This window comes from Physella acuta, unplaced genomic scaffold, assembly GCF_028476545.2.
Source record: "Physella acuta isolate Inbredline_101_S28 unplaced genomic scaffold, ASM2847654v3 ptg000867l, whole genome shotgun sequence".
Lineage (NCBI taxonomy): Eukaryota > Metazoa > Mollusca > Gastropoda > Physidae > Physella > Physella acuta.
Window position 1 is genome coordinate 1 of NW_026732384.1, and position 144,179 is coordinate 144,179.

At 35.6% G+C, this 144,179-nt stretch overlaps 8 protein-coding genes and 1 long non-coding RNA gene across 13 annotated transcripts in view; 3 read left to right on the top strand and 6 right to left on the bottom strand.

Moving 5' to 3' along the window:
- The first annotated feature begins 9,041 nt into the window (after nucleotides 1-9,041).
- Nucleotides 9,042-20,359, top strand: LOC131952347 (protein YIPF3-like). 2 transcript variants are annotated; one of them, XM_059314963.1, is made up of 11 exons: nucleotides 9,042-9,109; nucleotides 9,849-9,957; nucleotides 10,451-10,545; nucleotides 10,960-11,066; nucleotides 11,844-11,982; nucleotides 12,625-12,756; nucleotides 14,091-14,213; nucleotides 16,144-16,267; nucleotides 17,241-17,348; nucleotides 18,421-18,614; nucleotides 19,830-20,359. In XM_059314963.1, exons 1-10 carry the CDS (start codon nucleotides 9,080-9,082, stop codon nucleotides 18,609-18,611), a joined length of 1,158 nt encoding a protein of 385 aa, XP_059170946.1. In that variant the 5' UTR covers nucleotides 9,042-9,079; the 3' UTR covers nucleotides 18,612-18,614; nucleotides 19,830-20,359. The 2 variants fall into 2 exon arrangements, with proteins under 2 accessions (XP_059170946.1, XP_059170947.1); XM_059314964.1 differs by lacking the exon at nucleotides 18,421-18,614.
- A 952-nt stretch (nucleotides 20,360-21,311) lies between these two features.
- On the bottom strand, nucleotides 21,312-37,367 carry LOC131952344 (trichohyalin-like). Its single transcript, XM_059314959.1, has 5 exons — nucleotides 37,284-37,367; nucleotides 27,347-27,419; nucleotides 25,699-26,523; nucleotides 24,935-25,079; nucleotides 21,312-24,316 (listed from the first exon to the last, which is right to left on the bottom strand). Exons 2-5 carry the CDS (start codon nucleotides 27,386-27,388, stop codon nucleotides 21,810-21,812), a joined length of 3,519 nt encoding a protein of 1,172 aa, XP_059170942.1. The 5' UTR covers nucleotides 27,389-27,419; nucleotides 37,284-37,367; the 3' UTR covers nucleotides 21,312-21,809.
- A 239-nt stretch (nucleotides 37,368-37,606) lies between these two features.
- LOC131952341 (testis-expressed protein 52) lies at nucleotides 37,607-41,741 on the top strand. Its single transcript, XM_059314956.1, has 3 exons — nucleotides 37,607-37,747; nucleotides 38,833-39,392; nucleotides 40,323-41,741. Exons 2-3 carry the CDS (start codon nucleotides 38,843-38,845, stop codon nucleotides 40,607-40,609), a joined length of 837 nt encoding a protein of 278 aa, XP_059170939.1. The 5' UTR covers nucleotides 37,607-37,747; nucleotides 38,833-38,842; the 3' UTR covers nucleotides 40,610-41,741.
- A 223-nt stretch (nucleotides 41,742-41,964) lies between these two features.
- LOC131952343 (syntaxin-7-like) lies at nucleotides 41,965-51,653 on the bottom strand. Of its 2 annotated transcripts, none has more exons than XM_059314958.1 (10): nucleotides 51,600-51,653; nucleotides 49,399-49,572; nucleotides 48,890-48,959; nucleotides 47,965-48,049; nucleotides 47,277-47,351; nucleotides 46,695-46,766; nucleotides 45,808-45,945; nucleotides 44,775-44,847; nucleotides 44,533-44,615; nucleotides 41,965-43,594 (listed from the first exon to the last, which is right to left on the bottom strand). In XM_059314958.1, the coding sequence occupies exons 2-10, from the start codon at nucleotides 49,526-49,528 to the stop codon at nucleotides 43,499-43,501; spliced, it is 822 nt and encodes a 273-aa protein (XP_059170941.1). In that variant the 5' UTR covers nucleotides 49,529-49,572; nucleotides 51,600-51,653; the 3' UTR covers nucleotides 41,965-43,498. The 2 variants fall into 2 exon arrangements, with proteins under 2 accessions (XP_059170941.1, XP_059170940.1); XM_059314957.1 differs by lacking the exon at nucleotides 51,600-51,653 and adding an exon at nucleotides 51,319-51,461.
- A 683-nt stretch (nucleotides 51,654-52,336) lies between these two features.
- On the bottom strand, nucleotides 52,337-61,136 carry LOC131952340 (glycogen [starch] synthase). The gene is made up of 15 exons (XM_059314955.1): nucleotides 60,962-61,136; nucleotides 60,017-60,198; nucleotides 59,662-59,853; nucleotides 59,130-59,315; nucleotides 58,440-58,584; nucleotides 57,950-58,067; nucleotides 57,544-57,664; nucleotides 56,786-56,952; nucleotides 56,593-56,671; nucleotides 56,339-56,452; nucleotides 55,997-56,123; nucleotides 55,560-55,717; nucleotides 54,930-55,031; nucleotides 54,346-54,417; nucleotides 52,337-53,978 (listed from the first exon to the last, which is right to left on the bottom strand). The coding sequence occupies exons 1-15, from the start codon at nucleotides 61,107-61,109 to the stop codon at nucleotides 53,790-53,792; spliced, it is 2,100 nt and encodes a 699-aa protein (XP_059170938.1). The 5' UTR covers nucleotides 61,110-61,136; the 3' UTR covers nucleotides 52,337-53,789.
- Nucleotides 61,137-63,753: 2,617 nt separating this feature from the next.
- LOC131952345 (TNF receptor-associated factor 6-like) lies at nucleotides 63,754-72,477 on the top strand. 2 transcript variants are annotated; one of them, XM_059314961.1, is made up of 7 exons: nucleotides 63,754-63,767; nucleotides 64,679-64,913; nucleotides 65,115-65,271; nucleotides 65,381-65,542; nucleotides 65,920-65,991; nucleotides 67,560-67,637; nucleotides 68,315-72,477. In XM_059314961.1, exons 2-7 carry the CDS (start codon nucleotides 64,684-64,686, stop codon nucleotides 69,560-69,562), a joined length of 1,947 nt encoding a protein of 648 aa, XP_059170944.1. In that variant the 5' UTR covers nucleotides 63,754-63,767; nucleotides 64,679-64,683; the 3' UTR covers nucleotides 69,563-72,477. The 2 variants fall into 2 exon arrangements, with proteins under 2 accessions (XP_059170944.1, XP_059170943.1); XM_059314960.1 differs by lacking the exon at nucleotides 63,754-63,767 and adding an exon at nucleotides 63,814-63,990.
- A 2,239-nt stretch (nucleotides 72,478-74,716) lies between these two features.
- On the bottom strand, nucleotides 74,717-83,377 carry LOC131952339 (DNA-binding protein RFX6-like). The gene is made up of 7 exons (XM_059314954.1): nucleotides 83,368-83,377; nucleotides 82,552-82,646; nucleotides 81,818-81,935; nucleotides 80,872-80,994; nucleotides 79,214-79,312; nucleotides 75,694-76,401; nucleotides 74,717-74,901 (listed from the first exon to the last, which is right to left on the bottom strand). The coding sequence occupies exons 1-7, from the start codon at nucleotides 83,375-83,377 to the stop codon at nucleotides 74,720-74,722; spliced, it is 1,335 nt and encodes a 444-aa protein (XP_059170937.1). The 3' UTR covers nucleotides 74,717-74,719.
- A 28,783-nt stretch (nucleotides 83,378-112,160) lies between these two features.
- LOC131952338 (uncharacterized) lies at nucleotides 112,161-113,237 on the bottom strand. Its single transcript, XR_009388528.1, has 3 exons — nucleotides 113,120-113,237; nucleotides 112,812-112,873; nucleotides 112,161-112,227 (listed from the first exon to the last, which is right to left on the bottom strand). It is a non-coding gene; the product is annotated as an uncharacterized LOC131952338 (long non-coding RNA).
- Nucleotides 113,238-127,431: 14,194 nt separating this feature from the next.
- Nucleotides 127,432-144,179, bottom strand: part of LOC131952337 (uncharacterized) — a 30,784-nt gene continuing 14,036 nt past the window's right edge. For both annotated transcript variants that reach the window (XM_059314953.1, XM_059314952.1), the window contains 4 exons: nucleotides 130,270-130,472; nucleotides 128,927-129,078; nucleotides 127,888-128,075; nucleotides 127,432-127,554 (listed from right to left, as the gene is read on the bottom strand). In XM_059314953.1, the coding sequence (XP_059170936.1) occupies nucleotides 127,511-127,554; nucleotides 127,888-128,075; nucleotides 128,927-129,078; nucleotides 130,270-130,472 (587 nt within the window). In that variant the 3' untranslated portion in view covers nucleotides 127,432-127,510. The remainder of the gene's footprint in view (nucleotides 127,555-127,887; nucleotides 128,076-128,926; nucleotides 129,079-130,269; nucleotides 130,473-144,179) is intronic.

A 144,179-nucleotide genomic window follows, 5' to 3' on the forward strand; every position in this document is an offset into this window, starting at 1 on the left:
ATACAATTCTTCGGGTAGGGGCGAAGCCCCACCCCCGCGTAAGAACGTCTGAGGGGGGGTGGGGGTGGGGGGGGGGGGTTGAGTGGGGGGGGTGGTTTTAATTTAGACTTTTTCCTCCCCGGAGAGGGGTGGGGGTACTTGAAATTTTCGGGGGCGGGGGTAGAATTTTCGGGGAGGGGCGGACACTGGAAAAAGTATATAATTATATTTCGTTGAATGGGACGGTAGACATGTTTTTTTAGGGGGGGGGGGGGGTTGTGGGTGGGGGGTGGGGGGAGGGGGGTGTGTGTGGGGGGGGGGATGGGGGGGTGAGTGGGGGGGTGGTTTTAATTTAGACTTTTTCCTCCCCGGAGAGGGGTGGGGGGTACTTGAAATTTTCGGGGGCGGGGGTAGAATTTTCGGGGAGGGGGCGGACACTGGAAAAAGTATATAATTATATTTTGTTGAATGGGACGGTAGACATGCTTTTTTTGGGGGGGGGGGGGTGGTGTGTGTGTGTGGGGGGGGGGGGGTGGGGGGTGAGTGGGGGGGGTGGTTTTAATTTAGACTTTTTCCTCCCCGGAGAGGGGTGAGGGTACTTGAAAATTTCGGGGGCGGGTGTAGAATTTTCGGGGAGGGGGCGGACACTGGAAAAAGTATATAATTATATTTCGTTGAATGGGACGGTAGACATGTTTTTTTTTGAAGGGGGGGGTGGGGGGGTGGGGGGGTGGGGGGTGGGTGTGTGTGTGGGGGTGGTGTGTGTAGGGGTGGGGGGTGGGGGGGGGTGGTGTGTGGGGGGGGTGGTGTGTGGGGGGGGTGGGGGGTTGGGGTGGTGTGGGTGGGGGTGTGGGTGGGGGTGGGGGTGGTGGTGTGTGTGGGGGGGTGGTTTTTGTTTAGAGAAAAGAGACAGCACTATCAACCTAGCGCCCGGTGTATCCTTCCTCAACGGGCCATTTTTCTCGTATATATATATTTATGGTGGGACGGCTTGGCCAAGCGGTAGAGAACTAGATAGCTAACGGCACTCGATGTTACTAAAAATAAACTGTTGTTGTTCATAGAAAACTTCATACTTTTATATAAATAAAGCATTTTACTATGACAGCTGCAAGACTGCTATTTTTTAGAATATGACATACTTTGTTTAGATACAGCCTATATGTGTGTGGTGGGATGACTTGGCCAAGCGGTAGAGCTCCAGACTGCTAAATCGAGAGTCTCGCGTTCAAGTCAGTAGAACGTCCCCGAGTCATTCAAGCTCAGATGGGTACCTAACTCATGTCAGGGTAAGTAAAGGCGGATGGGCATAGTGCTGACCACATTATCACTTCATTTGCCGAGGTCAAGAAATATGAACTCTACTTCTGCCCAATGCAAGAAGGAATCTTAACTTTTTATATGTGTGCGCGTGCCTGTGCGTGTCTACGAATACATGCGCTTGTATGTGTGTGCGTGTGTTATTCCTTAGTTGCTTGGTTGTTTACATTTTTAACTAAAAGTAAAATTTAAAATAAGGGCCTAGAATGCCCTAGATGGAAGTATACTAAACAACAGTTTCTTTCAGGTATCTTTTCGTTAAGGGGACGCCTCCGTTCCCTCCCCCCCCTAAGGGGACGCCTCCGTTCCCTCCCCCCCCCCCCCCATCACCCCCCACAACACCCACGAATATATCCGCTGACCCCCCCCCCCCTCACCCACTACCCGGACAAAATTTAAAAAGTGTATGATTAATAAAGAATTATATAAGTGCATTGACCCACATTTTCCCAACGGAGAAACATGTCTGAAAGAAACCCTACTAAAAATCTTACAGCACCAAGATTGGATACTTTTATTTTAAGTTTTTTTTAATTTAAATTTTCACCAGGCGACCTTGTAAAACCCTGTAATTAAAACTTAAGGAAAATGAAAGAAGCACTTTAAAAAGGCAGTCAAGTAGCCGCCATTGTTGTGTTCAGAAATCCCACCCCTCTAGTGCTAAGCCGGCCTGGACAAATTTGTTTACATGATTAAACTTTTTTCTCTGGCGTATTGACCGGCCGAGCAAAATGTTGTTCACCTTTCGTCTATTCTTCTTCCACGGGAGGGAATTAAGAGAGGGAGGGAGGATAATGTGGAGAGGTGGATAACAGAGAGAGAGAGAGAGAGAGTGTGTGTGTGTGTGTGTTAGTTACAGAGGGAGAAAGACAGAGAAAAAAAATACAAATAAATTAAATAACTCCGTGGAAAACTTTTATTTAAATGTTCCAAATGAAATGTTCTTTGATATCTCATATACGTATCAAGTGTTTTTTCTCCGGGTTGGAGTGGGGGAGGGGGGGTGGGGGGGGGGGGGCTTGAGATTGAATTTCCGGGGGTGAGGGTTGGACACTGGTTAAAGTATATATTATCTATTAAATCTATGTTGTTGGTTTTTTTTAATTTTATTTCTTCCGGGATGGACACATCACCCCCCCCCCCCCCGCGAGAGGTGCTTGGACAAATCACTGTGTGTATCAGGGACATACAACAGTTGAAGGAGAGAAAACATATAGGAGGGGGTTTTTCCACACTTTACATAAATGGCGTTAATTACAAAAATTTTGATACACATTTTAAGGTAAATTCGAAACTGAGAAATTATTTTAATGCGTTTATTTTACTCCAAGTTAATTAATTAATGTTTAAAAGATAGGCATATATTTAGAAAATATGGTAATAAAATGAATTATATAATGAAAAATAACAGCGAAGTAAAAATCTTCAAAATCAATACAATAAATACAGAAAACAAAACGTTGTGATCAAACGAACACACAAACATTACACTTCTCAAACTTCCCTTTTTCATATATTCTTGACCCACATGCCAAATTTGAAGTTGTTTTTTTTATTTTATTATTTATTTTTTTTTTAAGAAAATCGGTCTAAGGAGGAAATTGTTAGCAACCACAAACATATAAATTTAACTTTACTCTTGAAATACAAGTTTATTTCTTTGAATAAAACGTATACTGTAGATAATTTATGATTTTTTTTTTCCCTTTTAACAGCATAGATAGCATTGTTTATGTGTGTACATCATTACATTACATGTGCGATGAGGGGAGCGGGGGGGAGGGGGGCGGAGGGGGGCAGGGTTTCAGATGTGATGTCTTACTTTTATATTTTGAAAGAGTAATGTTAGAAACTGACTTTTCAGCTTTTTTTTCGCTTTTTAGATAAATAAAGTGTAATAAATTGTAACAGAAATTGATTACAATACTCTATATTGGCCGAGCTTGGTCAATGTTTTAGAAAAACAAATCGGTGTTTTAAAAAAAAAATTAAACTAGGGGTGGGGTGTTGTAGGCCGATATGTAACGTCATTGTGACGGACGGGAGGGGAGGGGGGGGGGAATCGTCAAAAAAGCTTGACGTCATATACGAATGACCCCTATATCGTACATTGGAATTGAATATACAAAAACTTTTCTTTTCACCCGGCATGTCTCGCCTAAGGTTACTGAACCCGTTCGCTTTTGATGTAGAAAACCAAAGCATAAGAAACAACGATAAAGGAGCTAGCCTGTTCGCCGTAACGTTTTGTCGCAGTCATCGCATATGTAGTCCAGACACAAAGGAAATCAATGCGCTAACGATATAGTCCGGCGTAATGGGGCGCTCTTAGTTCGGGAAGCGGAGCTTAAGTGGGACGTCAAGGTCCCGAGGTCGCCAATAAAAATAGATCGATAGGACCGATGATTAACAGAGCAGGGCATGATCACCCATAGGGATAATCTGGTTTGTGGTCTTTACTGGTTGCTCTTTTGGTGGTGCTGGTTTTAAAAATACAAAGTGGTGATGCTGTAAAGTGCAAGTGGGTTGATCTATAGATCCAGTTAGAATAAGATAAAAGTGATGTTTCCTTTTTTGAACTTGATGGTCCACTGGCTGGTAAAAGTATATGTTTTCTATATAAATTCCATTTTGTTCGGGGGGTGGGGGCGGTAGACTTTCTCGGCTCGCTCCCCCCCCCCCCCCCCCGAAGATATGCCTGGAAGAAACTCTGACACATATTTTCGAAAGAGTATTGATAGCGATCGGTACTACCATACTCACAATCACAAATCCCAATCTTTAATTCCAACAACAGTACTGGCAGAAAAAAAAATAAAATCGATAGATTTTTCTAGGAATGCATTCCTAGAAAAATCTGGCATAAAAAATGTAAACAAAGGCAGGACGGTTGTTTACGTTGGTGAGTGATGTTCACTTGTGCATCACGTGACAAGGGCAAGAATGTCACGTTATCGCAAGGGGAAGTAATCCACATATCGAGTTACAATGTCAAGCGGGTGGTTTTGTTTATAAATAAACATAAGGTCACGTGGTCACGTGGGATTAAAGTAACACACAGCAAAGTTTTCTACACAAGAAAATACAAAGAAATGTCTTGTAAGTGGCCTACAAGTCTACAGGGGCACAGTGTGTACATGCACAACATGTGTACACTTTTAAAATGCCAATATGTACACTTTTACATGGACAATGGGTACTCTTTATTGTGAAAAACTTCAAATGTACATGCTGTATTTTGAAAGATTGTATGTATGTTGTAATTTGTACCCTCATTTACAGTTTTAAAACACGTTCATATAGTGCACGCATAAACATACCGTCTGTATGTAAAAAAAAAAAATCACACCGATAACATGTTTTAAATGGCATAATAGTATGGTACGTATTGTTGATTTGTTTATTGTTAACTTTCACACACTGACTCAACGATATGACGTCTCACGAACGTAACCCACTAGAGCACGGGAGCCGAACGCCTAACAACATGGGTTGGCAGCCGTATGCTCAACCACTTTTCTGCTCGACCACTCGACAAGTAGGAAATAATATTTTAATATACCATTTTCTTTTTCACAACATTGGAGCAGTTGCGTTGCTATGATGTTAATGCAGTAAGACACACACACACACACACACACACATATATATATATATATATATATATATATATATATATATATATATATATATATATATATATATATATAATAGAATCGCGTAGACAAATTAATTGCGAATTTCAGCTCAAATAAATCAAACAATGGGTACCTCCTATACGAGAGGAACGCATGCTCTTTATAAAAGAAACTGATTAATTCAAAAAATTAACTAAGTATCTAATTAAGTCACATTCTATGCAATGACTTTAAGTCTTGACCAACGTGAAAACTGAAGAAAACGGTCAAGTAGAAGTTTTCGAACTTTAAATCGCATAGACAAAGGGACAAAATTGCAAAACCTTGTTTTTCCGTTCAAGTCGAAATTTTTAATACTAAAAATGTATTTGATGTGTGTTCATGATTACCATACATCCGCTGTCTATACTCTATTCAAGGGAAATAACTTAAGTCTTAATGGCTAAAATAACCAAGTAGTTAAAAGACACTCTTGAAAACACAATGTAACGTTGTCAATTTATATTCTATACTGCAAAGAATTAGGCAAAAAAAAAACAATTTTGGAACCTTGTTAAGATTATAAATTTTATTAATAACCTACTTAAAATCTTACGTTAATTAAAACTATGAGCACATTAGCTTTTTATAAGTTGTATTTTTTTTAAATAAAGATTAATACCCTTGACAAGCGTTTACTACACTGGTTCTCCTTAGAAATTAATTTAACACCAAAAAAAAATTAATTTAGTGATCCTTAATTTTTTCAATTTTGTTCCTCGTGTCGTAAGGTAATGTTACTATTGTTACAACGATTTTAATTTTAAAAGTTAAGTTTTAATTAAACATTATGTACTGACTAAAGTGTACAGTTTATTTTTTTTTTAATTGAATCACTAAATACTATATACGAAGTATAGAGAAAGTCTTGTAATCGTGCATTAAAAAAAAATCGAGATTTTTGCAAATCTCGACTTTTTACACCACACTGTGTCGGAAAAACATAATTTTGCAATCTAGTCCGTATGTCTGTGTGTGTATGTGTGTGTGTGTGTGTGTGTCTGTAAACACGATAACTTGAGTACCGTTACAGCTAAGTTGATGACATTTCATATATAAGCATTTTATCACAATCGTAGATCCGTATAAACTTTTGAGCGATTTCCGATAAACGGAAGTGGTACTTTTTCTACTTCGAATTTTTCAAAAGCCTATAACTTGATTACTGTTTCAGATAGATAAATGAAATTTCACATGTAAGTAAACGATCTAATTCTCTACCATCTGTCAAATTTTAAGTCATTTCCGTTGACCGGAAGTAGTAATTTACGCTATTTCCGATTTCTCAAAAAACTAATGTAAATTTATAAAGTTCTTATAATAATGCACACTATTATGCACATTTTATTTGGCGTTCACTTGGTGTGCAATTCTTTTTTCTACGAGATTTTATTTTATTTTAAAATATTTAAAATGGAGTTCCCATCCCCTTTTGTTTTATATAAGGATATTCGAGAAAGTTTAGGGGAGATCACTCCCGGTTTATTTTGTTTCCTTTTCAATGCGTAATTAGTATTAAAGTAGCTTTAAAGCCACGTTAATAACAATTTTTGGTACGATTAAAATAAATCCACTACACTCTGTATACGATAAAGTAGAGAGGTGTAAAACGGCTAAAACTGCTAAAATTGAACTTTATTTTAGCACGATTGCAATGTTTCCATTATAGTTATACTCTGTATACAAACAAGTGAAAAACCAAACCCAAAATGACAAACGAAACAAATACTAGATCTATGAATAACTCTCGTGTTCCGTTGTTTACAAACAACAGGAACGACAACCCCGTGTTTTAGTTCACGGCTGCGCTAGAATATTATAGAAGGCTTTATTGAATTATCGGTCTTTATTGGGTATTGACCACTTGAGAATTCTATTTGAGCTGTTCGGCCACTGAAAAAAAGCTTTTTAGGGCGAGTGTACTGGGTCGAGAGTACTTTTAAAGCTATTGTTTAGGCTAGGAGCGAAAGCAAGCTTAGATGGAGAGAAAGACTAGTTATACAGGCCAAGGTAAAAGTAATCGCCTTATTGAAATGTTGGATGTGGCACTAGCTAAACTTATATATTTAAAGATAAATTGAATAAATTCGTTCAAATTGTCTTGGTAGTAAAAAAAAAAGTTCACCAAGATTTGTTCTTAATCTCTGATGAGACTTCTTCATGTTCAGTACAATGCAAAAGAATGAATAAAGGAGAAAAGTAACACTATCTCATTATATGCTTCTTATTTAAAAGATGCTTGTTAACTTAAGATTTCAAATAGTTGTGTAAATAAATGATTTGCAAAACTTTTGAGTATAGGGGTTCGAAAAAGCTTTTTTTTTAATTTAATTTTATTTTCAATGTAAATTCTAGAGATGAAGCCTTCACCTTTTCGAGAAAAAAAAATGGATCTATACATGTAAAGAAAACCAACAAGCACACAACTTAAAGAGCGCGTTATTATGAGTCAAGATGGCCCGCAAGTGCAGAGAACTTTAATTCATCAATAACTTTGACATATACGAAAGTGTATATACACACAGAGTAATAACTGCACACTGGTAATAATTAATATCTCTTCTGATGAAATGTAGTTTTAAAAAAAAAAAGTAAAAAAAAGGAGGTGAACGTAAAGCTGATTTCTATATAGCCTATATATATATATATATATATATATATATATATATATATATATGTATATATATATATATATATATATATATATATATATATATATATATATATATATATATATATATATATATATATAAAGGCTATATATATATTATCTATATATATAATTCTCTTCTGGGAGCCGCTAGAAAACAAGCTGCAAACGCGACTAGAAAACAAGCTGTAAACGCGCTCCCTACCTCCCCACCCCTACATGGTTTTAGTGAGCTGTGTTTACTCTAAATGTTTACAAGCAGAGCCAACGATTTTAAACGTAGGGGGGGGGGGAGGGGGGGGAGGAAAAGGGGGGGGGGGGGTTATGGTCCTTAACGAGCTACTTATAGTGTTTTAAAGAAATATTTTCAGTGGCAGCGTTGGTACTGTCGAATTCACAAATTTTGAATTACTGAAAAGTAGAAAAACAACAACTAAATAGCGGTGTATGTTATGCCGCGGGCCGGCTCGTTTTATTTATTTATTTATTTACATTTATACATTGACTCGCCGCCATAGCTACAAATGGTGAAAGGGATATAACTCAATAAAAGCTAGTTACTCAGAATAAAACAATTATCTACCCGTTATATGTGTTCAAACGACACTTATCAAAAAACTAATATAAAAAAATCCTTAATAGCATACAAGCAATTTTAAATGCACTGAAAATAGGAAAATAAAATTTTCATAAAATCTTTTGCCACAAACCCACAAACAAACAAGCACACAAACAAACAGAAGTTGCGAACTAAATAAAACCTAAAAAAAATATCACGGTTTTTGTTTTATAATTAATTAGCTAAATTTATGATATTATTTTGTAAGTAAAGTTCCCTTTTCAAACCTGACGGTCTATGGGGCAAGTGAAGTAGAGTTCACTTGTTTCTGTGACCTCGGCATATGAAGAGATAGTGTGGTCAGCAATATGCCCAGCCGCCTTCACTTTCCCTTACGTAAATTAGGTACCCATCAGAGTTGGGTGGACTCATGGACGGTCTACTGATTTGAACCCGGATTCAAACTCGATACTTACGGGTTAGCAGTCCAGCTCTCTACCGCTAGACCACTCCGTCCCATAACTTTATTAGTACAGACTGCTGATTGCTGTATTATTTCTTTTTTTTAAATGCTCACATGCCATGCTAAAGCCTATCCTATAATGAATCCCGTCAGAGCCAACCCCCCCCCCCCCCCCCCCCATCTCAATTCTTGGAGAACTCACACCAATTCCACACTCAGACGAAAAGAAAAAAAAAAATTATTTATTTAGAAAATGTATGTAGAAAAAAACGTAAGCCAGCCCGACCCCCCACCCCCACCCTTCCCTTCCTCCGGAGAAAAATATTTGTGAGCTCTACTTTAGTCAAGTTTCGAGTAGAAATGATACATTGAAAGTTTTCGGTTGTCCTTGTATTTTAGTATGACCTAATCGAAACCTAGGATTTGTTGACATGGCTGACTTGTGGCAAACGGAGTCTCAGGTAGATCTAGAAGTTAATTTCATTTAAATTGTCGGTCATACGTTTATTTTACAGACATTTTTTTTTTGAGAAATACACTTTCTTATTATGTGAATGACAGCGGGGAAAGATTCAAGACTTATGACCGTTTTAGGATAAAGCAGGAGGCATAACATTAACAAGTTAACAACTCAGAAGAGAAATTGACAGACTCAGTCGGACTGATTCTGATCTGAAGACTGCGCAGCACAGTCACTGTAACAGTGTGAATGAAGAATACTTAGATCTAAAATCTAGATTCTACTGATTTACAAAAAAAATGAGCAGCAGCTGTTCTGGGTTAATATTCTTAGATGCAAAAAGGATAGTCTATAGACTGTATAGACCTAGTAGTGATCCATTCGGCATATGAATGAAGTAGAGTTCATGTTTCTTGATCTCGGCATATGAAGGAATGGTATAGTATTGTGGTCAGCACTATGCCCAACCACCTTTACTTCCCTTACAATGAGTTAGGTACCCATCAGAGTTGAGTGGACTCGGGGTCGTACCACTGACTTGAACCTGATTTGAACTCTAGGATTTCGCCTGATTTCGGGTTGTTTCCAGTAGTAAAATCTGCTTTGTTTGCCTGACCGTCAAATCATGAAAGAGCTAATTTTTCATTGGTTTGATAATCATGGTTATAATACCCAATTGTTAAATTTATGAGGGGAATTTGATGTGGTCTACTTGAATTATTTTTTTTTTTTGCTACCAGACTAAATCTGGGGCTGCCAGATCAGCTGTTCTGGATATGGACATGGAGGAAATGGAAATGATGGATGATGGGAACAGTGACACTTCTGACTATGACAACAACTTTCACAGTATTTGTTGGATTCATTATTTTTTTAGAGCAGTCTCTCCATACAAAACACTTGTTGGATACTAATTATTTTAAAAATAAGTTTTTGATTATTTTTAAAAATATATTTGCTATTAATCTAGATATTAATTGTGAGATGATTACTGTAAAAAATTTAATTTTTTGTGCATACTTTTCTGTTGTTAAGTTCCACTTTCAGACCTAACAATCCTTACAGCAGATGGAGCAGAGTTACTCTGTTTTTTGACCATAATAAATGAAGGGATGGTGTGGTCAGCACTAGACCAAGTCGACTTTACTTTCCCTAACAGGAGTCAGTGGACTCAGGAACATCCTATAGACACTCTTGCCTGCGATCCACTCGAGGCATTTGGTTTAGCATTCACACACTCAACCACTTGAATACTTCGTCCCCATTTTCCGTTGCGGTGCAATAGTTTAAGATTTAATGCTGAATACATAATTATAAGTTTTGTATTATTTTTTTTCATCAGCCATGAGACAAGACAATCAAGGCGCTGGAGGGAAGGCTAACAAAACATTTGTTGATGATATACGACAAAGGATGGGAGAAAACGTCACACAGATGGTGGGTTACAGTTTCTGTACAGAGATAATTATTGTTAGCTGCATTTTGAACAAACTACTTGCTTTAGTTTGCTTATATCCTTTGTTAATTTCATGAACATTTTGCTTCTATATAACTATTATACACAGTACTACCATACTAAAAAATTCATTATATTGGTTAACATTGTGGCTAGAAAAGTAAGAGTAGCCTTACACTTTAAACATATATATTACATGTATGCTTTCAAACTTTAGAAATGCATTATTTTAAGAATTTTTATTAAGTTTTTATTATCATTTTTATTTTGATGACACTGCATAAGCTTTTAAAAAATGTCATTAATCTTTTGCATTAGTTCTAAGTATACAAATTACTGTGAAATTATTAGTCACGAATGACAAGGTTTGTAAGCTTTAAGGTAAATTTTTATAGGTGTGGCAAGCTGGAACACAGGGTGCTAAAAGGGCTTGGACACTGTACGGGAATATTGACGTGCTGCGTCCTTACTTTGATGTAGAGCCTAAAGAAGTACAGATGAGGTAATATTTGAAGCATTAAAGTATCTGTAGTTTAAGTTGTATTTAGACTATATTTAGAATATGTAATGCATTTATATTTCAAACATTAAAACATAGTATAAAAAATGAACTGAGCAATTAAAACTGCTAGGAAGATGTGGGAGGGGGGGGGGGGGGGGGGGCACAGGCTAAATTGTGTATGTTGCAATGTGAGCTTAAGGTGGGAAATTGACAACACTTTTATAACCAAACTCAAGAGAACACAAAGTCTGTGATTTTATCTTCTTTAATTCTCCTTGAAACACAACATAAGTACCCTTTGGCTGGCTGTGAGAGAATGGACCCCCAAGCTTTCCCACCCTACCTTATATACACTAACTAATCTCAAAGTGCTAACTTTGATCTATGTCAGGTCCCTCCCTATAGTTCCTATGCTAAAGAAGTGCATGTACTATTTATTTACATTTAATTCCAAAATAACCAAAATAGACAAAAGTCTGAAGGATAATGTAATAATGTAAACAAAAGGGGCTTTACTCTAATCTGCACAAATATTTATATGTAACAGTACTAACATTGTAGTTTTTTCTATGACGATTGTAATGCCGTTACTTCCCCTTGTCACATCTCATGCACTTTCTACCAACTAAAGCTTAAACCATGGTCTACCCCAGTTTTCAAAATAGTCCAGTGACCCCTTCCCCCACCTTCCAACCCACCATCCTTCTCTAAACAAAGCTTTTCAACTGTTTATCATTTCAAATCATTTGTTTCAACCAATGTCCTATTACCTTTCAGACTGCTGTACTCTCTGATCCCCAAAAAACCATCAGATCAGAGGCAACAAGTGCCTAAAGAGCTGTACGGCCCCACCATGGTAGTTCTCACCCTCATAGCTATTCTACTGTACCAGATGAAGACAGCGGAACATAAAGTGGTATAAACACACCCCACATAGAAATGTGTTGTTTTTTTTTTTGTTAACAAGCATCATATTTAATTATAATTTCCTAAGATAAAACAATATTTTTTTTTAAATGTGATGGGTCGGCGTGGTCGAGTCGGTAAAGCTCATGGTTGCTAAACCAAAAAGTCTTGAGTTCGAACCCTCTGGCAGATGAAGCTCGTTAGCTGGGGACAGCCACTCTTTTATAGAAGAGACAACTCAAACAACTGCTCCCTGGTAGTTTGTTTTTGGTTGGACAAAGGCTATGGAAGCTAATCCAATACCGTGGTTTAAAAAACTAGTGAACTCTATATCTGCCCAATGGATCTTTACTTCTGGAAAGGGAACTTTTTTTGCTTGTTAATTTGTAACACATGTTTAAAAACAACTTTTGATTTATATAAGTAGTTTGGTAAAATAAATAACGTAGTAAAAAGGTAAATAGTAAAATTAATATTTGTTGTTATAATATTGTTGTAAATAACAAAAGAAATAAATAATTTTTAGAAAAAGTGATAAACAAATAATTTTAAAAAAGATAATGAAAGAAACAAATTAAAACTTTTTAAGAAAATAAAATCATTGTTATCTTTTTAATCATTTTTAATCATTGATTCTTTATTTGATGTACAGGAGGAGGGAACTCTGATGGGCTCTGCTATTGGTGTGTGTTTCATGTATTGGCTTGGTGCCTCCTGTGTGGTGTGGTTTGTTTGCTATGTGTGTAACGTGCGCATCACCCTGCTGCAGATACTCTCCATGATGGTAAGAACTTTTTAAAATTATTTCCGGAACATCGCTTGCATTTGAAATTTGTATCTCAAAGCAATTTTTTTTCTATTGAAATTATAATATATATGAAATGCCATTGATCCATTAGTCTTTGGAAATCAGACAAATTATTTTTTTTGTTGTAATTGATATCAGAGTATAGCCCTAATACACAAGGTTCTCATGCATCAAGTTTTCTTGAGGGGGGGGGGGGGGTGCCAACTCAAAATCAAAAAAATATTTCTAGAATCTACATTATAATGTAATTTTTAAGACATTTTATATTGGTATTTGTGATGACGCAAGGTTACGTCAAGGATAGGTCAAGTAAATAGAGGTTAGCAGAAACAGACTATAGTTAGTTGGTTAGAGAGATCAATGAAAGTACAGGAGCTGACCGGTCACGTGGGACGGTCAGCTGACCACTAGAGCGAGGGTCTGTAGGTATCGGTTAGGGACGGTTAAAATATGTAGAGCTAGGGAGGCAGTTGATAGTTAGCTAGCAAAGAGAACGGTCAGAGTTAGGTAGAGAAATGTAGAGTTAGGTAGAGACGGTCGGACATATGTAGAGCTAGATACAGTTAGGTAGTAGTTCGGTGTAGATTAGTTGGGTAGGAAGTTGATCCTGTAAAAATGTAATAAAGAACATTATATTTTCACTTGGACTGTGTGTTGGGTCTTCTCATCATCTTCATCACCCCCACTCTCACCTTTGGTGGTGCATGCTGTTTTTCCCCAACCTCACAACTGGTGGCAGAAGATCTAACCATTTCCAACCCTCACAGTATTCAAATGTTGTTTTATCGGTATTACTGGTCACTTGGCTTTTATTAAAAAAAAGGGCGGGGGGGCTGTCTGAAAATGGGTGGGAACCTGAGCTGTTATAGTAAGAGATGTGCCATATCTTAAGGTATTTATTTATCTGTCTGCTTGGATTTAAACTGCTGTATGAATAGACTTACACATAACTGCAGTGATTTTTCTTGTTGAATGAAAATGCTTAAATATCTTCATTGGTATGCATTGATATTTGAATGAGCTTAAATATCTGCTGGGATATGCCCTTTTATATGAATGTCTTTATGTCTGCTGTGATATCGCCTTTTATATGAATATGTCTCTATAACTGCAGAGATATGCCCTTTTATATGAACATACCTTTATATATACAGGGATATGCCCTTTTAAATGAAAATGACTTTATATATACATGGATATGCCCTTTTAAATGAATATGCCTTTATATCTGCAGGGATATGCCCTATTATATGAATGTTTTTATGTCTGCTGGGATATGCCCTTTATATGAAATGCCTTTATATCTGCAGGGATATGCCCTGTTTGGTCACTGTGTGGTGTTGTTTCTGGGCACCGTCATACACACATCACATGATCACATGTTTTTTTACCTGCTGTGGGCTGGTGTTGGTGGTCTCTCCACTCTAAGGATGGTATGTAGATGATGTGTGGTTTGTTATGTGGTGTCTTCACACTAATGATGGCTTGTATGTGTTGTGGTGTTGGTGGTCTCTCTACTCTAAGGATGGTATGTAGATGGTGTGTGGTCTGTTATGTATGGGTTATATGGTGTACCCACTCTAAGGATGGTATGTGTATGGTGTGTGGTCTGTTATGTGGTGTCTTCACACTAATGATGGCTTGTATGTGTTGTGGCGTTGGTGGTCTCTCTACTCTAAGGATGGTATGTGTATGGTGTGTGGTTTTTTATGTATGGGTTATATGGTGTACCCACACTAAAGATTGTGTGTGTATATGTTGTGTGGGTTATGTGGTGTCTTCACAGCAAGGATTGTATGTATATGTGTGTAGTCTGTTTGTTCTATGTATGGGTTATATGGTGTACCCACACTAAAGATTGTGTGTGTATGTTGTGTGGGTTATGTGGTGTCTTCACACTAATAATGGCTTGTATATATTGTGGTGTTGGTTGTCTCTCCACTCTAAGAATGGTATATATGTCATGTGGTCTGTTATGTATGGGTTATATGGTGTACCCACACTAAAGATTGTGTGTGTATGTTGTGTGGTCTGTTATGTGTGTGTATGTTGTGTGGAGTATGTGGTGTCTTCACACTATTTGTGGCTTGTGTGTGTTGTGGGGTTGGTGCTCTCTCCACTTAAAGGATGGTATGTGTTAAATGGGTTATGTGGTTTACCCACACTTGGGTTTGTATGCATATGGTGTGTGGTCTGTTTGTTCTATGTGTGAGTTATGTGGTGTATCCAAACTAAATATTATGTGTGTTGTGTGGGTAATGTGGTCTCTCCACAGCAAGGATGGTATGTATATGGTGTGTGGTCTGTGAGTACTTTGGACAGGGTCTATGGTGCAAGTTGACGAACAATGTAGGATGACGATCAAATAGAGAGTACAGAATGTTGTTGCTATATTTCCATATTTTATTATGTACAATACATACGGCTACATTGACGACAGACAGGACGACGACTTCCGCAACCTCACGCAATGAAAACAATACTCAGGCTGACTTTAACTCCTTTCCTAACAACCAGCCAACACTCTCCTACATCACATCCTTATTTACTTTGTCGCGCATTCAGAATCTTTTATCAATCCCACTACACACATACTCTCAATCTTATTCAATACACTAAAGTCCATTCACAACAGTTATGTATGGGTTATATGGTGTACCCACACTAAAGATTGTGTGTATATTGTGTGGGTTATGTGGTGTGTCCACATTAATGATGGTTTGTATGTGTTGTTTGGTCTCTCCACAGTAAGGATGGTATGTATATGTTGTGTGGTCTGTTAGCTGTATGTGTGTGATGTGGTGTCTCCACACTATATGGTCTGTTAGCTGTATGTGCTGTTTTTATGTGAAACCAGAGAGGGCAGATTGTCCACAGAACATTTACTTCTACTGTCAGGTGTTAGTCAGCTACTTAACACATTGTGGTCCTTCACTGTACCTATATATATGTAAGTCCCATGTGTCCTGAGCACTGAAGGGAATGATGATAAATGTATCATATATTATATATTTAGAGTTGCCTCTTCTTATCTGTATCTACTTCCTTCAATTTCTTTATATAAAAAGCAGTGTCTTGATGCTTGACGCATTATGTCCAAGTAAATCTTGACATAATCTTATCATATCCATCTTGACTTAATCTATCAAGCTCATCTTGACTTAATCTTATCATATCCATCTTGACTTAATCTATCAAGCTCATCTTGACTTAATCTTATCATATCCATCTTGACTTAATCTATCAAGCTCATCTTGACTTAATCTTATCATATCCATCTTGACACCTACCAAGCCCATGTACCATGTCTCTCTATGTTCTCAATAAACCATACAGTTGAATGTTATGTTGTTACCCTATCAGGCAGGTATCATCATGTCAAGAACCAGAGGTAAAACAGAACGTCTCATTGTCATTGGGACCATAGCTGCTCTCCACCTCTTGTTTCTGCTCTACTTACATTTTGCATATCACACCATTGTAGAGGGTGAGTACTGATTGACCTGTAAAGTTAGAGCATCAAATGGCTGTGTTAGTGTAGGTAGCTGTGTTTATGTAGGTAGTTGATTGCTGTGTTAGTGTAGGTAGTTGATAGCTGTGTTAGTGTAGGTAGTTGATAGCTGTGTTAGTGTAGGTAGTTAATAGCTGTATTATTATAGGTAGTTGATAGCTGTATTATTATAGGTAGTTGATAGCTGTGTTAATGTAGGTAGTTGATAGCTGTGTTATTGTAGGTAGTTGATAGCTGTGTTAGTGTAGGTAGTTGATAGCTGTGTTAGTGTAGGTAGTTGATAGCTGTGTTAGTGTAGGTAGTTGATAGCTGTGTTAGTGTAGGTAGTTGATAGCTGTGTTAGTGTAGGTAGTTGATAGCTGTGTTAGTGTAGGTAGTTGATAGCTGTGTTAGTGTAGGTAGTTGATAGCTGTGTTAGTGTAGGTAGTTGATAGCTGTGTTAGTGTAGGTAGTTAGAAATTTCTTATGTCCTGAATCAGTAATTAGTTCTATACTTTGGTGTATTTTATTCTGTGCACCAAATCATTATTTAATTCCATTCATTGCTGTATTTTATTTTGTCACTAGAAATTTCTGATGCACTGAATCAGAATTTAGTCCATTCATTGTTGTATTTTATTTTGTCACTAGAAATCTATGATGCCCTGAATCAGAATTTAGTTCCATTAATTGCTGTATTTTATTTTGTCACTAGAAATCTATGATGCCCTGAATCAGAATTTAGTTCCATTCATTGCTTTATTTTATTTTGTCACTAGAAATCTCATATGTCCTGAATCAGAATTTAATTCCATTCATTGCTGTATTTTATTTTGCCACTAGAAATCTCTGCGCCCTGAATCAGAATTTAGTTCCATTCATTGCTGTATTTTATTTTGTCACTAGAAATCTCATATGTCCTGAATCAGAATTTAATCCCATTCATTGCTGTATTTTATTTTGTCACTAGAAATCTCTGACGCCCTGAATCAGAATTTAGTTCCATTGCCAGTAGCCAATGAAGAAGAAATGGCGGTACCAGTAGCTGGTATTAAAGAAGAAATTGCTGACAAATCTGGTATGTCATAAGCATGTCCATGTTATTTATTGATTCATTTTGTTATCTGTATTATTGGGCTTAAAAGTAATTTTAACAATTTATTTTATAGACCTTATTTTCATTCTAACTGCATCGCCATGAGATTTTTTGTTAGGCTAAAATCAAATATTTCTTGCATATAATTATTTGCAATGAGAGTATTTGTTAAAACATTGCTGCTTACAATTAATGAAACAATTTGAGATTGTCAACAGGATTATGATTACACAATTAATATAACAATAAACATAACAATGAAAAAAATCTAATTTTCAATATAGTGTATAGTGATTAATATGTTTGTTAATTTTACAAAAAGAAATTGCAAGAATTTACAAATTTATTACTTTTTTATTTATCTTCTTACTTCAACCAAATTTCAATGTGTAATTATCACATATTTAAACAATATAAATTACCTTCTTTACTCAGCGTCTAGCTTAATTTAGCTCCTGTGTGTTTTTTTAATACATATAATGTTTTGAATTATTAGCAAGTTTATTATTTCAAACAATCTGTTTACACGAACCCTTGAAAGAATGAATTGATTTGGTGTTTTGAAAATTTTCCTAAAAATAAAGATAACATCTCTTTAACACTTCTGTTAATGATAGCCAAGTTATAAACTGTCATTAACTCAAGTAGTTTTTAAACTGTCAACAACTGTTTCTAAACTGCCCCCTATTTTTACAAAAGTTTTTAAACTACTACCAGATTTAACAGTTTTTTAACAGTCAGCAACTGTTCCTAAACTGTCCCTTATTTTTACAAACATTTTTAAACTGCCACCAAGTGTAGCAGTTTTTTAACTGCCAGCAACTGTTTGTAAACTCTCACCTATTTTATTAAAAAGTTTTTGAACTCTTGGCAATTGTAACAGTTTTTATACTGCCAGCTGCTGTTACATGACACCACATTGCCTCCCACATCTTGCACTTGTACTTTCATGTCAGCTAACACCACTAGTGTGACACTAACAAACTGTTGGCATAACACAGCACGTCTAATCTTCCACACAAAAACTAAACTCCCCCCCGCACCATTTTTACAGCACTGAGCCCGGCGATGGACCAAGGTACGAAATTAATTCCGCCTGTCTTGAACAATCCATCGCCAGCTGTAGACTTGGTGCAGAACAATGCATCCAATGTTGTTGATGAAGCACATGTGCCACCTGAGCTGGGTGACAAGCCAGAGTCTATCATTCTGGAGAATCTCAGAGGCAAAATGGCTGCTCTTTAACAGGCAATTTATCTCGCTCTTTAAATGCTGTATTACCCCTCGCACTGTAAACTATTTGTTGGTGTTTTTTTTATATATCCTTCCGTTGTTCTTGCACAGTGAATTCACAACTTTCATTCCTATTTGTTTTGTTTTTTATTACGGCTGTTTTGCGTCTCTTAACATTACTATTTTCATACTTACCTGCTGTGATATAATGTTTTCTCCTTTTTCTCCTGGTTTCTGGTTATAAACCTAAATATGCTAATCCCTTAATCTGTTATCAAATTTTCAGTATTGAAAATTTGTTAAATCAATTAGATTTTTTTACCCAATCAAATTAGTTTGTTCTACATTGACCAGCACAATACTGGACTCATGAAAAAAAAAATTAGTTTTCATGTTTAATAACTGCCAATGTATGGTATATTTACAGTACTTAAAGATTTTAAAATGTCTACTTTTGTTTTTATTTTTAGTTCAAAATCTTTTGTTTTTTTACTGTTACTGATATATATATATATTTTACTGCAGTGGTTAGTGTACCACTACATAATGTTTTTACCACTATTCATTGCTTAGTGCTGGGAATGTTGTTTATTTTTTGCTTGCTTTTGACATGTGTGCATTGTTTCTTATTTTAAAATATCTTCTTTTTAAATACATCTCAAAAACATCAAACAATTGCATGATATTGCGGAATTATTTTTTCCCTATTGGCCTAGAATACAAGTGTTAGTTTTATCCACATCAATTATAAAACTATCCTTTTCTGTTTTTTGTTTAGTTTTATTTACCAGTATGATTATTGTTAAAGCTATCTACATATCCAATGTATTTTTTTATTATTATGTTTTAAGATATTATTCCCAATGTGGAGCAATGATTAATATTAAATTACTAGTGTTCTTTAGTACCCTTAACTTTAAATATAATATTTTATAAACAATTCATCAGTTTGTTCCTTTGCTCTGCTGTTGTGGTCCACTTCTTCACCATACTCCACACCCACCCTATTTACTTACATTAGCAATTTAACATTTACATGTTTTATTTTCACTCTTTGAGGTTGATTTCCTTGTTTATGCAGACAAGGCTTTGCATGTAGTATATGAATGTGCATGGGCCTTTGGTAGTAAATACTTGTAGCTAATTGTTGTTGAAATTTACTAAATACCTGCTGGGTTTGAACACTTATTATACAGTTTATATTTTCTTTCTTTCTTTTATTTTTTTCAGATTCGCAAATGTGAGTTTTCACAAGATCACCATAATATATTAGGCCTCTATTGAAGTAGATATTGTTCTATTATGTTATTGACTTATTCAATCAACCAGTCATATAAAATAATTGCATACATAAAAATGTTCAACAACTTAAAGTATGTTAACCTTTAATTGAATACACAAAAATGTTCAACAAACTTAAAGTATGTTCACCTTAAGCGGCATTATTGATTTAAAGGACAATGTAGTTAATACTTCGGTTAACGTTTGGGTGTTGTTTTTTTTCAAACATTGGTATATATTTAAATTCAACTGGACTTATTAATGCCTGAAAGATTAAAACAATAACATAAGCTCTAAGTTATAGACAAATATTTATTTTATGCTTTTTCTACTGTGTGATGACTAAGGATTGTGTATGTTGCAAACTATAGCAAATAATTATTTTTTTTTATATTGCTGAAAACAGTATGTGGGATTTGTTCTGGTTTTTCTCCTTGTACAAATTGTAAATAACAAATAAACCAATTTTCATTTTTCAACTTGTTTTTTCTTTCTTTTTTAATCAAATAGCCATACTGTTACTAATAATATTTCTGCAGCCCTATCACAGTACATCACTTATTCTAAGTAAAGTTCCATTCTTTTAACCTGATGGTCCTGAGGCAAGTGAAGTAGAGTTCACCTGTTTCTGTGACCTCTGCATATGAAGGGATAGTGTGAACAGCACTATACCCAGCTACTTTTACTTTCCCTAACGTGAGTTAGGTACCCAAAGGAGTTGGGTGGACTCAGAGATATTCTACTGATGTGAACTCGGATTTGAATTTAACTTTCGGGTTAGCAGTCTAGAGCTATTTAAGCCACACCATTCTATAACATTTACTATAAACATACCATAAATATGACACATCAAATATATGATGATGATAATAATTACGGGTCATTTATTTTATTTTGTTTGTTAGAAGTGGAAAAACAAATTAAAACTAATTTAAGTCCTAAAAGAATAAGTGAAGTCAAACAATTATTAAATCTAAATTTATTTTTACTAAAAGAAAAAGCCGAAATAAATTTCTTTCAAGCTTTTTTTTTCTGGACATATACTGCAAAGTTGTATAGCAAGAAGTGTTTGCAAACATAGAGAGAAATACTTTGATTACATAAAATAATATTTTAGAAATAAATAGGTAATACATTATGTTGAATACTTGGAACATGGAGGGAATAGATGATACTGAGTCAACAATAACAGCAATAAATAAACTTGCATCTTCTTATTAATAATTTAAAATTTATAAATCATCTAAAATGTAAAAATCATTTAAAATTTATAAATAATTGAAAATCACAGTACATAATTATATAATTCTTCACTTAAAAAATAATTAATATAAATATTCTAGTTAAATATTTCTTAATATAATTTTTTTTTTCACGTTGATTTTTTAAATTGTTTTTACATTTGTAAAAATGTACCAACAAAAAAGTAGTTAAAGGTTTAAAATTTTCTAGTATAAGGTGTCTCAAATGTTAAATTTTTTTCTTCAAACACATTTTTTGCATTGTGTTTCCTTGCATATCTTAAGAAAGCATATATATTAAAAAAATACAATGCCATGAAAAATTAAGAAACAAATGACATACATTTATACATCAACTGACACCATACGGTTTTAATGTTAACAACAATTTCTAGTTTATAAAAATTGTCGAATTCACCAAGATTCTACATTTGTTTATTATAGTTCCGAAGTTAAATGTTTTATAAAATGTTAAGAACTATTGCACAGAAACAGGATAGTAAAAGCAAATTATAAAAAATGTTTTTTTTTAAAAATCACTCTGTTGTATATATTTATTTAAAAAAAAAAAACCACATTTAAATCCTATTTGTTGCTTCGATTTTTGAACAAAATACATCTTCAAGTTCTCTTCATCAGAAGCGCTCTTATACTTTCACAAAAATCAATTAAATCATTTAATATACCATTAAAAATCATCCTCTAAGCTATCTCGTGTGGGTAAGTTATTATCCTCAACGTCATTATTTTCTTCTACGTCTTCCTCTTCATTATCGGCAGCTTCGTAAATGACAGGCTCTTCTTGGAAGGAGACATGTTTGCTGATGTGTTTTGATTCGGACAGATTTGATCTGTCCTCTTGTTCAGACAGGTCCTGCTGTCCTTCAGTGAGTTGGTCTTCGTGCTGTCTTGTGTAGTCTAGGTCTTTGTCAAACTGTCTTGAGTTGTCTAGGTAGGAGTCTAATTCTTGGTCTAGCTGTCTTCTCTTGTCTTCAATGTAGTCAAGGTTTAGTTTGAGAATGTTTTGAATTTCTTCCGTTGATTTGTGGTCTGTTGGACTTTGTGGTTGGTCATCCTCTTGTACAAAGTCTTCCTGTGGCTGCTCCGTTATTTCTTTTGATGTTGCGCTTTCTTCTTGAGATAGTACCTCGTCTAAATCAGATGGTGGCCTCTCTTCTTGAAGTGGTGTTTGGTCTGATAGGGTTGGTGCCCTTCCTTCTTGAGACGATACTAGGTCTTCTGGTGAGAATGCCCTTTCATCTTGAGATACTAGGTCTTCTGGTGACAATGCCCTTTCATCTTGAGATGATACTAGGTGTTCTGGTGACAATGCCCTTCCATCTTGAGATGATACTAGGTGTTCTGGTGACAATGCCCTTCCTTCTTGAAATGACACCGTGTCTTCTGGTGACCGTGCCCTTTTATCTTGAGATGATCCCAAATCTTGTGACAGTGCCCTTTCTTCCTGAAACAGAACCTCATCCTCTAGAGAAGCTTGCAGGTCTGCCTTGCTTCCCCGTTCAGCTGAGTCTGAGCTGGAACGTTCAGAGCCGTCATCTTCCGAGTCAGTTTCATCAAAGTACTCCAGACTTTCCGTCACTTCCACAAGATCTTCAGCGTCTTGACTTGAATCAACTACCTCTTCTGTCTTGAAGTTAGGCGTGGTTGATGTAGTAGCTTCGTTGTTGTTGTGTCGTGGTGTCATTTCTTCAGGTTTTAAAGACTCTTGCATAGAAATTGAATCAGATTCTTTACTGCTGGAAGAAGAACTACTCAGATAAGGGGCGAACAATTTCGACTGTTTGGCTAAAACATGCTTGGGTGCACCTTCCTCCGGGGGGAAAGGCACTTTATAAGGATTAGCATTATTGGCGATAGGTATGTTGTTAGGATTAGTGGCAACAGCTTTGTGAAGATTAGGATTAGCTGAGATGGGTCTGCGAGGAGATTTGGACATTGTCGGACCGATGTCTGGCCGCGCGCTTGTCGGACGACTTGACAAGTTAGTCTTGCTGCCGGAGATCTTTAACTTATTGCTGGCATCAACTTCCTCATCCAAGAGGAAGCTCCCTCCACCAAATGACTTGTTAAGCCGCTCGTCTAATCTTCTTATACCTGTGTCGATTCTCTTCTTGCCTCGTTGAATGTTTTCAATCCGTTTCTTAGCTAATTCAGGCATAATCCTCTCTAGTTCCGGATCCGATTTAGCCAGAGCTCGTAGTCTAGCAGCTTCTTGTCTTTTAGCATAATCCTCTTCTCTTTTCTTAAGCAGCCACTGGTCATACGACACTCTCATTTTTTTCGATTTCTCCTCCGCTAATTTTTTTTCAAAGAGTTTCGCTTGCAGCTCTGATTTCTTGGCGTCATCTTTCTTTTCCTGTTGAAGTTTCATCAGTCGGACTCTGCCGGTGACTGGACGCTTGTAAACAAATTTAGTGGGAGGCGGTCTTGGTGTTATGGCCCTGTCTTCATTGTGAGTTATCTCCCTTGAAGACTCGGGACGTACAACCATGTTAAAATTAGGGGCAGATACTGGTCGCACTTTACCTGAATTCCTTTCAGCTAAGTATTTTTCTTCTTCCTTCTGTCTTTTTCTTTCCTCTTTTGCGTGTTGCAATGCTTCTTTTCGTTTTTTTATCATCCATTCTTCCACCACCTTCCCCGAATCTTTAAACTGTTCTTGCCTTGCCTTCTCTTCTTCCTGTTTTTTCAATCTCTCCTCCTTCGCTTTCTTCCTTTCTTCATACTTTTTCTTCCGCAGTTCCTTCTCTTTCATTTTCAGCCATTTTTTAAGCTCTGGGTTTGTGCTGTTTTTCAGGTGTGTATCGGTGAGTTTCGGTGAGTGGCTTCTACTTCTCTTCTGCTCCTGTGTTCCATGATCTGTATCATCTCCACTAACATTACTGATATTACTATTTCTTCTATTATTTTTATCTTTTTTTTCAACATGCAAATTTTCGTTACTAGGTGCCCTATGTTTGTTTACATGATGTTCAGTGTTGCTATGGGACAACTTCCTGTGTGGAACAGCTGAGAGTGGCCTCCTCCTGGCTGTCTGTGGTCTCTGGGATGTTTGTGGTCTGTGGGCTGACTGAGGTCTGTGGGCTGACTGAGGCCTGCGTGCATCAGTGGCGTAGCTGAGTACTTGTGCATTCCTCATTGGGCTGTAACCCCCATCTGTGTTGTCCTGTGTCACTGTAATTAATTATATATTGGGTTAATTAATTTTTAATACATATACATTGTCTAGCACTATTGCGGACTGGGATGATTTTAACTTAGGCCTTAACCCCTCCTTACTGCTCTAACCCTACTTCTCACAGCATAACCATGACATGAAATTGTATCTCTATATGGATAAAAATACCAAATGTTTGAGTTTTTTGACAAATATTGATCAATCAAGTTACAAAATAAGCTAACCTATTAAAATAATATTAATGTGAAAATAATTTTTATCTTCAAAAATTTGGTGTGGTGAGTGAAGCTTCAGTTTCTTAATAATGATAATGAAGGTTCAAATCCTTAGATATTACTATGATAATCCTACTGGGCTGTATAGACCCCCTTGTGGTAACCCTGATCACTTCTAACCCTGCTAGCCTACTCAGACCCCACTAAGCCAAACAATACTGCAAAAAAAACACATATTTATAACATTAACTGGATTAAAATTAAATTAATGCGGAAATTTGTTTTTAAAAACAAAGATTTTTATAAACTGTTAAACAAATTGAATTAATGAAAGGAATTTTTATTTTAATTCATAAAAGAAAACTAATTAGTGAAGAGATATTAATAATTAAAACTTACATTCAACGAAGACTTTTCTCTTAGAATCACTGGTGCAGGCAGTGTAGAGCTGATTGGTCGCGTACATACGTTGCAGCTGTTCCGTACTCAACTTGTGTGTGTTTGACGTATGAACTAGGGGTGTAATCATCAGCTGGTGCAGCTCCTGTGTAATTATCACAATACTGTCTTTAAACATTGGCTTCCCCTTCTTTTTAATTATTATCTCCCCTTTAAGCCTCTCATTTATCTCCCTTTTGAACCTTCCAGTTTTTATCTCCCTTCTAAACTATACGATTTATTATTTTTTTATGTCCCTTTTAAACCCTCTAATTGTGATTTCCCTTCTGAACCTTAAAATTATCTCAGTAAACTCCCTTATAAACCCTTGCATTTGTATCTCCTTTTAGAATAATTCATTTTAATCTCCCTATTTAACCAACATATCATAATCCAAATGCAGTTAACATTAATACATTAGTAAGACTTTAGAAAAGTCAAAAGAGGAAAAGATCAGAATACACATGTCACTAAACTTTCCACTACCACATGATAAATAAAGATTACAAATTGTTTTAATATAAGAAAATAAATTAACTTAAAGTTACTTCTATATTATTTAATTTTTAAAGTTATGTCCATTCAAATGTTGAAAGGTTCCAAATAGAAGGCTAAAAAAAAAATGTTAAACATGGCTTTCTACAGAAAAATTTTTAAATATTATTTTAACCATTATTTTTCAAAAAATCTGGCAAACCTTAAAATTAAATGTGAATGCTAATCACCTGGTATTTCTGTACTAAAACATCTCCTTTTGGCTCAGGACCTGCACAATGTGGCCGCGTGATTTGCTTCCTACGACTTAACTTCTTTCTGCTGGTTGGGTTAGTGTCACTCATTGTGTCCTGCATTGAACTCTGGTCATCTGTTTGGTCAAAGCTGTGGTCATCTCTTTGGTCTGGGCCATGGCCATTTTTTAGTTCTAATCCTTGGCCATCTCTATGTTTTTGACTATGGCTATTTGTTCTATGTGAGCTATGGTCATCTCTTTGATCTGGGCCATGGCTATCTCTCTGTTTTTGACTATGGTCATGTTTTAAGTCTGAACCTTGTCTATTTTTTAGCTGTGTGTTGTGGTCGTATCTAGGGCTATGTTTCCTTTGGTCTGGGCTGCGGCTTTTTCTCTGATGTGAAATACGGTCACCTACAGATCCATGGCCAGTTTTGTGATGTGACGTCGTGAGATCATCTTTTAAGGCTGGGCTTTGACTTGACCCTCCCCCTACAGGAAGGCTCGGAGCTGGGCGAGGTTTTCTTTTACTAAGTTGTTTCTTTTTCTTCTTTAAAATTTTCTTCGACTTTCCTTTCCCATCATCGTCTACTTCGTTATTATTTTCTTCACGTAAATCTTCTGCACTGTCCATATCTTGACCTCTGAACTTGCTAATTTGTATCTCAGGTTTTAACCTACTGCCTTCGTTCAAATTTCTATGGTGGGTGTCTGCATTTGGTGCTGTTATTTCTTCATTGGTTTCAGAAGGCCCAGCACCATTTTCTTTGTCGCTGTCTGTTCTTTCATGCTGCGGCCCTGATGACTCAGCAACTAGTGTCTGGTGAAATAGTGAAACAAAATTTAGCAAATCATGGATGCTTTACTTTTTAATGTATATATATGTATATATATGTATATATGTATATGTATATATATATATATATATGTATATATATATGTGTATATATATGTATATGTATATGTATATGTATATGTATATGTATATGTATATGTATATGTATATGTATATGTATATGTATATGTATATGTATATGTATATGTATATGTATATGTATATGTATATGTATATGTATATGTATATGTATATGTATATGTATATGTATATGTATATATATATATATATATATATACATATATATACATATATATACATATATATACATATATACACATATATACATATATACATATATACATATATATACATATATACATATATACATATATATACATATATATACATATATACACATATACATATATATACATATATATACATATATACATATATATATATACATATATATATATACATATATATATATATATATATATATATATATATATATATATATATATATATATATATATATATATATATATATATGTGTGTTTGTGTGTGTGTGTGTATATATTAATTAATTTATTTATCTATACATGCATGTTTGGAGAGTTGGTGGTTGGGGGCAATTTATTCTGGCTAATATTTAGTTGTTTTTTTTAAATTGTTATATGTGACCTTTACTTTTTATTTAGAGTTCAGATACATGTTAAAAACAAAGACTCAGGTATTACAACAATCTTTTGATAATGATATTTTAAAACGGTGGAAAAGTCAATGTAAAATATAAATACAGTACCTGAAGGAAACTTAGAAGCTCAGGGTCAAGAGGGCGTGCCATTGAGGTCGCTGACTGGCCTATGGTTGCTGATCTACAAGAATAATTCAAAACATGCCCATCTTATGATAATAGTTTTATGGGAAATCATGGGATCTCTGTTATGATAAGAAGAAGGAACTTCAAAATATGTAAAAAAAAAAAAAACAACTTAGCAAACAACATAGATGTTTGATGTAGCCAGAAGATTAAAACTTATCAATCTTATGTTAATATGTCTATGAGAAATCATGACTGCACAGTTATATGTAACCATACATAAAAGTTGCTATAAAAAAGATCAATATTTCAGGCATACCAGGTTGTTTTTTTTCCACATTTTTATTATATATAAATAGCCAATAATATCTTTATGCCAACACTAACATATTTAATGAAAAAACAGTGCAATGAAATTTCCCTAAAGCTTTAATCAAGCATGTTACCAAAAGGTCCAATAATACATAGGCACAATTTATTAAAATGAAAAATCATAGTAACCTTATTAATTTACTTACAAATTAAAAAAAAATTCCAGGGCTCATTTTGCATCAGACAGCCCTTATATTATGTTTAAAATAATACCGTAAAATATTTCACATAGCAGGGGAGATAACCGATTTTAGTATGGTTTGATTTATCATGGTTATTTCCCTTTGACCATAATTTGGTAATAATCACGTACAATTTATCGCAAGAATCTGCCACGAACTATTTGTTAAAGATAAAATAAGAAAACACGCCAAATATTAAATACAAATCATGAACTAGGTTCGTATATTCCGCAGGATTTGGTTATAATTTTCGATAAAAATGAGTTAACATAAAACACACAATTTAAAAGGTAAACACACGGATAAATACTGTAAAAAGTGTTCACATGTCCAGCATATCGATATATATCCTAGTGATATTGATTAGAAGTCGTGTTTTGGGTTTGTTACGGGCCAAAGCTGAGCTAGGGATCAATTTTCCCGACGTTACACGGGTGAGTCAAGTCATCAATCATGGATTGAAACCAAGAACCTACTAAACACCTGAGCTGCCGTCTGCAAAAAATCGATTCGGTGAGAACTAGAATGTTACATTCACAAGACCCCCCCCCCCCCCACACACACACACTCCTTCCTTTTTTGCAATATGTCCGGAAAGGCATGGTCAAATAGTAGAGCATTCGACTGCTAACCTGAAAGTCTCGAGTCTGTAAGGAGATCCTGACTATTTGAAGGAAGTTTGGACTACTGGTAATTTGACTATGCCTTTGGTTTAGGGGTAAATCTTGCTATTTTCTATAAATAAACTCTTGGGGAACGGCGTGGTCGAAATTGGATCTTGGTCTGAAATGTAAGACGTCCCTGAGTTCACCCAGCTCTAATGGGTACCTGACTCACGCTAAGGGGAAGTAAAGGCGGCTGGGCAAAGTGCTGATCACAATATCCCTTCATATACCGAGGTCACTAAAACCAGGTGAACTCTATATCCCCTGCACCATAGCCCCCCAATATTCAAACATTACTTACTGACTAACAGAACCGAGCTATCCAATAACAAGTTTCATCTCTTTGCTTTCGTTGGGACACAAGACATAAGGGGAGGTGGACGTTTTCCCGAAAGACACTTGCCCAAATGCCGTTTACCCGAAGGCCGATTTCCAGAATGGACACTTGCCCTAATGAGACAAAAGCCCAGAATGGACACTTGCCCGAATGCGACAAAAGCCCAGAATGGGCACTTGCCGTAATGCGACAAAAGCCCAGAATGGACACTTGCCCTAATGCGACAAAAGCCCAGAATGGGCACTTGCCCGAATGCGACAAAAGACCAGAATGGACACTTGCGCTAATGCGACAAAAGCCCAGAATGGGCACTTGCCCGAATGCGACAAATTCCGACATAGACATGACTAAAGACGGGTGTCCTAAATTATGACTTCTGCACTCTTCTGTGATAGGGTTTTCTAAGTCAGAAGTCAAGTCATTAGATTAATGACTTGAAACTTGTATCTTGTGATTTGTATCCTTAAGTACGACTTGTATCCTAACTTATCCCCTAATAGCGCAAGTCAACCACAGACTCTGTTTCCTACCTACATTCAGTCCTGTCTTTATAAAACAAAAATCAATAGCTCGAACATTTATCGTGCAGATACCGGTAGTTCAAGTATTTGGATCGATTTGGTTTATTGAATACACGGACAAACACGACCGTGATTTCAAAAGCCCAAACGAAATCTGGTTAAGTTAGTTTTTAACTCCAAGGTAAAGTTAAAGCGCACTTTAAAAAAAAAAAAAAACTTTCATAAGTTCAAGGACATGAATATTAAAATTGAAAGTTTTTTTGTTTTTTATGTTGACGCTAGCGACCGTTGGGTGAAGTTAGAAAATCGGGAGATCGTTAATTAAATCTTAATCAACTGTATTGTTTAAGGTGACGTCTAATTGAAGATTCGTTTAGTGACGTTAATTACTGATATGGGAAAGAACTGGGGGGTGGGGGGGGGGGGTTGTAAACTAAACTTGGGGAGTAAGCTATTGCATTGACCATCCTAAGTTGATGTAGGATTATATGAATTATTCGAATTAAGGGATTGGGGTGGTAAAACTCATGGTACTAATTCGAAAATCCCATTAAGCCGTGTACTATCTAAACTTAGACTGTGCGTCAGGTGGAGAAGATGGCACAGGACAGAGGTATCTGGAGAACTTTGGTAGGTGGCTCATACCCCAGCAGGGGTGACGGTCATTGACGTAATGATGGTCCAACAGCTCTACAGATACTCCAACAGTCAGACTACGCCCAATATCAGGTTAACCAAGCCATTACGGTAAAAATAAAAACGTGGAATGCTGCAAGGCTGCATGCTTAAATAGTTATCCATTGGATTAGTATAAGAACAACCTCGGATCAAAATGGTGGAATACAGTGGAACAACACCAAAAAGCTTTAAAAACCTCGACTTTGCGTACAACATCAGACTCCTCTCACATCCAGAGTTTCTTTCATACATCTCCGCCTCCCGAAAAAAAATCTACCCCCCCCCCCCCCGAATGAAATTGAAAATTTATGCTTTTACCAATTTCCGCCCCCCCCCCCCCCCCCCCCCGAAAAGTCTGAAAGAAACACTGCTCACACGACAACAGCATGTCCAGTTCAAGTTAAGAAAACTAAAATCAGACAGCTTACAGATCAACTTGGGAAAAAAAAGCCAGACAAGAACTCCCACTTGAGATACAAGGAACGATTATTTCAGAGGTAGAAAGCTTCACGTTATGTCTAGAAACCGAAGTGACCAATGATAGAGGAGCAGACGAGGACATCAAAAGCCGTGCCAACAAGACAAGGTAAGAATTTAACACCTTCGGCTCTCAGTACAATCTAGACGTCAAGAACACTATGAAGATTCATCGGCTAGGGGAAACAATTCTCTATGGTTGTGAAAGATTCATCAGCAAGGGGAAACAATTCTCTATGGTTGTGAAAGATTCATCAGCAAGGGGAAACAATTCTCTATGGTTGTGAAAGATTCATCAGCAAGGGGAAACAATTATCTATGGTTGTGAAAGATTCATCAGCAAGGGGAAACAATTCTCTATGGTTGTGAAAGATTCATCAGCAAGGGGAAACAATTATCTATGGTTGTGAAAGATTCATCAGCAAGGGGAAACAATTCTCTATGGTTGTGAAAGATTCATCAGCAAGGGGAAACAATTCTCTATAGTTGTGAAAGATTCATCAGCAAGGGGAAACAATTCTCTATGGTTGTGAAAGATTCATCAGCAAGGGGAAACAATTCTCTATGGTTGTGAAAGATTCATCAGCAAGGGGAAACAATTCTCTATAGTTGTGATAGATTCATCAGCAAGGATAAACAATTGTCTATGGTTGTGAAATATTCATCAGCTAGGGGAAACAATTCTCTATGGTTGCAAAATTTTGAAAGAAACACAAACTTCAAAATTTCGTAAATAAAATGCCAGAGGCGTATAATGAACACCAGACAGCCTGAGAAGATTAACAACAACAAACTATAACTCTAAGGGGAAAAGACACAAAACCGCAATAACATAGAAACACTTCAGTGCAAATGGCATGGACTGGACAAACCTTGTGCAAACCAACAAACAACATCGCCAGATACTAGATCTATTAGATTAAACAAAACTGACAAATAAAGCAATGTTGAAAATGTAACTAACATAAAATGTTAATGGATTATTTCAAAATTATCAAGGGAGACAATAAGTAACTATATTTAAAGGATATGTTAACATATGGATACATTCGATAATACACAATTGCACATGGGGTTTAATACTATTGTTTTATTATACGGAAGCATTAAAAACCTCATATTTGTTTTTCTTTTCAAGTTTTGTAAGTTATGGACTTAAGAATTACCGTCAAACTATAGTCTAGATTATTTCTATTCTAGAGCCAAGAAATCAGTGGAACGTTAGAATTTTAGACAAAGAAACAATTGACAATAGCACACACCTTTCTAGAGTGGAGAAATCTGAGAAACATCAATAGGTATGCTATTTAAATTGCCTTAGATTGCTATTAAAAAATTAACGGTATGGCATCTCCCCCAACTAGACAAGGTTGAGAGGTCGTTGTGATTTCACAACAGCATCTTTTTTATCAAAGCCAAATGGAGGCTTCTATATAACTGGACATTGAAAGGACCCTTAAACATTCACAGATCAGCAAAAAAAAGGGGGGAGGAGGGCACTCCCACATTTCTATAAGCTATTTTTGCTATTGAAGCTATGTTAGAAAGACTGCAACTACACTCAACTATCAATAAAACAAATAGAATTTTACAACACAACAGGGAGGGAAACTAATCACACATGCGGACAAAACAGATTTTCTATTTAAAAAAAAAAGATAAAAATAATTTTAAAAAACCACATGATTTTAGAACCTTTGGATATAGAAGCAGGGCAAAAGTTAGAACATTGTGATGGTTTATGAAAAATAAAAGCAATTGCCCCACTTACTTAACAAGACCCAAAACCAGTTTAAAAAATAGTTGCTGATTTTTTTTTTTTAATTTCAGACACAGTGTCGAAAGATGTGGTCAAACAAAATTTAAAGAAAATTAGATGGCTATAAATTTTACACAATAAAAACAGTAGGGTACATCGCTTTAGTGAACATCAATCAGAGTTTCTTCCAGGCATCTCTTCGGGGGGGGGGGGGGGGCTTTGCCCCCCAGAAAAATTTTTACTGCCCCCCCCCCAAACGATATGAAATGTATATAATTTATGTAGGAAATATATACTTTTAACAGTGTCCGCCCCCCCGAAGAAAGTCTACCACCCCCCCCCCCCCAAAAATTTCAAGTGCCCCCCCTCCCCCCCCCCCCCCCCGGAGAAAAAAGACTGGAAGAAACACTGGTGAACATGTTTATAAACTAGTAGCTATTTTACACAGTCTACCATGTTTCCCTAGAAAATGCCATTGGTAAAAAAAAATAATTATCAACAATTTTAAAATGTTATTTTTTATGCACCATTAGAGACTTCGACCACCTTCGTACGCCAAGGTCAAGATCTCTACTTCATTTTCCCTATGGATTGTTATGTCTGGATAGAGAACTTTACTATATGCCTAGTTGGATAGTTCAAACTTGCGTGCCCATCCCCACGTTGCTGCAGTCTCAGAAGAAAGTCTGACGTCATATTTTTAGAGGATTTCATCAAAGTTCTTCAGATACCTCTGTCCTATGAGTTACCAATCCTATATTTTTAAGACGTGTGACTTTGTTTTCTAAAACAGAGTTATTTAAATGTACATAATACCTACGCTAAATTTCTTGGATCATCTTTACCAGGGCGCCGGTGGACGCGGTTGGTTCAATTTAGTGAATGGCTGTAATGACACATCTTATCCATAGTCAATTGCACTAATATAGGCACCATAGCGCTCACAGGATAGCCCGCGGCGAAAAATCGCACCCTGTCCAAGAAATTAAACTTTTGTTTTCCACAGAAAACTCCACAAGAGTATTATCAACAACTTCCCAAAGTTTCTTGGCGATCGGATATAAGGTGTAGTAATACATAAAAGACAAGCAAATTAACAAACCCACACACAAACTTTGATTTGTATATACATAGATGTAGTGTGTAATGTGTGTTTGTGTAGTGTGGGAGTAATACGTTTGCATGTGTTGTGTGTAGGTATGCAGTTTGTGTGTATTCATGTGTTTTATGTATGTAATGTATGGTGCTTGTCAGTTTACTGTGTGTATTATATCTGTTGCATGGAAGTTAGTTGTGTGTGTATAATGTGCATAACATAAAGCATTAGTGTAGGCCTATGTGTAAGGCATGAAAAGTTGCACCCTTGCAAGACTGGTTGAACTTAATGAAAATATTTTTTTTTTAAATATTACAAATTGTTATGTGATAAAAAGTGCACTTGAACTTCCACATAAGGCTTTTTAGGTATCTTAAAAAGTTATTCTTTACAAGCTTTTTTATAAACCTATTTATTACATAGACATCTCTTTTCAAAAAACTTAACTTTTTAATAAAGTTAATAGGTTAAGTAAATGTGTTACTCCCCATTTAATGGTTAAAAATTCTTAAGGGAGACAACATTTAACTATATTCTAAAATGATTTTTAAGAAATGTAATAATAATTAAATAAAAATTGGGAATTTTTTGATATACTACATTAAATTGATATAAAACACCTTACATGAATATCTGTCTATAAATTATAATTCTTTAATATCAGACATATGATTTGACTAGTTTAAATAATACAAACCATTAGCTTTCTTAACAACTGAGTGATTTAACTTTGAAGTAACAAAAATTGAGTTTAATAAAAAAGGCCAGGATGTTGAAGTATTTCTGAGTTTATTTTTGACATTAATTCTGTGGTCCATTTCATCTTTATAGATCAGGGGTCGGCAACCTTTTGAGACGGAAGAGCCAAAAGTCACAATTTTCAGAATTTCCCAGTTTTTAAAGAGCCACTAACATTTTTAGTTTAATATTTTATTATTTGATTAGGACTAAGTAAATAAATGTGATTTATTTAAATTTTAAAGTTTTAAGTTTTTTAAGTTTTAAAAATTGAAATAATATGTATTCTTATAAAAACATTCACTTGTTTTGCCAGAATAATAAACTTAATAATCAAATAATATAACTATATGACTATCCCAATCCACTTTAGAAGCTGTTAACTTTTTTTCCTTCTTTACGGATATCACCGGCTCAGGAGGTGTCTGCCATTAGCAAAGCAGGCCTCAACACGGGCTAACTTCCACTAACTAGCTTGAATATATGTTCGTTAACCGTGTTTCGGTCGCTTTTGTCCTTTGGTTCTCACCAGGCTTATCTTCCACACCAATGAACGCAGGGTTAACTCATACCACATAGTCTAGTACCCGGTTCAATAGTAGGAAGATTATAACTAAAAAATAACTACGTCACTCTCGTCAAATTTATGATTACTGACACATATGGGAATGCATTCTGAATAAAATAATATTCGAAAAAGTCGGCACTAGGGCAGTGGTAAGCATGTAATTGTTGCCACGGGGCTGTGGGGCTGGGCATGGTGCCCAACAGTGTTTCTTCCAGACATTTTTCTTCGGGGGGGGGGGGGGGGGGGCACTTGAAATTTTCGGGGGGCGGGGGGGGGGGGGGCGGTAGACTTTCTTCGGGGGGGCGGACACTGTTAAAAGTATATATTTTCTATATAAATTATATAAATTTAATTTCGTTTGGGGGGCGGTAAAAAAATTTCCGGGGGGGGGGGGGGGCAAAGCCCCCCCCCCGAAGAGATGCCTGGAAGAAACTCTGGTGCCCAAGCTGCTGTCAGCTGTCCGAATACTTTCTACTGCACATATTCTCAATGTTCTCTGATAAGTGTTTTAATTCTGTTTAAAGTTGATTTTTTTACATTATATGTTTGATATGAGTTTTGAAAATGAAATAATACAACTATTAATATTTGTGCAAGGGGCTGGAGAGCCGCATCTTGACCGCAAAAGAGCCGCATGCGGCTCGCGAGCCGCAGGTTGCCGACCCCTGTTATAGATCAAAGGTTCCCAAACTGTGGGACGCTAAGGACCATCTGGGACGGGGGAGGGGGGAGGTCGCCAAGTGGTAGACTAAACCAAACAAAAAATTAATTTTTAGATGTTGCTTTCTGAACACACCAAAAAAAAAAATATGGAGTTCCTTTTCGGCATGAAGCTAGTTGCAAATGTCCAAGATTTTATCAAACAGAAAGTTTTCACCAAGGAAACACAACATTGGTGCAATCATCACATGGAGTTGCATTAGAAATTGCCAAGCAAAAAAAAACCTCACAATAGAAGAAAATCTCATTAAACCCTGCGATGGTGAAATTAAGTCTTGGGGATTCCAGTGCATATAGGGGTCATCCATAAATGACGTCACGCTTTTTTTTACGTTTTTTACCTCCCCCCTCCACTCTGTCACACGTCGTCACAAAAAGCCAGACCCCCCCCTAAAATGACGTCACACCTCAACCTACAACCCCCCCCCCCCCTCAAAATTGCAGTTGAATTTTTTTAAAACATCGATATTTTTCTAAAATCTTGTCTAAACTATTACAATTTATTAAAACAGTTAGGGGTCATCCATAAATGACGTCACGCTTTTTTGACGATTTTTACCTTCCCTTTCCCCCTTCCCTCCTTCGCACATCGTCACAAAAAGCCAGACCCCCCCTAAAATGACGTCAAACGTCAGCCTACAACCCCCTCAAAATTGCAGTTGAATTTTTCTTAAAACATCGATGTTTTTCCAAAATATTATCCGAACTCTGTCAACATAGAGTATTTTAATCAATTCTTATTACAATTTATTAAAACAGTTTTCTAATAACGGCTAAAATTCGTTTTCTAACATTACTTTTTGTTAATGCAAAAATGTGACTTCCCACCATCTAACACCCCCCTCCACCTCATCACACACCGTCACAAAATTACGGACTTTCCCCTCCCCCTATGAATGTGATGTCATTTATGGACGACTCCTTATCTAAAACGTGTAATAACCTCTAAAATTCGTTTTCTAACATTGCATTTTTATAATGCAAAAATGTGACGTTGCAACATCTGAACCCCCCCCCTCCCCCTCATCACACATTGTCACAAAATTACGGACCCCCCCTCCCCCCTACAACTGTGATGTCATTTATGGATGACCCCATAAGCAAAAAAGTTATTTGACATTGATCTGTTTAATATGCTCTAGCAATGTGCGTGTATTTTATATTTGATGATGTGTGCAAAGGAGTAGAAACTTTGCCAAAGATTAAATAATTTAAGTCGTTACATAAATAAACCCTACTTCATTACTTAAAATTTAAAATAAGACAATACGATGCAAGTAAAATGCACAGCATGTGTTGTTTATTTTTATTTATGGTTCTAGATTCTATATCGATGACTGACTGACACTGTACCTGGCTGCTTATATTATAGATTTATGTAATTTACTCACAGTTATATAAAAATTTATGAATAGTACAAGAATGATTCTTACGATTATAGATTCTTAATACTTAATAATACATTAATATAGATTAGATAGATCTAGATCTAGGAAGATATCTTTCAGGCATCTCTTCTGGAGCTCACCGCCCCCCCCCCCCCCCCAGCCCGAAGAGAGTCTACTGACCCCCTGAACAAAATGGAACTTGCATAAAATACATAAAAAACATACTTTTACCACTGTCGTCGTCCCCTCCCCTCCCCGGGAAAATTTTTTTTTTTTTTAAAGTTAAAAAAGGCTGGAAGAAAAACTGAATCAAGTTAAAATGACAAAATGAAACGAATTTACTAAGACTAAGAACAAAAACTAAAGCCCTGATAAAAGCACTGTTTTGTTATCTTGTTACTTAAAGATGTGTACATACATGTCGAATTAAAAACATCCAATAAAAGAACAACAGATATCAGCATGATGTTTGGAAGCCATGTTTATGGTTCCCATAATAAACACATACGAGAGCTTGTCTGTTTACTGAGTGTTCATTGGTTAAGTCAATTTATCAATTTAAAAAGAAATTATAATAACTGCTACCTTTCTTTTTATCTATATTGATATTTATTATTAAATATAAAATTATGTTTTATAAAAAAAATTTAGTACAATTATTTTAAATTATTCTCTTTAAATTTTTAATTAAAGGTAAATTATTTTACTCCCCGAGAATCGCTACCTCTCCATGGCGACACGAGAAGCCAAAAGCGGTTTATCGTTCCTTTGCTGACATTGATTAAAAAGTGATCATAAAATTCTCGCAGCATGAATGCTTTATTTGATTAGCGGATGTTAACATAACGGCACACTTTTGGCAGGGGGTTGTATTGAAGAGAGGTAATTGGAAATCGATGTATACTAGATCGCTTTCTACTTAACGTTAAAGACTTTTAAAGACGAATAAAATAATTCAGATCGATGGATCAATCAATCACCAATCAGGATTCAATGTTTTTGTTTGTTATTTTTTTGTTATTTTTTTTTTCTTTTCATTAGAACACTGTACTGTACTTGGTAAAAAAAAATAGAATTAAGCATTTTGTTTTAGTCTAAACTGAACTATTATAATAATTTAATTTAAATTTATGACTTTACTTTATGACTATGTTGATCAAATTGTTCTAGTCGTGTGTCAGTGTGTATTAGTTTAGTATTAGCCTCTCCCCCCCCCCCCCCCGTGACTATAACTTACTCTATCTCTAAGTCAGTGTAAGTATAAGCCACTATTCACTATAGTGTCTATACTGTTATTTGAATTGAATCACTTGCCTATATAGTATTAAGTATATATATATATATGCCCCATAGTTCTATAATATTCATATTGTACAGTACTCTGGCTGGGGCCTAAGGTTTTTTTTTTGTTTTTCTTTTTAAAATTATAATAAGAGATGCAGTCAGAGCAGTGGCGTAGCAAGGTCAGGTGTCACCCAGTGCTGCACTTAATGGTGTCACCCCCCAGAGGCGTAGCGACCCTTCCCGGGGACAGACTTTCAATTTTCATCCCCCCCCTTCAAACTTTTGATTAGCACCTCTTAAAAGACTATTTAACACTCGAATTAATAACTTAATTAAGTGGAATTATCATTTTTCTGTGTATATTTTGCTACTTTTTGCCTTGGTGTCACCCCCCTAAATGGTGTGACCGGGTGCGGTCAGCACCCCCGCCCCCCCCCCCCCTCGCTACGCCCCTGAGTCAGAGAGATTAACAACTAATTTACTTAAGTTAATTGACTATAATGAAGTAGATTATGTTATTTTAAAATCTATTTCATTGGGCTAATCAATTAATTGAATTATATATCCGTTACTTTAAAGGATTATATAGGCCTATCTATAGGTAGTATGTCAGTCATTCTTAATCTGGCTGAAAAGTTTTGTTGAGGCTATGAGTATTTCAAAATTGTTATGTTTAATCCCAGATCAACGGAGATGGATGACAAAGAAATAAAAATCCCCATAGCTGAAAGGGAGAACCTGATGGAGGACAAAATACCACACTATATAGGCTTCACCCCTAGGCCCATACAACGCCTAGCAACACAGAAACCACCCAGCACAATGGTCAGCATTGAGTGTAGACATTTCCTGAGAACAAAGAGTGAAAAAACACCACACCACAACCTCAAACGTGAATACCAGCTGTGGCTAAAAGCCGGTAAATCACCCCCCATCACGCCTGATCGGCCAGACACAAACTACAACAGCAGCGAATGGAGAAATTTTGCACGCCAGGTAGGGCTCAACTTCTCGGCCAGCGCGAGCAGCATCTCGGAAGCCGTTGCCGCTCTGTATCCCATGAACATCCCGCCGTCTTCCCAGCTTGGCAAGAATTCGTTTGAGAAGTTTTTAAGAGAGGCAAAACTGTTCAGAGATGAGAGGGCGAAGGCGTTGGCGATTCTCAGAGCAAAGAAGGAACAGAACTACATGAACTATCTCAGGTGGAAATCTGACGCCAGAAACCCACCCCAGAATGAAAAAGGTATGATGTTATGATGCATATAAGACAGAGTAGGGGAGGATGTGGTCAAATGATAGAGCATACGAATGCTAAGCAGAAAGTCCTGGGTTTATGTCCGTAGAATGTCCCAGAGTCCACCCAGCTCTGATAAGTACCTGACTCACGTTAGGGAAAGTAAAGGTGGTGGGGCATAGTGCTGACTAATCCTTTATTGAAACAGGTGAACTCTACTTCACCTGCCTCATGTACCTTCAAGTTTGAAAGGTTACTATTTTTTTAAAAGACAAGAGTGGTAGAATGGCTCAACACTTGATTTCTGATACAAAAGCCCCTAGTTCAGTTCCAGGGCTCATGCCTGTAGGATGACCTTTGTCCATCCTGTTCTAGAAGGTACCTGACAAGGTCTGGAAAAGTAGTACCAACCATACTATCTCTTTTAATGCTGATTTCAACTTCATCTGCTACGTGGAGTATAGGCTCTGGAAAGGAACTCTGCTTACTTGCAATATTTCTGAGTACTTTTTTGTTAGAATGGCAATCATTAAGCATTTTGTCATTACCATTTAGCTGTTTCTGGGATGGTTAGGATGGACGGCAGAACTCATGATTTTAGTATATTTATTTTCTATGGTTGCTAATCATTAATATTACTGAAATGTTTAAGTTGATTAAAGCAAAAATATTTTAACTGTTTCCCAATAACTAATTATGAAAGTTTGAAGTTTGTTCTTTCATCATTTATTTCTAAAGCTTTATCTAGCTCTATCATAATGTCTATACTGTCTACTCAACACAATTATATGCAATTTCTCACTAACAATGAATAAAATATTCATTAAACCACAAACACTCTAAAGCATTATTCATCTAAGAATAACATTATAAAAGTAATATTTTTATTGAATTTTCAGTAAGAAGAAAATACCAATTATTTTTTTCACTATATTTCAGGGGACATCATACCACCGGAAAACTTTAAAAAGTACGAACCTGGTTTCAGGCCCTTACCATCTCCACCACCATCACCTCCACCTTTTCATAAAACTGACCTGTTTGGCCAGCCATACACACCTCGCTCCAGCCCAAGAACTTGGAAACTCAGTTATAAACTGAATCACCCGGAATATCAAAAACTCAGAGGGGAAGTTAAGAAACAAAAAGAAACAATGGAGAAAAAATGGCTTGAGACTAGTAAAGTTCCTCAGTTAAAGTTATCTCCTGTTAGAGATGAGGTATAAACTAATTAGTTCAGTTTTGTTGAATCCCATCTCTGTTAATAAGAGTGATAAAAAGCTTATACAGCAGGTAAAATATTATTGAAAACATCTTTATTTTTCCAATTTAAGCTACATTTCTTTAGCTGGAAAATGTTATCTCCCCTTTTTTAATATGCAGGATTGTTAAATCACCATCAATAACAATTAGAAAGATGGAAAGATTGAATGAAAACTACTGTTTTAACCTTATATCCTTGATGGGATGTTGGGTCACATTGTCGAGTTTTTCATTACAAGCTTGAAGGTCTCAAGTTCAAATCTTTAGGACATCCCTGAGCACACACAACTCTGGTGGGTACCTGACTCTCTTTAAGGAAAGGTGGCTGGGCATAGTGCTGACCACATTTTCCATTCATATGCCAAGGTCAAGAAACATGAACTCTACTTCATCTACCATATGAATCTTTAGATTTGAAAGGGGAGCTTTACTTCATACTTCTTTGACTGAGAGTGTAAACTCCACCTTTTTAAATGCGCAGGCTTGTTTAACAGGTTGCATGAAATATTCATATTCTATTGCTCAAAAAATATTTTAAAATTCAACTGTTTCTGAAATGTTTGTAATCATATATATCCTTGTGTTAAATTGCATTTACAAATCTGTTATGTAACCTTTAAAACAGATGGGTAAGTCTAGTATGTCATGTTTATTATTCAGTATTAAGCTTGAAATTGTTGAAGTAAAGTTTGTTGAATATTTATATAGATGCTTATGTATATTAAGCATTTATATACTCATATAAATGTTTATGAGAATGAAAATATGTATAAAAGATTAAATACTTCTACAGCAGTTTTTTTTTTATATTAACAAGTGCCTTTTATCAAAATATCTGGTGCCTTAATATTTTTGGTTGTAAAAAATAAGTTGTTTTCTACATTATATTATAAGATTGGTGTATGTAATTTTGCTGTTAATTGTCCTCCATGTACATATTATTCTATTTTAGTAATAAAACAAAAGGCAAACATGTATTCTTTGGTCTGGTTGAGGTGTTAAATGCATCATTGATAAAAAAAACATTATTAAACTCACTACATAGTACAATAATAATCTGTGTACAGCGGTTTAAATAAAAAGTTTTCAAAGCAATATTTTGTAGGTCATTTTATTTTACAAACTTGATATCTTGCTTGTAAAAGAGCATTAAAGAGCATTAAAATAAAACATGCTTCTTCAGTGCAACCAAAGCAGGTGGTCTATATTTTCTTTTAGTGGTGTTAATTGCATTCAAAACTTTATTTACTCAGTTTTATAATTTATATTTATTCAATATTTGTAGGCTTATTACACAACAGAAGACTTAAAACTTACATTACTCTCCACAGGCAAAATATTTTATTCCAGTTTTTTGCAGACAGAAATTATAAAAAAGATATCAACAAAATGGATGCAGTATACTAAATAATTTTTGCACATTGTTTGTTGCTACAATAAAGACAATTTTCTGATTGTTCATTTACAATGCTTAAAAACATGAAATACTTATACTAGAAATTAAAGGGGGAATGTCATATGCCTGTTTAGAGAAATAGTTTATTTACATAAGATATCAACAATTAATTTTGTTTATTTATGCACATAGAAAACAAATAAGTTGAAGTTTTTTTTTATTTAGCAGTACAAAATATTCATAATGGTGGCAAATGGAATCCAATTACTTGAAGAAAACAAAAGCAATAACAAAAGTAAATAGCTTAAAAAAAGGTTTTATAGTTTGTTATAAAACAATTTCCTTAACTTTGTGGTTTTTCTTAATTAATGTTATGTTAATATCTGTTGTATCATATAATCAAAATATTTTCCTTCTATATCCTCATTTGTGTTCTCTCACTCAAAAATAAAGCAGAAGGAGAAACCAACTAGCAGTAAGAAATCAACCTATCACACAGTGATAAACAATTTTTAGTCACATTTTTCAGATTATTATTTTTATAATCATATTTATAATAACAAATATCACCATTCATACCTTTGAGCAAATCTAACCCTATAAAAAAAACAGCATTGAAAACAAATATAGATATTTTTAGCTTACCTTACAAAACCTCTGAGCAAATATCAAATGGGTCCTAACGTAACCAAAAAGTTATTTATAAAATAAACTTTTTATCATTTAATGTTACAACAAGTAGGTTTTCTTTTCGTTATAAATCAGATTTTAAAATATTTAAACCTGTACAAAATTTCAGTTTCTTTTAAACTTTGAGAGATAAGTAAAATTTAAAACTAGCACAAGCTGTCTTTTGTTAATCAACGTTTACAAAGTATACACAGGAGAAATTAATAATTTACAGAATAAACATGTTCACAATCAAATGTAGTGTCTTATCCCACAATATCACAAAATAGAAGTGCTCATTTTTATATATGTCACCTTAAAAAAAAAATCTAATATATGAAATGTAAATTCTAGTACTTATCAAAATTTGTCAAAAATTCAATACCTGTCTTAGCAACATGTATGGAGAATAACTGTACTTAATGCATAACCAAGGCTCTTAATATAAACCAATATAAAAAAATATAATAAACTCATTATTCAACAGGAATTAATCAAAACTTAATGATTTTGTCACTGATGTACATACATTTAAATTTTTACTTGCACAAAACAAATATCTGAAGCATACTTTTATGAAATACATTTTATAAATATTATTTGTACTTTGCTGATTTGAAGGACGTAATTACTTCATAATTAATAATATTCATGGATTTATTATTACTTAAACATACATACAGCATAACCTCCAAAAATTATTGTTTACCATTTTTAGCTTAATTTTTCTTAATCCAATTAAATTCTCTTAAAAGATTGTTCCAAGAAATTAGTGCCTAAAATATATTTAAGTTTTCAAGGAAACCACAATAATAATGGTGACAATTACTGCAATAACCAGGAATATCACAACTAAACAGCACATCTTCTTTCTAGATTTCCTCTGGGAAAGAAAAAAACTTGGCGTCAGTTTTAACAATGCTTTCTTATTTAAGTATCTATATATATATAATTCTCTTCATGGGGACCATACAAGACACCTCGCAGGCATATCGCTACCACCCCCATCCCCACCTGTCAGGTGAGCTGTGGTTCACCCCGAATATTTACAACAAGCCAGCCCGCGGCATATCATACGTAGCTATTTAGTTGTTGTTTTTTCTACTTATCAGTAATTCATAATTTATGAATTCGACGGTACCAACGCTGCCACTGAAAATATTTCTTTAAAACTCTATAAGTAGCTCGTTAAGGACGATAACCCCCCTCCTCCCCCCCCCCTCCGTTAAAGTAAACTCCACTTAGTTACCCCCCCCCCCCCCCCATACGTTTGAAATAGTTTCAAACTGAATTATCTGCCCCTAATAATCGTCACTAAACCCGGCTCTGCTTGTAAACATTTAGCGTGAACTACAGCTCACCAGACCATGTAGGGGTGGGGGGGGGGGGGGGTAGGGAGCGCACTTACAGCTTGTTTTCAAGCATCTCCCAGAAGAGAATTATATAAATATAGATAGAAGTGACGGCTACTAGAGGCAGATAAATCAGTTTTTTAACAATTTGAGACTTAGGGGAGGTAATTATAAGTTATGCTTGATTTTTTAATTTTCTTCTGTAAACTGTCGTCACGGACGGGCTGCTTTCAAGAGGGGGTGGAGAGGGAGGGGATGATAATCGTCCTTAACAAGATACTGGTAGCATTTTAAAGCAAAATATTTTCAGTCGCAGCATTAGTAGTGTCGAATTCACAAAATATGAATTACTGAAAATAGGAATTAAACTAAATAGCGGTGTATACTACATCACTGGTCAGCTCGTGGGATAAAAGCAACAAATTATTTTCCTAAAAAATATTAATCTAACATTGGTCACTACTTTTACCTGATACTCGGCAGCCTTTATAAGTTGCTCCTGGCCTGATTCTACATTTGTAAAGGCCCTTTCTACATTGCTATCAATTGTATCTGTATGAAAAAAAATTATAATGAAGAGTTAAAATTGAATAAAAATAAATTTCAGCTTTTTTTTTTCTGTAGTTTAGAATTTGACTGTTGATTTAACTGACTAGGTGACACAATTTAAAAAGCATTTTTGAGTATTTAGATTTTTTTAAAAAAACCTACCTATTACTTCTCCTTGTGTGTGTATAAGTGCACCTAATTCACGAAAAATTTCATTTACATCTAAAATGTCAGCCTGAAACACAATGTGATAAGATTTCATTAGGTAAGAATGTATTCATTAGTATCGGGTGCACTTAAGTACTTTAATCAAACACCAAACTGAAATTGACTGACTCATGGACATATAAAATTGATCAAAAATAGAAATAGTGCTAGTATTCCCCCAAACCCAAAGGTTTATAAAAAAAAATGCCGTTTCAGACCTAAATAACTATATGGGACATGAGGTGGAGCTCATATGTCTCCTGACCTCAGCATATGATGGGATGATGTGGTCAGCACTATGCAAAGTCACATTTACGTTCCCTAAAGTAAGTCAGGCGTTCATCAGAGCTGGGTGGACTCTGGGATACCCTTCAGTCCAGACAGAGATCCAAACTCTATGCTTTTGGGCAAGAAACCGACAGTTTGTAGAAAAAACAGCTTGGTGCTAAGATCCACCCCTCAAATACAGGCATTGTCAACCCTATTAACAGATGTCAAAACTTCCTTTAAATAGAGTCATGTACCTATCAAAGTTAAGTGAGATGTCATAATGGCAAGAACATGAGGTGCAAACTTCAGAACTCTGGGTTAACAACTGTGCACTCTACCACACTTATTACTGTACACTAAAAGTCAGTATTCGACTAAAAAGAGTAAAGTTCTCATTCAAACCTGATGGTCTATGGGGCAAGTGAAGTAAACTTCACTTATTTCTCTGACCTAGGCATATGAAGGGATAGTGTGGTCAGCACTATGCCCAGCCGCCTTTACTTTCCCTAACGTGAGTTAGGTACCCCATTAGAGTTGGGTGGACTCAGGGATGGTGTACTGACTTGAACCTGGATTCGAACTCGAGACTTACAGTCTAGCAGTCCAGCTCTCTACAGCTAGACTGCTACGTCCCATTTGATAATACAAATCTAATTTTATTCTACCTTACTCTCTACATGTATAAAATCAGTATTTTTAAAAAAAAATAGTAAGAAACCTCTAATTGGTGAATTCTTTCTTCTCTTTCACGAATGACGGCCAAGTCATCCTCAATGACCACTTCCTGTTCTTTTAGAATTTGTGTTCTTCTTTGTTGTTCTTCGGCTGCTGATACTTTCTGGTCATCACCATAGTCCTAAAATAGAAGAATGAGTGTTCAATCATCAATCATAGTGTCAACATTACCTAATCATGTATTTTGAATAGCACATATTTTTTCATTTTATCTCATGGAATAAAATATTTAATTAGAAAATATACACATTTTAAAAGATATATAACACTCAAGATGCCATATAAGATTAACCAAATACCATATTAAGAAAGCTTTTATTTCCTTAGGCTTGGTTGTCTGGAGAATGGGTTTGATGAGGGGGAAGGGGAGATAATGACTTTGAAGGGGGCTTACTTTGACAGTTGTCACACAATGCAAGTGTAGTACATGCACATCAAATTAGTGCTTACTTAGCTAATGCTATATGGAAACTATTTTTTTTTTAACACTGTTGATCATCCTTATTCCTGTGATCGAAAACTTTAAGGCTTGTTCTGATGTTTCAACTAAAATCTTTCAAAATCTATAGGCACATATAACTAAATAATAACAATATTTTGATTGCTACAAGATTTTAAACTATTTTAATATTTTTGTAAAAGCAAAGTCACTTTAGTGTAAAATTTAAACAGTTTTAAAGAAATCCAAACAAAAACATTTCACTTTATTATTGTATAGAATGACTTTAAAAAAAATTTTATTTCTGTAAAAACAAAAAGTAAAATCCCTATTTTAAAGCTTTTTCAAAAATAACAATATATTAAGTTCTAAAAAACAAAAATTTAACTGTTAAATAAATGTGTCAATAAAACAACACAAAAAGTACTCACTCCAAAGTCAACCAGCTTTGGCTGTGTGTGTCCTCCAAGTTTTACAGATGTCTTCACTTTTGCGGCTGCTGTCTGTGAAAATTTTAAGTATTAATTACATTTTTTTTCACAGTATTTGATTTATATTTCTTAAATGATAATATAAAATATTAATCACAACTTTTGCCACTGCAGATCACATATTTAATTTACATTTATTAGGTGATAATATCAGATATTAGTTGAAGCTTCACCATATTTTATTTACAAAATTTTTTAGTAAAAATAAAAGTTACAGATTCGCAGTATTTGATTTAAATTACTTATGTAAAAATTTAAAATATTAGTTACAGTTTCACTTGATTTAAACTATTTAAAAAATTATGTGGAAATATCAAATATTAGTTACAGAGAAAATTTTAAGTTTGTTTAAAAATACCTAATTTCTAGGTCTTATTAAAAAACTAAAAAAAAACTAGAATGCATTTTTAGCATTAATTATAAGTCACAAAGATCTGATTATATAGTTTAAATGTAATAAATTACTACATAGGATCATTATTCAAAAGTATAGCATTGATTTAATCATTAATGTTACAATACCTTCTGTAATGATTGGAACCTTTGCACTGCATCTTGGAAATTACTTTTGAGCAAATCCAACTTGATTTTTTTATCCTGTTCAGGAAATAAATAAAATTAAAGCTATTTTCACAACTACAGTACAATTTTATATATTAAAATAATTATTACATAAAAGATAACAATTGAAATACATTAGGTGAAAATGCTCAGGATGGATTTATAGAGAAGAGAAAAATAAAACAACCTAATTTATCTCTAACGCAATTAGAGACTTTGCATGCTAATACATGACTTCATACTTATAAACTTACAAATTTAAAATGGTATGTGAAGGGAATGCTGATAAAAATATATAAAATTTTGAACAGATTGACCATGTTTTATGTACAGCCCAAAATAAAAAAATGGACATTCCATGCATTATTTTTAACTAAGTTTTATTGAATTCTGCAGAAAGACAACTAACAAAAGCAGGGCTATCTAAGGGAACTTCTAAAAGAATTGCCAGAGACTGGCTAAAGTGGAATGAGCTTTTTGTGGAAGCCCTGTGTCTACTGCGCACAAAAGGGAAAAGATGATGTGAAGTTGATATTAAATTTTAATATACATCTACAATTAAATTAAATGTTTGTTTTATCGACAAACTTTTCTACACTAAAAGACATGTGTAATGGGTGGCCCAGTGGTAAAAAGTGAATGGAACAACCTTATCAGCTTTCTTTCCTGCTGCAGTCTGAAGGAGCTTTGTTGTAGACTTGACAATTTTATTTGTTGCTTGTGAAGTCTCATGGCTGCAAAAAAAAAGAAAAAAATTGTCATTTACCAGATCAGTTAGTGGTAGAGCGCTAGATAAGGCTGCTAACTCAGAAGTCTTGAGCTAGAATTTAAGTCAGTAGAATGTCCCTGAGTCCACCCAGTAATGATGGGTACTTGACTCTAGTAAAGGCATTGCTTATGTTAGGGAAAGGCAGTTGGGCATAGTGCTGACCACACCACCCTTTCATATGCAGAGGTCAAGAAACATGAACTCTTCTTCCTCTGCCCAATGGATTGCTAGGTCTAGTGAGGAACCTTTACTTACTTTTACATACTTGAAAAGCATAAAAATATTTTGGTTGCAAATGTGAATGTAAAAACATAATCTATATATATCATTCTCTTCTGGGATCAGTTAGAAAACAAGCTGCATGCGCGCCTTTGCAGTCCCCTCTCTTCCTCTCTATCACTATCACTACCACCCCCACCCCACCCCCACATGATCTGGTGAGCGGTGTTCACTCTGTTTACATTTTACAATCATAGAGACGGGTTTGGTGACGGCTATTAGGGGCAGATAATTTAGTTTGAAACGATTTTAAACTTAGAGGAGGTAACTAAGAGGAGGCTGCTTTCACGTGGGGGGTGGTTAGTGTTTTTAAGCAAATATTTTCAATGGCAGCATTGGTACTGTCGAATTCACAAATTATAAATTACTGAAAAGTAGAAAAAAAAACAACTAAATAGCGGCGTATGATACGCAGCGGGTCAGCTCGTGTAATTTTATTATTCAATAGTGAAATTTAAAGCAACTGTTTTAAATGTATAAAAAAATGTATCACAGTGATAATGTTGTGGTTTAAGAAAAAACTCACATTTTATCTCTGAGTTGTTCAGTGTCCCTATCAGTGCCTATCATTTTCATGGCACGCTCCACTGCATTCGCTGTAAAAAAAAATAAAATGAGATAAAGATGAACATAATTTTTAATGATAATATTTTTGTTCCGCTTCCTATTCAAGGAAGTAAATTACAACTAAATATATAATGAGATTGCTGAAATTTGAGTTATTTTATTTTAATTTTTTTAAATAAGCTGCAATTGAATTTTTTTAAAACCTGTAATTGCTAATTAATTGATTGAACTAATTAAAATAAAATGAGGTGTTGCCTGATTTTTCTAAATGATTCAGTTTGAAATGCATAAATTAAAGAATTAGCCAATTATCTTAAATTTAGCTAATTAAATCAAATTTCATAATTTTTACTGCACACAGCATACCTTGCTCAATCTTATGTGTTTATGTGTACATCAGATATACATTAAAATTATAAATAACTTACAAAAAATTATAAGGGCTCAAATAATTACACTAGTTCATACCTCCATTATTTACTTTATAGATATTGCTACTGATCTGTTCTATGAGATCTGAAACAGAAGTCATATTGTCTCTGTACTCTCTCTCGTCAGGGTCATCCCGATATTCTCTTAAAGTTCCGTAATTGGACATTTCCTAACTGTATTGTTTCCACAAGTTATATTTGTATTTTAAATCTGCAGAGGGAAACAAAATAGCATACTTTAAGCAATAACATATATTGAAATGGTGATTTTTTGGTATAGTTTTACACCTTAAAAAGAAATCCCTACTTGAGCTGGAGACCTAAATTCAGTGCTCATAAAAAACTAATGGAAGCTACTATCTAAAATGTAACCCCCGCCCTATTCTTAACAAAACACAGGCAGAAAAAAAAATATTACATGGTTAAGTGTATGTATTATCCTCCTGATGTTTATATAATAACATAAATTTTAATACTTCTAAAAAGAGATATTTGGTCTTCAATTAGGGCAAAAGCCACCTTTACTCACTCTAACCCAAGTAAAGTGACTCCCCAAGTGAGTATTATAATTATAAGCTATGAATGGATTCTAGTTTTTAATAAGTGGAAAGTTTGCAGCATGTAGCTGTTACACTTTTTTGTTCTTAAACTTGAAGTTTCTATATTGAATATTGGAGGATCATACAACTAGACCAATTTTCTTTGAATGGTGTGTTTTGATGTCAGAGCCTAGACCGCATCTATAGTCAAGCAATCTTGAAAAACATGTTCAATATTTTCCAGGGCCATACCGCAAAGGCCTGTATCGCTGACACCAACTTTATTTTGCAAAACATTATTAGGCTATAGATCTATATATATTAAATATCAACCTGATCTTCTACTTCCTAGATCTAGCAGCTTAGTTAATAGTTAGTTATTAGTTAGGAGTCATCCATAAATGACGACACTCGTAGGGGGATGGGGAGTCCATAATTTTGTGACGGTGTGTGATGAGGGGGAGGTTCAGATGGTGCGACATCACACTTTTGCATTATAAAAAAGCAATGTTAGAAAACGAATTTTAGATGTTACTTCGCATTTTAAAAAACTGTTTTAATAAACTGCAATAGGAATTGATTAAAATACTCTATTTTGACAGAGTTCAGACACGATTTTGGAAAAAAAGTGATGTTTAAAAAAAAAATGGTAAACTGCAATTTTGAGGGGGGGGGGGGGGGGGGTTATGGGCAGATGTGACATCATTTTAGGGGGGTGGTCTGGCTTTTTGTGATGATGTGTGATGGTAGACGGTGGGGAGGGGGAGGTAAAAATCATCAAATAAAGTGTGTCATTTGGATGACCCCTTACTACTAGTAAGTTACTAGATCTAGAATAGATTATTATATTATAGTGTATTAATATAGTATTATAGTATTATTTATAGAGCGAAAATCTAGGTAGATCTATAATATTATAAAACTAGATCTAGATCTAGATCTAGAAGTCAAATGAGTTAAGATTATAAGATTGACTTGAAGTGGTCTTGAAGATTCACTGACACTAGAATTGTAGAATAGATAGATCTATCTACTATCTAGACTCTACTAGAACTCTAGACTAGTTAGTAAGTTAGTAGTACAAACTAGTAGACTAGAATACTGATTGTTGAATGTAGTATGACTATGTAGTATGTAAAGTAGTATGTAGACGTCTATGTACTAGAATCTAGTATGTAGATTTAGATCTAGATCTAGTACTAACTATGTTATGTAGAGTAGAGTAGGCCAAGTACTCAGCCCAGTGCAGTGGAGTAGAGTAGGCCTACTTCAAGCATCACAAAAAACAGTTGGCAAGAGGTAATTCAATACTATTATAAATTATTACGACTGAAAATTTTATATCTAGATTCTACATCTAATAGATTCTAATACCCTTTCCTTTGAGTGAGTTAGGCCACTAACAAATTAATATTTACCCTTCTAGTTAACACATTTCCGAAGACTTTCTTATTTCTACTCATTTGTTTTTTTATGTTGTGGTCATGTGACAATGCTCTGTAATCAACTCAACCATCCCGAAAAAGCTTTAGTTAGACGGCCTACCCAGATTGATAAACGTTAAATATATTAAATAAGCCTAATCAAATAACTGAAAATAAGACGATCACAGTAATTTAGCATATTGATTTCTATAAATATTTTCTGTTAAGAATAAAAACCTAAAAAAAAATAGAAACTAAAGACAAAATTCATTCACCCATCACAATGGTTGCGTTTTATAGTGGGCGTTTATCTGAAAGGAAAAAAAAAATGACTAGGCCTATCTATATTTAGCCAAAATCAACGCAACTTTTCGTGGAAATACGTAAAGAAAATAAACAAACGTTGACATTCATCAGCTGCAGATCTCTAGATCTAGTAAGTTTCTTCATATTATTAAACAGTAAACATCCCCACCATAGTCGGTTATAGTTCTAATAACTAAGTTCACTATGTAAATTAAATTGTTCATAAATATAATAATAATATTCACAAGGAAGGGGGTGGGGTGGTAGCCAATATAATATAATGTTAAAACAGTTAAAATGATATTCTGTTTATAATTATTGGAGTTAAGTCAATAAGTTGACAGAAATGCTTTCACATTATTTCCCTTAAACACTATGTAAAGCGATGCAGCTGTCTGTCATGTAATTATCCATTTCCATTAGAAAACCTAAATTGAACTAATTATTTTGAAAATCTAATTTTTTTTTTATCAAATTGTGCATTGCCTATACTACACTAGTACTGCTGTGATGAGTTTGTATAGAGAAGAGGAAATTTGATGTATAATGAAGTAAGTCTGGCAGATCCAATTTGTGATACAACTTAGTATGATCCACTACATTACACATGCTACAACTACAAACACATTTTGAAACATTGCAAAATGTACAACACTGAAAATAATATTTTTTGAAAGTATTTTTCAAAAGGAAAATAAAAAACATTTTATTTAAATATATTGTTTTATTCTATCTCTCTTATCATTGTACATGTGTATACAATATATACATTATACGGCCTTGAGGCCAATGTATAACTCCATTGAAACACTCAATTATTCTTTATTTTGCTATTAATAGAACACAACTTTGAAACACACGTAGATGTAAAGGTTCTGACTAAAGTTAAATACTTTGTTTCATGTTATTGACATCACAGATACTAATAAAACACAATAATCGCATGCAGACATTTCATTACATTATCCTGGTATATTTTTCAACTATCTCAAGTAGATAGGTGCAAAATGGGAAATTAAAAAAAAAAATCTCTTTAATGTTAAAATTAATTATTCAATCTTTGATTGTCTTATTTATATAGCATAATGAGGGGAAGCATAGTAAAAATAAGACAAAATAAATCCTGAAAGCAAATGAGATTGCAAAACAAAAAAATCACAAGGATTAATAATTTATGCATACTGAATTTCAAAGTTCATACTTCTAAAACATGTGATTAAAACTTGCATAACAAGTTTTAATTAAGAAAATATAGCAACAGAATAGCTTAGGCCACATCCATTCAAAATGTAGTTTAAAATGGGGTTATAATATTGATACAAGTCATATTTTCACAGCATCCATCTGCTGGCCAGGTAACAACACAGAAGTATCTGGATATATGTTGAATAGCAAAATGTAAATGTTTATATATGTATATCAAACAAATGGTAAATTCTTCAATCCAAAATTTGGATGACAAATCCAACTAAAGGTAATGTTTTTTTCTTTATGGTTAGGCATGTAATGTTTAAAACTCGCTAACAAATTTGATGTTAAAGACAACAGCAAGGGAGAGCACTTTTAAAAAGTTGGTCAGCATCAACACTTTTCTCGCATTCTTCTCACAAACTAAAAACTCGCACTAAAATACTGAGTTTCTTATATGAACTTGAAAGATATTTTTTGCCTTCATAATACATTTTTAAACCAACCATAAAAGCTAACTTTTTTTTTAAAGAAGCCAGCTCATTCATTTTATACAACATCCACTAATGCATTTTATTTATGTTTATCATCAAGAACATGGATTATAACAATAAACCCTCTAATCACAACTTTGTTGTAAAACATTGGACACAAGATCCACATACATTACAGATGTATTAATAAATACTGATGTTGGTTCATACCCACTTTATATGAAGAGTAGATAATTTTATTTAAACAAAAATGGTAAAAAAGAAAATCTGAAATCCCTCTAATATAAGATGTCAACCCATTTCAGAAATGTAAAATAATAATTTGTAAAATAAAATTTTGCAAATGTTTGAAAGATTACAAATTTGCCTCAACAAAAAATGTTAGTATATTACTAATTTAACCTGCTTCATTAAGATGTTTACACAAGGTTTTCTAGCTTTTTGTTATACAAGGTTTTCTAGCTAGGATTCAACATGTTATTTGGTGTCATCTGATGAGTTGATTGGGTTATCCGCCTTAAACTGAATGCCTGCCTCTTCTTCATCATCATAAAGATGTGTGTCGTCATCATCCTCCACATCACTAACCTGAGGGGTTGATGCCCGGGTTGATGATGGGGAGGGGGGTGCTGAGGCCGGTTTCATCATCTTAAAATCTTTCTTTTCCTAAAAAGTAAACAGAAGACAGCATGGGTTAACACCATTGAATAATATCACACAGGTAACTCTACAAAATTACAAATGCTTTAAATCTAAAGTAGCAAAGAATGTATCAATAAACCAAAGGGAATGATGCTATGAAGTCACATTTTTTTAAACAGAATTACTTTAAAAACACCCCATAAGCTGACTGCACTTACAATACAGGCTATCCAAAATTAAACGGTTATAATCTTAACTGTCACTGTTACTTGATATTTTACACTTTTCCTAGTGTATATGTTTAAAATAAGCAGATCTGAAAACCAGATCTCATCTAAAACAACAAATATGTAGTTTAGTTTATAGCAATAAACAAAAAAAAGTGACCAACCGAAGCTGAATCCTCTCCTGCCCTGTCGCCGAACACTTTAGTCAGAGCCTGATTTCTTGCTTTACGGTAGTACTAGATTTTGAAAAAAAAACAAGGAGAGACTATGTAACCATAACACTTATATATACATTACATGTTTACATAATTAATTAGTTACAAATGCAACTAAATGTCAATAACATTTTCAGAATGAGCTTTAGTTTTAAGGTTATTAATTTACAAAGTATACATGTCACACAAACTGTTAGTTTAAAAAGTTTTAAAGATTTAAAAAAAAAATAAACTGAAGAAATGTGTATAAAAATGAGACAGCATGGTCATGTAGTTGAGAACTCAACTATTAACCCAAAAGTCAACAGTTCGAATTTCAGACTCAAGTCTGTAGGGTGACGCTAAGTCAATCCAACTGTAATAAGTACCTGACTCACATTAGGGAAAGTAAAGGCGTTGAGCACGTGCTGACCTCACCATTCCTTTATATGCAGTGGTCAAGGAACAGAGGAACTCTACTTCATCTACACTATGGATCATCAGGTCTAAAAGGGAAACTTCACTTTTAATGTGTATAAGAACAAAAATCATACCACGCCTAGATTTCTCCAATCCAGCATTTCACTTAGCCTCTCTGTTCTGTTTCTTTGAATAATTCTCTGACGTCTTGATAAGCAGGCAAAGTCAAACATGTACTGTGAAAATGGCAATTTTAAATCAATGAAATGCTATACACCTATAATCACACACAAGAGCAGTTAGTAATAGGCAGCTTTCTGGTAACATGCTAACATTCACATAAGTACATTGTAACAAAAAAAAAATACTGAAACTCTTCATATTTGTTGTAAATTTTAAAAATATTAGACATGAAATTTAAAATTCTTATGCATCAAAAGACAGATGATCAAACAGGATTGTATATAAAAAATAATTTTTGGGAACGCTAAATTCAAAATGAGAAACATAGTAAGTATTACTTGTTAATAGTACAAGAAGGAAAAATAGACCATGTAATTTGGTTTTATGTATTAGACATCTACACAGCCACTAAATTTCCACCATTACAAGTTGTAGTTGGGAAAAGTGGCTTGATATTATTGCTGGCAAGATAATTTTATTTGTATTTTGCAGTCATAGAATCAAAGACATTTACTTTTCAAATAAATAAGAGATCATTTATTTCCAAAAACTTCCTCCTAAATTTTTTAACATTTATTTACCTGCGCTAACTCCCTGACAGAATCTTCTGCGCTTTTAAATCTTCTATCAACAATGTAAATGCCATATGATTTGGGATCCACTATATGATCTTGCATAAAACAACCAAAGCCAGATAAATTGGTTGTAATGCTTGGAATTCCCATCACCGTGCATTCAGCTAATTTGAAAATATTTCAATAATAAATTTTGAATTAAATAGTTGAAACACTAAAAGTACAATCTAATAACAATTTAAAATAATAAATCTATTTGATAAATAATAGTGCAACAAATCTTTTTAAAAATATTTGGCTTTTAAAAATGATATTTTTACAAAATATTTAATGATAATTCTTCTTCTAATCAACTAAATAAAATATAGATCAGCACAAAGCAAGGACAGCGTTTTAAAACAAAAATTGCGAGCATTCCTATTGTTTATAAACACTTTGCTTACCTGGGGTATATCCCCAAGGCTCATAGTAGCTCGGGAACACACCTAGATGGCAACCTCTTACAAAATCTTCATAATCAAGAGCAAAAAGTGGATTGGTAGAGTTCAGAAATTCTGGGTGAAACACAATCTAGAAATGAAAAAGGTTACAAATAAAAAAAATGTTTAAATGAAAAATTATTCAAGTAAACCTCGCTCGTGTGTTTGCTTCATAACTTTTAGAATTTTTTTTTAAATTAATAAAAATGCATAGAATCTACAGACTATGGAAATCTGTTCAGTTTAAGATAAATGTGAAAATGCAGTGGTCTAGAGAACAGATGACTATGATATAGAGATACTCACTTTAACCCTGTCATGACGATTATTGAAAAGACTACATCTTCTGATTTGGTTTAGTACTTGGTCATTTGAATCATCCACAACATTGTGAGTACATATAGGAGGTAGACTATTTCTCTAAAATAGAAAGGAAAACACTAGTATAAATACTCAACCAGCAAAAGTGAGTTTATGTGTGGATAATTATGAATTTTCATGTAAGTTAAGAATGCTTGACTGAAACATGGGTAAAACAACAGTGAAGCATATACATTTACCTGAGCAGCATATATACATCTTTTCAGTTTTACTATATCCTCCTGTACCAGAATATCATCACCAGTTGGAAGACTTCCTCTGTAAAAAAAAAAAAGATTTAATTATTTAAGACTAAAACTCAGATTTACATTTAAATCACACTAAAAAAAATTTTTTTAATTTAATAATTTTTCTTTTAAATACAAGACTGACCTTAAACAAATATCAAAAAGTCTTCGACCAATTTGATTTTGTACATTATTGACAGTGTCCTTGAGCTGCTTAGCAATGGCCTGACCCCTGAGCGATTCCACATTGAAGTTGTTTGTTCTTGCAGGGAAGATTAGGAATGCCACAATAGTCACATCACTATTACAGGACTGCAAGAAAAACAATCACTATGGCAGAAAAATAATAAGAATGAAAAAACTAATCATTGTCACAAGACAGCAAGAAAAAAAAATAAGTAAGGAAAGTAATTACTGACAAAACTGCAAGCTAAAAAATAATATTTTAAAATTCAATTTATATAGTAATGCAGTAATTCTCACTGAATATATCCATTACAATGAAAAGTACAGCTGGTAGAGGCTAAGCCTCTATTAAACCTCATCTTCTATGTTTAACACAAAAAAGACCATAACTTTTTAGAAATATGGCAAATAAACTATGAAAAAGGAGCGGCTGGGACGAGTGCTAAGTTGCTAACCCAAAAGTCTCAGGTATGGATCCTGGGCACGAGTCTGTAGGATGTCCCTGAGTCCTCCCAGCTCTGATGGGTAACTGACTCGGGTTAGGGAAACAACCACACAATGACCACACTATCCCCATGTATGCCAAGGTTATTAAAACAGATGAACTTTATCTGCCTTTGGGTCTTTGGCATAAATGGGGGGACGGGGGGGACGGGACGGACACACGACACTAAGAACTACAAAAAAATATTAATATTTCCTTAAAGTGTAACATACTTTGAGGTAATAGTTAAGCCTTGCTAAGGACTCTATAAACATGTCAGCTCCTTTGTTGGAATATTCATAGCGCCCTGCAGTAAACAGGTACAGGGTTTTGTCTAAATCAAAGTCATAGTGTCTGAAAAAGAAGGAACAAAACATTTGGTGAATGGAAAGATCAGAGTAAATTATTGATAATTGAGTATAAATGTAGAATTAAGTTTTGTCTTAATAATATCTTTAAAGTAATTTTTGGTAGTAAAACAAGTATCTGAAAAGTTTCATTATATATTTATATCAATAGTAAATTTTAATTAATACTACTTTTAAACATAATGATTTACTGGACATTTTAAGTTACTTCCTAATTTAAATATTAAATTATAATATATTAATTTTTTTTTAATCAAGCAAAGTTCTTTACCCATAAAAATGTCCCCTAACAAAGTCATTAATTTTTTCTTTATTGATGGCATGTAAGTTTTGAAATTCATGTAAAGCACTGAATTTAACAACATTTAAGCCATTTGGTGTGATTACATCTGAAATGTAAATCATACAACATTTAGCAAACAATTTACATCATTACTAATGTTTGGCTCATGTATGTAAATGTATTTTCATTTTCAGTTGTTTTTTTACTTTGTAATAATTTTACAAACAAAGCATATAAAATTTATTACCATAAAAATGGAAAAAAAAAAACAACATGCTAACTCTTCAACCCTCCACCCTCTATCATCACCCAAATAACAGCAACTATTAATAAAATCTTAATGTGTTAAATATTGTACTTCATAAAGGTAAACAACTCAAATTCCTCCACCACCACATAAGCATACAATCAATGAAGTCAGACCCCTCCCCACATCTCTATACAATTTATACATGCAGTAGTGTTTTAATTGTGTTACCAGGTTTTCTTTTCAGGAGGTGTTCAGCTTCTACACCTGTGATTTCAGAGACAGTGGTGAAAATATGAGCACAGTGAACTGCTGCTCTCTCCATGCAGTAACGATGATAAATCTGACGATCTCCAGCTTCTTTATCCAAGTTAAACTGAAAAATTAAACATAGCTTGCATTAAATATAATCTTATTTTGTTTTAGTTATAAAAGGAAAGCCATAATTTATTTTGTAATAAAATTCGTCGAGATTGAACACAAAATATACTAAACAGCACATTTAAAAAGTAGTAGACAGTTAAATAGCTAGTGTATTCAATTTAAATTATGTTTAAAAATGTAATTATTAGAATATTGATTTATAACTTCTGTTTCCTTTAGCTATTCAGCTATTTAATGTAAACATGGGCTCAAGCTACTATTATTTCAAAATAGTTGTGCATATCATGTTACACATTTTCTATTAAATTTAATAAGACAAATTGAAAGACAGTTATACTGTCTGTTTGTAATGCTGCTCAATAAGGCTGTTAGATTACAACATTAAATTTTGCCAGCTTTATGAAAGTATTTTACTATTTATAAAAACAAGAACAAAATTATAATTTAAAATTTTTTAAACAAAACTAATTTTGAATAGTCTTATATAGGCTTGAGGGAGATAATATTTTAATCAAGTAAAAAGTACAGAATGTTTACCTTATCTAAATTATTGTAGAAATCTGCACTGCCAGCACATAAGTATCTACCTAAAAGGGTAGCATGAGTGGTAAAAATGAGGGATGCATTGATTTTACGAGTTCTTGTATATATAAGACCAGCTCCTGCTAGCCACTCATGAAAATGGGCTGTCACCATGGGATCACCATGAGTATTCTTAATAAACTGAAATGGATGAGAAAAAAAAGAAACATCAAATGTACAGAATAAAACACACTTACTTAGGCTAGAGCTACTTCATTATTAGTATGCTGTGGTAAGAATGGATGGCAGAGAAATGGAAAAATTAGAAAATATGTCTGCTAAATAGTACAACAGCTATGATAAATACATTTTTCAAAATACATTTAAGTATGTGCTCTTTTTTTTTAATTTCTCTAATGTATTATTTTCAAACAGAGAGTTTCTTGTACCTTTTAAAACAGGTGTTTTATCTGTGAATTTCCTACCACAGTACTAAATTATCAAAATTCATTTTTGCGAAATAAAAATTTAAACATTAATGCCTTACATCTCCTAAAAACCATGCAACTAGCGCCCCAAATATAACAGCATCGTTGGATTCCCTGTCATGCCAAGGGACGCCGATGTTAGCTGTCTCCCAAAGCTCGTGCTTGAACTCATCTAGTTTCCAGGCAGCTGAGCCGATATCAAACAGTACAACTTTGGGGTAGCCATCAATCAGCCAACGACCGAAATATACCTATAAAATAAATAGCGTCAAAGGATACACATTTTTTTTTTAAATATTCATTGCAATATTATTAACTAATAAAATAATGATTTACAAATAGCAAAAAATGAATCAATTTTAAAATTCTAGCAAAACCAATGTAGGTCAAAACTTATAATAAAGCTCACAATACCTTGATGCCAGCCTTTCTCATGTTTCCAATAGTTTCTCTGTAAACATGATGATGGGGTTCTAAAATTTCAACTTCCGTGCGAACACAGGATTCATTATAGGGCCCTATCAAACAGTACTGCTCTCCCCATTCTTCAACAGTCACAGGTGCTTTTGTTTTAATGACGGTGTAGATGCCGCCAACTGAAGAGAGATTAGTTGTTTTTTTTAATCATGTAAACTATTGTAGTCTTCAAAAGAAATGAGCCTAAAGAAAACAATTTATTTTGCAATTGTATCTGTATCCAGAAATTTGCTTTATGTACCTAGGTATAGGCTAATTACAATTAGATCTACTTACAAAGCCTCTCCTTAGAACTTGTGCAACAAAATGATCAAAGTTACACTTTTTATTTACTCAATATTTTAAAACGTAAAAATACTTAAATCAGTTAAAGATTAAACTTTAATCATTAAAGATTAAGAATGTCAATTGTCTTGTACTGTAAAGCAATAGAATTATGGTCATGGTATAAAATAAGTAGGCCTAGTAAAAGAATAACTTAAGTTTAAGACTCAGCATGCTTACCTATTGTAATAATTCACAATCTAATAGTAGTAACAATCTAGTATTCAGTTTAAGTAACGGACAGGGGATGGGGACGATGATTGAAGGTATTCTCTACAACTACAACTGTACACGCAAGCATCTCTCTTTAAAAACGATCTTGTTTAAGTACATTTTAGGCCTACTACTCTTGGTTGCACTAATTCTAGCTATCTATCTATTTAAATAATATAGAATTTAGATATAGATCTAATGTGTAATTTTATTTAAATCTAATACTAAATTAATACCGTCAAAAATTATATTTGCTGAGCGGACTAAAATACTAAAAACTAAAAACGGCGGTATAAGAATAGAAAACAAACGTATGTAAAAGTTTTAAACATATTGCATTCTCACCTTTATTTGCAACCTCCCATGCAATTTCAAACAACCATTTGTTTTGTGCAGTTGCAGAAGCACCTCTATCGAGCACTAAATCGTCTAAGTCAGGCTCGACATTCTTTAACGTTCGATAGAAGCTGTTTCTTCTCCTCTGCATCGCCATGTTTCAGTCTTGTCTGTCATTAGGTTAAGAGGTGAAGGTCATTGTTCCGCAGGTCTGTCTTTGCGTCTACAATTTTTGCCTTGACCTTACATTTTAAGTAAAACCAGCACTTGCGCGTCTGTTAGTGTAGTGTTAGACCTTCAGCGTTGTATGTTAAGCACATTTTTTAGAAGAAAACAAGAAAAAAAAATGCAGTAAGCTTGTAAATCTAGTATCTAGATCTAGTAGTAGTGAAGTGGGGTATTAGGGAGGCTTATATTCAACTATAAAAGTATAAAATCCGTAACGTTACGGGCTACTTAAGAGTAGATGTTTAACTTTGTGTGGTGGGGGGGGGGGGGGGGTAGAGGGGTAACAATATATAAAGGAACTGCTTTAAGTGCTGCCATATGTAGCATAAGTATTAAAACAATTAGGCTAATTGCTCAATCTTAATGAAAACCACACAGTCCTACATGATTTCGTGATAGTAAGAATGCCCCTTTCAGCTAAAGCTATTTCAGCATATTATAGTTTAAAGTAGATCTAGACTACGTTAGATTATGTTACACTTAAGCTTGCAGTTGTTAATTGTAATGTAGCCTCGGAATCGGCTATATAGGCCTACATAACATCTAGTCTAATTTAAGGGTCATCTGTAAACGATGTCGAATTTAGCCGATTTACCCCCACCCCATATCGTCAAGACCAACACCTCAGTACAGTGGCGTAGCTAGGGAGGGCGGGTGGGGCGGCCGCCCCGGGAGCCGACCTTAAGGGGGCGACAAAAGGGTTAGAAAAATTAATTAAAAGGCTCATTTTAAGCTGAAGTATTGAAATAACCACAGTCAGTTACGAAATTAAACGACTACAAAACTTTACATAATTGCTTTTTCACAGGCAGAAATAACTATATTTAGAAATGGGAGGGAGGGGGTGCAAAATTAATAGTCCGCCCCGGGCGCTGGATTAGGTCGCTACGCCTCTGCCTCAGTATAACCCCCCCCCACAAAAATTTTATACGCCTTTATGGGGAGTTTTTTTTTACCCCCCCCCCCTCTCCCAATGACCATTTCCTGGGTACGCCACTGGACTGTAGGCCTATGAATAATATGTCTGTATACGTGTCAATAAGCGATCGGTGCTATGGCGCAGAGTAAGAGTTTTTTACTACTTCGCTCATCAGCCGAAATCGTTTGTGATGCAGCGAATACTCAAACGGATTTTTTTTCCTTTAAGATGCAACAAATATAGTCCTTCTTAATCAGAGGCGTATATTAATTATAATATATCTTTGTGGTGCTCTGATTAACTATTGAATTATAATATTCCCTTCATCAATAATCAGTGGCGTAGCGAGGTCGGGTGTCACCCGGTGCGGCACTTAATGGTATCACCCCCCAGAGGCGTAGCGACCCTTCCCGGGGACAAATTTTCGATTTGCACCCCTCCTCAAACTTTCGATTTTCACCCCCTCCCCCCCCCCCCTCAAGATTTTCTCTATATATTTTGCTATTTTTTGCCTTGGTGTCACCCCCCTAAATGGTGTCACCCGGTGCGGTCCGCACCCCGCCCCCGTCGCTACGCCTCTGCCAATAATAATGTTAAATGTAGGTTGATGTTATACAGTAGCGTCAGAAAGCAGGTGTTGCATTTTGCATGGACACCGTTTAGAGGGTGACACCAAATCGAAAAACATCAGTTAAGACTGAACAACGTGTAATTTTAAAGACGACCGTGCAGTTAGTTTGAGTTAGTCCACGATTTTGTTGTTTGATACCTCCGATATTATTAATTTTAAGAGCGAACGAATGGAGATTCAGCAAACGTAAAAAATATTAATACGAAGAGGCAGTGGTGTGGCGAGGTCGGGTGTCACCCGGTGCGTCACTTCATGGTGTGACCTCCAGAGGCGTAGAGACCTTTCCAGGCGCCCCCTCAAACTTTCAAGTGCACCCCACCTCAAACTTTCGATTTGCACCCCCCTCCTCAAACTTTCGATTTGCACCCCCCTCAAGTTTTGATTTGCACCCCCCCCCCCCACCGTTGTCGCGGATTTATCGTAGGTCGACCGTTTGAAATGGATAACAATATTAAGAATTCAATATTCTGCGCTTCTGTTCCTTAGAATATAACGGATACAGTGGCGTAGCCAGGATCGTCTCAAGGGGGGGGGGGGGGGTCCAATTTTCGATTTGCACCCCACCTCAAACTTTCGATTTGCACCCCCCCCCCCCCCCTTCAAACTTTCGATTTGCACCCCCCCCCCCCCCCCGCTCAAACTTTTCATATATATACTTATTACCGAGGGGTCTACGCCACTGAACGGATAAAACAACAACTCTAAAAATTTAATTTCACGAAAATGATGCTATAAATCTAGGAGAATGCTGCCATTCTATAAAAAGAAAAAGTATTCTTGATTTTATAAATAAAGAACTAAATTCAACTTTTGCTTGCCTACGCATAAGTAATTAAATTGTATCATTTTATGACCGTCAATAAATATTGTGTAAAATCAAGTAAGGGTACACCATTTATTCAATGTTGTCTGTTTAGGCCGAGGCCTATTTCAAATGCCATAATATGAGGAGTTGTTTTTTTTTTAATATTATTTTTACTTCCTGGGAAAATTTCGCACTTCTTGTGCGTCTGGAGTCAATAAAACTTTACTACACAGTAAGAAAATCTAGTCTTAGTGTTGTTTTTTTCTTTAGGATGGCATAGCCTAGCGGCCTAGCTTCATATTTAATTTTAAAGATCTTTCTATAACAGTCACAGAGACAACGAATAAAAAGTAAAAAGCAGTGTACTGTAACACTGTTCCCTGTTTCAGTGTAACACAGTGTTCAGTGTTACTCTACTGTTACAGACTTACAGTACTTAACTTACAGAACCTGGTGTAAGTGACTAATCGATCTAAAATCTAAGTCTGTAAGTCAGTGTGTTGGACTTGGTGTTAAGTTAATGTTGGAGCGTGGACTAGTGTAGAGTGTAGTCAAGTGTAGTGTAAGTCACTGTTCACTGTGTAAGTAAGTGTGTAAAAAGTAAGTGAAGTTACCGAAGTTTCTAACTTGAGTAACTTCTACTCTAGCCTGCTCAATTAATTACAAATTTTTGTCTTTGAGTTTTTACTTTAGTTAGTGATGTGTCTTTACTGTTTTACTTCTTTACTTTTGCCCCCCTCCCATAAATTTATCTAGATTTCTAGATTAGATCTGCTAATTAATGAGTATGAGGTAGGTAAGATCTACACTACTAGATTTAGAATCGTACATATAGGCCTATTTAGAACTGTTAAGTGTTAACTCAGTTAACTGTTTCTAGATCTGGAATTAGATCTGTTAAGTAATATAAGTTAAGTATTAATCTCTCTATCTTCTAGGGCCTGTTTTTCTATCCTCCTCTTTCACTTTTTCTAACCCTTAAAAATATAATAATATATCAGCTAAATCTTATACTCTACTTTACTAGACTAGATCTAGATCTATCTAAACACTTGTCTTTTTAAAAGATTGAGGAATCTATTAGGTTACTACTATAAAGTAATTTTTTCATATTACTCATTCCGAATGTATTTTTCTGTTTAGTTAACATGACGTTTAACAGTTTTGGTCAGTCGTCGTACAGAAGTGGAAGGACATCGTCCAGTTGCAGTGATAGTTCATTTTCGTTCTCGCAGGCAATGGAAGGCTACGATTATGAATTTGTACCCCCGCTGGAACAAAGATACGAATGTCCTATATGTTTGCTTATTTTACGTGAGCCGCGCCAAACAAAATGTGGGCATAGGTTCTGTAGAGACTGCATTATACGTTGGCTACGGTAACGTATTTATACAATTGATTATCTAATTAATTATCTAAATTGACACAAATTAAATAAATTAGTAAATATCTTTTCTAAAAAAAAATTTTTTTAATTTATTTACCTTAATTATACTTAAGTATTTTATATACTACCTTTCAAGAAATGAATTTTTACCTACGATAAAGAAATGTATCTAATTAATATTTAATGTTGTAGTGACTCTTGCACACGATGTCCTGTTGATAATGAAACACTGGTGGAAAATGATGTTTTTCCTGACAATTTTGCTAAGAGAGAAATACTAAATTTCAACATCAGATGCCCTAATACAAAAGATGGATGCCAACAGATTATTCCCCTTGGAAAATTACAAGTAAGAAAAAATATCTCTTATTTAATCAGTATTGAAAGATAAATAAAACAGTATGAATCAGAAATTAGATTATGTTTGAAGTTTTTAAAATAAGTATCCATCTGTTTAGAATCACCTGGATGTCTGTCCACATTCTTTGATGCCTTGCCCCAATAAATGTGCATCCATACTACATCGCTGTGATATGGAGCACCATATTGCACATTTTTGTGAATTTCGTCTGGTGGCATGTGAATTTTGCTCAACCAGTGTCAAAGCTAACCTGCTTGAGGTACGTAAATTCACATCATTTTCAAGGTTTGATTAGATATATTTTTAGAACCCCTGGAGAAAATTTTATTTTATTCCCACAATGTTTAATTTGTTACGAAAGAGGAATGCATGTTTAACAGATTACATCTGAGGATAATGATATTTTGTAATTTCTTTTAAAGCCAGAAAGTACAAATAGTTCCTGGTCAATAAACATGGTTAAACAGAAATATATATATAGATGTGATAGGCCTAAACAGACTGAACATTGAATAAGTTATCATGATAACCAGTTTTTATGTTGAGGAATAGATAAACATGAATAATGTCCCTGAAAAACCGATTATTACTGATGTTTACAGAATTTATTTATTTTTATGTTTTGTGCGTATGAAGGTACACAGCAATGTCTGCCCTAAAGCTAAGGTATCCTGCCAACACTGTGAACTGCCCATGTGTAGAGATGAGGTTTGTTGCATAATCAGATGTGTATTAACGTTAACACACACTTAATGAGATTAAATTAATGTTTAAAGGGATGAGGTTTTTACATTGTCATATGTGGAGTCAGCATGGTGTGACCTACTTAGGTCGAGTCAGGTTCTATTTTTATTTTGACATTGTATAATTCCTTATATGGAGTGATTGTGCAACAACCGGAAAATTTCCACTGACTTATTAAGGGGTCTAAGACATAGAAATTTTCCATTAAGATCTGATTGAATGATTCTGGTCAGATGACTATCCCAACCAATGGCTACATGAGTTGAGGATAATCTCCCCTGTTGCAGAAGTCTTTAATTGCCCCGCACACTCGCAACACGAGGCAGTCTACAGGGCGATTTTACCTTGATCAGACCAGGCCGTCCATATTGTCCGGCTATAGACTCTGACCATTTGAACGTGAGAGAAATTAAGTCCTGTGTGTGCCTTGCTTTCTTAAGTTGATTTAGGCTTCTAGTATAATATTACTCGTCGCTGAGTTATTCCAGAAGCTATAGCAGTGTTGTGTGGCCTGTAGTTTTTTAGACAGTGTAGAAATCTGTGATAGTGTTTTTCCTACATTTTGTAAGTTGTGTTTTGATATTTTATACATTAAATATTTTAACTAGTTCAACCTTGTGTTTTGCCACAACTGTGTTCGCTGATTAAAGTTGTATGTAGATTGGATGAGTGTTAATTACAATAGTATCACTAGTTTACCCTAGACATAGAATTCGAGCCCTAGTGTGCCGTTGTGTTAGTGTTCATCCACTTAGGCCGTAAGGCATTTGCATATGATCCCGAAAAAAGAATCCGGGGACGTTCACCGTCTATTTGGCTGATAGATAGGGGACGTTACAATGGTTAGAGGATAGAGCTTATGCCTGTTAACACAAAAGACTTGGGTTCCGATCCTCGGGCTCCAGTCAGTGGACATCCCTGATTCCACCAAGCATGTTTGAGCATAGTGCTGACTACATAATCCCCTTGTGTATAGTCATCAATGAAACAGATGAACTCTGCTTTATCTGCCCTATGTGCCCTTTTAGTACCAACTAGATAAGTTGAAAGAGCTACAGTTTTTACACTATCATATGTGTTACAACATTTATACCAACTTGATAAGTTAAGAGTTGACATTTGTACATGTCATGACATTTATAACATCTTGATACATTTAAAGAAATGAAGTTTGTACATCGCATATATGTGTCATGACATATACTATATTTATAAGGATATAGAAAATAAAACAGTTTCGTATTTTAAAAAAATTATAGAATTCTGGACCTTTTTGGAAAAAAAAAATTAATCAATTCTAAATTATAAAAAGTATTGAATGGGTTTTGTGCATACCAACTCATGTATGGAGGAAGTTAGATTAGCACACACAGTTTTGTATATGAACTGTGTTAAGAAGGTAGTTCAGGAAGTATATTCCTGACAAGCAAATAACTTTTGCCATTAACTATTTTTAAAAGAACCCGGTTAATTAGGAAAAAATAATTTGCTTTTTACAATGTTTCACTAATAAAGTTTTCAACATTTTTCAGATGCAAGATCATCTTCAAAGAGACTGCCAACAAATGCAGATTCATTGTCCTTTTTATCCTCTTGGTTGTGGTCATGTTGTAAGCATTGAAAATTTGTTATTGGTTTCAAATGAGTTTAACAGTATCAATACACATGATATATGTTAGGGCAATCTGTAATTGACAGCATACAATTAGGGCAGATGGTGTTTTTACTTTTGTATTGTCCTACCATGTAAGAGAGGGGTAAAAATTGTATACAATTTTAACTTTGTTTATGGGTGGCCTATTTTTTTATGTTAAAGTATTATATATGTTTTAATAAGTTTTAATATATATATATATATATATATATATATATATATATATATATATATATATATATATATATATATATATATATATATATATATATATATACACATATATATATATATACACATATATATATATATACACATATATATATATATACACATATATATATATATATATATTTATTTATTTATATATATGTATATATAAATGTATATATATATGTATTTATGTGTATGTATATATATATGTATGTATGTATATATGTATATATATGTATATATATATATATGTATATATATGTATGTATATATATATATATGTATATATATGTATGTATATATATATATGTATATATATGTATGTATATATATATATGTATATATATGTATGTATATATATATATATGTATATATATATGTACATATATATATGTATATATATGTGTCTTTTTTTTGTAGATAATGCGGAGCAAGGAAAATGAACATTTGATAACAGAATGTGCATCCCACATGAAACAACTCTGCTTTGCAGTAACACGGCTAGCCAATCACAGCGGGACGCACATGATTGATCCAAACGAGTGCACAGAAAACTCGTTAAGTGATGGTTTAGCTGGGACCATGAAAAATCTACTTCAGTCCTTTAACTCTTTCTCGACTGCAGACACAGCTGCTGGAAACTTATCCTCCAGGGACGCAGGCAACAGTGCCAGCCTACACAGCACGTTTCAAGCACTTCAGCTTGCAAGGGTATCAGACAGCTGCTCTGAAGATGAGTCATGCCGGAAAGAAATTCTAACTCACCATAACTACAAAGATAACGTACATTTCTCTTCGGCAACCAATTTACATACAAGAGGAGAGGACGGCAGACAAAACAGCACATCGCCTGTCCACTACAGCGACCCTGGTTCGGAAACATCTCGGGCATCCGCATCTCAAAGCGTCAAACCGAAACTACCGTTACGTAGATTGAGCTTCCAGGCTCATCCCCCTTTAACTCAAGATTCCTGCAGCCTGTATTATAAAGAGAATTCAGCCTCGGAGCAGATAACTGAGGCGTCGTCCTCCCAGATGTTTCGGTACATTCAAGAGTTAAGTTCCCAGTTTGAAGCCAGAGCTGCCCAGCAACAGCAGCGTATTGAAGAGCTCCAGAAGATGGTGGTCAGCGTCGAGAAAACAAATTCCGATCTGGTCGCCAAGGTCAAAGAACTGGAAGTTCAAGTAGATAAGGAAAAGGAAGGGAGATTTTATAACGGTGATTTTTACTGGAAAATACAAGAGTTTTCGCAGTACCAGTTAAAAGCCGTAGCAGGGGAGCCAACCATGTTGCATAGTCCACCGTTTTATACGAGTGCGTGGGGTTACAAACTGTGTGTGCGGGCTAACATCACCAGCCAGCAGCCACCCTATTTATCACTTTTTGTTCATTTCATGCAAGGACAAAACGATCACATTCTTTCTTGGCCTTTTTCTGGGAAAATTGTTCTGACCATTGTTGACCAGAACCCGGATGTGAATGCTAGGATTCATATTTCTGAAACATTGACTGCAAAGCCTCACCTTGCAGCATTTCAGAGGCCCACAACGGTTAGAAATCATAAAGGTTTTGGCTACGTAGAATTTATACAGCTGCCTTCATTGAGGCAATATTACACAGTAGATGATACAGTTATCATTAGAGCACAGGTGTTTTCAGATCAATAGTATATTTTCTCCACTAATAAGTTGTCTCCCTTGTAAAATTGTAAATTTACTTTAAACAGGATTAACTTAGTCCTAAGGGCATTTGTTTTCTTTACCTCACAAATTGGAGCATTATATTTATATAAAAAAAAATTTCTTGTATAGTTAGTAAATGTGTAAGTAGCTTCATAATAATAGTTGTAAGAGTATGGTATGTCTTTATTACAAAAAAAAATGTAAACTAAAGCCCCTAGAGTTGTGAAAATAATGTTTTCATATTGCTTCATTGTTTATGGATTTCCTCGGCTACCCCGCTTTCTTAACGGCAAATTAGAAAATTCAAAGTCTTACAATAACATAATTAAAATTAGTGAAAAATTTAAATCAATTTAATATAAGGCTGAAAATAAGTTTTAGGATTATTTTTAAACAATAATTTTACCTAAATCATTTTAAATACCGTACTCAAGTTAGATCTAATGTGGGAACAACTACAGCCTTAGATAAGCAAATCTGTGTTATTACAAGATCTATGCATTTTTAAAAAATGTTATTTTGCCATACAAACATTTGGTTTATGTTGTTATTAATCAAAGTCATGTTATTTGCTAAAAAAAAATTATGTTGCAAATGTAGCCAAAGATTTTTCTTCATCATCACATTAATTTTTGTGGATGTAATGAGTGTTGATAAATTGTTGCTGGATATTTGAGCTTGCTGTTTTATTTATAATATATTATTCAGTGCACATTTAATACACAAAAGACACCTTATTTTTGTGTGTAGGCACTTTATGAACATTATTCACTAGAATTTTAAAAAATTCACCAACTTTTAAAATCTTTACAAAAATACATTAATAACATTTTTCATCCCTACAGTGAAGTGAATACTGTTAAAAACACTAAAACACATCTTGTAATTTATTGTTAAGGAGCTTAAAGTTAATAGACGGTTTCAAAATTTAATAATTTCATATTTTTATAACATTTATTAACATTTATGATTCACGATTTCATCCAAAACTGGTTCTAATTAAGTTAAAAATACACATTGTATTTAAATCCCTGTATTTATCACGAGAACAATCCCAGAATGCATCATACTTGATATATACTTGTGTATAAATTATGCATGATCTAAGTTTAGTCATATTTAAAATGTTTTTATTGCTGTCCTTGATTTTTTTTTAAAAATTCTAATTTGATTTCACCTGAAAATGTAACATGTACTCTAAATTTATGTTCTTTTGATTGAATACTAAAATTTACGTATATAAATTTACTAAACAGGACAATCGCTATGCCAAAGAACAATTTATTCAGAGACTTGTTGGATTCCCAGAACGAAATCCAAAAATATTTGTTCAGTAACATTCTGCGTAGGTTATGAAAAAATTTTTTTTTAAACTATAGGGTTAAATAAAATCTTGTAGTTTTTTTTTTTTTAATTTGCTCAAACAGTTAATTTCAATTTTACCTTTTAATTAATTTATAAGAAATTAAGTAACCTGCCAATTCATGCCATATTATTTATTTGTTTATTTCTTTTTAAAAAATTGGTTGGATATTAGAAGCTGTATTGTGACAGTTTAAGAAACTAATTATGAAAAAATTAACCTGATGCATTTTGAAAAATATACAATCCAATCAAAGCACACAAAATTTAATACTAGGCAAATTATTTGTGTACACACCACGAGAAATTCAACAGTAAAATAAAGAGTATTTTTAGCTACTACCTCTTTATAATTTACAATTGACCAATGGTCAGTGATTTGATAAAGCGCATCTGCTGTAGCTGGCTTGCAGTTGTATGTCTATATGAAATCCAAACAATTTATCCTTGTATTTGTCCTAGTCTCGCATGGGCCAAAATGTCACATTGTAAACTGTTAAGAATTTAAGTTTGGTAACAGAGAGCGTTTAAAATGTAAGTAGGTCTTGAATTGTAATGTCTCAGTATTACTAAATTACATTTAATGATAATTGAATTTGATTTTTGTTCTTTTATAGTAGTAGACATGATTGGGTGTTGCTGACTTGGCCAAAAATATTTATTTTTATGCTTGATATTGTGACTGAAACATAACCAAACCCTTAAAGCATTGTAAATTTGTTGGGTGGAGAAGCCAGAAGAACACTGATTTTTTTTTTCTTGAAGTAATGAACATCAAGTTTGGTGAATATATTAAACTTTTATTTTACTTAAAAGGGGAGATAATTTATTGATATTCACAAATACAAGGGCATTTTTTTTACTATGTAAAAGTTATATTACTGTTACCCATTTTGCATTCTTCATATTTCGAGTTTTCTGAAATTCTGTGATGCCAAGACTTTTTCAGTGAACCTATACTTGTACTTGTTATGATAGCGTATTGCTTGCTTAGCACTAAACTTTGCTATTGTGGGACTAGTTTCTCTCATTCCAAACTTACAACATATCTAGTACACTGTTCAGTATATTTATATTTTAGACCTACATCAAGTATATTGTATTTATAAAATTCAAAGCAGTTATCTCTCTTGCAAGCAGATTATTTCCCTTTACAGTCAACCTCATGAAAGAGTTTATGAATACAGTAATTTTAATATCTAGAAGGCTTAAAGACCTACAAATGAGTCTCATCTAGACCCTGTTAGCTCAAGTCTGCTTCTTAGTTGTTGGCAAAGCTTGATTTTTCTTAAACTATTGGCTTTACATTATGTACATTGTTTCTTTTTATCCAGATTATTGTTTTTAAATATTTGGAGGATTTTAAAAACTAGTGTTTTTGAAGAAGATTTATTGTAAATTTTAACATTTAATTATGCATTTTAGTTATAATTGTTTCATTGAAAACACTGTAATTTAGGTAAGTTTTATCTTTTAATGTGATCTTTTTGTAAAATAAAAAAAAATATTTTAATGCTTTTTTTAAAATGTAATTAGAATTTACAAAAATAATAACCAATAAAAACAAAATTTATTCTAAAAATCATGTGTTTTATAATTTTTAAAATATTCTTGGATTTTAGTAAGTTTGTGTTTAATGGATGAGAAAAGATACTCCTTTTATTTTATTTAATTAGCTTTAACTGATGTGAATTAGTTGCATAACAAATCAAATGGGTTAAATAAAAATAAAACAAATTTATACATTTTAAACCTGAAATAATAACCTATTATTTAAATGTTACAGCAGGTAAAGGATAATTTAAAAAATAATATTGCACAATTGTTATTTTCAAAATCATTTTTATCATAATTAAAATATATGTATATTATTGCATAATTTATAAACATTTATAAAAATATAAGTGCACAGCTTAAGTATTATAAATGATATAAAAAAAGAAAATGCTAAACTCAATTGTCTAATACTTGGCAGTAATATTTTTAACAGCTACTGCTCATAGTGTGTTTCAACATATTCATATTGTCAAATTTTTAGACAATTCTCTTCATCAATGAAATAAGAAATTTAAGTCATTATTTATTTCATAACAATGCGGAGTTATCTTTACATACTTAAAAATGTTTAAAATATTTGGTACTTTATCCTTTATGAAAAATTGCCACTTAAACATTGATTTAAGTGGATCACTTAAACCTTGATTTAAGTGGGTCACTTAAACCTTGATTTAAGTGGGTCAATTAAACCTTGATTTAAGTGGGTCATTTTAACCCTGATAAGACACAATCACTTTTACAGTGATAAAACTATATCACTTTAGTCTTGATCCCACTGTGTAGCTGATCAAACTTGATCAAACTAGATCACTTAAATCTTGATGAAATTAAAGTGGTGTGTTGCTTGTAGTTTTGATGAACCCTGGTAATTAGTAGTCTGCCCCTGAAAATCCTGATTACTTGATACCTACAGTTAGGAAGGTCTTTGTAAACCCTGGTTATCTTTTGAAAGAAGGTCTTTGTCAACCCTGAATCTCTGATGCAGGAAGGTCTTTGTAAACCCTGATTTTCTGTCGATTGCATCATAGGTCTTTGTGAACCCTAGGTACCTGTTGACTGAAGGTCTTTGTGAATCATGTTTTTTTATATTGTAGGTAGTACTTTGTAAACCCTCTGTTGTCTGCGTAGTAGGTGTTTTTGAACTCTAGGTTTCTGTTGTAGAAAGGTCCTTATTAAATCAAGTTATTGAACTGCATCTCATGTTGTCTTTTTGATACACTCTTGCATTTTTAAGGGGTCATCCATAAATGACGTCACACACGTAGGGGGGAGGGGGTCCGTAATTTTGTGACGATGTGTGATGAGGGGGAGGGGGGGGGGGGTTCAGATGTTGTGACGTCACATTTTTGCATTACAAAAAAGGAATGTTAGAAAACGAATTTTAGACGTTATTTCGCGTTTTAGATAACTGTTTTAATAAATTGTAATAGTTTAGACAAGATTTTGGAAAAATATCGATGTTTTAAAAAAATTCAACTGCAATTTTGAGGGGGGTTGTAGGTTGAGGTGTGACGTCATTTTAGGGGGGGGGGGGGTCTGGCTTTTTGTGACGACGTGTGACGGAGGGGAGGGGGGGGGGGGGAGGTAAAAATCGTCAAAAAAAGCGTGACGTCATTTATGGATGACCCCTAAGGTCTAAAAGGTCATTATAGAACCATAGATATCTTTTGCTTGTTAGTTCAAAGGTCTTTGTTGACCTCATTTTTCTACTCCTGCAAGTTGGAATGTCTTTGGGAGTCTGGCTACCTCTAGCTTTCATGCAGGAGTACCTATGTTATTCCTGCTACCTGTAGCCTTTAGACAGGAATGTATTTGTGAGTCTGGCTACCTTTAGCCTTTGTGCAGGAGTACCTATGTTATTCCTGCTACCTGTAGCCTGCAGGCAGGAATGTCTTTGTAAGACTTGGCTATATGTAGCCTTCATGCAGAGTACCTGTGTTACCCTGGCTACCTGTAGCCTGGAGGCAGGAATGTCTTTGTTAGTCCCAGCTACCTTTAGCTTGTAGGCAGGAATGTTTTTGTTAGCCCTGGCTACCTGTAGCCTGCAAGCAGGAATGTCTTTGCCATCCCTGGCTACCTGTAGTCTGCAGGCAGGGATGTCTTTGTCAGCCCTGGCTACCCTGTAGCTATCATGCAGGAGTACCTGTGTTAGCCCTGGCTACCTGTAGCTTGCAGGCAGGAAATGTCTTTGCCTATAGGCAGGGTTGTGTCTGGTAGCCCTGGCTACCTGTAGCCTGCAGGCAGGAATGTCTTTGTGAAGCCACCAAGCCCTGAAGTTGCAGCCAAGTTTGAGGCAAACATTTCTTCCTGGTAGAACAAACCGTCCTGCCTGTGGTACTGACCGCTAGGTGGCGTGATTTCCATAAAACTGTTGCCATAGGAACCAACTGGCAGAGTCGATCCAACTGTGAGAATATCAGAATTTTTAAACATTTTTTTTGACATCTTAAAAAAATCCGAAATTTAAAAAAAACAAAAACCCCGACACCTTTATTGTAACATATGTAAACAGTTTTGATTTTGATAGAAAGGTGAGACCAAAAATAATCAATTAGGACATTACATTGGGGATTTACATGGGTCCATCTGAAGAGAACCACCCAGAATTGAATGCGTCCGAAAAGAAAGGTGCGTTAATGTCTGAAGGGCTGGGAGAAAGTAATGTCCCGCGCCCCATTTGGAGTACAGGATAATGGCACCAAATGGTAATGGTGGGGGGGGGGGAGCAACTGAAAATTCCGATGAAGAGGGGGGGCAACTGAAACTTTCAAAAAGGGGAAGCAGAAACTTGTTTGAGTATACACTTGCTATATTTACTATAGGCCTACCTACAGTGTTTCTTCCAGACTTTTTAATCCGGGGGGGGGGGGGGGGGACACATGAAATTTTTGGGGTGGAGGCAAAACTAAAATTTCCGTGGGGGGGGGGGGGCACTGTCAAAAGTATATATCTTCTATATAAATGTCATTTCGTTCGGGGGAGGTGGGTGTTAAACTCTTCGGGGGGACTCAGTCCGTTCCCTCCCCCCCCCCCCCCCCTCCGAAGGATTGTATTGAAAAAAAAACTTTGCCTATATATACTTTTCTATGTCTTGCAACGGAGTGGGCGATGGATGTGCACATGGTGAAAAGGAATGGGAGGTGGGGGGGGGGGTAGGTCGCACGGAGAGGTGCTCGAAAGAAACACTACATACAAACCTTGGAAATTGTCCCCTGGTCTGGGGTAGTACATCGCCGTTCTGGAAGAATCGAAAGATGACGCCGGAAGCGCCAGGTTCTCCAGAAAACTGTTGGATCTTGGGAATCCGTCCGCGGTTGTGTTTGTCCTGGGGAAACCGTCAGATGCGGGGAGAGTTATGTTTTCCTGGTAGACTGCTCCGCGGAGTAGAGATTGTTTTTTGTAGGAATCATGGGATGGCTGATGATAATTGTAGGCGAGGTGAGAGTAAGGGTCACTGTGGTGAGGGCGGGATTCGGTCCAGTATGGCGGGACTGTTGATGGTGAAGGGTTAACGGTGGGGGTAAAGGTTAAAGGGTGGAATGTCTGTGATGTGGCGTGATCAGCGAGTGTTTGGACTTGCCTTGCGGAGGGGTAGGTGCTGGCGTGGGTGACGTAATCAGTGTAGGAGTTGAAGTAAGGAGTGAGGTAGGTGGAGCGGTCGTAAGAAGGTAGGTGTTTGATAGGGGTGAGAGGTGAGGGGTTTAATGATGGCGCCCGCATAGAGTCGCTGCAAAGGGAAGGAACTGTAGTGTTGATATCGTTGTCGGAGTTGTCTCTCTGGGTTAAATTTAGCCGCAGAGAACGTAAAAATGATGGGCAGTTGCCGATCGGTTGGTGGTGAGCAGTGGACGACGAGCTGAAGTTCTGGAACGTTTCTTCTGGAGTCAAGTTTGTTTCAGTTTCATCTGTAGACAAAATAAAACAAAAATATAATTAAAACCTGTAAATAAAAAAAGTGGAATAATTTAAATTAAAGTATGCATATTTTCTGTCAACCAAGACCAAGGGTGGAATGGCTATGTCCAAACGGCCCGCGAACATTAGTAGTATATGTTATCTCCCTCTTCGTTATTAAATTTCATCATATTTAAATTAATTTTAATTACTAATTTAATATATATATATATATAATTTGATTTCAAATTAGATATTTTTGCGATGTCTTTGGAGATCAATGTATCTGCTAACTTGAAATGAAATCACTAACGAGATATAATTTTTCGAACTAAATTAATTGTTGTGAACATAATTCCAATTGATAACTAAAAACAAGACGGCTATTAATATTTCTAGGACATGCTTCAAGAGTTTAAAATGCCGAAAATTCCAACAATATAACAAGTAAAATATTATTATTATTTTTTTATTACTAAAAATAGAATCAAATTAAGTACTGATAGTAATTCGAATAAATAATAACAAACTGTACACGTGTTGAAAAAAAAAATCCCAGTTTAACACAGGCTATATTTTCTTTAGACTAGGTTACATCTTTTAGTCTGAATTATCATTGTGTACGATTTAAAATAACTTAATAGCGAAAGTATTTATATTTGATTTGAAAAATACTAGCAGGAAAATCATGAAAACGAGATGGAAGTGACGTACTTACAAGACGAGAGCGACAAGAGACAGATGATGTAAGTGAGATAAAAGCTCATTTATTTTTTGCCTCAGATAATTAATTTAGAGCATAATTTTGCTTTGCATGTTCGTTTTAGTATTACAGTTTTCATCATCAGCTTGTGAGGACTGATACAGATTTACAATATAAGATGGTTTACTAAAACATAGATATAATACAAAACGTCTAATTACAATTTTATTTTTAAAAACACAACAACTGAAAATGCAAATGTGTAATTAAATGATGATTTAAGGGATTTTTTTCCATCGGCGTGGTGGGCTTAGGGGGTTTGGGCTTTCAAGTAGAGCTGAAATAAATTTGGGATTAAAGAAAAAAAATCATAAATATTTTAAGCAACCGGAATGTTATGTTGATTACAATGAGACACACACATCAAATCAAACATTATTCCCTTTCAAACATCTATATCTATAGCAGTCCTCCCCCCCCCCCCCCCCCCACAGTTTTTTTTTACTTTATTTTAAACATTTAAATTAGTAATACTAATATTTTTCGGTAGTTTTACATTTTCAAAGACACGAGCGTCAATTGTATATATAGTAATTAAGTGGAAAAAACAAAAAAAGCCTAAGAACCAGACTAATATAGTGTGTACAACTTGGTTTCTGTTGTCTGCTTAGTTTACACTGCTCCATTCTCAGCTGCGTTATCAAAAGTTGACATTGTAGCTACCCTTGGCCAGAAACAAAAACGACCATAGAATCATTTCATGATAATAAACCGGGAGTGATCTCCCCTAAAATTTCTCGAATATTCTTATATAAAACAACAGGGGATGGGAACTCGGGATATAGTTATGACTTTTAATCCATTTTAAATACTTAAACTTTTTAAAATAGAATAGAATCTCATAGAAAAAGAATTGCGCACCAAGCGAACGCCAAAACAAAATGTGCATAATAGTGCGAAATATTATTAGTACTTTATAAATTTACATGCGTTTTTTGAGAAATCGGAAATAGCGTAAATTACTACTTCCGGTCAACGGAAATTGCTCAAAATTTAGAGGTAGAGGATTAGATCTTTTACTTACGTGTGAGATTTCATTTATCTATCTGAAATAGTACTCAAGTTATAGGCTTTTGAAAAATTCAAAGTGAAAAAAGTACCACTTCAGGTTATCGGAAATCGCTCAAAAGTTGATACGGATCTACGATTTTGATAAAATACTTATATATGAAATTTCATCAATCTAGCTGTAAGGGTACTCAAGTTATCGTTTTTACACACACACACACACACACACAGACACACAGACATATGGACAAGATTGCAAAATTATGTTTTGTCCGTATCAGCGATTTTTTTTTTTTTGCACGATTACAAGACTTTCTCGAAAGTAAAAACTGAATTCTTTTGCCAATTATTGATAGACCGTAAATTTCCTTTTTTCTTTAAAAAATAATGTTTACAAATATGGTTGTTCTTTATGTTAACTTGAATAAAATATAATTTAAATATTTACAAATAAAAATTTAAAAAGTTATTTCCAGTTAGAATTACAAGATGTATAATTAATATTATAAAAATTAATATTATAAAAATTAATGATAGTCTATCTTTTCTTGTTAACACTAAATTGCAATGTACTCATATTGAATGAAAAATGCAGTTCTTTCCCTTTGTTACTTTTGAGTATTGTAAATGGGACGCAACTAATAAGTTCAGTAATTAATATTAAATAGTCCTAACTCTTTTGGAACATTGCGTTGTATCAACTTATTATAAACGTTTATGCTATATATCTTTGTAGTGTTGTGTTGTCTTTTATCTAGTTTTATTTTTCATTGTCTATGAAAACATGATGTTCAGTTCCTCTGTCTAAGTTTTAAATAAAATATAGTTGTAAAATAATAAACTTTTAAAATCACCGAAAATTTGAAAATAAAACAATGTTTTTCTGTTTAAAAGCATTCGTCACTTAAGAAATCTTTTACACATTTTAGAGGCCAATGCTTTTACTTAAGAAAACTAAAGTTTGTTTTATTTTTTTAGTGTTAATGCGCATAAAAGCTAATTAGTAGGCATATGCTTCTTTTATTTGTGTTACAACAAAGCGGAAACTTCACCTTCGCTTTCGTGTTCCGTTTCTTTTCTCTTCCTAGTTTTCGGTGACGTCTGCAGCCGGTTGGCTTGGGATCTAACTTTAGCACTCATTTTGATCTCTTCTAGACACAATAAAAGTTAATTCAATTAAAACAAATTATTAGATTATACAGAGAATAAATATCTTTAACAAATACGAACAAAAACATGGACAGTAGACTTTAGCTAAAAACTATACCACTTAACAAGTTATTTCAAATAAACTGTGTAAAGTAAAGGTGATCACATTAGTAAAGCCCTATACCACATTCCCACAATCCATTTTTAGTAAGATCCATGTTTTTATTTATTTTTTAATTTAATTTATTCTATTTTTTACTTATTGTTTTGAATGAGGGCTATGATACAGGCCAGGGTTAAGTTCAGGGTTCGTCCATAAATGACGTCACACACGTAAGGGGGTAAGGGGGAGAGGGGTCCGTAATTTTGTGACGGTGTGTAGTGAGGGGGGGGTGTTCAGATGGTGTGACGTCACACTTTTGCATTATAAAAAAGCAATGTTAGAAAACGAGTTTTAGCCGTTATTTCGCGTTTTAGAAAACTGTTTTAATAAAGTGTAATAGGAATTGATTAAAATACTCCATGTTGACAGAGTTCTGTCAAGATTTCGGAAAATTTTCGATGTTTTAAGAAAAATTCAATTGCAATTTTGAGGGGGTTGTAGGCTGAGGTGTGACGTCATTTAACGGGGTGGGTCTGGCTTTTTGTGACGATGTGTGACGGAGCGGATGGGTGGAGGTAAAAATAGTAAAAATAAAGCCTGATGGCATTTATGGATGACCCCTTAACCTCTTAAGGTTAATATTAAGGCAAGGAAGTTTTAGGATATGGTTATGTGCTTTCAAATACAATGTAGTCTATGCTGGTTATCACCGAAGCATCACACTTTTAAATAAGACACAAGTGGAGTGTTATTATTATTAATGAGTTAACCCAGCTCTAATGGGCACCTGACTCACGTTAGAGAAAGTTAAGTCAGCTAGGCATAGCGCTGGCTACACTATCCCTTCATATTCCGACATCAAGGAAACTCTAACTTATCTGCTCATGTTTGAAAGATTAATATAACTTTTTTTATAATTTCACCTGACATCAATATTATGTGGTGAAGTGGTAGAGCCAGAGGCGTAGCGACCCTTCCAGCCGCCGGGGGACAAACTTTCAATGTGGTGCCTTCCCCGGGAACAACTTTTCAATTTTCAATTTGCACCTTCCTCAAACTTTCCATTTGCACCCTCCCTCAAACTTTCAATGTGCACCCCCCCCCCCCCTAAACTTTCCACTTGCAAACCCCCCGTATATTTTTTTTTTATATTTATAATTCAAAACTGCAGCTACAATGAGTTTTTATTTTGTTTATCCAACCCATTTTGGCGCCCCCTAAGGTCGGCGAAGGGGACATATGTACCCCCCTCCCGCCCCCCACCTCGCTACGCCTCTGGGTAGAGCGCTCGATTGCTAGCCCGAAAGTCTCGGGTTCGATTCTCACTTAAGTCTGCAGGACGTCCACCCAGCGTACTCAGGTTTGGGAAAATATTTTCGACCAGGCATATTGCTGAATACACCATCCCTTCACATGCCGAAGTGAAGAAACAAATGAACTCTACTTCATCTACCCTACCTGCGTTTTTCATATGCCGCTGTAGGTTTTTCTGCAGCTGTGCGTCTCTTTGTTTGTCTGTTTGTGTTTCCATGACCAGAAGGATGTACTCGTCTAAAGTCATCTTGATGAGGTGTAAGAAGGCTGAGGATACAATTATATTGTTTTGTGTTAACTTTTATCTTAGATCACTCACAACAGTTGTCTATCTATTGACTAGGTTAGACAAAGTACTCAACACAGCAAAATAGAAATGAACAAGACAAATCCCAGTAGGGCAAGACATTTGGTAAAGAAAGTTGGGATAGTTAAGACATACGTTGAGGAAACAGGCTACATATTGTATTCAAGGACTAGTCAGTCGTGGAATCCAAGAAGGATGCCAAAAAAGTTGGAGACCGAAAAAATGGAGACAAAAAAAAAAATTAAAAATAAAAAAAAAAACAACACCGGGCGTAAAGAATTTGAAAAAAAAATATGAAGATTACAGGAAACATTAACAGTTGTTATGAAAAGGAAACACAGAACATTAAAAGCATAGAAAAATGTTGAGAATGGCCTGTGCTCTCCAGTCGAAGAATAAGAAGGTACATTTATTATTGTAATATGGTAACAATTCCTAACATGTAATTTGAATTATTTTATTTGGCTATACGTAATTAAAATCTAAAAATGAACTATGGGGACTAATTATGTTTATTAAACTTGCACATTAATGAATAAAACGTATTTTAAGAGAGAAAAAAAAGAGACTAAGCTCTTTAATAGGGCTGGTAAATAGGTCAACAATCACTTCTATGGCCCATGCAGGTTTTATTGAGCCGACTATTGAGCCGTAGAATCGGTTGGTGACCTACTTACCAGCCCTATAATCCTCCCCTAATGCTCCAATCACTTCCAGTTGGATCGAGAAATCCGATTTTCGACCCAAAACCGAAACCGGAAACGCTCCATACAGACTACTTACAAAAGCTGAGAGCGTTGTTTAACGTGAGCTCCTTCATGACCAGAGCACCAAACATGGTCCACTGTAGGAGAAAACGTCCTGCCTTGTGCTGTAGCTTGCTGGTTAACGTCTCTTCGAACTAGGGATAGTGAGCAAAATAACTTTAATGTTTTATATAGACAGTTATATGTAAAATAAGTCAACACATCAGGATAGAAAACTGCGAAATCAAACTGGAGTAGAGTCCCTTTAGACATAGGATTACTAACTCTGGTTTTCTTTCGGCAACTCCAGCGACAAAGCTAACGCAAATTTGGGCATTAGCCATGCAGAGAGATGAGGTATGATAAAAGTATTAAAAGGGCAACAAATATCGATGGAATTAATTGCCTAGGTATTCTATAGAATGCCGATTTTTTTACCGGTTTATATATATATATATATATATATATATATATATATATATATATATATATATATATATATATATATATATATATATATATATATATATATATATATATATATATATATATATATATATCAGACGTCCGAGTTATCCGCTGGATAAAGGCCTCTCAGCAAAATAGCCTGTACAAAGATAGCCCCAAATTATCATAAAAACCTTCACTCTGTCTTACAACCATACAAATGAGCACCCTCAAAATACACCTATATCCATACATCTTCTATATCAGATCCCCCAACATTGCTATGCCACAATAGTTGAAAGACTCCGATTTCGTCACATTTACCTGTAGGACGTATTTGTCGACCAACCCGTCCACCCACTCTGTGTAGGACTCGACTTGAGATTGTTTACGTAGAAGGTTCTTCAGATCCTCAAAGACTTGAATAAGGAAATATAAAACAGCATTATAAATTGTAGTTAAAACACAGCAGAAATTTAAACAAGATTATATAATACTAGGCATACTGCCTAGCTTCGCTTAGGTTTTCAAAAGCATTTGTTGATAATTTGAATACTAATTATTTAGTGATGGTTGAGGTATGGAGTGCTTAAATTTAAACAGTAATGCTAATTTTAGAGAAGATGTTGTTGATTGTTGCTTATTATCCGTTGTTAGGGAAGTTATTTGAAAGGATGCAATTTATGACTAAAATGTAAATAGAACTACAGAGCTTCCATGAACAGTATATTCAATAATTTCTATTACATTGACTTTTAAAATTATTTTTTTTTAATTTAATTATGATACGCAGCTTAATTGGTAACTTAATTTTATACTAAAGCAAATGCTATACTTTGTCATTTTCTGTTTCTGTTTAAAATAGTATACAATTATTTGAAAAATAATTATTTTAATAGGTTACCTCCCTTGAAAATAGACCGAGTGACGTATGTCTTTGTTTTCTTTTTTTAAACAAACAGTTGCTATTCTTATATAAGAAAATACGATATATGAACATATTTAACGACTACAATGGCTTTTTTCCGACGGAAATAAAGTTTTTTTGTTATCCTCCAGGGTCGGTTTACGACCTCAAATAATATTAAGGGGATCGTTCGTCAATTTATTTATATACATCTCATATAAGGCGAATTTCACTCGCGGTCATCTTTTAGCCCTGGTCAAGGGGTTTGAGTCTGACCAACAGTTTTTCCATAGGGCCTAGTCATCTATAGAAGTGTATGCAAAACATTAGCATGATGTACAGAGGTTAAGTAACCTAAAAATTGTGTTGAAAATTCCCTGTTTTCCCCATAAAATACAAAGATTATATAGCGAAATACAACTGGTCAGTTTTGACCGCTTTACGAAGTTTTCCCAGATATGCTGAGTTTTTTGTGACACCCCTAGGTGTTCTTCTACCACCTCACAAAATATCAAGGGGGGTCGTGGGAGGAAATTTTTTTTCGTAATAGAGCTCATATAGAGAGAATTTCACTCGCGGTCACTTTTTAGCCCTCGTCGAGGGCTTTGAGTGTAACCGACAGTTTTCCCTAAAGGTCAATCCAATGACCTAGGAGCATGCAAAAAAATTAGTCAGATATACTGAGCTTAAGTACCCTAAAGTCTGCGTTGAAAAGACCCTCTGTTTTTCCCATAAAATACAAAGATTATATAGGGAAATACAACTGGTCAGTTTTGACCCCTTTACGAAGTTTTCCGTGATATGCCGAGTTTTTTGTGACACCCCAAGGTGTTCTCCTACCACCTCACAAAATTTCAAGGGGGGTCGTCGGAGGATTTTTGTTTTCGTAATAGAGCTCATATAAAGAGAATTTCACTCGCGGTCACTTTTTAGCCCTCGTCGAGGGCTTTGAGTGTAACCGACAGTTTTCCCTAAAGGTCAAGCCATTGACCTAAAAGCGTGCAAAACATTAGCCAGATATAAAGAGCTTAAGTACCATAAAGTCTGCGTTGAAATGACCCTCTGTTTTTCCCATAAAATACAAAGATTATATAGGGAAATACAACTGGTCAGTTTTGACCCCTTTACGAAGTTTTCCCAGATATGCCGAGTTTTTTGTGACACCCCAAGGTGTTCTCCTACCACCTCACAAAATTTCAAGGGGGGTCGTCGGAGGATTTTTGTTTTCGTAATAGAGCTCATATAAAGAGAATTTCACTCGCGGTCACTTTTTAGCCCTCGTCGAGGGCTTTGAGTGTAACCGACAGTTTTCCCTAAAGGTCAAGCCATTTACCTATAAGCATGCCAAAACTGAGCCAGATGTAAAGAGGGTAAGTGCCATAAAATCCGTTTTGAAATGACCCTCTGTTTTCCCCATAAAATACAAAGATTATATAGGGAAATACGACTGGTCAGGTTTGACCCATTTCCCGATTTTTCCCGGACATGGCGAGTTTTTTGTGACACCCCAAGGCGTTCTCCTACCACCTCACAAAATATCAAGGGGGGTCGTCGTAGGAATTTGTTTTTCGTAATAGAGCTCATATAAAGAGAATTTCACTCGCGGTCACTTTTTAGCCCTCGTCGAGGGCTTTGAGTGTAACCGACAGTTTTCCCTAAAGTTCAAGCCATTGATCTAGGAGCATGCAAAAAATTAGCCAGATATACTGAGCTTAAGTATCCTAAAGTCTGCTTTGAAATGACCCTCTGTTTTTCCCATAAAATACAAAGATTATATAGGGAAATACAACTGGTCAGTTTTGACCCCTTTACGAAGTTTTCCCAGATATGCCGAGTTTTTTGTGACACCCCAAGGTGTTTTCCTACCACCTCACAAAATTTCAAGGGGGGTCGTCGGAGGAATTTTTTTTTTCGTAATAGAGCTCATATAAAGAGAATTTCACTCGCGGTCACTTTTTAGCCCTCGTCGAGGGCTTTGAGTGTAACCGACAGTTTTCCCTAAAGGTCAAACCATTGACCTAGGAGCATGCAAAAAATTAGCCAGATATACTGAGCTTAAGTACCCTAAAGTCTGCGTTGAAATGACCCTCTGTTTTTCCCATAAAATACAAAGATTATATAGGGAAATACAACTGGTCAGTTTTGACCCCTTTACGAAGTTTTCCCAGATATGCCGAGTTTTTTGTGACACCCCAAGGTGTTCTCCTACCACCTCACAAAATTTCAAGGGGGGTCGTCGGAGGAATTTTTTTTTCGTAATAGAGCTCTTATAAAGAGAATTTCACTCGCGGTCACTTTTTAGCCCTCGTCGAGGGCTTTGAGTGTAACCGACAGTTTTCCCTAAAGGTCAAACCATTGACCTAGGAGCATGCAAAAAATTAGCCAGATATACTGAGCTTAAGTACCCTAAATTCTGCGTTGAAATGACCCTCTGTTTTTCCCATAAAATACAAAGATTATATAGGGAAATACAACTGGTCAGTTTTGACCCCTTTACGAAGTTTTCCGTGATATGCCGAGTTTTTTGTGACACCCCAAGGTGTTCTCCTACCACCTTACAAAATTTCAAGGGGGGTCGTCGGAGGAATTTTTTTTTCGTAATAGAGCTCATATAAAGAGAATTTCACTCGCGGTCACTTTTTAGCCCTCGTCGAGGGCTTTGAGTGTAACCGACAGTTTTCCCTAAAGGTCAAGCCATTGACCTAAAAGCGTGCAAAACATTAGCCAGATATAAAGAGCTTAAGTACCATAAAGTCTGCGTTGAAATGACCCTCTGTTTTTCCCATAAAATACAAAGATTATATAGGGAAATACAACTGGTCAGTTTTGACCCCTTTACGAAGTTTTCCCAGATATGCCGAGTTTTTTGTGACACCCCAAGGTGTTCTCCTACCACCTCACAAAATTTCAAGGGGGGTCGTCGGAGGATTTTTGTTTTCGTAAAAGAGCTCATATAAAGAGAATTTCACTCGCGGTCACTTTTTAGCCCTCGTCGAGGGCTTTGAGTGTAACCGACAGTTTTCCCTAAAGGTCAAGCCATTTACCTATAAGCATGCCAAAACTGAGCCAGATGTAAAGAGGGTAAGTGCCATAAAATCCGTTTTGAAATGACCCTCTGTTTTCCCCATAAAATACAAAGATTATATAGGGAAATACGACTGGTCAGTTTTGACCCATTTCCCGATTTTTCCCGGACATGGCGAGTTTTTTGTGACACCCCAAGGCGTTCTCCTACCACCTCACAAAATATCAAGGGGGGTCGTCGTAGGAATTTGTTTTTCGTAATAGAGCTCATATAAAGAGAATTTCACTCGCGGTCACTTTTTAGCCCTCGTCGAGGGCTTTGAGTGTAACCGACAGTTTTCCCTAAAGTTCAAGCCATTGATCTAGGAGCATGCAAAAAATTAGCCAGATATACTGAGCTTAAGTATCCTAAAGTCTGCTTTGAAATGACCCTCTGTTTTTCCCATAAAATACAAAGATTATATAGGGAAATACAACTGGTCAGTTTTGACCCCTTTACGAAGTTTTCCCAGATATGCCGAGTTTTTTGTGACACCCCAAGGTGTTTTCCTACCACCTCACAAAATTTCAAGGGGGGTCGTCGGAGGAATTTTTTTTTTCGTAATAGAGCTCATATAAAGAGAATTTCACTCGCGGTCACTTTTTAGCCCTCGTCGAGGGCTTTGAGTGTAACCGACAGTTTTCCCTAAAGGTCAAACCATTGACCTAGGAGCATGCAAAAAATTAGCCAGATATACTGAGCTTAAGTACCCTAAAGTCTGCGTTGAAATGACCCTCTGTTTTTCCCATAAAATACAAAGATTATATAGGGAAATACAACTGGTCAGTTTTGACCCCTTTACGAAGTTTTCCCAGATATGCCGAGTTTTTTGTGACACCCCAAGGTGTTCTCCTACCACCTCACAAAATTTCAAGGGGGGTCGTCGGAGGAATTTTTTTTTCGTAATATAGCCCATATAAAGGCGCCGGTCAGTCGAGGTCAGTTTTGACCCCCTCTCCGTAGACTTATTGCCGAACCGTCACCGGCCCTCGTGTTCTATCGCCATAAGGCACCTTCGTGCCAAATTTGACGCGCCTGCGGCGCCGGGAAGTGCCTTATCGGGCACCCGACCACTTTGCTTTATATATATAGACTAGGCATACTGCCTAGCTTCGCTTAGGTTTTCAAAAAAGTTGAGAAATTGAATGATTAATTAATAGGCGATTGGCTGTTATATTAAATGTCTAAATTTATACAGTGGGGTACTTTTTTAGTACCCATAAATTGATAGAATATTCGCAACTTATTACTCGCAAGGTTATTAGAACTGAAAGGGCTTTCATAAAAATTATCAATCAAATATTATATTAAATTACTTTTGCAATTAATTTTACAATTACAATACAATACAAAACTTAATTTATAACACAATATCCATTTAAAACAATGCTATACTTTATGATTTTTGTTTTTTCTTAAAAAGAGTATACAAAATATTAAAAAATTGTTACATTAAAAAGTTACCTCCCCTGCTCATAGACCAATTGACCAAATTTCGTATAATGAGAATTTCACTCGCAGTCATTTTTAGCCCTCTTCGAGGGCTTTAATGCTGACCAACAGGTTTTCCATACGGCCCATCTATCTATAGAGGTGTATGCAAAAAATTAGCCAGTTAAACAAAGAGTAAGTACCCTAAAATTTGCGTAGAAATTACCCAGTTTTCCCCATAAAATACAAAGATTATATAGGGAAATACAACTGGTCAGTTTTGACCCCTTTACGAAGTTTTCCCAGATATGCCGAGTTTTTTGTGACACCCCAAGGTGTTTTCCTACCACCTCACAAAATATCAAGGGGGGTCGTCGGAGGAAAATTTTTTTCGTAATAGAGCTCATATAAAGAGAATTTCACTCGCGGTCACGTTTTAGCCCTCGTCGAGGGCTTTGAGTGTAACCGACAGTTTTCCCTAAAGGTCAAACCATTGACCTAGGAGCATGCAAAAAATTAGCCAGATATACTGAGCTTAAGTACCCTAAAGTCTGCGTTGAAATGACCCTCTGTTTTTCCCATAAAATACAAAGATTATATAGGGAAATACAACTGGTCAGTTTTGACCGCTTTACGAAGTTTTCCCAGATATGCCGAGTTTTTTGTGACACCCCTAGGTGTTCTTCTACCACCTCACAAAATATCAAGGGGGGTCGTCGGAGGAAATTTTTTTTCGTAATAGAGCTCATATAAAGAGAATTTCACTCGCGGTCACTTTTTAGCCCTCGTCGAGGGCTTTGAGTGTAACCGACAGTTTTCCCTAAAGGTCAAGCCATTGACCTAGGAGCATGCAAAAAATTAGCCAGATATACTGAGCTTAAGTACCCTAAAGTCTGCGTTGAAATGACCCTCTGTTTTTCCCATAAAATACAAAGATTATATAGGGAAATACAACTGGTCAGTTTTGACCGCTTTACGAAGTTTTCCAAGATATGCCGAGTTTTTTGTGACACCCCTAGGTGTTCTTCTACCACCTCACAAAATATCAAGGGGGGTCGTCGGAGGAAATTTTTTTTCGTAATAGAGCTCATATAAAGAGAATTTCACTCGCGGTCACTTTTTAGCCCTCGTCGAGGGCTTTGAGTGTAACCGACAGTTTTCCCTAAAGGTCAAGCCATTGTCCTAGGAGCATGCAAAAAATTAGCCAGATATACTGAGCTTAAGTACCCTAAAGTCTGCGTTGAAATGACCCTCTGTTTTTTCCATAAAATACAAAGATTATTTCGGGAAATACAACTGGTCAGTTTTGACCGCTTTACGAAGTTTTCCCAGATATGCCGAGTTTTTTGTGACACCCCTAGGTGTTCTTCTACCGCCTCACAAAATATCAAGGGGGGTCGTCGGAGGAAATTTTTTTTCATAATATAGCCCATTTAAGGCGCCGGTCAGTCGAGGTCAGTTTTGACCCTCTCTCCGTAGACTTTTCGGCCAACCGTCACCGGCCCTCGTGTTCTATCGCCCCAGGGCACCATCGTGCCAAATTTGACGCGCCTGCGGCGCCGGGAAGTGCCCTATCGGGCACCCGACAACTTTGCTTTATATATATAGACTAGGCATACTGCCTAGCTTCGCTTAGGTTTTTAAATAACATTTGAGAATTTGAATACTTAATTATTTAGCGATGGATTTGGTGTTGAGTGCTTTAATTTAAACAGTAATGCTAACTTTAGAAATAAAATGTTTTAGTTTGTCATTTAAATACCGTTCTCAGAGAAATATCGGAAAGTACGCAATGTATAAGTAAAATGGAATTAGAACTACACAGCTTCCATGAACAGTACATCTCATAGTTTTTATTACATTGCCTTTTGAAATTTATTTATTTATTTTATTGGGATACGTAACTAAATTAACAACTTAATTTTGTACTAAAACAAATGCTATACTTCGTCATTTTCTGTTTCTGTTTAAAATAGTATACAATTATTTGAAAAATAATAATTTAAAAAACGTTACCTCCCTTGAAAACTGAACGTATGACGTATGTCTTTGTTTTTTTTTTCAAACAGTTGCTATGCTTATATAAGAAATTACGGTATATGAACATATTTAACAACTATTATGGCTGTTTCCGACGGGATTAAAGTTTTTTTGTTAGCCTCCAGGGTCGGTCTACGACGTCACATAATATTCAGGGGATCGTTCGTCAATTTATGTATATATATATATCTCATATAAGGAGAATTTCACTCAAGATCATCTTTTAGCCCTCGTCGAGGGCTTTGAGTCTGACCAACAGTTTTTCCATACGGCCTAGTCATCTATAGTAGTGTATACAAAAAATTAGCCAGATATACTGAGCTTAAGTACCCTAAAGTCTGCGTTGAAATGACCCTCTGTTTTTCCCATAAAATACAAAGATTATATAGGGAAATACAACTGGTCAGTTTTGACCGCTTTACAAAGTTTTCCCAGATATGCCGAGTTTTTTGTGACACCCCAAGGCGTTCTCCTACCACCTCACAAAATATCAAGGGGGGTCGTCGGAGGAAATTTTTTTTCGTAATAGAGCTCATATAAAGAGAATTTCACTCGCGGTCTCTTTTTAGCCCTCGTCGAGGGCTTTGAGTGTAACCGACAGTTTTCCCTAAAGGTCAAGCCATTGATCTAGGAGCATGCAAAAAATTAGCCAGATATACTGAGCTTAAGTACCCTAAAGTCTGCGTTGAAATGACCCTCTGTTTTTCCCATAAAATACAAAGATTATATAGGGAAATACAACTGGTCAGTTTTGACCGCTTTACGAAGTTTTCCCAGATATGCCGAGTTTTTTGTGACACCCCTAGGTGTTCTTCCACCACCTCACAAAATATCAAGGGGGGTCGTCGGAGGAAATTTTTTTTCGTAATAGAGCTCATATAAAGAGAATTTCACTCGCGGTCACTTTTTAGCCCTCGTCGAGGGCTTAGAGTGTAACCGACAGTTTTCCCTAAAGGACAAGCCATTGACCTAGGAGCGTGCAAAAAATTAGCCAGATATAAAGAGCTTAAGTACCCTAAAGTCTGCGTTGAAATGACCCTCTGTTTTTCCCATAAAATACAAAGATTATATAGGGAAATACAACTGGTCAGTTTTGACCCCTTTACGAAGTTTTCCCAGATATGCCGAGTTTTTTGTGACACCCCAATGTGTTCTCCTACCACCTCACAAAATTTCAAGGGGGGTCGTCGGATGAATTTTTTTTTCTTAATAGAGCTCATATAAAGTGAATTTCACTCGCGGTCACTTTTTAGCCCTCGTCGAGGGCTTTGAGTGTAACCGACAGTTTTCCCTAAAGGTCAAGCCATTTACCTATAAGCATGCCAAAACTGAGCCTGATGTAAAGAGGGTAAGTGCCATAAAATCCGTTTTGAAATGACCCTCTGTTTTCCCCATAAAATACAAAGATTATATAGGGAAATACGACTGGTCAGTTTTGACCCATTTCCCGATTTTTCCCGGACATGGCGAGTTTTTTGTGACACCCCAAGGTGTTCTCCTACCACCTCACAAAATTTCAAGGGGGGTCGTCGGAGGAATTTTTTTTTCGTAATATAGCCCATATAAGGCGCCGGTCAGTCGAGGTCAGTTTTGACCCCCTCTCTGTAGACTTTTTGCCGAACCGTCACCGGCCCTCGTGTTCTATCGCCATAAGGCACCTTCGTGCCAAATTTGACGCGCCTGCGGCGCCGGGAAGTGCCCTATCGGGCACCCGACCACTTTGCTTTATATATATAGACTAGGCATACTGCCTAGCTTCGCTTAGGTTTTCAAAAAAGTTGAGAAATTGAATGATTAATTAATAGGCGATTGGCTGTTATGTTAAATGCTTAGGGCCTAAATTTATACAGTGGGGTACTTTTTTAGTACCCATAAATTGATAGAATATTCGCAACTTATTACTCGCAAGGTTATTAGAACTGAAAGGGCTTTCATAAAAATTATCAATCAAATATTATATTAAATTACTTTTGCAATTAATTTTACAATTTCAATACAATACAAAACTTAATTTATAACACAATATCCATTTAAAACAATGCTATACTTTATGATTTTTGCTTTTTCATAAAAAGAGTATACAAAATATTAAAAAATTGTTACATTAAAAAGTTACCTCCCCTGCTCATAGACCAATTGACCAAATTTCGTATAATGAGAATTTCACTCGCAGTCATTTTTAGTCCTCTTCGAGGGCTTTAATGCTGACCAACAGGTTTTCCATACGGCCCTTCTCTCTATAGAGGTGTATGCAAAAAATTAGCCAGTTATACAAAGAGTAAGTACCCTAAAATTTGCGTAGAAATTACCCAGTTTTCCCCATAAAATACAAAGATGATATAGGGAAATACAACTGGTCAGTTTTGACCGCTTTACGAAGTTTTCCCAGATATGCCGAGTTTTTTGTGACACCCCTAGGTGTTCTTCTACCACCTCACAAAATATCAAGGGGGGTCGTCGGAGGAAATTTTTTTTCGTAATAGAGCTCATATAAAGAGAATTTCACTCGCGGTCACTTTTTAGCCCTCGTCGAGGGCTTTGAGTGTAACCGACAGTTTTCCCTACAGGTCAAGCCATTGACCTAGGGGAATGCAAAAAATTAGCCAGATATACTGAGCTTAAGTACCCTAAAGTCTGCGTTGAAATGACCCTCTGTTTTTCCCATAAAATACAAAGATTATAAATTTATATAGGGAAATACAACTGGTCAGTTTTGACCGCTTTACGAAGTTTTCCCAGATATGCCGAGTTTTTTGTGACACCCCTAGGTGTTCTTCTACCACCTCACAAAATATCAAGGGGGGTCGTCGGAGGAAATTTTTTTTCGTAATAGAGCTCATATAAAGAGAATTTAACTCGCGGTCACTTTTTAGCCCTCGTCGAGGGCTTTGAGTGTAACCGACAGTTTTCCCTAAAGGTCAATCCATTGACCTAGGAGCATGCAAAAAAATTAGTCAGATATACTGAGCTTAAGTACCCTAAAGTCTGCGTTGAAAAGACCCTCTGTTTTTCCCATAAAATACAAAGATTATATAGGGAAATACAACTGGTCAGTTTTGACCCCTTTACGAAGTTTTCCCAGATATGCCGAGTTTTTTGTGACACCCCAAGGTGTTCTCCTACCACCTTACAAAATTTCAAGGGGGGTCGTCGGAGGAATTTTTTTTTCGTAATAGAGCTCATATAAAGAGAATTTCACTCGCGGTCACTTTTTAGCCCTCGTCGAGGGCTTTGAGTCAAACCGACAGTTTTCCCTAAAGGTCAAGCCATTCACCTAAGAGTATGCAAAAAATTAGTCAGATATACTGAGTTTAAGTACCCTAAAGTCTGCGTTGAAATGACCCTCTGTTTTTCCCATAAAATACAAAGATTATATAGGGAAATACAACTGGTCAGTTTTGACCCTTTTACGAAGTTTTCCCAGATATGCCGAGTTTTTTGTGACACCCCAAGGTGTTCTCCTACCACCTCACAAAATTTCAAGGGGGGTCGTCGGAGGAATTTTTTTTTCGTAATAGAGCTCATATAAAGAGAATTTCACTCGCGGTCACTTTTTAGCCCTCGTCGAGGGCTTTGAGTCAAACCGACAGTTTTCCCTAAAGGTCAAGCCATTCACCTAAGAGTATGCAAAAAATTAGTCAGATATACTGAGTTTAAGTACCCTAAAGTCTGCGTTGAAATGACCCTCTGTTTTTCCCATAAAATACAAAGATTATATAGGGAAATACAACTGGTCAGTTTTGACCCCTTTACGAAGTTTTCCCAGATATGCCGAGTTTTTTGTGACACCCCAAGGTGTTCTCCTACCACCTCACAAAATTTCAAGGGGGGTCGTCGGAGGAATTTTTTTTTCGTAATAGAGCTCATATAAAGAGAATTTCACTCGCGGTCACTTTTTAGCCCTCGTCGAGGGCTTTGAGTGTAACCGACAGTTTTCCCTAAAGGTCAAGCCATTGATCTAGGAGCATGCAAAAAATTAGCCAGATATACTGAGCTTAAGTACCCTAAAGTCTGCGTTGAAATGACCCTCTGTTTTTCCCATAAAATACAAAGATTATATAGGGAAATACAACTGGTCAGTTTTGACCGCTTTACAAAGTTTTCCCAGATATGCCGAGTTTTTTGTGACACCCCAAGGCGTTCTCCTACCACCTCACAAAATATCAAGGGGGGTCGTCGGAGGAAATTTTTTTTCGTAATAGAGCTCATATAAAGAGAATTTCACTCGCGGTCTCTTTTTAGCCCTCGTCGAGGGCTTTGAGTGTAACCGACAGTTTTCCCTAAAGGTCAAGCCATTGATCTAGGAGCATGCAAAAAATTAGCCAGATATACTGAGCTTAAGTACCCTAAAGTCTGCGTTGAAATGACCCTCTGTTTTTCCCATAAAATACAAAGATTATATAGGGAAATACAACTGGTCAGTTTTGACCGCTTTACGAAGTTTTCCCAGATATGCCGAGTTTTTTGTGACACCCCTAGGTGTTCTTCCACCACCTCACAAAATATCAAGGGGGGTCGTCGGAGGAAATTTTTTTTCGTAATAGAGCTCATATAAAGAGAATTTCACTCGCGGTCACTTTTTAGCCCTCGTCGAGGGCTTAGAGTGTAACCGACAGTTTTCCCTAAATGTCAAGCCATTGACCTAGGAGCGTGCAAAAAATTAGCCAGATATAAAGAGCTTAAGTACCCTAAAGTCTGCGTTGAAATGACCCTCTGTTTTTCCCATAAAATACAAAGATTATATAGGGAAATACAACTGGTCAGTTTTGACCCCTTTACGAAGTTTTCCCAGATATGCCGAGTTTTTTGTGACACCCCAATGTGTTCTCCTACCACCTCACAAAATTTCAAGGGGGGTCGTCGGATGAATTTTTTTTTCTTAATAGAGCTCATATAAAGTGAATTTCACTCGCGGTCACTTTTTAGCCCTCGTCGAGGGCTTTGAGTGTAACCGACAGTTTTCCCTAAAGGTCAAGCCATTTACCTATAAGCATGCCAAAACTGAGCCTGATGTAAAGAGGGTAAGTGCCATAAAATCCGTTTTGAAATGACCCTCTGTTTTCCCCATAAAATACAAAGATTATATAGGGAAATACGACTGGTCAGTTTTGACCCATTTCCCGATTTTTCCCGGACATGGCGAGTTTTTTGTGACACCCCAAGGTGTTCTCCTACCACCTCACAAAATTTCAAGGGGGGTCGTCGGAGGAATTTTTTTTTCGTAATATAGCCCATATAAGGCGCCGGTCAGTCGAGGTCAGTTTTGACCCCCTCTCTGTAGACTTTTTGCCGAACCGTCACCGGCCCTCGTGTTCTATCGCCATAAGGCACCTTCGTGCCAAATTTGACGCGCCTGCGGCGCCGGGAAGTGCCCTATCGGGCACCCGACCACTTTGCTTTATATATATAGACTAGGCATACTGCCTAGCTTCGCTTAGGTTTTCAAAAAAGTTGAGAAATTGAATGATTAATTAATAGGCGATTGGCTGTTATGTTAAATGCTTAGGGCCTAAATTTATACAGTGGGGTACTTTTTTAGTACCCATAAATTGATAGAATATTCGCAACTTATTACTCGCAAGGTTATTAGAACTGAAAGGGCTTTCATAAAAATTATCAATCAAATATTATATTAAATTACTTTTGCAATTAATTTTACAATTTCAATACAATACAAAACTTAATTTATAACACAATATCCATTTAAAACAATGCTATACTTTATGATTTTTGCTTTTTCATAAAAAGAGTATACAAAATATTAAAAAATTGTTACATTAAAAAGTTACCTCCCCTGCTCATAGACCAATTGACCAAATTTCGTATAATGAGAATTTCACTCGCAGTCATTTTTAGTCCTCTTCGAGGGCTTTAATGCTGACCAACAGGTTTTCCATACGGCCCTTCTCTCTATAGAGGTGTATGCAAAAAATTAGCCAGTTATACAAAGAGTAAGTACCCTAAAATTTGCGTAGAAATTACCCAGTTTTCCCCATAAAATACAAAGATGATATAGGGAAATACAACTGGTCAGTTTTGACCGCTTTACGAAGTTTTCCCAGATATGCCGAGTTTTTTGTGACACCCCTAGGTGTTCTTCTACCACCTCACAAAATATCAAGGGGGGTCGTCGGAGGAAATTTTTTTTCGTAATAGAGCTCATATAAAGAGAATTTCACTCGCGGTCACTTTTTAGCCCTCGTCGAGGGCTTTGAGTGTAACCGACAGTTTTCCCTACAGGTCAAGCCATTGACCTAGGGGAATGCAAAAAATTAGCCAGATATACTGAGCTTAAGTACCCTAAAGTCTGCGTTGAAATGACCCTCTGTTTTTCCCATAAAATACAAAGATTATAAATTTATATAGGGAAATACAACTGGTCAGTTTTGACCGCTTTACGAAGTTTTCCCAGATATGCCGAGTTTTTTGTGACACCCCTAGGTGTTCTTCTACCACCTCACAAAATATCAAGGGGGGTCGTCGGAGGAAATTTTTTTTCGTAATAGAGCTCATATAAAGAGAATTTAACTCGCGGTCACTTTTTAGCCCTCGTCGAGGGCTTTGAGTGTAACCGACAGTTTTCCCTAAAGGTCAATCCATTGACCTAGGAGCATGCAAAAAAATTAGTCAGATATACTGAGCTTAAGTACCCTAAAGTCTGCGTTGAAAAGACCCTCTGTTTTTCCCATAAAATACAAAGATTATATAGGGAAATACAACTGGTCAGTTTTGACCCCTTTACGAAGTTTTCCCAGATATGCCGAGTTTTTTGTGACACCCCAAGGTGTTCTCCTACCACCTTACAAAATTTCAAGGGGGGTCGTCGGAGGAATTTTTTTTTCGTAATAGAGCTCATATAAAGAGAATTTCACTCGCGGTCACTTTTTAGCCCTCGTCGAGGGCTTTGAGTCAAACCGACAGTTTTCCCTAAAGGTCAAGCCATTCACCTAAGAGTATGCAAAAAATTAGTCAGATATACTGAGTTTAAGTACCCTAAAGTCTGCGTTGAAATGACCCTCTGTTTTTCCCATAAAATACAAAGATTATATAGGGAAATACAACTGGTCAGTTTTGACCCTTTTACGAAGTTTTCCCAGATATGCCGAGTTTTTTGTGACACCCCAAGGTGTTCTCCTACCACCTCACAAAATTTCAAGGGGGGTCGTCGGAGGAATTTTTTTTTCGTAATAGAGCTCATATAAAGAGAATTTCACTCGCGGTCACTTTTTAGCCCTCGTCGAGGGCTTTGAGTCAAACCGACAGTTTTCCCTAAAGGTCAAGCCATTCACCTAAGAGTATGCAAAAAATTAGTCAGATATACTGAGTTTAAGTACCCTAAAGTCTGCGTTGAAATGACCCTCTGTTTTTCCCATAAAATACAAAGATTATATAGGGAAATACAACTGGTCAGTTTTGACCCCTTTACGAAGTTTTCCCAGATATGCCGAGTTTTTTGTGACACCCCAAGGTGTTCTCCTACCACCTCACAAAATTTCAAGGGGGGTCGTCGGAGGAATTTTTTTTTCGTAATAGAGCTCATATAAAGAGAATTTCACTCGCGGTCACTTTTTAGCCCTCGTCGAGGGCTTTGAGTGTAACCGACAGTTTTCCCTAAAGGTCAAGCCATTGATCTAGGAGCATGCAAAAAATTAGCCAGATATACTGAGCTTAAGTACCCTAAAGTCTGCGTTGAAATGACCCTCTGTTTTTCCCATAAAATACAAAGATTATATAGGGAAATACAACTGGTCAGTTTTGACCCCTTTACGAAGTTTTCCCAGATATGCCGAGTTTTTTGTGACACCCCAAGGTGTTCTCCTACCACCTCACAAAATTTCAAGGGGGGTCGTCGGAGAAAATTTTTTTTCGTAATAGAGCTCATATAAAGAGAATTTCACTCGCGGTCACTTTTTAGCCCTCGTCGAGGGCATTGAGTGTAACCGACAGTTTTCCCTACAGGTCAAACCATTTACCTATAAGCATGCCAAAACTGAGCCAGATGTAATGAGGGTAAGTGCCATAAAATCCGTTTTGAAATGACCCTCTGTTTTCCCCATAAAATACAAAGATTATATAGGGAAATACGACTGGTCAGTTTTGACCCATTTCCCGATTTTTCCCGGACATGGCGAGTTTTTTGTGACACCCCAAGGCGTTCTCCTACCACCTTACAAAATATCAAGGGGGGTCGTCGGAGGAAATTTTTTTTCGTAATAGAGCTCATATAAAGAGAATTTCACTCGCGGTCACTTTTTAGCCCTCGTCGAGGGCTTTGAGTGTAACCGACAGTTTTCCCTACAGGTCAAGCCATTGACCTAGGAGCATGCAAAAAATTAGCCAGATATACTGAGCTCAAGTATCCTAAAGTCTGCGTTGAAATGACCCTCTGTTTTTCCCATAAAATACAAAGATTATATAGGGAAATACAACTGGTCAGTTTTGACCCCTTTACGAAGTTTTCCCAGATATGCCGAGTTTTTTGTGACACCCCAAGGTGTTCTCCTACCACCTCACAAAATTTCAAGGGGGGTCGTCGGAGGAATTTTTTTTTCGTAATAGAGCTCATATAAAGAGAATTTCACTCGCGGTCACTTTTTAGCCCTCGTCGAGGGCTTTGAGTCAAACCGACAGTTTTCCCTAAAGGTCAAGCCATTCACCTAAGAGTATGCAAAAAAATAGTCAGATATACTGAGTTTAAGTACCCTAAAGTCTGCGTTGAAATGACCCTCTGTTTTTCCCATAAAATACAAAGATTATATAGGGAAATACAACTGGTCAGTTTTGACCCCTTTACGAAGTTTTCCCAGATATGCCGAGTTTTTTGTGACACCCCAAGGTGTTCTCCTACCACCTCACAAAATTTCAAGGGGGGTCGTCGGAGGAATTTTTTTTTCGTAATATAGCCCATATAAGGCGCCGGTCAGTCGAGGTCAGTTTTGACCCCCTCTCCGTAGACTTTTTGCCGAACCGTCACCGGCCCTCGTGTTCTATCGCCATAAGGCACCTTCGTGCCAAATTTGACGCGCCTGCGGCGCCGGGAAGTGCCCTATCGGGCACCCGACCACTTTGCTTTATATATATAGATGTTATTTACTTGAGTAAAGCAAAGATACAAAAAAATCATTAAAAAAACGTTTTAATAACAATCTTTTATGTACTAACTAGGCATACTGCCTAGCTTCGCTTAGGTTTTCAAAAAAGTTGAGAAATTGAATGATTAATTAATAGGCGATTGGCTGTTATGTTAAATGCTTAGGGCCTAAATTTATACAGTGGGGTACTTTTTTAGTACCCATAAATTGATAGAATATTCGCAACTTATTACTCGCAAGGTTATTAGAACTGAAAGGGCTTTCATAAAAATTATCAATCAAATATTATATTAAATTACTTTTGCAATTAATTTTACAATTTCAATACAATACAAAACTTAATTTATAACACAATATCCATTTAAAACAATGCTATACTTTATGATTTTTGCTTTTTCATAAAAAGAGTATACAAAATATTAAAAAATTGTTACATTAAAAAGTTACCTCCCCTGCTCATAGACCAATTGACCAAATTTCGTATAATGAGAATTTCACTCGCAGTCATTTTTAGTCCTCTTCGAGGGCTTTAATGCTGACCAACAGGTTTTCCATACGGCCCTTCTCTCTATAGAGGTGTATGCAAAAAATTAGCCAGTTATACAAAGAGTAAGTACCCTAAAATTTGCGTAGAAATTACCCAGTTTTCCCCATAAAATACAAAGATGATATAGGGAAATACAACTGGTCAGTTTTGACCGCTTTACGAAGTTTTCCCAGATATGCCGAGTTTTTTGTGACACCCCTAGGTGTTCTTCTACCACCTCACAAAATATCAAGGGGGGTCGTCGGAGGAAATTTTTTTTCGTAATAGAGCTCATATAAAGAGAATTTCACTCGCGGTCACTTTTTAGCCCTCGTCGAGGGCTTTGAGTGTAACCGACAGTTTTCCCTACAGGTCAAGCCATTGACCTAGGGGAATGCAAAAAATTAGCCAGATATACTGAGCTTAAGTACCCTAAAGTCTGCGTTGAAATGACCCTCTGTTTTTCCCATAAAATACAAAGATTATAAATTTATATAGGGAAATACAACTGGTCAGTTTTGACCGCTTTACGAAGTTTTCCCAGATATGCCGAGTTTTTTGTGACACCCCTAGGTGTTCTTCTACCACCTCACAAAATATCAAGGGGGGTCGTCGGAGGAAATTTTTTTTCGTAATAGAGCTCATATAAAGAGAATTTAACTCGCGGTCACTTTTTAGCCCTCGTCGAGGGCTTTGAGTGTAACCGACAGTTTTCCCTAAAGGTCAATCCATTGACCTAGGAGCATGCAAAAAAATTAGTCAGATATACTGAGCTTAAGTACCCTAAAGTCTGCGTTGAAAAGACCCTCTGTTTTTCCCATAAAATACAAAGATTATATAGGGAAATACAACTGGTCAGTTTTGACCCCTTTACGAAGTTTTCCCAGATATGCCGAGTTTTTTGTGACACCCCAAGGTGTTCTCCTACCACCTTACAAAATTTCAAGGGGGGTCGTCGGAGGAATTTTTTTTTCGTAATAGAGCTCATATAAAGAGAATTTCACTCGCGGTCACTTTTTAGCCCTCGTCGAGGGCTTTGAGTCAAACCGACAGTTTTCCCTAAAGGTCAAGCCATTCACCTAAGAGTATGCAAAAAATTAGTCAGATATACTGAGTTTAAGTACCCTAAAGTCTGCGTTGAAATGACCCTCTGTTTTTCCCATAAAATACAAAGATTATATAGGGAAATACAACTGGTCAGTTTTGACCCTTTTACGAAGTTTTCCCAGATATGCCGAGTTTTTTGTGACACCCCAAGGTGTTCTCCTACCACCTCACAAAATTTCAAGGGGGGTCGTCGGAGGAATTTTTTTTTCGTAATAGAGCTCATATAAAGAGAATTTCACTCGCGGTCACTTTTTAGCCCTCGTCGAGGGCTTTGAGTCAAACCGACAGTTTTCCCTAAAGGTCAAGCCATTCACCTAAGAGTATGCAAAAAATTAGTCAGATATACTGAGTTTAAGTACCCTAAAGTCTGCGTTGAAATGACCCTCTGTTTTTCCCATAAAATACAAAGATTATATAGGGAAATACAACTGGTCAGTTTTGACCCCTTTACGAAGTTTTCCCAGATATGCCGAGTTTTTTGTGACACCCCAAGGTGTTCTCCTACCACCTCACAAAATTTCAAGGGGGGTCGTCGGAGGAATTTTTTTTTCGTAATAGAGCTCATATAAAGAGAATTTCACTCGCGGTCACTTTTTAGCCCTCGTCGAGGGCTTTGAGTGTAACCGACAGTTTTCCCTAAAGGTCAAGCCATTGATCTAGGAGCATGCAAAAAATTAGCCAGATATACTGAGCTTAAGTACCCTAAAGTCTGCGTTGAAATGACCCTCTGTTTTTCCCATAAAATACAAAGATTATATAGGGAAATACAACTGGTCAGTTTTGACCCCTTTACGAAGTTTTCCCAGATATGCCGAGTTTTTTGTGACACCCCAAGGTGTTCTCCTACCACCTCACAAAATTTCAAGGGGGGTCGTCGGAGAAAATTTTTTTTCGTAATAGAGCTCATATAAAGAGAATTTCACTCGCGGTCACTTTTTAGCCCTCGTCGAGGGCATTGAGTGTAACCGACAGTTTTCCCTACAGGTCAAACCATTTACCTATAAGCATGCCAAAACTGAGCCAGATGTAATGAGGGTAAGTGCCATAAAATCCGTTTTGAAATGACCCTCTGTTTTCCCCATAAAATACAAAGATTATATAGGGAAATACGACTGGTCAGTTTTGACCCATTTCCCGATTTTTCCCGGACATGGCGAGTTTTTTGTGACACCCCAAGGCGTTCTCCTACCACCTTACAAAATATCAAGGGGGGTCGTCGGAGGAAATTTTTTTTCGTAATAGAGCTCATATAAAGAGAATTTCACTCGCGGTCACTTTTTAGCCCTCGTCGAGGGCTTTGAGTGTAACCGACAGTTTTCCCTACAGGTCAAGCCATTGACCTAGGAGCATGCAAAAAATTAGCCAGATATACTGAGCTCAAGTATCCTAAAGTCTGCGTTGAAATGACCCTCTGTTTTTCCCATAAAATACAAAGATTATATAGGGAAATACAACTGGTCAGTTTTGACCCCTTTACGAAGTTTTCCCAGATATGCCGAGTTTTTTGTGACACCCCAAGGTGTTCTCCTACCACCTCACAAAATTTCAAGGGGGGTCGTCGGAGGAATTTTTTTTTCGTAATAGAGCTCATATAAAGAGAATTTCACTCGCGGTCACTTTTTAGCCCTCGTCGAGGGCTTTGAGTCAAACCGACAGTTTTCCCTAAAGGTCAAGCCATTCACCTAAGAGTATGCAAAAAAATAGTCAGATATACTGAGTTTAAGTACCCTAAAGTCTGCGTTGAAATGACCCTCTGTTTTTCCCATAAAATACAAAGATTATATAGGGAAATACAACTGGTCAGTTTTGACCCCTTTACGAAGTTTTCCCAGATATGCCGAGTTTTTTGTGACACCCCAAGGTGTTCTCCTACCACCTCACAAAATTTCAAGGGGGGTCGTCGGAGGAATTTTTTTTTCGTAATATAGCCCATATAAGGCGCCGGTCAGTCGAGGTCAGTTTTGACCCCCTCTCCGTAGACTTTTTGCCGAACCGTCACCGGCCCTCGTGTTCTATCGCCATAAGGCACCTTCGTGCCAAATTTGACGCGCCTGCGGCGCCGGGAAGTGCCCTATCGGGCACCCGACCACTTTGCTTTATATATATAGATGCACTAAAAAGTAGAAAATAAACGAGTTTCTTTAAATATATAGTAATATAGTACACTACTATTTATATAACTATAAAGAAAACCGTGGGTCGATTTCATAAATATTATTAAAAGTATCCAATATATAATATACTTAAAAAAGCTTGCAAAAACAGCGTTACACCCATTGAACAAGTTAAAAGAAGATTATAACTTATACTTTTAGTTGAGGAAAGATAAAACAATATAAAACATAGACCATGTTAAACGAAGATTATAATTTATACAATTGAGTAAAGTTGGAAAAAAACCCCAATGAAACCTTAAGTTAAAGCAGTGGTTCTTAAACTGGGTTTGATTGAACCCCAAGCGTTCTGTGAGTTAGTCTCAGGGGTTTGTAAAATCATGTCTCTATAACGGTGACCGGAAAAATGCGCAACTGAAAGTTGTGTAACGGAAAACTGTTTTTTTTTTTGTTTCCTTAAATTGAGCATTTAAAGACAACAGCAAAAAATATGAAATTTACTTTTTAGCACAAGTTAACATTTTTTTCACGAAATCTGACAAAATTAATGTTAATTAGTAAAATTAGTTTATTTGCGCTTTTTTTTCTGTTTGCGCAGTCTTCCGTTGCGCAGTTTCCAGTTTACGCATTTTGAAACCGCGTCTATCCTCGCTTAGTGGTTTCGTTACTTTAATCTAAACCTGTGGGTTATATCCCTTGGACACAGTCCATAACCAAAACTTAGTTAACACAAATGTTCAGGTCAATCAGGCTGAGGTCATTCAGTGCGCTGGTCGTAACCTCCACCATCGCCAAGTGTGGCCTGGCAGTCTTTAAGAAAATAAATAAGTCATATCTTCAGAGTTTCTTCCAGACACCCATAGCCAGTGTTTCTTCCAGACGTTTTTCTCCGGGGGGGGGGGGGGGGCATTTGATATTTTCGGAGGGGGGGGGGGGTCAACATTTCTGTAGGGTGGGGGGAGGGCGGACACTGGTAAAAGTATGTTTTCTATATACATTACATTTCATTCGAAGAAAGTCTACAGCCCCCCTCCTCCCCAAAAATGAAATGAAATTTACATAAAAAAATATATACTTTTACCAGTGTCCACCCCACCCCCCTCAAAAATATTTAAAAATACTAAGTGCAACCCCCCCCCCCCCCCCCCCCCCCCCCCCCCCCCCCCCCCCCCCCCCCCCCCCCCCCCCCCCCCCCCCCCCCCCCCCCCCCCCCCCCCCCCCCCCCCCCGAAGAAAAAAGTCTGAAAGAAACACTTCACATCATGTTAGCTAGCAGTGGCGTCACTAGGTCTGGCGCGTTAGCCCTGGGCGTCTCCCCCCTTCGTCAACGCCTATGAATACTATGTATTTAAATTTTAAGGACTTTGGTTTGTTATGTGGCAGTGCCGTCACCTTTAAGTGTTTTTTTTAAAGACCCTTAGGCTTTCTGTGTAAACCCCTTAAACTTTTATTTGGACAAATGTGCAATGAAAACTTGAGGGTGGTGGGGGTCATTGAAAATTTCCCTGACCCATTGGACACAACCAGTCCACCTTTTGTGACATCAGGAATGCATGACATTCCTCTACTAAACCTCTCCTAGTATGAAGTTATAAAGTTCTCGTTCGCACTTTGTTATTTTGAAGAAATTTAGTTTAAATGATAAGATATGACATATTGAAACTTTCTTACATCCTCACTCAAATCTGACCCCCAACATTAACAACAAGCAGAGGCGTAGAGAGGACGTGGTGGGGGTGCGGGCCGCACCGGGTGACACTATTTAGGTGGGTGATACCATGGCAAAAAAATAATTGCAAAATGTACAGAAGAAAAATGCTTTTTGCAGTTCCATTAATGATTAATTAAAGGTAAATAGTCTTTTAAGTAAAAATCGACAATTAGAACAAAAGGGTGTAGCGGACATCATGATGTAACCGCGCTAATTATAGAGAAAACAATGCCACATCCAACTATATTATTAACAGACTATAGATAAACATTTTTATCATAAATCTGCCGCGATTAAAGCTTATGCACATACATATAGGCATATGCGGCATATGTTTAAATTCTAGGCCAAAGAATGACCGGCACAAATATATATATTATATATATATATATATATATATATATATATATATATATATATATATATATATATATATATATTTATATATATATTTATATATATATATATATATTTATATATATAAACTTTGTCTCTTGGGGGGGGGGGGGGGACGCACCCAGTGCCACCCGACCTAGCGACGCCACTGCCACAGGTATACATGACCCCCTCTTTACCCGTGTTAAACCTACCACGCATGATAGAAGTTTTAAAACTACTCACCTGTGCCATTTTGATAAAAGCAAGCTGTCTAGACATACTGCGAAGAAACTGTTGTAAAACTGTTTAGAAAAAAATGCAAATAGATTTAATGAAATGTCCCCTTTAACTAATCCGCAACACTTTGTATTTAAAAAAATAAAACGTGTAAGGGAGGTAATCCACTCAATAAATTTTAAAATACCTATTCTCTGTATTTTCGTGTATTTAGATACTTTCTTCTGATTTATGTTAACTTAAAATCTTTTATAGTTACAAAGTAATGTAAAATAATATACTATCATATTTCATAAATTATCTTCATAAAGTGATGTTTTTTTAAAATAAAGACATAAACTATAGAAAGTCAGATGGTGTTGTTTTATCTCTAGCGATGTAAAATATTATATAATGTTCTGAGCTTCAGTAGTAGGCGGTTTAAAAATCCCAGTACACTTAATTTTTTTAAAAAATTGATGTTTTTTAAACATGGCAAGCGATAAAAGTATAGTTATATTTTCAATTTTTGCATTAAATAGTTTCAATTAAAATGTAATTTAGAATTATTTTATCAATTCAAATATTTAAAAAAAAACCCACCCTCAATCCTCTCTTTCAAATCACCCTGAATGGTCAGGTAGAATAAAACAATAAACGTCACAACAATTGTTTTCCATGATAAAATACGCAATCGCGGTCGATGGTGTTTAGCCTAGTATTGTATTAATATTAAATAATACAACATCCCTTATCACCACGACAACCTGACTCAACTAATCCAATTTAAAAATATAAGTGTTTGCTAAATTGCTATTATATTACTTGTAATTATTTGTTTGAATATTTCTAGCAGTAATAAAACCGGAAGTCATTTTACACTTATAACACAAATGTTTTAAAATATTCAATTTTTGTTGTTAAAAAATATGCCTTCTGGCAACAAACATTTGGAACCATTTGGAACCAGTCTTTCAAGCAGACTTAGCTAAAATAATTGAAATTGTATCCTAGGATTTTACTATCCCCTCAACCCATTCCACCCCCCCCCCCCCCCAAAAAAAAACAAAAAAAACTTCTATTTATTTATTTTTTAAAATATTTATATTATTTTTCTTTAATCATAAATTTATTTCAGCTCCATTTATAAGGCCATACCACTTCAACCCACCACACCGAAAAAAAAATAACCTTTAATTTTAAGACCGTTGAATCATCATTTGATTACACATTTGCATTTTCAGATTTAAAAAAATAAAACTGTAATTAGACGTGTTGTATTATGTAAACCATCTTAAATGAATGAAAGTACATGTCAGAAATAATTACTACTATTGTAAATCTGTAGCGATCCTCGTAGGCTGGTGATGAAAACGGTGATACTAAAGATAAACTGACGCTGTAAATTATATATCTGAGTCAAAAAGAAAAAAAGAAAGAATGAATAGAGATAAGGTGCTTATATTTTAATGGTTGGGATCGGAGGCAAAAAAATCTAACCATGTCCCCCCTCCCCCATTTATCACAAACTAAAAGACTCAAATCGTTACACATCACTTACCTTCATTCTTTACAGTCCGTATCACCTCTGGGATTGCCTCGTCCAGCGAATTATGCAACCACCGAGGCAAACTTTTTAAAAACGAACGAAGATCTGAAGACAGACTAATGTAGAGAGAGGAGGGGGTGGGGTAGAAGTGGGGTATATCATTTAGTTATTAATAATTTGAAAATATAACATAAAACAGCTAGAAAATTAAAATGTTTTAACTCATGGCTTAGATTTCACAAACCTAATTAGTTAACACGTTTTAAAAATATTTTGAAATTGAATTGATTTTCTGAGTTGTAATATCTTAATTTTTTTTAAACTATCGTTTTATTTCGAGATGAAAATAAATAAGAACAGCCCTGAAAAATAAAACGTATATTTTCAAGTAAATATTTTTTTTACTTCACGAACGAATATCTATACAGATATAATAGTTACCTGTCTGGGAGGTCTTGAATGGCATTAGGAACCAGCACATCAGTTAACACCTGTAGACAAGGTTAAAGGTTACTCTTAACATGTGCGAACCTGAACTTACGGTACTGTCTTTCTTAAAAGTCCGAAGTACGCAATGTGTGATGTTTTCTCTACGATTGAAATATTCCCTCTTCGATTGATACAATAATTTATCCATCATCTTTTCCTTTCAATACCCAGGTCATATGGGCCCGCGAATTATATAATAATAAGATATAATAGATTCTTTGGGAAAAGTATTGATGAGCACACAATCTAAACATGAGTCAAGGTCGAAGAAGTAGATAAACTCTATTCCCTCATCACATCGTCTTAATTTACCATTCCCATATTCAACTTTTTTCCAAAAACATAGCTTCGCCTACTCTGGTTCTAATTTGTGGAACAATCTTCCTAATAAAATAAAGCTATCTAGATCTGAAAATATATTCAAATCTAAACTAAAGCTAAAATTATTTAATGACCTAACTGACTCATTGTAACATTTCTCATTCATCTATTATATTCTCTTTTTTATCTCATTATGTATGATAACTATGTAACATTGTTTCTTTATTCCACATTTTTAGTGCTATGTTACTGCTATGTGTTATTGAATTGTTTTATTTGTATAAACGGCCAATGTGAAAAAAGGCCCTTGTGCCTACAATTGTAACCGTTGTTTGAATAAATTTGAATAAATTTGAATTTGAATAAATTTGAATAAATTTTGAGTAATAGTTATACTCATCATCAATGTATGCTACACTTAATGTACTATGTCTAAACTTGGGAACATACAGAAATACATTGTAGAATTATAAACTCGAACCAAACTCTAAAGAATAACCATTATCGTGGACCTAAACTTAATACTAAACCTAACCCTATCTCAAATCTAGCTTGATACTTAACCTCATCCATATTATTCAACTTAGTTCAAACACAAATCTAAACTTCGCACTTACTAAAACTAATACGATTTACTGTCTACTTAAGATTTGATAAAATCTTAGGGTTGATATTATCGTTGTGGTAACATTAGGTAACATTCTGTTGTCAAACAACTCATTTCGGAAGAGTTCATAGTCAGTGATGGAACGGCGTGGTCGGATGGTAGTGCGCACGACTGCAAACCCGAAAGTCTCGAGTTCTTGTCCAAGGCTGGAGTCTCTGAGCCCACCCAGCTTAAGTCGATACCTGACTCACGTAGGGAAAGTAAGTTCGGCTTGGAAAACTGCTTACCACACTACCCTTTCATATGCCGTGGACGACAAAACAGATGAATTCTACTTCACCTGCAATATGGAACGTCAGGTTCGAAACGGTAACTTACTTTACTTTCATAGCTTACAGAAAAACACATAATCAGTGCTTCTTCCAGACTTTTTTCTCCGGGGGGGGGGGGGGGGGGAAGAAGGGCACTTGATATTTTCGGGAGACGGACAACATTTTTGATAGGGGGTGGGCGGGGAGTGGTAGACTTTCTTTGGGGGAAGAGATGCCTGGAAGAAACTCTGCATATAATACACCCAACTGTTCATGCAAGAAGCCTTAGTTATCGGAGAATTCGACACAATAGGTGTTATTGTGAGAATTTGACAACATAACATACAAGTTATATTAAGTTATATACCGTGTACAAGATGGAATCGCAAATAGCGATGACGTCACGTGTGACCGGAAGTTGTAAAATGTCTTGAAGGTGCTGCGGGTATCCTTGCCAGAAGTGAACAAGCAGATTTTGAATCTACAAGATTTTAAAAATTAAAAAGTACATTAAATATCACTATAATATTTTTTTAAAATATTTTTTTTTCTAAAATACAAAATTTCACTTCATGTGTTTGTATTGCAAATGAAGAAAGAGAGAATAGAGAAGAGAGAGGGTGCTAGAGGTTTGAGAGAATTTACATAGAATTGGAGGTCTATCATCATTAAAAAGGTAGAGATAAAGATAGATGGAGCAAGAGATTCAGAGCAAGATAAGTAGAGTGCAATCAAATAAGAGAGAAGGAGAGAGTGAGAGAGGGAGAGACTTACTGTGACGACAAACAGACTGACGACAGAAAAAGGAAGCAAGTTAAATAAAAGCTTGCGAAAAAGCAGCAAAATAATGCATGTAGATGTATTAGAAAAAAAAATTCAAGTAGATTTCGTTATTTAAAAAAAAAATTCTGAAGTAAAAATGTCCCTGCTATCCTCTTCATTCACGCACATGAGCATTATTTCCCACATGAAATCTAGCATGTCTCCTAATTAAAATACAAAGTAAAACTGTTCAAACCTCCTCAAAGTTTGCCGTGATAACGGTGTCTAAAATACGCTGGGAGTGTGTCCTATACATCATAAGGAAGGTGTTCATCTACAGAAGAAATCGTATGTGTTAAATTAATGGTATAAAAAACATACTAAACTAAGTATAAAAACAATATAAGCAAAAGTACTTCGCTAAAAATAAAAAAAATAAAAAATAAACTAATATCTTGTAAAAGCATTCAAATTAAGTTTCGTAAACAATATAAACAATAGAAGCAAAAGTACTTTGCAAAAAATTAAAATAAAACAAAAATTAAAAAATAATAAACTAATCTTGTAAAAGCATTCAAATGAAGTTCCGTTGTTAAAAGATTAAATTACGCCACACTTATGCCACACATCATCGTAGAAAGTAACATAATTTTAGCTAAGGAAAACAAGTTTTCGTCAAAAAAAATATTAATTTAATATAATTTAATATAATATAAACTATACCTTGTCAGTGATGACGCTGTCTTGAAGCTTCAGGTTGTAGGCACTAGGGAACTCAGGTAAAAGTGTACCTGTTTTAGAGCTGAGGGAATATTTTCTGCTGGAACCCTAGAATCAAGAACAGCATGCAAAACGTTAGTACACAATATCAATAGTACTTATAGGTACTGAATGGATCTAGACGTTAATTTCGCTGGTATTGCAATCTCAGTCCTAAATGTGATAAAATCTGCTCTACTCTGACCTAGCCTAGCCTAGCCTAGCCTAGCCTAGCCTAGCCTACCCTGCCTTGCCTTACCCTACCCTACCCTACCCTACCCTACCCTACCCTACCCTACCCTACCCTAACCTAACCTAACCTTGCCCAACCCAACCCAACCCAACCCTACCCTAATCAACCCAACCTAACCCAACCTAACCTAACCTAACCTAACCTAACCTAACCTAACCTAACCTAACCTAACCTAACCTAACCTAACCTAACCTAACCAAACCTAACCTAACCTAACCTAACCTAACCTAACCTAACCTAACCTAACCTAACCTAACCCAACCCAACCCAACCTAACCTAACCCAACCCAACCCAACCCAATGCAACCCAACCAACATAACCTAATCTAACCCAACCTAACCTAATATAACCTCAGCTAACCTAACCTTAAAATTACTTAAAACTATACAAGAGAGATTATGTACTAGAAACAGTCACTTATTATTTTCTCTTTTTCCAAAAGATTGTCAAAAAATCTGGCAACTTAAAAATGCGAACAGTGGAAAGGACAAAATCATGAACCAGAACACAGATAACACCGCACGATCAATCTCTCGCATAGGTCCGATAACTCTGGCAGGTTAAGTCTAGGATAAATAAAAGTTTCTTATCAAAACGTAATTACTCCCCTTTACTCAGTTCTACAGATATTCGAACGTGATTCCCTTAGCCCTACCACGCACATCTTGCTTCAATGATAAAATTTTTAAAAATAAAAAAAAAAAAAGAACTGTAACAACAAAAGAATTGTTGTAAGTTAAAAATACTGAGATTAATTTAAGTAGAGACTTAAAAAATTAAAAAGTGCGAAAGATATTTTTTGCTTCAAAAGCATATATATATATATATATATATATATATATATATATATATATATATATATATATATATATATATATATATATATATATATATATATATATATATATATATATATATATATATTTGTAGTTATGTATTTAGTTTCCTTAAGTGATTTTCCACATACTTTATGTGGTTACTTCATAACATAACGGCTTCATAAACAACAAGTGCAATGAATAAAAAACTACATCTTTAAAAGTATACCTCTGTTTTTATCTTGACTCCTGAAAACCTGAGGATCGAAAAAAAAAAACACTGTTTAAATTTTGAACTTAAAACTTTATGTATCTTCACAGATGTACACACAAGCAGAGTTTCTTTCAGGCATCTCCAAAGCACGTCCACCTTGACCCGTCGTATAATGCGAGTGCCCAGCCTCACCCCTTACCCCTCCCCCCCCCCCCACGGCAGAGAAAAATGTCTGAAAGAAACACGGCACAAAGTAAGCAGCTCGACGTCGAGGTCGAATGGTAGAGTGTTTGACTGCTCTAGGCGGTTGGCATAGTATGAATCACAACATCCCTGTATATACCGCCGTCAAAGAACTAGACAAACTCTTTCAGTAGCTTGAAAACTTTATGTTTCCAATCTTGTATCCAATAGAATTATTTTCTAATAAAACTAAAAATATGAATTCTCGCACGAAATCTGCCTTCACACATATAAATGCATCTGAGGATTTTAAAATTATTAAATGGTGTTTTTTTATCATTAAGAAAAATAACACTAACAAAGCAGCTTATGGGACGACGAAGTGTAGCGGTAGAGAGCTAGACTGCTAACCCGAGAGTCTCGAGTTCGAATCCGGGTTCAAATCAGTGAAACGTCCCTATGTCTCTTCATATGCCGAGGTCTCTGAAGCTGATGAACTCTACTTCGTTTGCTCTATGTGTCTTGGGCACGAACGGGACATGATGATGATGTTGAGTATGATGATGAGTATGATGATGAGTATGATGATGATGAGTTTAAGTGTAATGATGATGATGAGTATAATGATGATGATGATGATGATGATGATGATGATAATGATGATGATGATGATGATGATGATGAGTATCATGATGATGATGATGATGAGTATGAGTATGATGATGATAATGATGAGTATGATAATGTTGATGATGATGGTGATGATGATGATGATGATGAGTATGATGATGGTGATGATGATGGTGATGATGATGAACAAAGCAGCTACATGGTGTACAGCCACCATTTAAAAAAAAACAATAATGTAATTAAAAATAACTAAAAACAAAATACGAAAACATCCTTTGGTAAGGTTATCAAGGCGGGGCTCACAAATTAAAGTTTTCCTTCATAAATAATGTTAAAATGGTTCGTTATCAACAAGAATAAATTTAAAATGTGCCAACTCCCCCCACCCCACTCTCCATTGTAGTACACCAATAAAAAATGTATGCATATATGTAGCCTACCTGGTCAAGCCTTTTCCCGTGTATACAGAGTGGTAGTAGATGGAAGACTCGATGATCCCTATACCATAGTAGTGATATCTGTAGATAGATATAAGACAATTTTCTGAAGTGACAGACAGAACGAATAGAAAAAAATAATAATATTATAAAATAATATAACCAGACAAACAAAAACAAAACAAAGAACATCATCAAAAATACAATAACATAAAATAATAAACGAATGAACTTCAAATATGAAGCAAACTTTTGACTCATAAATTTGGTTTTAAAATACCAGTCTTTATAAGCTGTATTATTTATTTTAGTATTTTAAAATTATTTGTTTATTTTGATGAAGACCAAATATCTAAACATCCTAGTATCGTATTGATTTGTTCTTTGTTGAATTGTATTTTTTTTAAAGAAAAATTACACTTAGGGGGCCTATTACTCTTAAAAAATTACTATTCAGACAATGTAAAACAACAACAAACATAATAACAATGCTTTGATTTGAATTTAAATAAGAAAGAAAACAAAACAGATAACTAATATGCTTCTTTATATGAAAATACAATGTTCGATATGTATCAAAATAAAATAAAACACAAGATACTCCGTTGTTAAAAAAAGTCTATGTTCACGAAGCCAAAAAATAAAAATAAAAATGTCAATCTTACTTCGACTGTCCTCTAGTACCAAGTCGTCTTGTGGTGACATTTTTAAACTTCTGCCTCATCAGCTGTTAATGTGTCATAATAATTATCATATATATATATATATATATATATATATATATATATATATATATATATATATATCGGCCTTTATATACATACATATATATATATATATATATATATATATATAAAGGCCTATATTTATGTATATATATATATATATATATATATATATATATATATATTTATATTTATATTAATTTAAGAATAAACATTGTAAACTTTGACAACAATCATATTTTGCTTACCTTTCCAAAAGTTGCCGCCCCTGCCGGTTTAAACCCTTGGCGTTTACAAAAGTCCAAATAATGGAGATAGAGAACACATCTTGGTAAACAAACACCTTCAGAGACTTCGTAGTTTTCTGATAACCTATACATTAGCAAACAATTAATAACCATAGTACATAGTGTTATGAAAGCCTATTCATTAGCAAACAAATAACCAGAGATCACAATGTTCTAATGGTAAACGAAAAAAATGTATAGTTTTATGCAGTGGCGTAGGCGGGGGGGGGGGGGGGTTAGGGGGGTCATAACCCCCCCCCCCCCCATAGACCCCTCGGTATATAGAAAAAGTATGAGGGGGGTGCAAATCGAAAGTTTGAGGGGGGGGGGGGTGCAAATCGAAAGTTTGTCCCCGGGTAAAAATTGGAACTCCCCCCCCCCCCCTTGAGACGATCCTGGCTACGCCACTGGTTTTATGTTAAGTGAAATGACTGAACTAATTTTTGGACTAATAGGCCTTTTTCTATAACCTGGAGATATGTGAACACACGTATTAGACAGTTAGTAGTTTTATGATAACATTGAATAGATTTATAACCTAAAACATGTAATATTTTTTTATGTCCTTATTTTAACACTAGAAAACAAAACAAAAAACGTGAGAGTTTATAGTTCTCCGATGTCCGTAACTTAAGTGAACACAAGGAAATTTATAAACAGTTGAATGACAACAAATTGAAAGTTATATTTTTCTGATCACTTAGACGTAAAAAAATAATTTTAGAAGCTTTTAAAACATACAGTTCATAGAACAGAAGAAGTAGAGGTGGTAATTTAGTTTCTTTTATTAGATTTGATAATAATTAATTATACAATTTGCTTTCTGCTGTACTATTGCACTCAATGACAATTAACAATTTAGTTGTTCCAGAAAGTGTGTGTTTGTGTATGTGTGTGTGTGGGGGGGGGTGTGGTTTACAATACGTATTTACCCACTCACAATTCAGTTAAATAGCTGTGGCAACCAACGTTCCTTAAATTCCTAGAAAATCGTTTGAAAATTTGAATCGTCCTTCAGACGTGACCCCCCTCCCCACCGTCCACTCCCCTACCCGTACATACAACCTCCCCTCCCTACACCCCCACCCCCATCAAACGCGTGTCAAACGTGTACAGATACCAGACTGGCGACAACTGTTCTTGAGACGGGCGATAACGTGGCTTAGACTCCTGCGGTTTACACACAGGGAGATGAGACTCCCCGGGGGTGGGATGGGGGGGGGGGGAGGCGCGGACTAATGCCAGGGTGGGGGGGGGGGGAGGGGAACGGACTAATACTAGGGGAAGTGTGGACTAGTGCTAGTGGAGGTGTGGACTCGTGCTAGTGGAGGTGTGGACTAATGCTAGGGGAGGCGTGGTCTAGTGCTAGGGGAGGTTTAGACTAGTGCTAGGGGAGGCGTGGACTAGGAGAGGTGTGGACTAGTGCTAGGGGAGGTGTGGGTTAGTGCTAGGGGAGGGTGGGCTAGTGCTAGGGGAGGTTTAGACTAGTGCTAGGGGAGGTTTAAACTAGTACTAGGGGAGGCGTGGACTAGTGCTAGGGGAGGTGTGGACTAGTGCTAGGGGAGGTGTGGACTAGTGCTCGGAGAGGTGTGGACTAGTACTAGGGGAGGCGGGCACTAATACTAGTGGAGGCGTGGACTAGTATTGGGGGAGGCTTGGATTCTAACTAGGGGAACTATAGACGTGCCGTCGGAGGCGCAGACTAGTTCGAAGAGGAAGAGCTAAATATTAAACACAAAAATACAGTCTATGTTATACCACAATGTAAGAATATAAAGCTATACACACTTACATACTTATTTCATAACAATTGCCTGTTGTCTCCAGATTTTGAGTTTGAAATGATACTCGCAATGTCAAGTTTTTACTTACTTTCTAAACTCTCTTGGTTTGAATAGCTAGAAAACGGACGGGACGTTCCTTTGATGTGGCGACTAATACGACAAATGGTAATACTGATACATAGTATAATAAAATATTTCATGAGATGAAAGGGGTATAGGAAGCACTAAAGTTGTGATTTTAGGGTAGGCACGTATTATTGGGTGTTTTAGACAAGGACGAACAATTTTGAAATAGCTGGCTTTGACTTCCCCAACACCGATTTAAACACTGAGATAACCACCCAAGGCGATACACGCGTTTTTTTTCTTTAGCAAAGATAACATTATAACATCAAGTCAAACAAAAAACAATTTTTCTAGTTAATCTGGTGTTTTTGTAGATTGTAGAGGCGTGTGTATGAGAGATATACGCTTTATCGTACATTATCGTAGAGCAATTCAGTATCGCAGTATAGTAACGCATTGGGTTTCTTTCTGACGGTATCGTTGTTAGAGTTTGGGTTAGGTTATAACCTGGGCGTGGGTCAAGATTATAGTGCTTGTTATGGCTAGCGTTATGGTTGGGTTATGCCCACGCTTTTGTTTATTTTCCTCTTTCTAAGTGGGGTTATAGAAGGAATAATCTCGAGTTCGAATCCGGGTTCGAGTCAGTAGAACGTCACTTAGTCGGCCAAGCTCTGATGGGTACCTAACGTATATTAGGGAAAGTAAAGGTAGCTTGGCAAAGTGCTGTCCACACTATCCCTTTATATGCCGAGGTCAGGAAACATGAGCTCTTCTTCATCTGCCCAATTGATTGTTAGGTCTAAAGAGGATTATTTACTTCTTTTTAATCCTCCCATTAAGTATTACGTATCGACATAAGGCTCGCTGACTCCGATTTCGCCTGCTTTTATTCTGGATTTGCTTCCATAGCCTTTGTCCTTCCCAAAACAAACTACAAGGCAGCAAGTGTTTGAATTTGGAGTTGTCTCTCTTTTAGATGAGTTACTGTTACTAGGATCCTTATTTGTCCGGGGTTCGGACTCCGATAGTTTAAAATTAGCAATCACACGCTCTCCTGCCAAACCACAACGTTATAATTAACAATTATTTCAGTGCAAGGATTAGGGTTGATTTTTACCTATGGCTAGGGTCACGATTTAGTCTTTGATTAGCGCTAAAGAATTTTTAACATTTATTTCTAGAACTTTTGTTGTTTTAATTAGCTTAAAAAGTCAAATGACCAGTGGTTCTTAAACTGGTTTCTATCGAACCCAAGGGTTTCGGTGAGCCACTCTCAAGGGGTTTGGTGGAGATCAAGACACACACCCGACTCATATGATTCAAGATGGGATTTTGTCGGTGCGGAGGATTACTATTACTATTACGAAGGTTTCGGTGAATGCGGATATGAAACTAGTGGGTTTCGGTGCCTCAAAAAAGGTTAAAATCCTTATCTATACAGTACTTTCTACAAGCAGGTTCTAAGGTAGTCGGGCCGCAAAGTCTGACAATAATTAATGGAGTGACACCAGAACTGAAAGTTGTAAAATATTACAGAGAAAAATTTATGTTAGTAAAAAAATAGAGTTAAAAATATATTTAAAAGCTTAAACAACACCCAACGGGCTGTAAGGGGTGTGTGTGTAGGGGGGTGGGGGTGGGTGGTCGACATCCCAAATTATCGCACCAGGAGACACACTGCCTAATGATATTTTTTTGAGACTATGAAATAAAAAAGACGATCTATTTTTAATTTACAGTGGACACATAAAACAATAACCTCGAATCACCTGGACAGATGGCGTACGTATGAGGAGAAACGATTTGTCCTTATCTGATCTTCTGCTGGTTAATCTACGGGTGAGGGGGGGGGGGGGACTGTAAACAAGACTGGGGACATTTTCATCGCGGTGGTGGAACTACGGTGTCGTGGACCGCCGGGTACATCAGAGGTGGAAGCAGTGTTTCTTTCAGAAATTTTTCTTATGGCTGGGGGATGGGAAAACTTGAAACATTTGTGGGGTGGCTGTCTCCGAAGAGATGCCTGAAAGAAACACTAAACACTACATCTGTTCATAAATAGTGTTACAAACTTAATATGTTTACTGAATCAAACTATATTTTAAAATTATTTGTTTTATACATTCGCCATGATTGTGATCTATAAAAAGATATTATAAAGTGGTTTTCATGTTTCTTTCATCGTTAACTATCTGCGCTCTTTGGGCATACAATTTTCAATATATTTAAAGAGAAAACACTAAATATCTCTGGATAAAATACGTCTAAGACAATCAGCTTTGTATTTTATCGCCTATTAATTACGTTAAAATCCGCGCTTAAAAATAAGGCAAAAAGAATAATGATACAGTTTTTCAATATGCATTAGCATTGTACATTGTAAATATCATTTTTGAAAAAAAGTTGTTGTAATATTTTTCTCCACAATAGTCTAATAACCAAGTCTCCTTATCCTGTCTTAAACCTACTTCAGGAATTAAAATTTACGTTTGAACTGAAATTTAAAACAAGTGTGGTCCTTAATTATAACTACATGAACATATGGGGGCCCATTGTCTATAGCTAACACCCAGCATAGCTAGATGAACATATGGGGGCCCATTGTCTTTAGCAAACACCCACCACAGCTAGATGAACATATGGGGGTCCATTGTCTTTAGCTAACACACAGTATAGCTAGATCGACATATGTGTGTTTAGGGGAGGGGGGAGATCGTCTCCATCCAAAATTTATTAAGAGCTAAATAGCCATTCAAAGATGGACTTTTAAAGGACACATTGTCTCGAGTCAAGTTTCATAAGAGCAGTAAAGTATAATATAAAGTATTTTTTTTTTATAAAGTAAATATTTACTATTTTTTTTAATGTAAAAGAACTGTAATTAAAAAATATTTCAAAAGGCGATTACTTGTTTATTTAGTTTATTTTAAAAAAATGCAAATTTAATATTATGCATATTATTATATATTAAATCTATTTGTTCCGTTTTTGTTGTTGTTTGTATTTGTTGTTGTTGTGTTTTATGATGTAGCCTATTCTTCACGAGTTACCGGACCTCCCGCTAGTTACATGACATAGCAAAAAAAAACAAAAAAAAAAACACGGTGACGTGTTTTCAAATAGTGAATAGTCGCCCCTGTTATCAGGCTCCGCGAGACCAAGAATTAATCACCAGCCAGAGAAATATTTAATCAGCTCTTCTGGCTGGGCGGCGGAATGCTGTCAGCACAAACGTGTCAATCAATTTTTGTTTGCACTTCAGGCTTGGCGCAGACGGTGTCTGGAAGTTTTCGTCTGCGAGTTTAAAAAAAAAAATTCTACGCATGATAACCTCCCCTTTTCCTTCCTTTATTAACAGCATCAGGTATTTATGTGATAACGTAGACTATTAAAAGATAAATATTGCATTTTTTTTATTTGAAATATTTCCCACCAAACAATTTTTTTTTTCATATTCAAATCGAAACCGGAAGTTTAAGCCAGAAGGAAATAGTTTAGAACTAATAAAGATAAAAGAAAGAATACGATTGGTTGTAACATTCAACATCTGTCTCTTTTTCCTAAACTAATTTTTTTAAACAACCAAAGTACATAATTTAAAATAAAACAACGATAACCACAAAAGGATGACGATGAGGATGATGATGATAGCAACGAACCATTTGAGGGTAGCCGCTACTTGGTTGTCTTTTGGAGAGGTCACGTGATCTTCTTCGACCTCACTTCCGGGTTTCATTTCTTCTCTTTTATCTTCCTGTTTGCCAGCTTTAAGACATAAAATAGAATTATATATATATATATATATATATATATATATATATATATATATATATATATATATATATATATATATATATATATATATATATATTATATATAGCATCATTTGTGAGCAACATTCAGCAGATTAAAAAAATTCAATTAAATAAAAATAATAAATCTGTTGATTGTTGATTTCACTTAAATGATAATTGAGGAAGAAAGAAAATACTTAGTACAGGTAAAGTACACTTGCATAGATAAAAGTATACGTTGATTGCCAAACAGAGGCGTAGCGACCCTTCGCGGCGCCCGGGGACGAACTTTCGATTTGCACCCCCCCCCCTCGAACTTTTCATTTGCGCCCCCCCTCAAACATTCAATTTGCCGCCCCCCCCCCCCTCCTCAGATCGGCGCCCGGCGGGGACATATTTCCCCCTCCCGCCCTTCCCCCTCGCTACGCCTCTGTTGCCATATCAAAATATATAATCTTAAAATATTGACCCGTTTCTAGCATGCTTAATTTTTTATTATTTTTGATACGAGACAAACATAAGTGAGGAAAGCTACGTTGTTGTTTTTTTGGGTTTTTTTTTGTTTATAAAATTCTTCAGTAAAATTCGCAGCTTGTCTTCATTGCAATAGACAGTTTTTTTTTTTTTTTTTTTTTTTTTTAAATTAGCTGCAATCTTAATTGAAAATGAAAAATTGGAAATTAAGCAACTGTTATGTAAGTAAAATCAATCCAATGGCAGAAGAAGTAGAGTTCATATGTTTATTGACCTCGGCATATGAAAGGATAATGTGGTCAGCACCTCGCCCAGACGCATGAAAGTGAGATGGTGCAGTTATATTCTCAACCACGCCAATTGAGTACCAACGTAGGCTATAGTGATTTTGGTTTTGTTTAGGCTTAGTTTTAAATTTAGAGTTGTGATTTATGGTATGATTACAGTTATTTTATTGTATTACTGATGTTGTGAATTTGAGGGATGAGATTAAGTTTAGGTTGAGTATCGCCACTCAAGCGTAAAATTAATTTTGAAATGCACTGCTTGAGACTACATAAGTGCCATTGAAACACCAGCGAATTCCATCTCGTCAAAACACACACAAAGGGAAATAATCTTTGAAGTGTTTGGCCCATCAAAACAGTACTTATGATATCACTGATTTTGTAAATCTTAAAAAAGAATCTGATTTCGATCGTTTTACACGTCTCGAAAAAAGAACAAACAAAATCAGCAGTTCTCTCCCCCTTGTATCAAAACCACCTTCCGTATATCCTGGATACCAGCGACGCCATGTTGCTTCGAGGTTATGGTAACCTAGGAGACGCCCGTTGCCCAGTAACACCGAGAGGTGCCGCCATTGAGAGAAGTGTGCGGATCGGATTTCGATAGTGTACTTCATGAATCGCTCATGTTTAGTTACTTTGTTTTACAAGTCGGAGATTCTAAGTCGATTATCGTCTTCTGAAATCGAATTTTTTTTGGCTTAAGTAGGGGCAGTGCATTATTGACATGACATGTCTACGGTGGGAGGGGATATATTAAACTTTTGTGATGATGTGTGTGAGGTGTGTGTGAGGGGAGGGGGGGTGGGGGTGTTAGGAACTGTGGTGTAGCATTGCTTTTTTCGTATTATATTTTTAAGAACCGAATCATCATCTTTTAATATCTGTACTTAGACTAAATCAAGTAGAGTTCATCTGTTTCAAAGACCTCGGCATACAAGGCGATATTGTGGTTAACAGTATGCCCAGCCGCCTTTCTTCTACTTATTTGAACTTGGATTCGAACTCGAGACTTTCGGGTTTGCAGTCTAGCTTTCTATCGCTAAGAACCAAATAAGAGAAGAAAAACTAATTATGTCTCATGTAGATGGGATGGCGTGGTCGGGTGATAGAGCGTACGGTTGCTAACTGCAAGTCTTGTGTTCGGGTACCGGGATTAAGTCATTAAGCCTCCAGCTCTGATGGGTACCTGATGAGTATTTACCTAAGTGAGAATAAAGGCGGCTAGGTAGATTGCTGATTACAATATCCGTTTTTATGTCTACGTCATTATAAGCAGTAAACTCTATTTCATAGTTATCTTTATTTAAAGTATTTTTTTGTTGTTGTTACTAAGAATTACTATTTTTCTGAACGATTATTATGTTATAAAAACAGTTTTCTTCTCGCTACTTCATTATATATATATATATATATATATATATATATATATATATATATATATATATATATATATATATATATATATATATATATTAAGTATATATTATATATATATTATTTGTATAATATATATATATATATATATATATATATATATATATATATATATATATATATATATATATATATATATATATATATATATATATATATTTATATATATATATGTATATTTATTTATTTATTTATTTATTTATTTATTTATTTATTTATTTATTTATTACATTAGCAAAATTAGAAAATTAGACCTACCTTCTTCTCTTCTGCCTTTCGCAATTTTATTTCTACTGACGCCGTCTTTAGCCGGGCTCGATGCTAGTGAAGATGTTGGCTGATTTTTTTTACGATGACCAGCCAAATCGCTATTGCCAGGTGTGATGTCAGGTTTAATCCGCTGGGGCGTGGTCGGATGTTGACTGTTGTCACTCAAGTACGTATTCCTACCTGCCCAGTAATTATCGGGGTGTTGTTGGGGAGGGTAGTGGTACCCCGGGTCGTAGAAGAGTTCCGTTGTGACTGGTAAGGAGCGCCCCTGGGGTAGTTCCATTGTTGTCCGAGTTTAATCCACTTACGTAGACACCATTGTTTGCGATGTACTCAGAAAGACGAGTATACTACTTATTACAATGCAGCACGAATGAGATTAACAGAAAACGACGTGTCTGCCTGTTTAATACATTTACCCTAAATAAATCAAAGACTCAACACTGCCGGTGAATGTTGATAGGTACTTAAACAAACTAATGTCGAACAGCCAAAACATTAAAAGCAATGAACGAGTACTGGAAAGAGAAAATCTTTGAATTAAAGACAAAGTCGAATGAAAACATTAAGAGCGCACATAGCTACGTAAGGGTGGCAAAGTTTCTCTCAGGCATCTCAACAGTGACCCCCCCCCCCCCTCCCCACAGAGCATGTCCACCGCGCACAAACTCCCCCCCCCCCCCCCCCCAATTCGAAACAGAAAATAATAAATAGTATTTCTTTAATTTCTATCGAAAATTTTTACTTTAATTAATTACCGCACACACTCCCCCTTAGTTTTAATAGCCCCCTCCCCTCTCGAGAGAGAAATGTCTGAAAATAAACACATACGCTGTGAATTAGACCCCGATTCTGCTTTCTGTTTCTAAACAGATCAGCTCGCTCTCATTAAAAGTGGCATTTCTATACGAGATACGAAATTTTTCCAGCCATTTATCTTTAAATTGTAGGCCTGTTATTCATGATCATATTTTCTTGTTCGTTCCCAAGAAGGTACAAGGGGCAGACCTCATTTTACCCGACCACCCGTCTCCCACCTGCAGTTAACTTCATATTAAATTGCAATAAAAATTACGACGAATTACATTTTGTCCGTTCGTTAGCCTATGTATAAAATCCAATTTTGATTGGTATAAAAATTATATTTAAAGTGACAATAAATAATCTGTTTAAGACGAAATTTAAACTTAAAATAATAGACGCTACATTTTAACTTAATTTATCCCATAATTTAGTCCATATCCTAAGATAGAGAAATGAAATAATGCTAATCCATCTTTTAGTCTTTTTATTTTATGTAATAGAAACTACATTGAAACTAGTTATATTTTCGCTTTATATTTACAGCGGTTGCAAATGGCGACTACTTTATACTCTTATATTTTAATCCTATCTTTAACCAAATAGAGCTTACATTATAATACAAAAGTATCAAATTCGTTTTCCATTATTTCTTAGTTAAAAAAAGGATGACATTTTTTTTTCTTTCACCTTTATTTTTATTTTAAAAAAAAGGACGGCATTTTTTTTTTCAAATACCAAATAGGGATCTCTTCAGTCTAAATTTTGCAACAACTGAGGTTCGATGTTTAACACCTACATACGACGCTGGATCTAAAAGTCCATATTTTATGTTACCCGTATACCGGTAATGCTAAAAATAGCTTTTATAACTTTAAATTCAAGATAAGAATACATACAACTGAAGGTAAATTTAAAATATTCCTGTTATAAATTAAACGCAGAAGTTTGTACTTATTAGTTATTGAAGAATCCACGGTTTGTTACTACAGTTATAAGACCAAATATATGCACGAATTTTAGAATTAAATATATAACAAACATGTTCTGAAATTTTAAAATTAATTTGCTATTCACAGTCATCTGCATAACAATTACCATTGTTGGACATATTATCTTCAACATAGCTGAGAATATTGAATTATGTTCACTTATGCAATATAGTAATACAGTGTTTTTATTTCGCCCCTGAGTCCACGCATTTTGGTAATTACTAACCGGTAACTAACGGTATGGTTTAGGATTTAGGATAGAACTACCACGGGACATAACCCTAACTGCTCACCGAAAAAGTAGTGAAGGTTCAAGCTAACAATCTCAAATAATTTTGAATAATAAAATTCGTTATTGGCAAATGTCTTCTGTTTTATTTCCTAAATGTGTATAATAACCCACGATAAATAGTTGATTAATTTTTAATTATTTAGATTACCCTATTTTCGTTATTTCATTAATTTTTTGCATTTAATAAAGATAATTACTGTTACGTTGAATCCCAAGATATATTTTGAATTCATTTCTGCTATTTAGAACACTAATTTATTTCAGCTTTCATATATATTTTTTACACTTAAATAGTTAGTTGTTGGTTTCCAGTAAATTAATAAACTGGATGAAGTAAACTTTATACCTCGATACAATATATCTACCTTTTGCCTAAGGGATTAGCGACAGCGAGATTTATAAACCAAACCGCATAATAAAGAATCACATTAATCTCCTTGAAATAAAACACAGTAACAAGATTTGAACTTGCCAAAAAAAAAAAGAAGAAAATATTTTCCAATACCTATATCTGACACTTTTAGATATTTTGGGAAATAAAAAATTTATCTATATCCTTCACAATTGAGGGTGTATCTCCAGAATTTACTTCACCAGAACAGAACAGACTGCTAAAATCCTGGTTGGTAGGTTGACGTCTGCAAAAGATGGATCCCAAATATTTCCTGTCCCGTTTGATAAGACCTCCCGCTTTGTTTCCATTGGTGGGTTGGTGTTTGGTGTTTGTATTACGTCTGCTTTGTCGTCTGCGGGTCAACTGACGCGTACATTCAACGTTAGCTGTTTGCGTTTACGTTGCTAATCCGATACACATCACGGATAACTGGGTTAACGTTAAAGGAGGGGGGGTATACAATTCTGAAAGCGTTAAAGGATTCTATTCAGTACGTGCGAACACTTCAAGCAATGGTCATCTCTGGTCGACAAGACAAAGCCGGGTTGTATTGGTCACTTAATTAGACCCTAATCACCCAAAGCACTCTTAACAACAGATCTCTAGCGTACGTAAACCAAACGTTTATCTTAAGGCCACTTAAGCCAATGGACACTCTAGGGCTATCGAGAAAGGCGCTTTTAAATAGTGAAGTGTTGTGAGACTTTAAGAGGGGGATAAGCTTTTTTTTTAAAATGAAGTGGAAAAAAATGTCATGGATTTAATTAGAAACGGTGTAATAGATTAGGTCTATATACTTTAATGATTACATTAACTCGTGTTTATTTTAAATATAAATATATGTTTATGTTTAAATCAACTCGTGTTTATTTTAACATTTAATTAGATTATCATATCCAAATCTACAATGTATGAATGTTAAAATTTTATTTTAGAAAATATTTTAAATGCACTTTTAAAAAGTATTAATTTTAATTAATTACGTTCTTATTTGATAAGGATAAGTAAAACTCTCTTTCAAAGCTGACTGGGACAAGTGAAGTAGAGTTTACCTTTACTAAGAGATCGGCATATGAAGAGATATGAAGAGAAATTGTGGTTAACACTATTTCCAGCCGATAGGGATACACAACGTTTATTGTTTAGCATTAACGTAAAATACAATAGCTAATCATAGCTCTGTTTTGATTGCGATATGGTTAAAAACGACTTAAATGGCTTTTTAAAATGAATTAGAAATGGGAATATATATTGCGTGAATATGATTATTTGATATATATATATATATATATAGATGACTCCTAACAACAAAACATGTGCACTGAACTACTTATGGGACTGCGTGGCGTATGCGGTAGAGCGCTAGCCTTCTAACCCAAAAGACTCGAAAGTTCGAATCCAGGTTCAAGTCAGTAGAATATCCCTGAGTGCACCCAGCACTGATGGGTACAAAACACACATTAGCGAAAGTAAAGGCGGCTGGGCTTAGTTATGTAAGTTAGATTGAGAGTAAGATCTAGCGTAAGGGTAAAGGTTAAAATCTATCAAAATACCATTTAGTATATTGCTTGAAAATCAATTATTTTATTCTATTTTAGCCACTGGCAAATCTGGTTTCTTTTAGGTGGTTCATGTGATATAACTGATGCCAAGTAGTATAGATAAAGTCGTGTCCTTTGGGTTCTGAAAAGAGGGGACCTGATATATGGGCAACATCTGGATCTTCTCAACTTACTGTCCAGACTTTGCGACTTGATTATCAAGGCGCAGTCATCACATCTTTAATCAGATTATGGAGCCACATATTTATTTAATTATTTTTAAAAAAATGTGGCAACTTCTAAAATAAAAAGGAATTTATTTCAATCAGGTTTGTCTACCCTTGGTTAAAATAAAGGAATACATTAAAATTATCTCCCTTTACATGTTGTTACTGTAATCTTGTCTCCCTTGAGCCAAAGTGGAAACTAAAATCCTCCCACCCGGTCCCGCCCCGCGTATATTATCCAGCCAGCCAATCCAAGCTTAGAACATTGTCGTCTACTTAGAGACGCTCCAATAGAATCACAGGTTCTATCTGTAATCAGCGTTGATTAGCCAATGCGTGAGGACGTAACATAAGCTAGTGAACAAAGTGTGACATGTGAACATGTGCTAACAAGATAACAAAAGCCCCCCTCCCCCCCACCACCCCTTGTTGGTTGAGGCCAATATTGACTGAAGGACACCGGCTTGTTCTGTTGTTTGTTTAAATCCGTGGCGCTTCTAGGGTTAGCGGCGCCTGAAGCAAGCATTATTATACACGACCTGTTAAGTTATGTTAGTAGATACTAAATTATGTTATTGATTTCTTTACTTTTCGCAACGTTTTTTTTTTTTTAATTTTAAACAGACGTTTTTCATTGTAGCTATTTCGTTTTAAAATGGGGTGAGGTGGTGGTGGGGTGGGGGTGGAAGGGGGGGGGGTAGTGAGGGTTGATTCCAGTGTTCTAAAATGCTGTAATACAGGAAAATGCATTGAACTGTGAGATGTGTACATTTTTTCCTGCTTTTATTGTCTAGAAAAAAAAATCGTTTCAAACACACCGACAATTCAATTATACTCAAAGTATGCGACGGAGTGTTCGCGATGGTAACGTACACGACTGCTAACCAGACTGTCACAGTGTTTTTGTGTGTGACTGGGTTCACGATATAAATTTGCCACAGGCCTTACTCCTGCCTTTCATCTATCACATACGAAATCACAAGACGAGCCTTCCTTTACGTTATATATATATTTATTTTGTCTTCACATAGCGTGTTCAGCCAAGCTACGCCATGTTCTTGCCTTCTTCTCTACTTCCTCTCACGCATGCGCACAACTACTGTCTTTTTCTGATGCAATCTCAAAACACACTCCCAAGATACGATCCAACAATGTTTCACTGTTATACAGACATTGTTTCTTCCCGGCTTTTTTCTATGGGGGTGGGTGCAGTTCATATTTCCAGGAGGGGGACGCGGACTAAATTTTCCGGTATATATGTTCTAGATAAATTTCCATTTCGCATTTCGTTCCGGTGGGGGGGGGGGGGGTGGTTAAGGGTTTCTTCTTCGTAGGAGGGGTGGGGGGGGGGGTCCGCTTTGAAGAAACATTGTAATCAGAAAGCCTTCAGTTCAAATACCGTGTTCGTCTCAGTCGAACAGCCTTGAATCCTTCCAGCTCTGACGAGTACCTAACTCAACTTAAGGGAATACTAATGGCGGCTGGACATAGTGCTAACCACACTATCCCGTTCATATGCGGAAGTCACAGAAACAGGTGAACTCTGCTTCGCTTGCCCCACTGATTATAAAACTATAGAAAACAAACTGAAAATAAACAACTGGTTTTTCAAACACTCCAGCTTTAATTTACAATAGCAACAATAATTTGAACAACATAATTACTGACGAAAGTGACAATGCTTACTTGTACATACAAACGGTTATGGGCATATACTTAATAAGGATGGAACTGCAAACTAATTATATATATATATATATATATATATATATATATATATATATATATATATATATATATATATATATATATAATATATATATATATATATATATATATATATATATATATATATATATATATATATATATATATATATATATATATATATATATATATATATATGATGTTATTATCAAGCTGTAAAATATGCTAATTTATTTGTGTATTACAATTTTTATTCTTAATAATGAAGATATGCCTACACTTAGCTTTAAAACTTGATAAAAATAGCTAGAACGTTGGCGATTCCGAAATCTGAAATCATAAATAAATCATGATAAATATATAAATAAATAAATAAATATACAAATAAATAAATAAATAAATAAATAAATAAATAAATAAATAAATAAATATAAATATAAATATATATATATATATATATATATATATATATACATATATATATATATATATATATATATATATATATATATATATATATATATATATATATATATATATATATATATATACATATGTGTGTGTGTGTGTGTGTGTGTGTGTGTGTGTGTGTGTGTGTGTGTGTGTGTGTGTGTGTGTGTGTGTGTGTGTGTGTGTGTGTGTGTGTCTAAGACTGTGACTTACTCTTGTTGCTCATCAGAGTACCATTCGCTTCTTTGCTGTATGTGAAAACTGGAGCGGAGCTGGTGTACGTCCCTGATGACCACAAACAGATGGAATTCTTTCTGTCTTCCACCATGAACCAGACGGTTGCGGATGAACAGATGTCCAGAGTTTTGGTCACAAGGAACCTGCGTCTGTTTCCGCTTTCTCTGTTTTATAAAATAACAAAAAATGAGTATGATTGTATGTAATACGTGTAGAGAAATACAACTTAAAGTAGAGTAGAAACTACTGTGTGCATTGTGTATACATTTGGATTTTAAGGCTCAAGCTAGAAAGCTACATCATAAAAGATACCACTGCGTAATTCTCTGGCATTCATCAAACAATATTACCAATGTCATCTATTAATATACTACTAAAACTTAAAAAGGTGGATGTTTGTTTATTTATTTATTTATTGTTTTTTGTTTGTCGGTTTATCTAGATCAGAGCATCGGCACTATGTGTAGACCTGTAAAATATCTTTACTTATTATTGATATTATTTTTTTCTATAATAACGTCCAATGTGTAATAAGGCCTACATGCCAACTGCTGTAACCGTTTCAAAATAAAATGTATTATCATTATTATACGCGCAAATTTCAAAACCAGTTTCACATCAAAGTCACTGAGCGAAATCGTGCTATACAATCTTCTTAGTCGCTCACCATTCTATTCCGTTGGCCAGGCATTCTACCGTATCACAAAGTTCACTACAAACAAAATTATCCTAAAGGATAATTAACTACATCCACCTACCCTCTAGATATTTTGAAGATTGCATAATGAAAGCTAATAAGCAATTAAAAAAAAAAACTAGTAAGTTCTGAAATCAAAATATATATTGAAAAATCTAACTTTGATTGTTTCTTCTACTTAAAATATATGTTTCTAAATCTATAATAACAGTTTTTAAATAATAAGATTTGTAATCTAGTCTTTTTTTAAAAATAGATTTTAATAGATTTTATACATTTGCTAAAATTTAAAGTTTGTTAACTGCAAATAATGTTCACCCGTTGGTAGAGAAGTTTGCTGCGTTTGAGATGTCATTGTAAGGGGACTGAACTAGTCTGTCAATCGTGAACCAGTTATTGTAGTTACTGCCCGTGGCATTGAACAGCATCGTCATCACAGTTTTCCCCGTGTCGTAGAGCTCCAGTTTGACCTGTTTATTGAGAAACGAAACTGGTTTGATTTAATGTACACCAATGTGCGAAGAAGGTATTTGACACGCTGGTGGGGAAGGGGGGGGGGGGTTAAATAACACCATGTCTACCTAATTGGCCCAAACACCCTCAGTCTACGCTACTGGCCCTAAAACCCCTAGCCTACACATTGGCCCTAGCAACCCCAGGCTACACATGGCCCTAGCAACCCCAGGCTACACACATGGCCCTAGCAACCCCAGGCTACACACTGGCCCTAGCAACCCCAGGCTACACACTGGCCCTAACAACCCCAGGCTACACATGGCCCTAACAACCCCAGGCTACACATGGCCCTAACAACCCCAGGCTACACATGGCCCTAACAACCCCAGGCTACACATGGCCCTAGCAACCCCAGGCTACACATGGCCCTAACAACCCCAGGCTACACACTGGCCCTAGCAACCCCAGGCTACACATGGCCCTAGCAACCCCAGGCTACACACTGGCCCTAGCAACCCCAGGCTGATGGCACTAGCAGCTAATTTATAATATAACACAAAGAAATATTTCGTGAAAAAAAAATATAAATAAAAGAATACACGTATAAACGGATACATAATAATAAGAGAACAAATAAAAGAGTTAATAAATCAACACTCATTTAAAAAGGTGAACAGATGAACGAAACGAGTAAACGAATTAAGAAATTAAGAAAGTATTAGTATACGAATGAACGAATGAAAAAATGAACGAATACAAGAAAGAACAAATAATTGTTTGATCGAATAAACAGGCAATAAAAAAGCAGGAATAAAGAAATAAAGTAACGAAGGAATCAAAATATGGAGGTATAAAAATATTAAGGCATGAAGGCATAGGCCTACAGGAATCAAGTAATTAAGAACTAAAATAACGAAGGGAAGAAGTCATTAAGAATTTAAGCTATTAAAGGAATCTTTTTCTTTTTCTTTCTTAATTGTAATATTCGACGGAATTTTCTCCATCATAATTAAATATAAATTCTTTTAATTTGCCCCCCGACCCCATATATTTTTATATTTAAAATGCAAAACTGCAGCAAAAACAGCTTTTAATTTTTTTTTTCCAAACCATTTTGGCGCCCCTAGGTTCGGCGCCCTGGGACATATGTACCCCCACCCGCCCTCGCTACGCTTCTGTGAAGGGGGTCAAGGAATCCACAATACCTGAGTGATGTTTGAGGGCCAGGTATTTAGCCATCTTGACCGGAAGTGCGCAGAAGAGTTGTCGCCGGTTTTCGAAATGGAGGAGAGGTCCAGCGCACCCAAGTCTCCATCGCTGACGTAGGCGGTGTTTATGTAGGTGGAGTAGAGCGACACATTGTTAAAGGCCTGTCCTCGGAACACGAGAATCCACTCACCTTCCGTCACTGCAGGAAAAAGGACCAGTCAGGTTTAGCGCAGTGTACATGTCAGTAATAAAGTGGGGTTTTGTCATTGGGAATTTTGACACACACACTCACACACAGACACAGAGACACACAGAGACACACACAGACACACACAGACACACACATATATACTTTTTACTTTCTCTTATATAAAGTATAGTAAAAAAAAATCGAGATTTTCACAAATCTCGACGTGTTACACCTCTCCGAGTCGGAAAAAGTTTTGAAATTTTGTCTGTAAATGTTTAATCGACATTATCAAAAAGTATCTAATAATTAATAACGTTTATAAAGGAGTAGCGATCTATTTCGGAACCCAGGACGAACTATCAATTCTGCACCCCCACCCCAAAATTAGGTCTTATATAGTGCTATATTTATCCGAGATCGGGAAAATGCAACCCTACCTCCCTAATTTGGAAAGGTCGGGGCGCTTTTTACCAGTCACATTGCCTTTTTAATTTGGTGTCACATAATTGATATAGAAAACGAGAAAATAATTTCGTAATTTGAATTTCGAACATTTCAAACGGTTATCTAATTTTAATTGGGCTTGTAAGTCTCGTTTTCTCTGACTTTGAATTAGAAATCTGTCCTGGTGTATAGAGTTTTGTAATGACGGAGTAGGCCTACTTGTTTGGTAAGTTTTGATGAATCGTTTAGATTTGGGAGTAACGGCGGAAGTAGTACATTGTGATTGTAGTAGAGTATTTCGAGTAGTCGAGTTCATCTTAAGTTAAATGATTTCAATTTAGTAAGGAACACACTACAAAGAAAGGTAGGCGTTCTCTGGTTGAAAAATCTTTAATTTTTTTAGGAATCTATATTACCACTCTTAAAGTATTAATATATAATATAAAATAGGATGGAATTTATAACTAACCGTAATCTTTGTTTTTTCAAATTATATTTTCAAAATTTAATAAAAAATTATAGCGATATCTTAAAAAAAGCGTCCCTTTATTTTAGGGATCCAAAATATTTAATTTAATTTTAACTGTATGTATAATTCAATATTTGATGTCATAAAAATTGAATAGAAGTATGTTATAATAAAGCTACCGTTTTTAGACTTTCAAACAAAACCTATAGTTAAGTATTCAATAGATGAAATATATTGTTTTTACAAGATTACATTGCTAATACAAAAGATTTGTTATAATTATAACGTAATGAAATTTAGATCGTTTAATTCTTTTTCTATCATGTCTTAATTACAATTAATTAATTTAGCTATTATTATGTAAGTTATTTCCCTTGTATACAATTTCGGTATTTGAATTTTTAAATGGGAGATAATTCGTTGCTTAACTTTACATTCGTTTCAATTTACTGCTCCTTGGGTTGACCGCTTACGCATAAATACAACTTTAAGTTGTTATTTGCTATTTTAAAAATTATATAGAGCCTAAGTTCTAAACAAAATAGTTTGGTAGGTGTTTTTAGTATTAGCATGTTGAAAAACCAATACACCAGTAGTCGTTGTAGATTGCATACATAATGTTAGTAGCCATACAGTCTTAGTCGTAAATTAAACATCTAATTAATTGTCTTTTCATATTTTCCACCCTCTCCTAAAGGATTCAAATATAAAAAACTTTAGGCTGGAATCTATAAAATTTATAACCTTTTTTTTTTCAAAAAAAAATCGTTACATAATCATACAATATAGACAGTCAAGTTTAAAACAGGTAATATCCGCTTTGGAACTCTCATTTGGAAGACTGCAGAGAGCCCAACTTTTTTTTTCAGTGTTTTTTTTTCCAGCACTTTTCTCTCCCGGGAGGGGGTGGGGGGGAGCACTTAAAATTGTCTAAAGGGGGGGGGGGGGGGGGTTATCTCGTAAAGTACAAGGTAGACTCGTGGACTTAGCAATAATTTCAATAAAATGTGACTGCGCTTGCAAATTGAAAATTGAAGAATTTAGTACAAACGTTTGAGACGAAGGAGGCACGTAAAATTTGATTTTGATGTCTACATATAACGTGTACAGTAGCGTAGCGAGGGGAGGGGCGGGGGGCATATGTCCCCGGGCGCCGACCTTAGGGGGCGCCAAAATGGGTTGGAAAAATAAATTGAAAGGTTCAAGGGGGTGCAAATCGAAAGTTTGATATGGGGGAGGGGGTGCACATCGAAAGTTTGAGGGGGGGGGGGGGTGCAAATCGAAATCTCGAAGGGGGGGGGGGTGCAAATCGAAAGTCTGAGGGGGGGGGGGGTGCAAATCGAAATCTCGAAGGGGGGGGGGGTGCAAATCGAAAAGTATGTCCTCGGGCGCCGGGAAGGGTCGCTACGCCTCTGAAAGTGTATGCAATTGATAATAAATTAATGTTACTTTTACATAATTGTCTTCTTATACATATGTTTTAATAATTATTTTTTGTGAAAAGAGTCGTTTTAAGAAGTTTTGCCTATGGCGCGTACAGTTTATTTTTAAATACAGCGAAACATGTGATGGATCATTGTGGAAAACTGGTTATATAAGAATTGTCCGATATTAAAAAACAATTGCTTTAATATCATGTTTATAATACGCTACAGCTCTTGATTTTTATTTAAGCTTATGTAAATATTTTCATGCTGAAATACGAGACTTAACCACAGAAAAAAACATAATAATTAAAAAATAACACCCCCCCCCCCACACTCACTCACACAAGTGTGTAAAAACATTCAAGTTTTAATTGTTTTTTAACACGCTGTTTCATAACACGTTGCTATAATAAAGGGATTATCTATTCATTCAATATTTAATAGGGAACGTCTGCGGAAAAAAATGCCTTCCACCTAGCGTCCTCTATGCTGGTCGGCAAAATGTATTTTCCACGCTTCCATGTTTCGCCCTTTTTAATCCGACTCGATCGGTTCGGCCTCTTTATTTCGGATATTAATGAAATACGTTCTGAAATCTCTATTACTGCGTATCCGTGTATCTTTCATCTTTTATTTCTTTCAACTCATCATCGCCCTACTCCCAAACCAGAGGCGTAATGACCATTCCCGGCGCCCGGGTACAAAGATGTAATCTCCCGGGTCAAACTTTCAATATGGCGCCCACACCCCCCCCCCCCGGTAAATTTTTATATTTATATTGCAAAACTGCAGACAAAATGAGTTTTTAATTTGTTTCCAACCCATGTTGGCGCCCCCTAGGGTCGGCGCCCCCTAGTGTCAGCGCCCCCTAGGGTCGGCGCCCGTGTACAAATGTATCCCCCGCCCCCCATCGCTACGCCTCTGCCCCAACTCCGAGATACTTCTACCCCTCCCCCTTCTCAACGAACAAAATATAATTTACGAGCCGACCCGCGGCGTATAATACGCCGCTATTTAGTAGTTTTATTTTCTACTTTTCAGTAATTCATAATTTGTGAATTCGACAGTACCAATGCTGCCACTGAATATCTCTGCTTTAAAACACTATCAGTAACTCGTTAAGGACGATAACCCCCACCCCTCCTTTCCCCAACCCTTACCCACCCGTGAAAGCAGCCTCCTCTTAGTAACCTCCCCTAAGTTTAAAATCGCTTCACACTAAATTATCTGCCCCTAAAAGCCGTCACTAAACCCGGCTCTACGATTGTAAACATTTAGCGTGAACCACAGTTTACCAGACCATGTAGGGGTGGGGGTGGTGGGGAGCGCGCTTACAGCTTGGTGTTTTCTAGCGTCTCCAAGAAGAGAATTATATATATATAGATATACAAAATATATACTTTATCAGTATCCATCACCCGGAAAATTTGGTTACTTAGCCCCTTCGAAATTTTTCAAGAGCCCTTCCGCAGTTTAAAAAAATTGAAAGAAACACTGCTGCGCATGCGCAACATAAAAAACACAAACGTTTACACAATTTTATTTTCACAGCTTCCTAATCCGATGTAATCCTGTGCTTGATTCTATTTTAGATTGATGCCATCCAACGGGGATTAAGCCTGTATCACCGCCTGCTGTAATGTGTGTGATACCTTACCGCGTTTCACATCTCGTCGACAGAATTAATTATATTTAACTTTTAGATCACCTCAGCGACTTTAAAGTGGGCGACCACCAATCGACAACTAATTGCTGATGTTGATATGGATTATAAGTGATATTAGAAAAAAATAAAATCATAATTGTAATCAATATATATATATATATATATATATATATATATATATATATATATATATATATATATATATATATATATATATATATATATATGTATATATATACTAGGCATACTGCCTAGCTTCGCTTAGGTTTTCAAAAACATTTGATAATTTGAATACTAATTATTTGGTGATGGATGAGGTGTGGAGTGCTTAAATTTAAACAGTAATGCTAATTTTTTTTTTTTTTTTTAATATATATAATTTATTTTTCATCATCTATTTTTTGGCAAGTTTGTTTATTTCCTCTTCTATTTCATGCATATTTTTCAGCATATCGTTGACCTTGTTTTCATCCATTTCAAATCTCACTACTTCTGGTCCCTTTGATTTATTTAAATTGTCTGCTAAATGAATCTCCATGATAGCAGTTGGAATATTTATTTGTTCAAGGTTACGTGACTGAGATTTCAAATCCACACGCCAGGACACTTTCTGCAGAGTGTTTCCCCACATGGTTTGTGAGACTATGCTATCGTGAATTTTTGCCTTGTTAGCTTTCCAGAATTTCCTAAGAGCAGCAGCTTGCTCTTCAGAAAGACCACCCTCCTTCTTTCTTATCTGGGCAGAGAGGAATGCTTCTAGCTGAGTCATGTCCATGTCAGCTGATACCATATTTTTTAATAAACCCGCTATTCTGGAATTAAGACGATTAAAATCATCTTGAGATGCATTAGGATAAATTTCCTCTTTAAGGACATCATCTGTTAACTCCGTGTGTCCATGATAATATCGACGAGAAAGTCCTGTTAACAAAGCTAAGAAACATTTTGGATCATCAACCATTTTTTATGGCACAGTAATGCTAATTTTAGAGAAGATGTTGTATGTTGTTTAACAATCGCTTTCAGAGCAAAAATTAGAAAGTACGCAATATATAACTAAAATGGAATTAGAAATACAGAGGTTCCATTAACAGTATATCTCATAATTTATATTACATTGACTTTAAAAATTAATTTTTTATTTAATTATGATACGTAGCTTAATTAACAACTTATTAGGTTTAAAACAAATGTTATACTTTGTCGTTTTCTGTTTCTGTTTAAAATAGTATACAATTATTTGAAAAATAATTATTAAAAAGGTTACCTCCCTTAAAAATGGACCGAATGACGTATTTTTTTGTTTACTTTTTTTAAAAACAGTTACTATGCTTATATTTAAAAATTGATATATGAACATATTTAACGACTACAATGGATTTTTTCCGACGTGAATAACGTTTTTTTTGTTACCCTCCAGGGTCGGTCTACGACCTCAAATAATATTAAGGGGATCGTTCGTCAATTTATTTATATATATCTCATATAAGGAGAATTTCACTCGCGGTCATCTTTTAGCCCTGCTCGAGGGCTTTGAGTCTAACCAACAGTTTTTCCATACGGCCTAGTCAGCTATAGAAGTGTATGCAAAACATTAGCTTGATGTACAGAGGTTAAGTAACCTAAAACTTGTGTTGGAAATTCCCTGTTTTTCCCATAAAATACAAAGATTATATAGGGAAATACGACTGGTCAGTTTTGACCCATTTAACGAATTTTCCAGGACATGGCGAGTTTTTTGTGACACCCCCAGGCATTCTCCTACCACCTCACAAAATTTCAAGGGGGGTCGTCGGAGGAAATGTTTTTCGTAATAGAGCTCATATTAAGAGAATTTCACTCGCGGTCACTTTTTAGCCCTCGTCGAGGGCTTTGAGTCAAACCGACAGTTTTCCCTAAAGGTCAAGCCATTTACCTAAGAGCATGCAAAAAATTTCCCAGATGTTAAGACAGTAAGTGCCCTAAAATCCGTTTTGAAATCACCCTCTGTTTTTCCCATAAAATACAAAGATTATATAGGGAAATACGACTGGTCAGTTTTGACCCATTTAACGAATTTTCCCGGACATGGCGAGTTTTTTGTGACACCCCGAGGCGTTCTCCTACCACCTCACAAATTTCAAGGGGGGTCATCGGAGGAATTTTTTTTTCGTAATATAGCCCATATAAGGCGCCGGTCAGTCGAGGTCAGTTTTGACCGCCTCCTCGTAGACTTTTCGGCCAACCGTCACCGGCCCTCGTGTTCTATCGCCCCAAGGCACCATCGTGCCAAATTTGACGCGCCTGCGGCGCAGGGAAGTGCCCTATAGGGCACCTGACCACTTTGCTTTATATATATATATATATATATATATATATATATATATATATATATATATATATATATATATATATATATATATATATATATATATATATATATATATATATATATATATATATATATATATATGTATATATGTATATATATATATATATATATATATATATATATATATATATATATATATATATATATATATATATATATATATATATATATATATATATATATATATACTTATACATATACATACACACACACACACACATATATATATATATATATATATATATATATATATATATATATATATATATATATATATATATATATATACATATATATACATATATATACATATATATATATATTTATTTATTTATTTATATCTATGGGGCGTAGAACGTCCCTGAGTCCACTCAGCTCTAATGGGTACCCAACTCATAATATGGGAAAGTTAAAGTGGCTGGACATATTGTTGACCTCTACTTTTAATACTTCATGCTTTACCAAGTTAAAACAAATGGGGTTCGGCGTGGTCAAGTTCGAACCTTCGGGTAGATTAGGCTGTTTGTTCTTGGTTTGACACAGGTTATGGAAGCAAATTCAAAAAGCAAAGCAGGCTGAAATCGGAGTCAACGGCATATATTGCGCATAACAAATTGACAGGTATGCTTAGTTGTGTTGGAGGGAATCTCTTCCGGGAATCTTTTCTAACACTAAATATTAAGAACGCAGAATACGAAGAAAGAAGCTACGGTCACTGAGCATTTAACCAGTAAGTCTTATCAAAATAGCACTTGGTTGTAACAAATAGTGCAATTAACTACATAAACATGCCATAAATGTGAGATTAATCAATACAACTTCTAATAAAACTAATATGAAAAAAAAACGAAAAATGAAAATAAAACTAATTTGCTTTCTTTCATAAAAACTTTGGTTTCTCATGAGATCTTTTACATTTTTTTTGTTATCAAGTTTCGAAACCTTTCAATTAGTTTTAATACTTTTACCAGTGTCCGTCCCACGTCAAGGAAAATTTACCCCACAACCCTGAAGTTTTAAGCCCCCCCCCCCCTTCACTTCAAAGAAAAAAAGAAACACAGGTAATAAATAATCAATCAACTACATACCATCACTGGGCACTTTACCAAGATAACACGCAGTGCTTGAAGGGACAACACTACCGGCGCCAAAAGTGAACACATCCGCTCCGTTCTTTGTACACGTTTGTACGTCTGCTTCATAGGTAACGCTGGGACAGGTGGCATCGACGCTGCAGGCAATGCCACAGGAGATTAAAGATTCCTTACAGGAAGGGCTGGAGCAGAGCGTGATGGAGGTTCTGTTGCTAAAGAGGATGCGGTCCCGTTTCTTGTAGATGTCGAATTTGATCTCAGAGGTGATGAAGGAGGCGAGGAGGATGAGGCTGGTTATAGTTAGGAGCCATGGTGGAGGGTGTGGTGGAGACATGTTTTGGGGTATAGTTGAGGTGGGTGTGGTATTTGATGTGAGGGTGCTTTTTTTCCTGCTGCAGGTGATGTTTTGTTATTGGTGCTATTTGTGACTTAGTGCTACATGCGATGTTGTTGTGTTGTAAGTGATGTGGTACAGGTGATGTGGTATTAGTGGTGGAAAAGATGTGCTGTTGAAGGTGATGTATTGCAGGAGATGTGCTACAGTTGATGTGCTGTTTCAGGTGATGGGATACTACAAGTGATATGGTACACGTTATGTGGTGTTACAGATTATGTTGTGTTTCAGATAATATCGTGTTGTAGATGTTGTGGTGTTTCAGGTGATGTAGTATTACAGATGACTTAGTGCTACAGTTGATATTATGTTGACGGTGATGTTGTACATTTACGGTTGTGCTATAAGTGATGTGGTACACGTGTTTTTCTGTCACAGGTGATGTGGTACTACAGTTGATGTAGTCATACAGTTTATGTACTGCTACAATTGATGTACTGCTATGTTAATGTAGTGTTACAGTTGATGTAGTGCTACATTTGTTGAAGTGCTACAGTAGATTTACTACTACAGTTGATGTAGTGCTACAGTTGCTACAGTTGATATACTCCTACAGTTGATGTGCTGCAACAGTTGATGTAGTGCTACAGTTGATGTAGTGCTACAGTTGATGTAGTGATACAGTTGATGTAGTGCTACAGTTGATGTAGTCCAACAGTTGATGTAGTGCTACAGTTGATGCAGTGCTACAGTTGATGTAGTGCTACAGTTGCTACAGTTGATATAGTCCTACAGTTGATGTAGTGCTACAGTTGATGTAGTACTACATTTGATGTAGTGCTACAGTTGATGTAGTGCTACAGTTGATATAGTCCCACAGTTGATATAGTCCTACAATCGATGTAGTCCTACAGTAGATACAGTGCTACAAATAATGTGATACCGAAAGTGAAGTGTTTCTCCAACAGACGACACTAGTGTTTATCTTGTGCTACTGGCAATGTGCTGTCTTCACTGCTCTACGTAAACCTTTGCGAATGTAGAGCCTCAGACAATGAATGTCTTAACTTCCAGACTTATATAGCTTCTTCTTCCCCCATTGTTTTTCTGCTTTGCCTCAAGCAACGATGGCTGCAGACGACGGCGTCAGACAATGAACTTGATATTCTCTGAAGACTGTCCCCAATCACGAATTACCTCGCCTCAGTTGTTACGCCCCTTTGATCAGTTGTTACGTCAATTTCATCAGTTGTTACACCCCTTTGAAGAGTTGTTACGTCCCTTTGATATTGTTACGTCCCTTTGATGTTGTTACGTCCCTTTGATCAGTTGGTACATCCCTTTGATAAGTTGGTACGTCCCTTTAATCAGTTGTTACGTCCCTTTGATCCGTTGTTACATCCCTTTGATCAGTTGTTACGCCCCTTTATCACGTCCCTTAGATCGCCGTACTCTCTAATCCTTCATACCATCTAACCAGAAATTAAATCCAGACTGCCCAACACCACAGTCTACTGTAATTTCCACACTCGTTAAATACAACACGATATTGTTTTCGTAACCTTAGCATCAGACTTTTCTTACCAAACAATCAAACTTTAAATTTGTTTTCACTACCAGTAAACCTATGTTAAATTTTAAAACGTCATTTGAAAATAACTCACAAAAACACGTATACTAAACAAACTTTACCCGTAAGGCAACTGCACCTAAATAACCTACCCTGGAACTTGACTGAATGCGAAAGTTGATTAAACATTTATTCTATTCACCAAAACAATAAAATATATATAAATACATTTTTTAAAAGAAACTAATCAACGAAATAACAACATGCTAGCAGTTAAAAACTCAGACTATAGCACGAAAGTATAATTCTAATCATTGTTTTCCATTGAATATAGAAAGAACTCCTGCGACATTACTGAGAAGTTCATATGTCTACGCTCTACGAAATGTAACATTTAAAACAGATCCAGAAATGTTAACTCGAGTTTGCAAGCATGGCGTGGTATCCGTTCTATTTAGAAATGTGAATATCATCAGCGAAATATCACGTCTAAAACTGTCGTTGTGCTTTCGTGACATTCATTTCATTAAAGGACGCTCGCAAGAATGGTAGCTCACGTCCAATCAAAAGGCTGCTGTCTCAATCAATGGTGCCGGAAAAACCGCGACGAACTGTTCACGTTCGACGCATGCGTGGTTGGAATTCAAGCGCCCTTCTGTATTCATGTGATAGACGGTGTGGTCTGACGGTAGGACGTGAACGTGTACCCCGAAGTTAGGGGTCATCCAGTAATGGCATTTGACGAGTTCAACTTGTGGAAGTCGCCAAGAACAAATAGAACGCCAACAATTTAAAATCATTGTTATGAATATATATATATATATATATATATATATATATATATATATATATATATATATATATATATATATATATATATATATATATATATATATATATATATATATATATTATATATATATATATATATATATATATATATATATATATATATATATGTTTATGGTTAGCTTAGGAAGAGGGTTGGGGGTAGCGATACTGTAGGTATAGGTATGTGTGTAATGTTTTTACACCTTTGGTTTGGGTAAATACGGATGGGGGAGGGGAATCGACAGGGTGCAATTGATCTGAGAGATATTGAATGTTGGGGGGGGGGGGAATTGATTGGGGTAATGTCCTATACTCAACCAAACCATGTCTCAATTTAATAAATATTTAGATTGAATTTCAGTTTTCTTTTTTTTGTTGTGTGGAATTATTAAGACTGCGTTAGTTTCTAATAATTTTGGAGATCTTGAACATATTATACAACTTAGTTGGTAATTATGGCTTATTTATTTTTTATTATACTAAATATATTTTATACTTTTGTATGCACTATTCAGTTACACTTTGTATATTTTAAATTGTTTTTATTTATGTAAGTCAATATAAGCTTAACAATGAGTTGTTATGAATGCTATTATAACCCTGCATGATCAGATACCGATAATATAGTTCTGCATATTTTAATCGTATCACACAGAGTTGCAGTTTGTCAGCTGTGTAGAAAGAGTAATTTATTTATACGTTAAGGCAGGCAGCATGTTGTAACCGTATATAATGTGATGCAGGTGAGTGATTCAGAAATATAGATACATGTTGTGCAGTATAACTTATATACGATTATTATTATATCTGTGTTATTTTTATGCCCGATCTTATTATTACACTTAAACCAGATTAAAGCAAGAAATACATTTTAGCCAGTAGTTAGAGTTTAAGGTTATTTTTATGATTAGTTTTTTAGATGTTTACTTACCTAATTTTTTTTTGTTGAATGTATATCAATGTTAAATTAAAATGCACTAGATTTCCTGTTTTTCTTACAAGCTTTTATTTAACTTGCTTCCTTATTCTGTCGTCAGTCTGTCTAACGGTCGCCATAGATCAAAACGCCCGAGCAAAATTTCAGGCACTTCAACATGACAGATTCGTTTCAAAGTTGGCACATGGGTCAAGATACGAAGACAATACAGTCTGAATTTAAATTTTACATAATTGGATGCCAAATTAATTTTTTAATTAATTAAATAAAGCCTGTCCACATTAGTAAGTTTCTTTTCCAACTATTACGTACTATAATACGCGCGTTATCACGTTCATTGGATGCGCAATAGTTTTTAGTCATGCAACTCTATTGTAAATAAAATATTTAAAGTAGGCCTACTTAAAAAAAAAAATCATAAAAACATTTTCATGGCAAGCTTTTATGTAAAAATGCACTAAAAAGTAGAAAATAATTTATTTTCTTTAAATATAAAATAATATACTACTATTTAAATAACTATACCCCCCCCCCCTGCCGCAGAGGCGTAGCAAGGGGGGGGCGGGGGTGCGGACCGCACCGGGTGACACCATTTAGGGGGGTGACACCAAGGCAAAAAATAGTAAAATATATAGAAAAAAAATTAAGGGGGGGTGCAAATCGAAAGTTCGAAGGGGGGGGTGCAATGCAAATCGAAAATTGTAAGATTGTACCCGGGAAGTGTCGCTTCGCCTCTGAGGGGGTGACACCATTAAGTGCCGCACCGGGTGACACCCGACCTCGCTACGCCACTGCCCTGCCGCCTCATCGTCACAATTAGCCAGATTAAATAATGTAAATAATGTAACACCCAAGCCTACAACCTCCCCCATCACCGGAAAAAAAATTGCAGTTATTGCTTTTCAAAACATAGATGTCGATGTACATTATTTTCTGAGCTTGGGCATCATTTAGCATATTCATTATATTTTTTATTTAAAAAAAAAAAGCCTTTAAAATACATAAAAATGTAGTTTAAAATCCAGTTTCTACACTCCTTTTTAAAAAGCTAATGTGTGTCGTCACACTTTCTGAAGCCTAGTCCGCCCCCCACCCACCCACCCCCCCCCCCCACACACACTCAAACCTCCTCGTCACACATCGTCACAAAATATCAACCCTTCATTACGATAACGACGATGCACTATTGATTACGGAGGGCTGTTTTCAGACTTGAGAGCGACCACAGGTCAAAAGTACCCCAATATTTTTTTAATATTGCACCAATCATGCACTAATTATGGACTCGTGTGAGCATGCAATAAAAAAACCCTCATTTATCCAATAATTAGTGGCTTTTATTGTATTAGTTCAACCTGGTTGGAGAAATCGTAATTCGAGTTATCGATTACAGCTATTACACCCCCCTCCACCCCACTACATATATAAGGGGCCATAATTGAGATTTCCTTTAACGCAATGTAGTTAAGATATTTTTTTCTTTCTAAACAGTCGCTCTAATTTGCTCCTCTCTCATTGAAAGCTTTTTCAGTTTTTTTTTTTTTTTTTTTTTTTTTTTTTTTTTTTTCATGATTGCCGTTGTTAACTTCTTGGGCAACATATTTTTATTTTATTTTTTAATGTTGGTAACTAGAAACTTCAGCAAGCCGGGAATAGGAGGAGAAGCGGTAAGGAAAAACGTGAAAGTGTGAGGGCTGGATTCGTTGTGAAACGGTGACCGGAAAGTTGCGCACTAGAAAACGGCGCAAACGAAAAATGCGCACTAAAAATGCGCTAGGGTATTTTTATTTTTTATTTTCTTAAATGGAGTATTTATATTCATTATCAAAAAGAGTGACTATATGGAGACTGTATCAGAATAAAGCAAAATATATCTCACAATTTAAGCGTATTAGTATAATAAGTATGTATTTGCGTGATTTTCTGTTTGCGCTGTTTTCTATTGCGCAGTTTTATGTGAAGCGTTGTGAAACTGCTAGGATATTAACAGAGTTTCTTTTCCTTTCTTGGGGAATGAGAAGCTTGAGGGCGCTTCGACACCCCCATTGACGAAATTGACACACTCACAATATAGCAGCCAAAATAGACACACACAACACAAGCACATAATAACAGCCAACGTAGACATACACTGACACACGCAGAAACGCACAAAAAAAGCAGCCAACATACACATACGCTGACACACAAACACATATACAGCCAACACGGACATACACTTACACACACGCGCACACAATAGCAGTTAACATACAAATACACAGATACATACGTACAATATAGCGGCCAAAATACACATACAGACACACACACAATGGCATCCAACATAAACATACACACACAAACGCGCGCACACACACACGACAACATCCAGCGTATAACACACAGAAAAATAAGCAGACTCAACCTACCAGTTAAAGACCAAAAAAATCTGGTTTTAATTAAAAACAAAACAAAACTGCATACATTCTTTAAACGAAAAATAACAATAGTGTAATTGAAAGCCATCGATTCACCTGTAAAACTTTTTTCTAATAGACCGTTATAAAAAGATCGAAATGAAGCATGTCGAG

Excerpts from the sequence above, each read along its gene's own strand:
- LOC131952347 (XM_059314963.1), top strand. The coding sequence starts at position 9,080 with ATGGCTGACTTGTGGCAAACGGAGTCTCAG. Across the intron at positions 9,958-10,450 it reads CTATGACAACAACTTTCACA|CCATGAGACAAGACAATCAA; the intron begins GTATTTGTTGGA and ends TTTTTTCATCAG. Across the intron at positions 16,268-17,240 it reads ATATCACACCATTGTAGAGG|AAATCTCTGACGCCCTGAAT; the intron begins GTGAGTACTGAT and ends TTTTGTCACTAG.
- LOC131952344 (XM_059314959.1), bottom strand. The coding sequence starts at position 27,388 with ATGGCACGCCCTCTTGACCCTGAGCTTCTAAGTTTCCTTCAG. Across the intron at positions 26,524-27,346 it reads AGCTTCTAAGTTTCCTTCAG|ACACTAGTTGCTGAGTCATC; the intron begins GTACTGTATTTA and ends CTATTTCACCAG. Across the intron at positions 24,317-24,934 it reads GAGAAAAGTCTTCGTTGAAT|TGACACAGGACAACACAGAT; the intron begins GTAAGTTTTAAT and ends AATTAATTACAG.
- LOC131952341 (XM_059314956.1), top strand. The coding sequence starts at position 38,843 with ATGGATGACAAAGAAATAAAAATCCCCATAGCTGAAAGGGAGAACCTG. Across the intron at positions 39,393-40,322 it reads CCCACCCCAGAATGAAAAAG|GGGACATCATACCACCGGAA; the intron begins GTATGATGTTAT and ends ACTATATTTCAG.
- LOC131952343 (XM_059314958.1), bottom strand. The coding sequence starts at position 49,528 with ATGTCCAATTACGGAACTTTAAGAGAATATCGGGATGACCCTGACGAG. Across the intron at positions 47,352-47,964 it reads CAGGAAAGAAAGCTGATAAG|GATAAAAAAATCAAGTTGGA; the intron begins GTTGTTCCATTC and ends TTTCCTGAACAG. Across the intron at positions 43,595-44,532 it reads TAAAGGCTGCCGAGTATCAG|AGGAAATCTAGAAAGAAGAT; the intron begins GTAAAAGTAGTG and ends TTTCTTTCCCAG.
- LOC131952340 (XM_059314955.1), bottom strand. The coding sequence starts at position 61,109 with ATGGCGATGCAGAGGAGAAGAAACAGCTTCTATCGAACGTTAAAGAAT. Across the intron at positions 57,665-57,949 it reads GTTAGGGGACATTTTTATGG|ACACTATGACTTTGATTTAG; the intron begins GTAAAGAACTTT and ends CTTCTTTTTCAG. Across the intron at positions 56,953-57,543 it reads GGCTTAACTATTACCTCAAA|TCCTGTAATAGTGATGTGAC; the intron begins GTATGTTACACT and ends TTTTTCTTGCAG.
- LOC131952345 (XM_059314961.1), top strand. The coding sequence starts at position 64,684 with ATGACGTTTAACAGTTTTGGTCAGTCGTCGTACAGAAGTGGAAGGACA. Across the intron at positions 65,272-65,380 it reads TTCCCCTTGGAAAATTACAA|AATCACCTGGATGTCTGTCC; the intron begins GTAAGAAAAAAT and ends CCATCTGTTTAG. Across the intron at positions 67,638-68,314 it reads CTCTTGGTTGTGGTCATGTT|ATAATGCGGAGCAAGGAAAA; the intron begins GTAAGCATTGAA and ends TTTTTTTTGTAG.
- LOC131952339 (XM_059314954.1), bottom strand. Across the intron at positions 81,936-82,551 it reads TCGACAAATACGTCCTACAG|TTCGAAGAGACGTTAACCAG; the intron begins GTAAATGTGACG and ends CACTATCCCTAG. Across the intron at positions 74,902-75,693 it reads ACCAGGGGACAATTTCCAAG|TTGGATCGACTCTGCCAGTT; the intron begins GTTTGTATGTAG and ends ATATTCTCACAG.